Source organism: the organism of the source record quoted next, unplaced genomic scaffold (genome assembly GCF_019419815.1).
Source record: "Pyrus x bretschneideri cultivar Hongxiangsu unplaced genomic scaffold, Pyrus_bretschneideri_v1 Contig22, whole genome shotgun sequence".
NCBI classification, from domain to species: Eukaryota; Viridiplantae; Streptophyta; class Magnoliopsida; order Rosales; family Rosaceae; genus Pyrus; species Pyrus x bretschneideri.
Genome location: NW_025999524.1, coordinates 217,380 through 354,377, shown reverse-complemented (window position 1 = coordinate 354,377; position 136,998 = coordinate 217,380). Strand labels below are relative to the sequence as shown.

Genomic DNA, 136,998 nt, shown 5'->3' with positions numbered 1-136,998 from the left:
AACAGACAGGAGGTATGAGCAACAAGCAGAAGGAACACAAAAAGCAAATGCCTATGGCTGCAAAGAGGGCAAAGGTTGCTAAATCTCGCGTGGATAAAAGGAAGCAGCAGCAGCGATCTGGCAAACAATTCCGAGGGAAGAAGGCATGGAAATGAGGAGCGTTATCAATTTTTCTTCCCGTTTTCCCTTTGTGTTTTTTACCTGAATGAAGAGGGTCCATGGGGATGCCATTTTTGTAGTTGGCAACGTATGCTTACTCGTAACAATGTTTATGAACATTCCAAACCGAAGTTAAATTCCGCCATTCATGCGTTTCAGTCTCCTTTTGACGAAAGATGATCGTTACCAAATCCACAACGTGACACGTGTATATTGAACGGGTGGTTTACTTTTTGACGGTGCATCGCTATTTTTTCAGCATTTTCTTAAGTGGGGCAGCAGTTTAAGTTAAAAGCGAAGGTAACACCATTTAAATTAACCAGAACCTGGTCATGAGCAGCTCCATGGGCGACGTAATGTCCCAAACGAAAACTATCATTACACCACCAAGGAATTTTTTTCTATAACGCAGCCTACACTAAACTCGGATTCAGGGCATGGGGAAGAAACGAAAGACCGGCGTTATCTAATACAACAAAGGTCGGCCAAGAGATGCCTTACTCTTCACCAGAACACGAAGGCAAATCACTACTCTGGCCAAAAATATCGGGAATTCCGTCCCAGTTCTTCTTCTCCCTAGTTTCCCAATACCCTCCCACATAACTATAACAACCATCCTCGTCCTTCCGAAACCATCTTGGCTGCCACCCTCTCTCTTGCAACTTCCTTGCCTGCACAAAATTATCAACTGTTGCTAAATACAATTTAAGAATAGAAGAATACACTGCATACAGGAGTCCATCAATTCCCGGAAAACACCTGGGAAATGGCATTAGCCACATTCGGTTTCAAGCTGAGTCCTGAATCTCAAACTCTCGAGAATAGGCCAGATACGAGATTTAAGTAATTTTCAATTAAATTCAAACGGCATTAGGCTTGCAATTAGATACAAGAATGCATGAAACGAGGAGGATCTATGGGTGAATAACGGATCAAAGGAGAAAGAGGATGTACAGGGGGTACCTGTCTTTGTAGCTGTTCAAGTCTTAGTTTCTCTGCATTTGCCAATTCATAATCGCCATTCTCCAAATGTCTTTGATCTGGCCTTAGCCTTGAGTCCGTAGGCGGTAACCTCTCCAATAGGCCAGGTGTCAGTTCATTAAGGGATATTGCAAAAGGAGAGAGATTGTATCTTGTCTTGGTAACATAGTCATCTCTTTCCCAGAGAAGCACAGCTTCTGTCATAGGATCATAACCCTTTGGTTTTGTAGTTGGATCTCCCAGCACGTAGTACATTGCCTCGTCCCACTTACCCACCAACATTGCTACTTTCTCTCCAGTTCTATTGTCTTGAACAAATCCATGAACCTGAAATTCCAATGGCTAAACCTGAGTGTAACATAAACATGAAAATCGGGCCACCCGTGTCAAATATTGTTCTGGGGAGAATTTAGACTTTAACTAACCTGATGTGGATTTCGGTCTATAATAGACTGCTCCTTGAACTTTAGCTTGCAGGAATAATTGCCGCTGCCCCTGATGCGCATGGTGCCATAGTGGTCACAATAAATTTTTCCTAGTATGATATTGTATATAGAGGTAGTGACCTTGCTCCACTGAAACATCTCCCCATCCTCAAACTGCAAGGCTAGGGTACCCACAGGATCAAGCTGAATAGAACGCCCCCAAAACTTGCCTTTGAGATTGGAGTCCGCCCAGAATTTCCAACCTCTTCCTTCACAGTGACAAGCAACAACCATTGGGTGGTGACTCACCTGAGTGCAAGCTCGTCCTTGTTAGACATCAATCAATGGTTCATAAACATTTGACAATTATCTGTGATGCTTCAAACTCAATGAGTCCGAACAACATGAAGCAACAAAGAGGCTACTTTAATCTTTTACCGTTTTTCATACTTAATGGACAGAAATGCATTTAAAAGGGTGCTACTAGACATGTCAACGTGCATTACCTTTTCAGAGAAAAAACGAAGTCCTTTATCTGCATAGTCAGCCTCATAGGTCTCCCCAAGGAGAGGATTAAAGGGTTTGCAATGCCGACCTTCTGTTGATGCATAGCCAGATACAGCAAATGCTGCAACGTTTAGAATTCTCATTAAATCATTTCCCTGCACCACAGGAAGTCCAAATTAATTCATGTTCCAAAGTTCAGACAATTAGCGATGCATAGAAGGGGACAGCTGAGGACCTTACCTGCTTTCCCCATTCCGATGCTCGATCAACCAAGTTTGAATATTCCAGATCTTCAAAGCACTTTTGCAACGAAGAGAGTGGTTCATTAAAATAAACAGGAAGACAAACTCCAGACAAGTCCTTCCCAATATTATCCTTGATAATCGACCACAAGCTAATAGGCTTCTCTTTCTCCTTGGGTTCTGGCAAATTATCCCTCCTTCTCACATATGGATATTTAATTGTCGTGATCTCCTCAACTCCATGCAATCGATCGGAAAAGAAAGAATCTCTTTCAAATATAGAACCATTTCCCAAACCTTCCTTGCTCCGGTGGGAAGCACTTCTTAGAGTATCTGAATACAAAATAACTCTCATCAAATTATGTTTCTTTGATTAATCAGAAAAGAAAGAATCTCTATGGTATACACACCATTCCCCAAGCCTTCTCTACTTCGACAGGAAGCACTTCTTAGAGCTTCTGAAGACAAAATGTCATGTGTATCAAAATATGTTCCTTCATCTTCATCTGTTTCAATTTGGCTTTCATTATCTGCATCAGAATCACTTGCACTGCCCTCAGATAAGACGGAATAGAAATCTGTGTCATGAGCAAAACCATAAAACAATCAAAACTAAGGGTCAAAATTAAATTGTCATCGATAATATGATCAGAAACTGTGTATACGGCGGGAAACCTTTAGAGTAGCACCGAAACTAAAAGAAATATTAAATCATCATTATACATCTCATAATTTAAAACATTGACTTCAACAAAATACTAAGGTAATGGAAATGCCAAAGATGACTGACCACTAAATCTCCTATCCCCCTGTCCATATGACTCACGCTCCTTTGTTTCATCCACTACTGTAGTTTCCAGCTCCATTTTCTCCGTCTGCAAAAGGAAATTTAGATAGGATATTACTTTCCGACTAGCAAGATTTACACCACCCCCCGTATTGTAGCAAATTTATTAAGCAGAAACTTAGTAATTATATGTAAGGAAATCTGGTATAAAGCAGTACAGGATGGAAGAAATACCTCCAATTGTCTCAAGGACTCTAACAGCATCACGTGTTTACTCCGAAGAGCCTTCAACTGATTCTGAAGCTCTGACACTTCTAAGAGCATTATTGACTCGCAGTCTTTGATCACCGGCTCACCAATGCCCTCCTGTGCTAATCTTAGTCTTAGTTTCTCTGTCGAGACAACTATATCTTTCGAAAGTACTAAATCATTGCTTGTTACTCGAGGAAACAGATCTTTAGCACTGAGCAGTGCCTCAACCCATGTAGCTCGGTCCTCTCTTGATACACACCGCAAGTGAAGAGTTTTAGTTCCTGTGAATATGGAAAGCCGTTTATCATCTGATTTGCTGGCACGAATTGAAGAGACCTGTAAACCAGACCACTTCAAATTCAGTAACCAAAAACCATCAACTCAAAAGCACAGATATGCGCAATTGAGCATACATGTTATGCATCATCAGACAAAACACAAGCATTCCTCTCAACGGATTCGAGTTTTGTTGGGTCCATCAAGATTGAGGAAAACTTTTGGTGGGTATCAATCAATATTTTCTAAAAATTCCATGAAAAGTGTAAGAATATTAAACATTTTCTGTAACTTTCGACACCCACCGCTTACATTGCAGCAAACGAGTGCACAGACCCTACAAAACGACGCAGAAAATCCCAACTAATAAACGCAATGGATACAGACTTCTTCATTTGCTAAATATAGCATCACCTCCAAAAATAGCATTACCTCTATAACACAAACAATGGCTTCACATTCTGTGATAAGCAAAAGCTCATACCTTCAAATGCACTTCTCCGAAAGGCTTCCACGGCCTCGCCGCCACCGCACCGCCAAGCCGATTACTTCCCCAATTCGCCTTCTTCATATACCTCAGCGAGTCCTCTCCGATCACCCTCAACCCCTTCTCTCTCACCTGGCTCATCAAAATCTTGTCCGGTCCATGAACCTTATAGTACGAAAGCACGCCGTCTTCGAGCACAAACCACCGCGACCGCCACCCCTTCCCGTAGTTCACCCATTTATACAGAATCCCAGCCACGCTGCCGCTCACGCCTCCGCCAAACACCTTCGAATCCCTTGTTTCACTGATCGTATCTTCAACCTCATGCCCCAGCCGCGACGGAAGCCCTGTCCGTTTCAGTACCGGCCGACGAGACCTGAGCCGAGTAGCTCGGCCTCGAACCATAGCTAACGTTCCGGATCGGAGCCTCCGGGCCTATCTGGCACTCACCCAACTGCTTCGCCGCCACCGGGGTGCCCCGGTCCCGATCGACCGAAACCGGCGCAATGCAGCACAGCGGGTTCATCTTCAACCCCAATCAGACCATCCAATCAGACAAAAAGCGAATCCGATTGTTGAAATCCGAATCCCTTCCAGCGCCGATCAAACGGCTCCGATTTATACAAATGCAGGACCCGATCCGAAGCCAAAACGAACCTTTCGAAAATGACTTAAAGACTCGGAGCTTCTGGTTCTAGAGAGAGAAAGATGAGAGAGAGAGAGAGAGACACTCGTGAAGAGCTCTGCGCAGACAGATCCATCAAAACACTTCTCCTGCTGCTGCTCCGTAATTACATATTTCATGCGAGGGTAGGTTAAATCTTTAATTTATTTTAATTAAGAGGTAAAAAATGGGATTATAAATTAAAATTTGGGTGTTTTAAATAATTAATGGCGCAATTAAGGTAAATGCAGGGGGTTTGGTTTTTGGGTGGAGGCAGAAAGGGGACATCTAACGTGCGCGTTTGTGCGCAGGTGGTGGTGATTGGTTTTGTCCGGTGGGAAATATGAATCTCACTTGTGAAATTACGATGGTACCCTTGTGGTTTGGCGTGTGTAGTGATTGGATGGGGATGTTTTGGATAATTCCTAGGATTTTGAAAGCGACGAGTGAACCGACGGACCGGGGTGTCCCTGGAGGGAAGTGGGGAAGATAAGGTGCGCGGAAGAGTATCAGTGGACGGTGGAGCTTCGAGGCATTTGGCCAATCGATGTGCTTACCGCGAGTGCGTGTTGTTGACTTGAGATCAACATGTTCAAATTAGGGTTGACTTGGGATCAATATGATTAGCTGTTGCATAAATCATTTTTAAGTGCAGATTAAGAGACAAGTGAGATGAATTATGTGTTCTCATTGTGTTTAGGTTTAACGTTAAGAGTATCTTCAAATGAGACATCGAATTTTAAACATTAAAATAATATTTAATGGATTATATGGTAATTTGATATTTTGTACAATTTTTTGCTGCACCTAATGACATTTCGTAATTTTTTTTTCTTTTTATGGGATCTAATTATTAAAACAACCAATCAAATACTTGGAACGCACATCAAAATTTATGATATATTGCATCACATCTATTAAAAAGTCATTAAATGAATTTGATAGAAAAAAACATTGCCTTCAATTGACTCAATGCCACATAATAAACTAAAAGCTCAATTGGAAAGAGTTTGCTATCATATTTTCACTGTTATATGTGTGACAATTTTGACATCTCTTTAAAAGATGATTTAATACATTGTTTTGGAAAGGGGCCAACTTTCGGCTACGTGATTGGATTGTTGGGTCTTTGAGGCCCATTTTTGAGGGTTTAGGGTGGGCTGTGGCTAGTGGGACCAAGGCCTTTACAAAATGTTATAGGTCGGACGGGCCCAGCCAACTTTAGCTCTCTGCCTTTACTTTCGAGCGTTATCCATAAAATTATCTTCACTTGACGGTGAAAGCCACAATACGTGACTACGCGTATATGAAAAAGATTTAATGAAAATATAACTTTACTCCTTCAAATTTAATTTTTTCTAATTTAAATTGTCACATTTCGGTCTGGGTCCCCATCACATTCTAAGCTCAACTTCACCGCATTACGATATTGTCCGTTTTGGGTCCTGACCATGCCCTCACGGTTTTCTTTCCTAGGAACTCACACGAGAACTTCTCAGTGGATCACCCATCCTAGGATTGCTCTCGTGCGAACTCGCTTAACTTCATAATTCCGATGAAACCGAAAGCCAGTAAGCTTCCAAAATGCCTCGTTCTAGATGGAGATGGGCATGTACATATAAGGCTTAGAGGAGCCACTCCCTTGGGCGATGTGGGATGTTACAATCCACCCCCTTAGGAGCCCGATGTCCTTGTCGGCACACTTCCGGCCAGGGATTGGCTCTGATACAAAATTGTCACATCCCGAGCTCGACTCCACCGTAGCACGATATTGTTCGCTTTGGGCGCCAACCACACTCCCATGATTTTGTTTCTGAGAATTTCCCAGTGGGTCACCCATCTTGGGATTGCTCTCGCGCGAACTCGCTTAACTTCAGAATTCCAATGGAACCCGAAGCCATTAAGCTCCCAAAAGGCCTCGTGCTATATGGAGGTGAGCATGTACATATAAGCCTTAGAAGATCCACTCCCCTAAACGATGTGGGATGTTACATAAATCCTATATAACTCTTTTTCCTAAATAAAATAGTAATTAAGCTTCATCTGAGGAAATTCTTTAATAAAGTTTGACTTCACACCCTTCGTATTTTTTAAAGGAGGCAGATTGTCTTCCCTTCCGTTTGGATGCCCTTCCCATCCCCTCTTATTTTGTGTAGTTTAACCGTGACCGCACAAATAAGAGAGAATGAAAAGGGCCAATCTGCCTCCTTTTTTAAATATCTATAATACATCGAATTACTTTTTTGTTGTCTACAATTTTTTAATGACAAAAAAGTTTTAAACTATGCGAACGGAAATGGGGTTAAATGCTTTTAGCCCAAAAAACAGTTTTTTTGTCAACAAAAAAAATTCATGCAAAATAATTTACTTATAAAATATAAAAATATTATTTGATTAAAATATTAAATTAAGAATAAGTAAATGTATTTACACACACCTTGGTATAATAACAATAAAAAATGTCCAATTTATATGTAAGGAAACTTTAAGAGAAGGGATATCCATTTTTGTAAAATAATAGGAATTAATTGTGGGGCTTACACCACATTGAACTTTAACGACCTGAATCGTCTATTTTTCAAGTTGCACCTGATAGATCATATTTACAAGGGAAATGTTATTGGCACTCCAAAAATCTCATTCTACACTCCTTACAAATGTATTTTTTTTTCCCAATATAGAAAGTTTAGAGTGCAGAATGAGATTTTTGACGACACTTTGTTCTCTAAGAAGCATTGAATTTTCATCGTGATAATTAAATAGGCATATAGTTTCGAATTGAATTGAATTTTTGTAAGGATAATCTATAAATCTTGACTTATAAAATAGACGGTTCTAATCGTTGAAGTTCGAAGTGAAGTAAGTCCCACAATTTTAATCTCAATTTGTGGGAAAAAAAATGGATATCCATTCTCTTAGAGGGCCAATATATGTATACAAAATAAATTTTCTACAAATAAAAAACATCAATTAATTAAAATTAGTACTAGCCTTTCTGCACGCGCCTTGCGCATGCGAAAGACCTTTTTTTACATCACGGCATGCTAAACGCGATATACAAAGGTTTTTTTTGCTCTTCTACATTTGTGCATACACATGTTTGTGCATACATAAAGACATATGTACTACAAAAACATTTCGTACATGTTTTAATCCATATTTTGGTGGAAGATAACATGAGAAAAATTACTATAACAGTTAAAGTAACATATGAAAGTGATCTTAATAAACATATGAAAGTGATCTTAATAATACGAATCATACATTTTCCCTCGACATACGTTTTGGAAAAACAGACAGAACTAACCCTTTGTTCTATATATGCTAAAAAATGTAGTCTTTTTCTTTTCGAAAGCTACATTGACAGTTATATGCACAGCTCTTGTAATTGAACCATCATTTGGGGAAAGAAAAATAAAGATCAAAAAGAAAATTTTTAAGAACGCACCGAATAGTATCACCACAAAATTTGCAAAGCTTGAAATGATAATGTATATCTGCAAATAAACAAAGAGTGCCTGTAAAGCAATAATGGAAGTCATTCAAGAACTCAACAATTTGCAGATGAATTGTTGAAAGAAAAAACATACCTGTAAAGAATGAAGATCAGAATAGTTATTAAAAGAAAAAGTAAAGAAACCCATTAGATACAGACCTTCTCCAAGGCAGCAAGGAAACTGGAATTGGTGGAATATAAACAAAACTTTACGACAAAGTGAGAAAGTTTAGGCATTCACCAGTAATCCAACTTGACAGTGTTAGATTTAGCGGTCGGCTTGAAAATATTCAAAACTGACAACGTCCTGCACTCGTCTCCACACATCGTCCAAATATAGTCGTAGTGAGTGACCGAGGACCCAATGAACCTTTAGAAAACGGAAGAAAGTGAAAACGAAAAGGAAATTGATTAACCTTTTTTGTTTTTTTTTTTTTTCCAAACCACTGGAAGTAGAAGGAACGGCAAAGAAAGATTCCCACCTCCTCATAATCTTCAGTGCTCAACGTGGAGTTGTGGTTCATGGCAGTTTTCTTTTCCGTCAGTTCGTGATTTTCCCTGGAGTCCCACGACGTCAAAGTTTTGCACGTCTCATTTCTTTTTTCCTTTTTTTTTTTTTTTTTTTTTTATCTTTTATTTGTTATGCTTTTCTTACAAAATTACCCAAGCTGTGTTTGATGTGTTATTTTGGATTAGTTTTGGATTTTTTTGTTTTAGGGATGTTTTTGTCCTAAAATTTTTTGTAAAGCCTTGAGACACTAAATTGATTGCTGGTTTTCTAATATTAAAGATTAAAGATACCTACATAGTGACTATAAATATAGGTAAATTATTTAAAATAGTAATAATAAAACAATACATGCAAAACAATTTAATATAAAATTTATGAATGCTATTCAATATATATTTACAAAAAGGTAAACTAATTATATATTTTTATGTTTTTGTCATATATATTTGTAAATTTGTATATTATATAGATATATAGCTCCTTGCTCGTCTTAAGTAGGGTGATTATTTATATTAATTGACACTAGGAAAAGCCACACACTCTATGTGTATGAGAAATTTTTATTTTTCTCAAATATTGTTTTTTTAAATTTTATTTTATGGAAGGGGTTATTATTATTATTTTTTTTTAACAAACGATAAATCTACACTAAGAGAGAGATGGTGAGTTTAGCCTTATAATGGCCTAGCAATAATGTGGTTCAAACTCGCCAATGGTGAGAATCAAATATAAGACCTCTCACTTATAAGTTTCGAGAAATACCACTAGACCGTATTACTAAGTGACGAAGGGGTTACTTGATTTAAACGGGGTTGGCAGCACCCAAAGAAAAAAGGGTTGGCAATTAAGGAGAGACAAAGAGAGAGATTCGTTTTAGAGGGTAGTGATAAGGTGACATGGTTGTGAGGTTCAGAAAACAAAATAGCACAAATTTGTTTGTGTGAAATTACTTAAATGCCCACCTTGTTTCCTAATATTTTTTTAGTTAGAGGTGTTCGTCGATTGACCCCCTGAACTTCTAAGAAATTGTCAATTTTCCCCCTGAACTTTGATTTTAGCCAATTACCCTCCTGAACTTGTGTAATTCACCAATTTACACCCTACCGTTATATCTTAGAATTTTCCATCCAATTTGGTCACATGCTCGGCACATGCTAATGGTGTGAGGGCAAAAAGGTAATCATACACCACAACCAAACCTAATCGTTGTTGGGTATATGGAGAAGCATGGGAAGGCGAGCCAAAAAGAATTGGGCATTTACAATATGAGAAAAGATATGGAGAACAGACGGTGAAATCAAACAAATATCGAAGGTATTTTGAGCTTTGAAGCTCATAACAATGAGTATTGAAGGTATTTTGGGTTTGCTAACATTTTTGTTTCTTTCGTGTTGAATTAAAATAGGTGAACCGAGATGGTTGTATGAATCAAGTCACAAGGAAGGCTATTGAAATGGCATCACAACCCCAACGTGCAAGACCATGGAGAGTGTAACTATGATGTGTTGGAGGGCTTTTTGTACTATTAATGAAAACCTTTGGTGTTGAGATTAAGTTATTCTTTCAATGGGATTATATGATGCGAAACTATAAATTTGATAGGTTTTATTGATTTTGGCACTAGGTGCAAATCCGTTAAGTCTATTGCATATTTTTTGTGGATGCTGTTAACTTTATTAAAGCACTTGAAGTGCAAAACTAATTGTAGTAAGAATCGTTAATTTCATTTTGGTAAACTTGGCGCAAAGCCAATATTTTGCAGTTGCTAATTAGACTTCTATGGCTAATTTAGATAAAATTGTACAGAGTGAACTAGCAGAAGAGAAAAAAAAAAAGAAAAATAGAATGTTCACATTATGGATAAAATTACTATTTTACCCTAAAAAATTTGGCATTTTCTGTGCATGTGACCGAGTTGGATGAAAAATTGGATGAAAAATTCTCAAAACTAACATCAGGGGGTAAATTGGCCAATTACAAAAGTTCACAGAAGTAATTGGCTAAAATTAAAATTCAAAGAGGAAACTGATAGTTCCTTACAAATTCAGGGAGAAAAATGACAAATACCCCTTTTAGTTATTATATGTATCAAAAGATTCTAAATATTTTGAGATACAAACAAACTACCGACATCACCATTTCGCCACACTACAACAATTCCACGGGCCCCATAGCTGGCTTCCGACCGGAGGCAAAATCTGACCCGTCGCTCCGTCCCACCAGGAAACAAATCCAACGGTCCAAAGCAAAAGTCGTATTTCAAAATCAAACGACAAAGCGTAACTAGCCAAAAAGACAAGCCCCAGAAGAGAAAGCGAGTGGGGGGTCAGCGGTCGCCGTTGTTTGATTGCCAAGCATCGAATCGGAGAAAATTTGCAGAAGCTGCAACGATGATGATGCAGTCGATGAGAGCTGCCGCCATTGAAATCTTCAGCTTCTGCGTCCGTCGTTGAAATGGGTGGAGCAGCAATCGCAATCTCCTACTGCTGCGAGCTACCGAGCTGTTCGTTGAGCCGCCGCTTTCGCTTCCGATCCAAGTCTGCGTCGCCATCATCAGCACTATCAGCTTCCACTTCTTCTCCGCGCTCTCCTTTCTCGCGCTCTTCAAAGCCATGATCATTTGCCTCGCACCCTCTATCGGATCTGAGCTGCAGATCCACCTCCGTAATAATCAAAGCCAATACAAGTTCCAAGCTTTCTGTCATGGACCCGGCCTCTCGCCCAGCTGTTGTCATCGACAATGGAAGTGGGTATGTAAATACGCACGCAAACTGCTCGATGAAATGCCCCAACTGACGTTTTTCTTTTGAAATTCGGGTTGCACTTATCGGTCCCCACCTGTTTGTTAAAATTCCCAAGAGATTATGCTCTAATATGTGCATTTGCATCCATTTCTGTAGGTATACTAAAATGGGTTTCGCGGGAAATGTCGAGCCATGTTACACTGTTCCGACTGTAGTTGCATTAAACGAATCGTTTTTGAATCCGTCCAGAACCTCCTCCAAGTCCGGCTGGATAGCGCAGCACAATGCTGGCGTGATGGCTGATCTTGATTTCTTTATTGGGGATGAGGCGCTGGAAAAATCTCGATCTAGCACAACTTACAATCTAAGCTATCCCGTTCGACAGGGCCAAGTCGAGAATTGGGATTCAATGGAGCGGTTCTGGCAGCAAAGTATATTTAATTACTTGCGTTGTGATCCTGAAGACCATTATTTTCTTTTAACTGAGAGTCCGCTTACTGCCCCGGAGAGCCGGGAGTACACGGGTGAAATCATGTTCGAAACTTTCAATGTTCCTGGCCTTTACATTGCCGTGAATTCGGTACTTGCTCTTGCAGCTGGTTACACTGCCTCCAAGGTTGGTATCGAAAATTTGAGAATTTTATTGTAGTTTGTCGTGTTATGAATTGTGTTACCCCAAGTGCTTAGTAATGTGTGATGTTATTGTTTTGATATCCCTTGATCGTTTCCTCTTTGATTGACCTACAATTTTCTTAGTGTGAGATGACAGGGGTTGTAGTAGATGTTGGAGATGGGGCAACTCATATTGTTCCTGTTGCAGAAGGTTATGTTATTGGGAGCAGCATCAAGTCAGTTCCTATTGCCGGGAAAGATGTCACTCTCTTCGTCCAGCAGCTTATGCGGGTATGCTGTCTTCCATTCTCACTAATAACTTAAATTGTTTTTTCCCCTTATGGGATTCCATTCTTGCTAGTTGTATTCATATTCCCTTTGTTGTGATCATAAAAATGGTAAGCTAGGGTTAGTGTTTGGAACCAGACAATAGTGTATGAACTTTCACGAAATTTTATGAATTACGGCTTATATAGAGTACTTGTGACTAAGATTTACAGATGAATTGTTAGTGCGCTTATGCTGCTTGCATTATATGCAGGAAAGAGGAGAGAATGTGCCACCAGACGACTCCTTTGATGTAGCTCGCAGAGTGAAGGAAATGTATTGCTATACTAGTTCTGATATTGTCAAGGTCAACTTTATTTCCATGATCATTTTAGTTTTGAAGACCTTGGTACAATTTGGTGTAATTTTTGTTATACCTGCTGTAAAAACTCCTTATGTTACATTCATTTGTGAGTTTATTTTTCAATTTGGAGATTGTTTGATGACAAACTCTTGTTTCTCCAATGATTGCAGGAGTTTAATAAGCACGATAAGGAACCATCCAAGTATATTAAGCACTGGAGAGGCATTAAACCAAAAACAGGGGCGCCCTACTCTTGTGACATTGGCTATGAACGATTTCTTGGCCCAGAGGTTTACTTCCTCTCCTCCTCCCCTAAAATGTTTCCCTTTTCTATTTTTCTTCTCAATCACTGTTTGGTACTAACCTTTTCTCTGCTAATTTTGTCTTGAATGCTTTCATAGATTTTCTTCAATCCCGAGATTTATAGCACCAACTTCACCACTCCGTTACCTGCTGTAATTGACAAGTGTATTCAGTCTGCTCCAATTGACACTAGGAGGTCTTTGTATAAGGTGAAGTAGGCCTTGAAATTCTTCATAGATTAGATGTATTTTACATTTGTAATTGAAGCAATATGAATTAATATGCTGTGCTGCTTCACTGTGGTGCTTAGGCCTTGTAATGGTGTTCTGAAACCATTACTGCATGGTTCTTTGTTTAAACTGAGGTTGAATTTTTTTTTCTTCAGTTACGCCTTACTAGGTATTGTTTTCTACAAGTGTCTATAACTTTACAGTCATTCGTTCTGAGTTGTTTTCTCTTTAAACTTTAGCATTGATTTTCTCTATGTTCATGGTTTGGTGTTTGAATTGTTTTTAGCTCTAAGGTCTGGACCTAGTCCCATGAAAATCTTATTTTTTTTTCCCTTATGTAAATTCTCCAAAGGCTATTGTATTATGCTCTCATGTATAGTAAATTAGTGATCTTCGTTATTTACTAAATATTTCTTTATGCAACTTATGGATTTGGTCTCATATTGTTATTGTTATTCTCAGAATATAGTGTTGTCTGGAGGTTCAACCATGTTCAAGGACTTCCATAGGAGGTTGCAACGGGATATAAAGAAGATTGTGGATGCCCGGCTTCTTGCATCTGAAGCTCGAGTTGGTGGAGAAGTAAAAGTAAGCATTTTATTTAGAAGTGTGCAATGTGTATTTATATAAACTAGTAAGCATATGCAGCTTATTTACAATACCAGAGTTTGATTTTCATTTTTGTTTGTGTCCACAGTCACATCCAGTGGAAGTGAATGTAGTTAGCCATCCCATCCAGAGATTTGCAGTTTGGTTTGGTGGCTCAGTACTTGCAGTCCACACCTGAATTCTTTGCGGTATGAGTTTATTCTTCTAATCTGAGGGCATGACAACTATTGCAGTCTTCTCATATTCCACCGTTTTCTATATATTGGAGCTATTTGTGTAGAAACTTGCATATCTCCTTTTGCTTTGAATCATGTGTTGGAGCTATTTAAAGGTTTTTGTTAATGCAGGCTGACAATCATATTTTTTTTGTCTCTGACTTTATCCCTATATCTTGAAACCCTCAAAGAACCTTTAAGTTGCCACGGGGCTTGAAGCCATCACATAAATGTTTTTGTGATATGGGGATTTTAACAAATCTTGCAAATTTATGATAAAGTTTTATTGAGTCACTGCGCAGTATAGTTCTGCGAGTTAAACTGAGTTGGAAACAAGTGTTGTCTTGTTAGTATAAAGCACCTGTTTGGAGTCCAAATAATTTGACATTTGTGATCAAAAGAGAGCTTGGTCTAATTTTTGTGTAGAAACAGTATGCTATATTCAGTGTTTGCTTTCACTTGGACAACTCCTAATGTTGCTAGACCTTTGCATCTTCTCTGTGAGATGAAGGGGTTTTGTCCCATTATCTTCTATATACGTTGAGTCTTAATTGTTCAGAAATCGAATGGCATCAAGGTGAACTTAACTAATCATGGAGGAGGAGATCATCTCCTCTCCAAAAATACAGACACAGTTTTTTATGTTTCTGCAACCTCGGCATTGATGTTGAGCTTTCACCTTATTTTATGCTTAAATTTTAAAGTGCCAAAGTTTTATCATTCTTCCGTTGCTAAATTCATATTGTGTATTGAGATATTCATATCTGTGCAGGCTTGCCATACAAAAGAAGAGTACGAGGAATACGGTGCAAGCATATGCAGAACAAATCCTGTTTTCAAGGGGATGTATTGATTCAGATATCGATTTTGGCTGGATCACTTGCTGGCAATTCCTGATTCAAATTGGAATTCCGTGTCAATTCCACCTCTGACATGCTCAGTAATTTTACTTCCTGAATTTTTCACGGTATCATCTCTATGCATGTGCTGCTAGAGGCGGTGTAAAATATAGTTACTCAGTTAAATTGTAGAGAAATGGGGTTTTCTTTTTGTAGTGATTATTTCTTTAGGTGGCAATAGGTCTCTCAGAAGCAGATCGGAAATAGCCTTTGCAGTTTTCGCACGTCCAAGGGCCCTGGAGGATCAGATATGAATCGTGAATCGGCTCAGGTGCAGTTTTGATGTTCAGCTTAGATAGAGTTTGTTTAAGATCATTAGCCGTTGAAGTTTTTTCTCGAGCGATATAACAGCGTAGTGCATTTCGGGTTGGCAGTTCGATTCTTTTGGAATGGATTTGTGGTAGCACAATAACTTCTCATTTGAGCTGAATGTATTTCGATTACAAGACAGATGTTACAGGATTGTGTATAAATTCCTTTTGTTAAACGATGTTCACGTTGAAGAAATCTATGTGTATAAACTCCAAGCAACCTCTACTACGTTAACTTCTGAAAGGCATTTCGTTTTTTCTTTTCCAAATATCTTGTCCAGAGAAACTTATATGTAAATGCAACCGGGACGTCAAGGTGGTTGTATCTTAAATCTATCACGCACCGTCAAAAGTAATATCATATATGGGTACACTGGATGTGACTTGGTGTTGTCCTTTCTCCTTTGTAACCAAGGAAGGAAAAGATTAGAGGACATGATACGAGTTTGGTAAAATGTCAATTTACTTTCTCGAAATTATCTGCATATCGCTCTCCACTCCTCAAAACTCACCAATAAAATAAAACAAAAGCTAACAGTAAACAAGAAAAGACAAATTTTTGGTGGGAAAATTAGAGAAATTGTCAAATACACGGAAGAAAAAATCAATTTGCACTCCACATTTTTTATATTCAGAAAAAGAGTTTCTATCAGACCATCTTAACCTTTAGATTAAAATTTTCAAAATTTTAATCCACAAAATTTAGATTTTAACTCAGAAACCGTTTTTCTACTTCAATCCATATTAGGTTAAATTTTTAAGCTCGAGATTATTAAAAAATGAACTTAGGATAATTTTTTTCCTAAATTAATTTTCATAAAAAAAGAAAAAAGAAAAAAAAGGTAGACTATCCTAATTCTAACCTAAAAATATTTATATTTCGATTAATATTGAAAAATCACTAAATAGACACCATAAAACTTGTGGAACACTTTGAAAGAATATAAAACACATGAAATATTTTTTTTTCAAGTATTTTAGCCTGTTGAATTTAAATTTGAACTGTTAAATCTTATGTACTACCGTTAAATTTGAGCAAATTAGATCTTAACCGTTAGATAACTTAAATTCAATGAATATATAAATATAAAGCTAAAAAAAAATACAATAATAAAATAGGCATGAGCAGCACAAGGTTTTGATAATGCGATTTGTGTGGTGGAGAACATGTGATGAGCATTTTAACATTTCAGTGAAATGCACAGAAGTCAAAACATTTTAACATTTCACTATTAAAACAAAGGCAAAGGTTTCAACTTTTTACAATTTGATACAGAAATTACAGAGAGAGCACCAGAGGGCGAAGGAGAAGGAGGTGGAAAGTTGGAAACTTTGGAGTCGATCCGAATGGTGAAAGGTGTCCCACTGTAGAAAAGAAAATGCGTAGAAGATATTATTAAAAATACAAACACAGAGAGGAAGAGGAGGAATAGCCGTAGTCCTTCCTTGTTGGTATTCATGAGAAAAGCTTGAGAGAGAGAGAGAGAGGGACGCAGCTGCTGCGACTCCGTCGGACGCCTTGGTACTAGCTGAGAGATATTATTAGTAAGACAACAACATCCTCTGCGAATCCGACAGCATGTTCCAATCTCCTCGTCCCATGATTCTTTGTTTCCATTTTCTTCTCTGCATTGTCTGTCTTTCATCACTTTATTGAATCTTGTTATGCTCTAAGGTTGAATCTGTTTCTTCTGTGAGATTTCCCAACTGGGTATTCTCTTGTTGTCTGTTTTTTTCCTGCTATGATTTTCTGGATTTCCATCTACGATTGTATTAATTAATTTTTAAAATTTTTTCCATCTGTGATTTGAGTTTCTGATATGTACAAATTTTCATGCGATTTCATGAAGTGGGTTATTGTAATTCTAAATTTTACGAAGTTGGGTTGTGGAATATGTGATTTCCAAAGTGGGTTTTGATTTATCTTCTGATGGGGTTATTGTTTTCGGGTCGATGATGATGCAGACTGTAATTTTTTGTATTTGATTAGTCGCTTAAGTAATTTCTTTTGATGAAGAAGAAAGGCTTCATTTTTCAAGCTGTATATATGAGATGGAAGAAAGACTTGGATTTCCGGGTCCTTGTTCTTACTCTTCTGTGGTTAAGTTATGTTTGTGTTAAGATCTGTATCTATCCATGTTTCCGGTTTGCAGTCTCGTATCTCTGATGGGTCTAAGAACGGTTTTTTTTCTCTTCGTTATGTATTATATAGGTAGAGGTATAGATTGTTCGACTCCATATCGGGTGTATATTGGTTGGTCTAAATGGAACCGTTGGGTGAAGAGCAAATAGATTATGAAGATGAGGAATATGGAGGGGCTCATAAGCTTCAGTATCAGGGAAGTGGAGCCATCTCCGCGCTTGCAGATGAAGAACTGATGGTCGAAGATGATGAGTTCGATGATCTCTATAATGATGTTAATGTTGGAGAGGGTTTCATGCAGATGCACCGGTCTGAGGCACCACTCCCAACTGGTGGTGTGGGCAATGGAGGACTCCAAGCACAGAAAACTGATGTTCCTGAACCAAGAGTTCAATCTGGTGTCTCTCAGGACCTGAAAATTCCTGGGGTTTCAGTTCAAGGGAAGTATTCTGGTGCTGGGGCCCAGTTTCCAGAACAGAATCAAGCACCAGTGGCGAAGGAGCCAGAACTGGGATCCACAGGTTATGCGAGTGGGGCGTCTGGATCACAGAAGGGGAGGGTTATGGACATGACTCATGATACTCAAGTCAGACATATGGCGTTTCAGGGGTCAACAACTATGCCCCCAAATGTCGGTGTTGATTCTTCTGATATTACTGGAAAAGGTAATAGTGAGTTTGTTCCGTCTCTGAATCCTGCCAGTGCTGGCCCTCCAGGAGCTACACAGATACCGACCAATCAAATGAGTATCAAGATAAATGCTAATCGTCCAATGGTCAATGAAAACCAAATCCGACCACCAATTGAGAATGGTTCAGCCACGCTGTTTGTTGGAGAACTACATTGGTGGACAACTGATGCTGAGATTGAAAGTGTTATATCTCAGTATGGGAGGGTCAAGGAAATTAAGTTTTTTGACGAGAGGGCCAGTGGTAAATCCAAGGGTTATTGTCAGGTTGAGTTTCATGATCAAGCTGCTGCCACGGCATGCAAAGAAGGGATGGATGGTTATGTTTTCAATGGAAGAGCTTGTGTTGTGGCTTTTGCTTCCCCGCAAACCTTGAAACAGATGGGAGCTTCTTATTTGAGCAAATCCCAAGGTCAGGCTCAGGCTCAGCAACCAGGAAGAAGGCCCATGAATGATGGTGGTGGGAGGGGGGGAGGTGTGAATTTTCAAGCTGGAGACCCGGGAGGTAGGAATTTTGGAAGGGGCGGATGGGGACGAGGTGGACAGGGAGTAAGAGGTCCTGGAGGTGGAGGACCAATGAGGGGAAGAGGAGGGGCCATGGGTGCGAAGAACATGGTTGGGAATCCTGCTGGTGTTGGAACTGGTACTAATGGAGGTGGCTATGGACAGGGCCTTGGAGGTCCTGGATTTGGTGGTCCTGTAGGAATGATGAATCCACAGGGTATGATGGGTTCTGGATTTGATCCAACATATATGGGTCGAGGAGGCGGTTATGGAGGGTTTCCAGGTCCTGCTTTTCCTGGAATGCTTCCTCAATTTCCTGGTGTTAATACAATGGGACTTGCCGGGGTGGCTCCTCATGTAAACCCAGCTTTCTTTGCCAGGGGAATGGCAACTAATGGGATGGGGATGATGGGTTCTTCTGGAATGGAGGGACACCATGCAGGGATGTGGAATGACCCAAGCATGGGGGCCTGGGGAGGAGAAGAACACGGTCGAAGAACTAGGGAGTCAAGTTATGGTGGTGATGATAATGCTTCTGAGTATGGATATGGTGACACAAATAATGAGAAAGGACCAAGGTCAAGTGCTGCCTCGAGGGAAAGAGAAAGGGGATCTGAGCGTGACTGGTCAGGAAACTCTGAGAGGAGGCATCGTGATGATAGGGAACAAGACTATGAAAGGTCTGAAAGGGGGGAGCACAGGGAGCATCGGTACAAGGAAGAAAAAGATAGTTATCGAGACCATCGGCAGAGAGATCGTGATGGGGGTTATGAGGATGACTGGGACAGAGGTCAGTCTTCTTCAAGACCTCGTAGCAGGTCCAAAGCTGTGCCAGAGGATGATCATCGGTCTCGATCAAGGGATGTTGATTATAAGAGGAGACGGTTGCCATCTGAGTGACAGAGTTAGATCATTGCCTTCTACGGCAGGTCTTTGAGACTGCAGAATATAAATTCTGACTATTACTATATGTAGCTTTTGATACGTACAGTGAATCTGCATTCTTCTTCTGGGCTTCCACGGGCCTACCGCCTACCACTTCTTGAAGGAGAAGTAAGTTCTACTGGTGTGCATAGGAGGGAAGGGTCAGTTCCCCCTTTGCTTTTTGATACTGCTTTCTTCAGAACATTTAGCTGTGCCAATTAATATTTGTGTGCTTAAAAACAATTAGTAACTTTTAGTAGCTTACCGATGAAGATATAGCTGTGGGGTTTGGCTACTCATTTCCTGCGGTTATTATCTTCTTGGTCGAATAACTTTGCTACCTAATTTCTTCAAGACAATTGCTTTATTGGGTTTGTGATATTTATAGTTTGAATACTTCTTGTGCTCTGTGACTGTGGGAGTTGTTTTTCCTTTCTAGATTTATTTTATCTCTCAAGTGAAGCATGTGCTTGATCTTAACTGAAAGGTTGAGAAAGATGTTGGCATGATTGGCTATGAATAGCTTTGACCTGCAAACTGCAAGATTAATTGGGGAGGGAGTTGTGTGATGTCCTTGTTATCTAATGCGTCTCATGCCTCTAGGGAAGTTAGTTACACAATGGATTGGATACCGTTAACTTTGATTGCTATGTTCATTTTTTGTCTTGATCTTCGTATTATTCTATTGTAGTGGTCGCAATAGATTATGAGGTGGTGTCTTTGCAAGTTATTTTATTTGATGTCTATTGACATGCGGGTTTTCTTTCAACCATCATATCCAGGGAGTAGAGTGGGCAACTCCTTCATTTCATGATTGAATCAGCCTGTGCTGGTCACATGGTGGAAGATGTGTTACATGGATGCGTTGCCAACTGTGCAAAAGAAAAGAGTGTCCCCGAACTAGTGAAATATTTAAGGAGACTTGTCATTGTGCATGTAACAACTTAATGTCTTTGTGTAATTGTAGACTTCATGTATTAGGTCCACATGTAATCCCCCCTTCTTTTGTTTCTATGCCTGTATTAGGATTTAGGCTTAGCAACGAGCTTGTAAAAGTCATGTACAATGTGCTTAGTTGTACATATTCAGCGTGTTGTAATTGTCGTTGCCTGCTCTGTGCGCTATAGGGAGTTAGGATTGAGCCATTGATACGCTGTAACAAGAAGCCACCGTGCTAAATTGTAATTAGTCATAGTGAGATTTGTACAAACCAGTTTCTGCTGAAGCCACTTCCTGTAAAGAATCTTACTTCCTGTGTATAATATGTAACTGTGAGTTGTATTTGGGTTTAGGGGTTGTGAGTAGCAGCTGCGTTGTAAATGGGTTGGGACGGAAACAGTTGTTTAGACTAGGGTTTGTTTTTCTCTTCAGGGAGACATATTCTGTGCCATTTGTATACAAATTTTTGGACGTAGTTTTGTACTTCTTTTCAGAGATTTCGTGTTGTCGATTTCTCAACAATGTATCATTTAGTCAGGTTGTCTGAAATGGTTGTTTAGACAAGTTGTATTGTTTCTCAACACTGTTTTTTAGAAATTTGGTGTATAGTCATGTTTAGTGTATGAGAAGCTGCATCATTCTTGAATAAGGCATTCACCGGAGGCGGGTTGATTTACATGTCTTCCTGCTGGCACTACTTTCTTTGCTGTATCGTGATTCCGTTAGCATACCGTAATTCTGCACGTACTCTGTAGCCCTGCTGCTGTTTGAGCTCTGCCATTGTAATTTTCGTTTTAAGCTTCGTAGTTGGCTATTCAATTTGGAGTATTGAAACGCTAGGCGCGATTCACAGTTGATGGAATAATTTCACAAGCGGAGGCCATTCATGTCGGGTTTTTATGTTGCGTCATAGGTTCTTAGCTGCAACTGTCAATTCACAGATGGTCTTTCATGTCTCTGCAATCTCTGCCATTTTAAAACTGCTTGGCAATGTTTATTTGAATCTGCGAATGGTTTTTGCTTCTATTTGATCGTAGTACATACGAGCGTGTGACAGCGGTAGACGGAGTTTTGGTTTGCATGCTTTGTTAGTTTGTTTCTCTCCCGATCAAGTGCTTCGATGCCTATCGTTGTTTTGTTCTTTCTGCGATTTTCTATTACGAATCTTGTGGATTTTTTAGCAGCTGGTTTAAATATTATTTAGGCAGGGCAGTTTAAAACCAGATCTTGGCAGTGCCATTTTTTTCTTTTGGAAACTGGGAAATCCATTACTAGGGCAAAGATGCCAAAACATACAAGGAAAGCCCACAGCGAGGCAAGCAAATAACTAGGCACAAATTTAAGCCGAGCAGTGTAGGGAGGTATAAGAAGAATGACACTGCAACAATGCTAAGGCGTTGCCCCCTACATTGCATATACAACAATTAAGGAGGACAAGGTAAACCATTATTGTTAAGAACATGCACCAACAAAGATGGAGGTAGAGTGACCCATGTTACATTGCACATCTCCGGATTTCTCACTGACGCCAACGTGTCTGTCGCCATGTTGGCTGATCTTGGGATCCAAGACTTGCGATAGTCTTGAAAGGACTCCCCTAAGCGTTTGACTTTCGTCAAGGTAGGAAGGGCCTCTCAACTGCCATTTTCCAACGAATCCGAATATCCGAAAGGCAAGATATGGATTCGAAGGAATCATATTCGATTATAAGTGCCTTCATTCTGCATGAAGGCACTTTATTTCCTAGTTGAATTGCTGTAACGAATTATACACCCCAAATCCCAATAGGTTGTCTTTGTTGGAGAAGAACTTACATGCAACTGTAATGCATGTCTTCTTGCAATTAAGAAAGATTAGTCTTCTTGGGTATATTTCGGTCGAGCTCTAGTTCTTGGCAGTCGTTTGTTCAAAATTTTCAAACTAAAATAACGAGGGTTTATTATTACGGTCTAGTGGGCAAGTAAAGTCTGGACAAATTTATTCATTCACCCTTTAGTGTATATATATCGTGTATAATAAAAAATGTAATGTGAAGAAAATCGAAATATTAATTGGACAAAGTTCAGATTTCAGATGTTGCAAAACTGCATTTTTTTTTTTTTTTATAGTAAGCGAATTGCAAGCGGAATTACAACACAAAAGAATAACGTTCTAATTTGTAACGTTTAAATATTAGTTCAATTACATTAACAGGAAGAAGAAATTTTGGTGCCTAGTCTAACATGTTTCAAGCTATCTTCATGGCATGTACGTATGTACGAGCATTCGCTACGCTCGCCAAAGGTGTCGAAAAAGTACTAATACGATCAATCACTTCGTGAGCCTAACGTTATTCATAATAATATCGAGCACAAGCGTTTGCAAGGGAATTAGATACTATGCATGCATGCATGCACGGGGCTTAGAGCAATAAGGAGGCGGCGACGCCAGCGGCAACAGCTACTCCGGCGGAGAGCTGTGCAACGGTGGCAGCGCTAGGTTTAGGACCCTCGGCATTACCGCTGGCAATGGAGCCAAAAGCTGAGGCAGAGACAGGTCCACCAACAGAGCCTGCGGCAATGCTGTCGGTAGCACCACCGGGAGAAGGAGCCTTGGAAGCACCATCACCGGAGCCACCAACGGTTCCCACATCGTTATTGTCTGGGACTGGTCCCGCCGAGGGCACACCAGTGAAGGTTGGGAGGCCGGCTTTGGTGGCGGCGGCGGGGCTGGGGGCGTCAGCAGCGAAAGCCAACCCCACGGTGGCCAACAGAACAAGAGCAAGAACAACTACTTGTTGGCGTGCCATTTTGTATGCTTAAAAGGAGGGGTAAGTACTAAGTATGCGCGCAGTTGGTTTTGGTTGGTGGGTTTGGGTGAGAAGCGGGTTTATATAGGAATGTTGGGGTGGACGGAGATTGGTGGGCGTGGAGGGCGTTGCGGCATAGAGCTAGGAAAGCCATCGGTGGCACCGTGGTGCGCAGTTTGTTATGAGCTAATTTCAGTTGGTACCGTTATTTTTTTGTTGGAAAATCTTTGTGAATTCCTTACCTTGGTCTTTGAGTTTGCATCTATATTTATTTTCCAAGTAAAGATTAATTTAGAAAGGCTTCCAACTTATTAGATGGTACCATGCCTTCACGTGACACTGAGAATTAGTAATACCAATCAACAAGTGCATGACACGTGATAGAGTAATTATTAAAAAAAATTACTCTGCCATGTGTCATGCACATGTTGGTGAATACTACTAGCTGTTAGTGACATGTAGTTGTATTGTACCATCCAATAATTTCTACAGGACATTCTTTTGATTTGCCTTTTTCCAATTTTAATTTATTTATGAGCCCCTTTAATCTTTTAAGCATGCCAAATTAACATAACTAATAAATTTAGGGTTAAAAACCATTTTAGTCATTGTGTTGATACTTAAAATCTCTCAAACATAAGTCTTAACAGGAAAAGAGTCGGGCCAAACAAACCAATCCGGGTCGAAGCCCATATGGCGCATATAAAGCCCATAAGTAAAATGACATCCAGAAGGGTTCCCACTTCAGGCGGTCAAAATCTCAAACCCCAAACCCTAAAAGCAGATGCTTTAAACAGAGAAGGGCCTAGAGCTAGTCCGAAGAGGGAAGAAGAGAAGTGACAGTGAGGGGAACAAGTGAATCGAGAAGCATCGCGGTTCGATTGGTGCAGCAATGGCGCTGGCATTCGACGAGTACGGGCGGCCCTTCATAATACTGAGGGAGCAGGAGCAGAAGTCTCGATTGCGCGGCCTCGATGCTCAGAAGGCCAACATTTCCGCCGGCAAGGCAGTCGCTCGCATCCTCCGGACCTCCCTCGGACCCAAGGGCATGGACAAGATGCTCCAGAGCCCCGATGGTGAAATCACTGTCAGTAAGTACCTCTCTCTCTAGAACTCTTACTCGCACAGAATATGAAGCTTTTTTTTTCTGCTCGATTCGAGTTTCTGGTTGATTTTTGTAATTACTGTGTGGATCTATGTGTTTGTCTTTGTCTTTTCATTGTGATTTGGGTTCATTTCCCTTTCATTTTCTTAGTTCGTTATGATATTTTCACTGAAAAATTGTTAGGCTTGAATTTCATATGCTATTCTGAGCACTGGGTTAGTGTGGGTTTTACTCTGATTGTTGTATTGATAACAGTAGTCGGCTGGTTAGTTTTTACATTTTCGTGCCTGTACCTGCCCTGTAGTGTTGGGATGTTGGAGATGGCTATTTGGGTTGAAGCACCCACGTAACTGGAATATAGGCTTTGAGGTCAATTGCGGTTTTAGTTTTAATATTTGCTTAGCATTGCCTTACCATTTGTTTATCTTTTTCAGCAAATGATGGTGCAACGATTCTGGAGCAGATGGATGTCGACAATCAGATTGCGAAGCTGATGGTTGAACTATCCCAGAGTCAGGACTATGAAATTGGTGATGGGACAACTGGAGTCGTTGTGTTGGCTGGTGCACTTCTAGAGCATGCTGAGCGACTGTTGGAGCGCGGTATCCACCCCATACGTGTTGCAGAGGGATACGAATTGGCATCCAGAATAGCGGTCGACCATTTGCAGCATATATCACACAAATTTGAATTTGGTCTGGATAATATAGAGCCTCTGGTTGGAACTTGCATGACCACTTTATCGTCCAAGATGTAAGTGAACCTTTTAGATTTTCGTTTCACTTATATGTGTTGCTGCAGTTCAGTCATACTTATGATAGCAAGTTTACTTCACCACTTAGCTGTATGATGGTTTTTGTCATCATAATGCATGGATAATTGTGTACTCTTGAGTAAAAATCATGCTTTCTTTTTGACGAGTTAGATAAGTTTCATGGTTTGTTGTAATAGTGTGCTGTTATTGCACCCCTTCCCCATTTGCTAATTTTTAATAGATTGTTCTGTCAAAGTGTCCTTTATTGTCTTTCGATTATTGACTTGAATTAAAAAATTTCTTGTTCATGCTGTAGTGTGAATCGGTGCAAGCGTGCCCTTGCTGAGATTGCTGTGAAGGCAGTTTTGGCTGTTGCTGATTTAGAGAGGAAAGATGTGAACCTAGATTTGATAAAAGTAGAGGGGAAAGTTGGGGGTAAGTTGGAAGACACTGAGCTGGTATATGGTATTCTTATTGACAAGGATATGAGCCATCCACAAATGCCAAAGTATATTGAAAATGCAAAAATTGCTATCTTGACTTGCCCCTTTGAGCCACCAAAGCCAAAGACAAAACATAAGGTTGATATTGACACGGTGGAAAAGTTTCAGACTCTACGTATGCAAGAACAGAAGTACTTTGACGACATGGTCCAAAAATGCAAGGTTAGATTGCATCCCTTAGTTCTATAATGTTATGCTATTAACAAAAAGTTATGAAATTCATGGCTACAATGATTATTTTGGATAATCGTTGGATACTTATGGAGAATCATTGGATGCAGGATGTTGGTGCTACCTTGGTCATCTGTCAATGGGGGTTTGATGATGAAGCAAATCACCTATTGATGCACAGGAACTTGCCTGCTGTCAGATGGGTTGGTGGTGTAGAGTTGGAACTAATTGCAATAGCTACAGGTATGCCTTATTTTGAAGACTATTTAGCACTTGAAGTTTGGTGGATATTTTTAGCATGCTATGGATTTATACTATTTTGTCATCTTTCTCCACTAAAAACTGATACATGTATGTGTTTGTAGGAGGAAGAATTGTGCCCAGGTTCCAAGAATTGACACCCGAGAAATTAGGAAAGGTATATCTCTGTAAGAATATTGTTTGTTATTTAATTCTTAATTGCAAGCAATTTCACATAACAAGTGTTCATTATTTCCAACATTTTTTTATTTTTATTTTTGAGTTCAGTATTTTGAATTTAGTTAATACATTATGCATATACTTTTCTTTCTTGTAAACATTTATAAACCCTAATTTGAAGTGTTGTTTTTAACTCATTAGGCTGGTGTAGTTCGCGAAAAATCATTCGGCACAACAAAAGATCGAATGCTGTACATCGAACACTGTGCAAATTCAAGGGCTGTGACCATATTTATCCGTGGAGGTAGATTTCTTTACTTGTCTATTTCCTGTTACCTCCAACTTGATTCAGCATGTCAACTAAGTGAAAATGACGTCAATAAGATTAGATAGCACCACATATGAAATGAATTGTATGCATGGTTAGCAGATTTTGCAGTCTTAGTCTTGCTTTTTGTTATCTTTCCCAGTGTTATGGTTATTCTTCAACCCTGATGTAAAGTTCTTATAAGATGTTTTGGTGTTTTTTTTCGGCTCATTAGGTAACAAAATGATGATAGAGGAGACTAAGCGCAGCATCCACGATGCCCTCTGTGTTGCTAGGAATCTCATCCGCAACAATTCTATTGTATACGGTGGTGGCTCAGCAGAGATATCTTGCTCCGTTGCCGTAGAGGCAGCAGCAGACCGATACCCAGGAGTTGAGCAAGTATGAAGATAGTCTCCCCCCTCATTTCCTTGCATTTATATAGATGTATTAAGCATATTGTTATAATCAAATCTTCTTTTCCTCCACAGTATGCCATTAGAGCATTTGCAGATGCTTTGGATGCTGTTCCTATGGCGCTTGCAGAGAATAGTGGCCTTCAACCCATTGAAACGCTATCTGCAGTGAAAGCTGGGCAGATTAAGGTAAATGAAGCATGATAGCCAACTTATTCATGACTTCTCTCTCTCTCTTATGTATGGTTGTGATTCTGAATTTTGATCATCAATTTGAATTGTTAATGCAGGAGAGCATTCCCTACTATGGAATAGACTGCAACGACGTTGGCACTAATGATATGCGGAAGCAGAATGTCTTCGAGACTTTGATCGGGAAGCAGCAGCAAATCTTACTGGCAACACAAGTCGTGAAGATGATACTAAAAATCGATGATGTTATTTCCCCCTCTGATTACTAAGTCTGTTTTACCTGGGGATGATTTTGTGTAATTTTGTTGGCCTGTTTCAGAATTTTGAGTGACTTGTTTACAACATATGGTTCGCGTGTGGAAACTTGTTCGTAGAATTTGGAGTGGCTTTTTTCACCGATTGTAGTGTCATCACTCCTCTGTCTATTAGCATTGTTGTTTTTGTTAAGCGTTTGAATTATTGTCGAACCGTGACTATATCGGTTTCATCTGTGCCCCTTGAGGAGAGTTTTAAGTTCTGGCCACGGAACGTCATCTTTCCCTTTGTTTCATTGGTGTGAGGTAGGCCAAGTGATTGAGGAAGAATTGGAAGAAATTGGCATCGACCTGTACTATTTCATCTATTTGTGGGAATAACAACGGATAAGTTTCCTTCACGACCAATCTATTAATTCCTTCCGCTTAGAAGATTTTTGTAACTTGACCCTCGCTTTTTACTTTCATTCTAGTGAGTTATCCAATTCTAGCCAGTGACCGTGGTCATTGAGTAATTCCGAAACTTATAGTACAATCCATGACTGTAAAAAACTGAAAAATGCTCTCGTATTATCTATTTTTGTAGATCTACCTCAATGTCAGTGGATAGAAAAGGTGCCATCCTGCTCATGATTTGTCAGTCTTCCCAATGTGCATGTTGCTCTCACTGTCTGATGATGAAAATCATTTCATATGTGAAAACTTGGGACTTAAGATTTTGTATTCATAACAATATTTTTAACTCTAGATAATATTAAGAAGGATCCAACTTCCCATGAGTGGCTGCTTAGATTTATTATCTGCATTCAACATCATAATCAGTAACGCTTACGGAGTTTTGCTGAATTTAACAACTGGATGTACGATTAAAAATGCAAAGGATTTTAATGAGTCGATGTATACCACTTAAAACAGAATGTATATTATGCAATGAAGTATACTAGGCCTCTAAAATCAGAAATAAACTATGGAATTAAAGTTGTGGGGAATGAAAAAGCTGCAATGTCCCATTTCCTTTTTTTTTTTTCCATTTCTAAACGAACCTCTGCCGATCATATAGTTTGCCAATTGTGGAGGGCACAGTGATAAGATTGATTATTTAAGAGGTTTGGTGGCAACAGTTATGGCAAACTGGGGGCAGAAAAAATAATTGTGAGCACTTGGGTTGTCTTGGACTGTTGAAATAGATGGAGGCAACGTGATCTAATCAAGGCCTGGATGTTCTGCAAATTTATCAAAAAACATATCCTCTTGAAAATCATCCACTTTTGGTCTGCGGAAGAAGAAGATGGCCCCATAAATTCAGTCCAGTGAGAGCATTTATTCGCTCACAACTTTAGCTCAACTCATCTGTAACCACTGCACCAACCCCATGTGAGTGATGGTCCAAATTTGGAAGAGCAACGTCCATCGCATTATAGCGTAACAATGACGTCTCATGCTAATAATACAGTACTGGAATACTCTTGAAATGCGAATATTTTTTCAAACTAGGACGTCAATGCAAGAAGAATATCTGCTTAGTTTTAACAACTAATTGTCCATCTCTCCCATTATGTGAGTAAAATAAATAAAACTTATGATTGTACACAGTCCGTAACACTAACAAAACTCGAGAAAAAGTGAGAAATTAAAGAGAAAATAAAGAGACAGAAAGTTTGTAAGAAATTCTGCTTGCATTTTTTAATATTCAATTATATCAACACTTTGGCCTTGTTTCTTTCACGATCAAGACATCTTCAGAAAGAGTTGTACATAATTCTCAAAGGTGAAAAGCCAAGGTTGAAATTACCAAGGGGTTAAAAGCGAAACACTGGTTGTATTATACAAGAAAAATGAAACCCTAGCTGTTGTAATTACAGTTGGTCTTATTTTTCCCATTTTATCCTTCCTTCACTGCGATGGTCAGCAACGCGAGCCCTTCTTGCACCTGAGCGAACCAGCTCCTGTAGTGAGCGAACTCACGAGCGACGACGGTCTCGCACTCAGACTCGATGCCTTGGAGTAACTAGAGGATGCTCCGGCACCGGATGCTGTGAAGAACGCACCGTTTAGCAGCAAATCTCCTGAGGACCTCCAGTTCCATTTGCTCCACTCTGTCTGTGGTGCGTCCTCATGCTTGGTAACCTAAAAGTAATGATTCAATTTTAATACCTTATAAAATGTTGATTTCGAGAAGAATTTTACTGAGAAAAAGTTAATGTAGTGTAGTAATTAATTAATTGAAGTTATCCTTTGCAGAATTGGGGCGCTCACCTCTTTGTTGAATCTATCATTTGGTGCCAGAAATCTGTTGCCTTGGCTGTTGATGGTTGGAGAAGCACTCCCACCAATTGCATACATTTCCCAATGGGTGTAGTCATTGTTCACCACATGAAAATTCCCATGTCTACATCTGCATAATTCAACAACCAAAAAAAAAGAAAAAAAAAACCCCTTGTTAATTCACCTTTCCACTTCAAAACCCAAGTTTACCCGTAATGATAGTTTGATACTGGAATACAGTCATGTATATATTCAACTCACTTTATAAGTAAGAAATATCAACTTTGTTTTCCGTTAATCTTTTAACATGTAGATTGATTATACCATGTAGCCGTATTTTAGTATTGGACAATAATTTTGTCTAGGTATATCAAATGATTAGAATGAATAATTACCTTGGCATCCTCTGAATAAGCCCTTCTCCAAAGTGGTTGAATGCAATGGTGACCTGCATATTCTTGTCCTGAGTGTAGGAATCACTGTGCCCCAAGAGCATGACCTTGTTATGGTGAGTCATGTAATTGTTTGAAATGGTGATGGAGGTTGATCCATGGATAGCATCAATGAGCCCGTCACGGCAGTTGGAAAGTGAGTTATGATCCACCCAAACATGACTACCACCAAAAATGGAGACCCCGTCGCCGTCGGAAAGCGTCCGCCACCCAAAGTGCTCCGGCGAGTCCCTAACGTAGGCGTTCCCGCCTTGCGTACAGTCGTGAATGTTTAATCCGTGGATAATAATGTTCGTCACGTACTGTATCGTAATGCAGGGCCCACCTGCTATGTGGACGCTACTTCCTCTGCCGTCGATTGTCTTGAAGGAGTTCATCATCAGCTCTTCTGTCAGCTTGATCGTCATGTCACGCTGGAAGATGATCCAGAGTGGTTCGTTTTGTATCACGCCGTATCGGAGGGTTCCGGGTTTAGGGTTTACCGGATGGTCGCCTGAGTCCGTCACCACGTAGATTTTACCGTCCCTGCCGCCAATGGCGTGCTTTCCGAATCCAATTGCGCAGTCAGCTAGCCGTTGGCGGTTTTTCTCCCAGTTGGGGTCACACCTCCAGCAGTCGTCAATGGGGTTTCCGGTGCCACATGAAAGATAACCCAAACTTCTCCTTGAGGCATTGATGCTCCTGTAAAAAGAGAAAATACCCAAAAATAAGTACACATTGATAGTAATTACCTGCTTTCACTCGAGTAATTAATCAGAAAGTCTCTGTGCAGGCATCGTTGAAAATGTATAACATGTTGGTGACAATGATATTGACATTATCAATAGTTTGTTAGCAAGACTAAGTAAATAACAGTGAGAAAAATAATTTCCGCACTTCTTTTATCCCATGCATATTTCTCTTTTATCCAAACCATTAAATCAAATAAATCAAATAAAAATTAAAAGACAAAGCATGAGCGCATAATGAGAAAACAGAAGTGCGTAAGTCATTTCCGTTACTATAGCTCTATAGCTCTATAGCTCTACAAGGTTGGAGTATCATACTCGTGTACTTCTTGCATCACCAGTTGAGGATCTTTGACAGGGGAGGAGGAAATGGTGGTTGGGATTAGAAGAAGGGAGAGGAGCAAAAAAAAGAGCGGCATTGCCATAATTTCTTTACTTCTCCGCTTGGAACAAAAGCAGAGAGAGAAGAGAGTAGGCAGAGAATACTTGTGAGGAAGTTGAGGGAAGGTGAAATTATATATAGGGGACGAAAGGGTTTAAGAGCCTCAATATTGTAATATAATGGTATGTGGGGCCATCCATGCATGATTTCTGATCCAAAGGGTCCCATTACACTAGTTGGGCCGTTAAGTAATCTATTTTACAAGAATTTATGCAAGCAAAATTGCTGATTTTTATTAATCTAATCCACAATGTTTTTGTTTTTGGGTAACGATTTTATGTTCAGTTGTTAATCGAACTTAATACCTGCTAATAACTTTGTAATTGTACCATAATCCTAACAAGTTACATACGCATGAAAAGAAGGACAAAGTCCCACACCGGTGAAGAACCAAACCAAAAACCATGCAAGGGCTTATAAAAAGTTGTGTTACTCTTCGTATTGTCATTTGATTTTATAGTAGAACCTTACCTTAACAAAATGTGCAATAAAAAAGTTTCTCATAAAAAAATTTGAAGCAAAAACATTGAATTTTGAAAAAAAAAAAAAAAAAGCGTCATATCAGATAAAAACATAAGAGGAAGGAAAACAAGTTATGCATTATTTTCTTAATGAACTATACACCGACACTTTTCTCAATGAAACTTGTGTCGGCATGATGTGGTAAATTTTGTAGACAAACTTCCCTTCTTTCTCCATCACATTTCACGGAACAGCTTGCTTCTGTTGCATCTTGTTATGGCCATTCCATCGTCCTGCTGAAGGCAATGTTCGAATAATATAAAATCAAACACAGAACTTTAAGTGCACAGAGACTTGTTGAGCCACGAGTTCATTCGACAAGTTTGACATGTTATGTTTGCAGTGCAAAGACTAGAAATGGTGTGACGGGCACATGGAGGAATCTGATGGTGTAAGGCTTGTGTAAAGTTTGAATCTAGTTCTTCTCTTTCTAATAGTGGAAAAGTTAATTAGATAAAGAAATATAAATACCCGATGGACTTTTGCGCGTTGTTGCATGTGGCAATTTGGCAATGAACTCACCCTTCTTTACTTAATTTATTGAGTCAATATGATGGTTATAGGCATACAATACAACGTGCCAGTTATAATTAGATATCGAATTTACTATGTATATATCTCGAATCGCAAAACTTTCACTCGCAAACAAGCCATGAAAACACAAATAAACCCTAATATTAGTGGTCTAATTATAGTGTGTTGAATTTAAGATGAGCAAAAACTCATTATGTGAATGAGAATGAGTCGGGCCTTTTTGAGCCTTTGAGGCCATATCGGTGGTCCGTACTACCCGTCCATGTCATGACGGGGCGTGTTTCTGTGGGGTAGCCACGTCCTCCCATGTGAGCTTTGTTCCCTAAAACTTTCCGGACGTGGGTCCCATGGGGTTCAAATCTGAACCCTCTGATGTTCAGTTCTAAGGCCCATTAATGCGGGCAGTTGATCACGTACCGAACTACACCCGCCAATGTAGAAATAAGTTTTCTTTCCCATTTTGGATATTGGCCTGAAGTTGCATTGCATGCGGGTTGAAACCTTGAAATAAAAGGCTAATGACATACTGGCTACATACAACTCGAGTCAAAAGCGATTAAATTTGAAAGCTGTAAGTTTTGAAGAATGTAATCTCACATCGAAAACTTGACAATTTAAATTCAATGGTTATACTCCTAACTGCACTCAAACCTTTTATGAAAAAAAGTCAACATATATGATAGATCCTCATATGTCTGTATCATATGAGGTGGTGAGATCCGTACAAGTCCTATGACATTATTCTTTTTCCCTTCCTCCATAGGAGAGCTAGCCTTCGAATTACTGTATATCTCACGAAGGAGGTAAGGAAACAAATATGATAGATCCTCATATGTCAGTATTGGATGGTTATATTTTATACTTTTAATTATTTTCTTGCCGTCCCACTACCACATATGAGACAGAAAAAGGTTAAAACTGAAGGGGAAAAAGAGAGGAAGTGAGCTCCATGCATGCAGGGTGCAGGCCGATAAATTAACTTGTTGCTCTTCGCAGTACGGACTGCAGATGGGGAAGAAGATGGAGTACTCGTTGAAAATAATGTAGGGTTGGAGATCATTCTCCTCAACTGGATTCCGACAGTGTTTGATCAAATCTGAACCCAACAATGATAAACAAAATATTTTTGTTCACCACCCTTAAGTCGTATTGATGTCGTTGTATGAGCTTAAATTTTGAAACTTTTACAGTAGACAGATTAAATTATATAGTTATTGACAATCTTCGTGTTCGGGTCCAGTACCAATTTAGAGTGGTGATAAAAAATGCACTTAGAATTTCAACTTATACAATCCTAGACAATGTTGAATGCGGATAGTTTGGAATGAAGGGCAAATCCCATTCTTGCAATTTGTACGAGTCCATCTCCATCCATCCAGAAATACTTATTGCAGTGTGTGAATGAAAGTGACAAGTGTGGTGACGACTACTGTTAGGCCACATGCTCCTCATCCACTCAACACGTGTCAGGGATATCATATTGTCATCTGGCAAATCACTACAAATATCATGATTACAGTATCTTCGATCGTGCTTACCAATTATTTGGCCCAGAGAACAGAGTGGATATCTTGCTTACCTAAATGTGCGTGCTAAATTGCGGCCATCTCAGAAAATATTTCACCCTTAATTGCCTCGACGGCAAACGCTAATTTGTGCTTATATATGGGCTTGTAGGTACTACCGTAATAGGTGTTTAAAAATTGGTGCTTATAGCTTTGTAGGAAAAGCTCATTTGATCAAGCAGCTAAGCTCAAATGATTAGCATATATACACATATAATCGTACAAAAATCTTAAAGGTTAGGCCCATGTATTAGAAAACTTTTTTTTGTGACTACCTAGAACGCTTGTACCGTGTTACAGTTTGAATAAGCAATAATGTTGATTCATAAAAATAAAATAAAAAACTGTTATAATTTGAGTAGAATTATAACACCACATAAGGGTAGTGACATTTGGTTTAGGTTAACTACCCTTGAAGTCCACAAACTGCAGCCCCCATTAAAGTTATGTAGGGTTCATCTTTGGCAATAGTCTCTTTCAAAAGTACTTTCTGATCTATTGAGATTAATTTAGGTTATTTGCTCCATCTTTCAGAACTTTTCACATCCCCAAATTAATTCCACCTGACTAATGATCAGTCTAGACTCCTTTTGGCTGATAAGAATACAATACAAAACAGAATTTAATAAAAAGCAAAGTTGGATACATTCATAATTTCATATATGCATCATTGTTTGCAGAAAGAATAATGCTATAGGGAGGCTACTTTTAAATGTGTAAATCATATGATATGACTGTTAATGATTGAATTATATATGACTTAAATATTGATTAACGTATTAATTTTATATTTGTGATACATTACATGGTTTGTAAAATTAATCTAAAAAACTGGTCAGTTTGTCTGTAAAAAAATATATGCAGATATAGTTTTTTGTGCATTGACAAATCGCGAGCACTTTTGTACCATAAATTTATAAAAGATGTGATCCATTTTCGTCACCGACAGTCTAGCTAGTTACAAAACTAGATTGATCCTTCAACGTACGTACGTACTTACGTACGCGTCTCAGAAGAATCGCATACCCCATAAATAAGGCATGCAAATTACTAAAACTGGGTCTACGTATGAACGAGCATGTGATCTGCACAAAGCTGCAGGGAAAGAACAAGTGTGGGGGAGGAAATTAAAGCTTTGTTTTTTGGAGTAGGATTCTTTCATCTTCTTCCCTTCCCTTCTTTTACAGTTTGTTTTTTATCATATTGTTTCTATAAAAAAATTAATATAAGATGTTGATATGACTTAATTGTAACCATTCAAGTAGGAGAAGAAGGAAGGGAAGAAAGATTAGGAGGGGAGAGAATCCTCCTCCTTGTTTCTTTGTCCTCCGATTTCAACCGAATAATTGGAGGAGGCATCCGATAGAGAATGATCGACGTCGTTCCCCACTGTACGTAAAAATGTGTACAGAGTCACCTCCCAATCGGATATTCGATTAGCAATATGTACGTCTTTTAAACAAACATTATTAATGAGTTAATTAAATGCTTAATTAATGTGTTTCCTCCACATTGCGGGGTAGTCCAATAATTTTGTATGTTTTGTGGATAGTCCAATAGCGTTTGTATTTTTTGCAGTCCGTGACTTTTATTTCGCTGTTTAAACGAACGCAGCCCGTGAATCTTGACCCATGCATGGCCATGGTTACGTAATTGGTGGGGTTTGAAATTCCCTACCACTCATATTTGTATGATTCAACATGTAAATAGTTACTTAATATCACAGCGTACGAAGTGCGCAAATTTTTTTTGTTTATTCACTAAGGTATTTCGTTGAATTTTTAGTGGGTTTGTTATGGTTAGCCGAACCATGTTGCGCAACATCAACAGATATCAGCATATGCTGAAGTAATCTGATAAGTGATATCAAGAGAATATGTCGAATGTTGTTGACACCATCTGTCGAGATATGTCTAGCAGACATTAACATCAAACACTTGTAGACACAAAAGGTACTTGTACCAAACATTTGAAGGGTCCTTGAAAAACCTTCACATGTATATTTACAAGCTTCGGGTGGTCCTAGGACGACCTTTGTCCCAATGTACATCAGCCTGCTTAATACTAATGTTTTGTGGTAATTTTTTTTACTTATAAGTGAGTGATTTTAATATCGATTCTCGTGAATGACGTGTTCGATATCGATTATTTTTTAATCCCTTAATGTACATATATCGTTGAATAATATATCAAAAAATAAATAAATTATTATTATAATGATATAATTTGGTCTTCGTTTATGTGCTTACGGTGTATGATTTAGTTAGTAGTAGCCGTAGGCAAACACCCTTAAGACCAGGGCTTCTCCGAGTTTGACGGTCAATACTCCATGATTAATTAGTGCTGTTTCATTCTGCAGTTAACATAACCAAGTCTCCTGCACATCACATGCCAAGATATTCTTTCACACACGCCATGAACACAATGAATAAGGATTCATGAACTTGGTGCGAAGTCCTTCATGGCAAAAAATAAATAAAAGAACAAATTGGTACAAATTAAACAAAAGACGGTGCATCAAGGAGTGCCTTACTTGCCATTCGCTATATTTTTCTCACCAGTCACCATCCTAAAATAGCGGTAAGTAACATTACAATATTGATTGTCGTTAAATTAGTGATTTAATATTTTTACATCGAAATTTTTTTAATTTAAACTCATTTTATCATCACTTAATAATGGTTAACAAAAATTTCTCTTACTCTATTTGGAAATTTCAATATATATTTAAACACTTTAACAAATAGTATTTGTGGAGCAAAAAATAATCAAGAAGAATATAGAGGTGACACGTGGATTCTAGGGTAACACCGGAATTCCTATGCGCGAGCAGTAGACAATCATCCCTCAACCAAGTCAAAAGTGCCCAAATAGGTATTTATTTATAACCTATTTCATCCATCCCTCATCATATCTTCTCCACAAGGTAACCCTAAATCATTCCTTTTTTATTATATTAATTAGCTAATTAATTGATTAATTATTCAATTAATTTGCTAATTAAACACAAGTCAAGAACTTCACCCACAAAACCATCCAAGTGGCTGGTTCATCTCCTCTCAAGGTGGCTGGCCACAGCCCTGTATAAACCATCTCATTCTCTCCAAAACTCAATTTCATTTCTCTTGCTAAATTCTCTAAATACTTTTCCCTCAAAATTCTAACTTTGACATCGGAAGTTCTTCGGCCAAAGCCCCCCCCCAACCCCCCCCCCCCCCCAAAAAAAATCATCGTGGGCGCGTGACGTGAGGCTCTTGGCCTTGACCTAAGGTGTTATTTATTTTATAGATACAATTTTGTCCAATAATAAGGAGGAAGAAATTTGCATCCACAATACTTTATTCAAGCAGTTCTTGTGGTACAAGGAGACCTTGTCGTGTACAAGTCGTATATGAATTGGTAAGGCCAGCTGCATGACGTATAAAATTCGTAACTTATAACACAAACGTTTAAGAGAAATTGTAATTCACCATATTACAATAATACATAATGTTTGCATAAGTCATGATTTCAAGTTATATTTTTTGGCACTGTTGAATCGCACAATATTAGCTTAGAGAAAGATTGAAATATTTCTATAGATCTTTCCGATTTTCAAAAGAGTAAACTGTCATGGCTTCACTACCCGATGATTCTTTTCAAAAAAAAAAAAAAAAAAAAAAAAGCTATATTATAGAATTAATAACCAAATAATGATTGGATCATGTGCAAAGTTGATGTGAACATCCTTCCCTTGATATTTGTTTTATATTGTAGTTTATTTTCCCACGGAACTAAAAGTCATAGTTGCATTATTGTTACCATAACCATTCCATCTTTCTCTTTTTATTCCTTAAATAAAACTATAATATAATACATCATCCTACTAAAAAAGGATAATGTACCACTTCATTCATTCTAATCTGTAGATACAATGGGAAACAAAAATAAATAATAATTTCTGAGACGTCGTATTTTATTCATACTATTACAAAATAAATTAATAACTTTGGATCAAATGATTGAGTTTACAAAGATTTTTATATTTTTTTAATAAAAATGATAACTATATAGAAAAGAGGAATTTGCATACAAAAAGCTAAAATAAGTGAGTGGGTGCAACAAAAATTCACAATACTTACAAGTGTTTACTATTTAGTAGTATCACTCAGGGCAAAGTTAAACAATGGCTCAGTGGAGCACAACTAAGTAGTGGATGATGCATGACTCCATTCTCCAACAATAGTGCGCATCATCAAATTATCTTTTCTAATTTTTTTGGTGAGGCATTTTTTCGAGCCCTTGGTTGACCCAAACATTTTGTGCTTAATGTACATGCTCCGTCCTTTAGTGTTCTTTTAATTGCGTCAATGTTGTTATAGGTTTTTTTTTTTTTTTTTTTTTTTAATTATTATTACTAAGGGTAGGAAAGGTTTCAAAACTATTACAATAATACAAGGGAGGGGGGGGGGGAGTTTCGAACTAGAGACGATGGGCGAAAAGCCAACACCCTATTCCACTAGAATGTTGTTATAGTCGATAAAATAGAGTTGTTTGACAAAAAAAATTAAAATAGAACAAAAAGTTAAATTTTATATATATATAGGATCAGAAGCTCCTATTTATAAAATGAATGGGAAGAGAGGGTTAATGAGTCTCTTATTATTTTAAGAAAAACATACTAACTTCAGACTTAAAAAAAAAAAGAGATCATTTCGCTAAAAAAATAAAGGTTTTTTCATGAGTTGCCACAAACCAACTCTGATCTCCGCCTCATGATGGCCTGAGACTAAGGATCGAGTGATAGAGTTGAACTGAAAGATGTCGATGTTGTTTAACTTTTGTTGAATTTATCTGTTTCACGAAGAAGAAAGATTGAAGAAGCGATATTTTGGGAGTGATTTTGTCAAATTATGTAAAACTAATGGGCCTTAAAACGAAATGCACACTCAATTAATGAGCCATATCCAGATACTCAAAATGTTTTGTTGGGCATTAAAGTGATTAGTTAATAGGATTTGGATCCTCTCCGAGGCAACTGGTCGGATCCTCCTGACCAGTGTTAGCGGACCGTTAGATTTTTATCCAACGGTTACAATTATTATAACTTTTAGAGAACCTTCTGTTTGTAGCCGTTGGATTTTTATCCAACGGTTCACTAACACTGATCAGAAGGATTTCGACCAGTTGCCTCGAAGAGGATCCAAATCCTAGTTATTAGAAGGAAGCAAAGCCAAATCCTAATTCTTAGTGAGCACCCTTACCCCACGGGTGGGTAGCAACTCTCTTGTTTGGGCCTCCAACTTCCTTTGCTTTGTGGGTTTTTTCAGCCACCATCATGCACAAGAAAGCCTAAACAAACTTCCCTTCCCAATTCCTTAACCATCCAAATCCGGTAACGAAAATGAGTAGCATATCCAAGTTGACAGTCGACTCTCACCACTCCATTCTAATGCAAACAGGAACAAAATTTCCACACAAATGCTCAAATTTCCCACCACAAAAAAACTTGCATGCAATTGGAACATCAAGTGCAGATATTTCGATCCAATCATACGCTACCATTGCTATGTGGAAATGTTAAAACAATGACACAGTAACGTCACAGTTACACGTAAGTTTACCTTGTTCCCGACTAAAAACTTAGTTTAGTGACCCAAGTGGACAGTGGCCCCTACAATTAACAAGGACAGTGACCCAAGTGTACTTGTGTATCACAATACTTAAAGAAAAAGGGAAAGTGATGCATGAACATCTTTCACTTTTCACCCCAGCAAATAAATCATAAATTTAATTGACATGAAATAAGTCATGAAATGAACCTTGACAAATGTATCATCAGCTATCAACAACTACTTGAAGCCTAAGAGCAAGCCAAATTTTCAGAGATATAAACAACCATTTAGCAATCTGTTTTAAGCCCCTATTAACCTAATAAACTTGAAACTTCACAATTCTTTGTTCCTATGTACACAATAGACATGGAAATGCAAACGTCAAATGCAATGAGTTATGATGGTAAATTAGAGGATATAGAGCATTAGGGTGTGGCCGGGAAAGCCGACGATATCGATGAACTCTATCTGAGATCAATATCGACCAGCTCTGGCTTTCCCCTTTCGGTCTGGTTGGCAACTAGTTCAATGCCTAGTTGCCCTTTGTCTCCCGCCCCAAATGCGTATAGCTTCCCTGACTCGGTGAGTGCAAAAGTGTGGGCGTTCCAGTATATGGAGTTGGTGAGGCTGATCTGTACAACCCGCTCGTTCACTTGCTTCAGTGATGTCACCAGCTCTGGTGCCAATACATTTGCGTGCCTATTTCCCTGTAAGAGACGCAACACACGAACAAGATTCAGAAACTTTGTTAGACTGGACGGCCTTTCATCCTATGCAATGCCCCAAACCGGTGAAAACAAATAACCGTTCACATAATACAACTCTGCAACAAGAAGCTTGTGAGTTATATCTACAAGGAAAACAGTGTCAAATCTCTTCTAGGATGGTGAAGTCATTCTACAGATGTAAGATGATGTGCAGCAATTTGGTACCATTTTGGAACACGTAAATTAATTTCATATATCGACTTTCTGCAATGTGAGTTGAGGAAACCAACTCAATTAAGATATGAAATACGAAATACAGCAGCAATAAACAAGACCTGTCCATCGGCGGCAGTACTATGTCCAAGACTAGCTGATTCTCCGCAACCAAATGAGTACACATCACCGTCATCTGAAACCACAAAGGTTGTGTAATCCCCTGTAGCAACGTGCACTGCTTTCACCTGGCTCAATGCTTCCACAACCTTAGGAACTGATTCACATTCTTCATTCCCGTGACCCAAGCAGCCATAACGGCCCCAACCCCATGTGCAGACGCGTCCATCCTGCCCGACCACAGCGGCATGCCAAGCACCGGCAGCAACCACCATCGGCTGAAGGTTCAAAACCTGAAATTGTTCAATAAGTCGGGGGTGCTTCTCATCAGTTCTTAACCCATGTCCAAGCTTCCCTCCCAAGCCACATCCAACAGAGTAAACTGACCTGAAAGGTATCGAGATCACACAAATGAGCAATGCTAATCCTCATATAAGATTTAATGCAAATACTACAATAACAAAAACTGTTTGAGGATGAAGACAGACAATCCTTACATGCCATTAGGTTGACAAGCCAGAGCAAGAAGGTAGCAGTATCCAGCTGCAATTTGCACCACAGGTACATTCTCAAGTGCTCCCAATAAAGGATGAGGCTCAACATCAGTTGGCTCAGTTTGGTGACCGAGTTTGGCATCGTTGCCCCAAGAAAATGTATACACCCTGCCCTCTCTTGACAACACCGCTGTGAAGAAATTTCCTATTGCAGCTTGTACCACAAATATGTCTTTCAAAGACTCAACCAACTGTGGAGTAGTAACCAGCTTTGACCCTTGAACCCCGTACTCAGTTTCACCAAAAGAGTCCTTTCCAAAAGCATAAACTTTCCCCGCATCACTGATCAGCATTGTCCTGCCAGCCCCAGCAGCTGCGTGAATAATTCGAATGCCTTGCAGAGATCTGCAACACAATGGAGTTCCATTAACTTTTCGTTTAAGTCAACAATTTCTCTTTCATTTTTCTTGCATTTTACAGAATCGGGTCAGAGGAGTGGTCAAGAGTTCGCAACCTGATTGGCTGAGGCCGGCATTCCTCTTCAGTTGTGCCATGTCCAAGCTGTCCTGAGCTGTTTGAGCCAAATGAGTAGACAGATCCTTTTGAAGTCACAGCAATGCTGTGACCGGGCCCTGCTATTGCCTGCGATTTCTCCCTTCGGAAACATGCCTCTCCAGCCAACAAAAACCTCAGAACAAGTTTCCATGAACCCCCACATCTTTGCTTCAATTCTTGACGCTGTTCGACTGTCATTGGCTTAAATATAGCTCTTTTTTGGCACATGTCCAGAGCAGCAAGCTCCGATATGGACAATTCAAAGTCAGGAGCAAAGTGTGCAGGCTGCCTAAAAAAGGAACATGTTGCCTGCAACAAACACACAGCCAAATATAAACCAGCAGCATTATAAATTTGAAAACTTAAAATGCCGCTGCATTACCAAAATAGAGAAAAAGGTCACTTGCCTCTAACTTTGAAAGGTCTTGAGGATCCAAATTGCAGGCAGTAAGGACATGGAGGACAATGGAGGGGTTGGCAGCTAAAGGGAACTCTCCGGGGGTGGAGGTCCCGAAGCAATGGCGTTGCCGCCTTTCAAATGTTGGTACAGGAGTGGCAACAATAGTGGCAATTGGCTGGTCAGGAATGTTATGGTATTGTATAGTGGGGGTTCCGCTCGCAGTGGCATCCATTTGGCACTGCCAAAATTTCACAGTGGCCAAGCTTTGCAGGGTTCTAAAGTGCTGAAAATTATGAAATATTGGGACAAAAATTACTACATTACTCCTCTCAATTATCCAACATCACATTAGCATCAACAGTTTTAAAACTTCAAAACTTTCTTGTTAATTTTATTCACTGGAGAATCTACGCAGCGGTATCTACCTCGAAAATTATGTCATTGATCCACAACTTCAAGTCTCAAAACCTACGAATAGAAAAAAAAAAAAAAAAACATACCTATAAAACTTCGTTATATGACAGCAAGTACAAGAACATATAATGCAACAAGTTATATCCAATCAACATGTCATGACATCAAACATCTGCAAAATTCGACAAACCAGAGAAATTCGATCAGAACAAAAACCGAAAATTTTCGGACTTTCCGAATCAAGAGGAGTTAACAAAGAAACCCAAAACCTTAAAACAGTAAAACAAACTTGAGGAACACTAAAAGATGGAGACTTTGAGGAGAAGAATACCAGTCTTCTATGAATGGATATTCCAACCGGCAAAAGACAGCCGAATAAAGGAAAGAATTTTGACATCAAAACATAAAATATAATCCAGGTAAACTCGTTTTTACTGACACGGGTCAGATTAATCCGATCAAAATTAACTTCCATATTTTTAATATAAATAACAGGGGTTGCAGATACAAGCAAACTTTTTTGCCAATAATTATCCAGAAAAATCAAAGCTTTAGACAAACCCAGATCAGAAAATCATCGGAGAAATAAAAAAACCATTTGCAAAAACTTGATCAAACATCAAAAGTAATCGAAGAGACAAAGAATCCAGCAGAAACAGAACACAATCACATGCTCAACAAGCTTTGTCAATTCTACATTACGATCGACACAGATCGAGACCCAACAACTAGGAAACGAAGAATTACATATCGGAGCAACCCAAGATTCCTGAAACCCCATCATCTGCATCCGTCAACAAATTGGCAGAGAATTTGACGTTTTTTAAAACAGCAAAAATTGGATCAAATGAAAGAGCAGAGAAGTGGGGTTGTGATCAAAAGGCAGAGAGTGGGATGGGATATTTCTCAAAGGATTTTAAGAGATAAAAAGGAAGGGGAATTTTGGTTTTTGCTGTTTATTTTCAATGGGGGATTTAAGGTGACTCTCTTCCCTTTTATCTCTCTTATTAGCTTTGGGTGGTGATGAAGCTTTTCTAGTTACTATATATTTGTAGTATGCTCATTCCTACACGTCACCTTCTTCCTCTTGACTCTGGAGATGGTAAAACTCCAACTAATTTAATCACCTCCTAATATCCTTATGGTTTTACGAAAACCAAGGTGAAAACTATCACGAACAAGATCGGAAGCTTTTTTATAATTTTTTTTATTTTTATTGAAATTATTTTAAAGTCCAGTCGGTTGCATTAGACACGAATGGTGACAATTTAGAATTATTTGGTTCTTGTTTGAGACGTTTTGGAGTCAAATTAGTTGAGAGGGTACCGTATGTTTTCTCCCAAGTCCAAGAGAATTAGGACTGTAATTTTATCATTTTTAATTGTAGTCTAGCATTACCACTTCACTTAATACGTAAGGTATCCCAAGGACCCGTCCCGACTTACCGGTTTAAGATCCTTTTGTTCACCCCTGGTTACAAGTATCGAAGGAGCAGACGGGGAGTCGAAAGGATGCGAAAGATGCAGTCACACAGAGTTCTAAATTTGATGAGACCCTCAAAATTTTAGTCACTTAATATTGTATGTAATAATATTCTATATTTAAAATTTCTTTTGTTATGAAATAATGTTCTATATTCAAAAGTTGATTTTGTTAGCACTTTAAAATCTCATCTTGCATTCCTTATAAGCGTAATTTTTTCCTTTCTAAATATAAAAATTTAGAGTACAATAAGATATTTTGAGTGCCAATAATACATCATAAAAGACAGTATTTTTTCAGTATTATTATATAATAATGTTACATATTCAAGTGAAACTTTAAAGTTACAGTTTTTGAAGTTTGTTTTCTTGTTTGGGTGTTTAAGATTGAACTGCTTTTGATTATTTAGTGAACGTTATGTTTGTAGCTCTTTCTACTTATTATTAATGACATTTTTAAACTTGCAATCAGTGAATGCTAAAGTTTGTTTTGATTTAAGTGATTGTTTTATAACGTCAATTCATTGTCCTATATTTTTTAAGACTATCTTAAGGAGGGACGCCCGTGGCCCCCAAAATCTCAGAGATGACCTTGGAGAGGAGTTACAATTTCATTTTTTCAGTAGCTATTCACAACTAACACTTATAAAACGTATGACAAATGCGTGTTTTAAATTGAAACTAAACGTAAAGACACGGAATTCCTGGGTAACGTTATTTGACTTTAGCATTCTACATCACGGTCTCCTTTTCATTTTTATAGGTAACATGGTATTTAACAAAGTGAGAGCTGAGACATTTAGTTCAGAAAACAAAGATAGATTTAGTTGACGGCAGAGGGAGGTATGCTTATATGGTAGTTAACAAAGTGAGAGCTGTAAGTTGTAACAAGCCAGGGTTTGTGTGTTTTCGGGGGGACCAGATCGAAAAGCCATACTGTCACTACTCGTGAAAGTTATTCTCCAACGCATGATTTGATTTGGCAATGTAAGAACTGTATAAGACCACGAGAGTAAAGGGTTGGCAAGGTCCACACGTACAATATGATATCTCACACTCAGAGCTTGCTTCATCTCCACTCTCGTTCTCTTTTTTTGTTTCAATGAAAATCATGCAGTTTGCTGTGGTTTTGGAGATGAAAATCATGCAGTTTGCTGTGGTTTCGGAGATGAAACTTGCATACAATTAGGACATTTAAGCAGTTGATAAGTTAATACACATAACGACATATAATATGTATGACATACCACTATTTTAATTTGCGTTTTAATTGCATATAAATTTCTCTAGTCAAGTAGACTACTCACAACAGTATAATTCATATATACTTGAGTTCTACGGTTCCTTGAAACTAGCTGAACTCAAATAATAACTGGTCCCAATGCATTACATCTTGGTGCTAATCTACCTAGCACATGACCCTCACCTGTGCCTCAATAATTAAGTAGTAATATATTACAAATAAAAAAATACAAAAACACCTAACTATATGTTTTGCACAAAAATACTTTAAAAATTCAATGGGAAAAAAATCTTTCTTTTGTTCACCTCTTCGTGCTCTAACTGACTATTAATGTATAATCATTTCCGCATTATCAAGTTAATTTTCTAAGGGCTCGTTTGGATCTACTTTTAAAATGACTAAAAACATTTTTAGTGAAAATGTTTTAGATACCAATCCTTAGTAAAAATTTAACTGGATCATGGAAAAACACTTTAAGTGCTTCCTACAAGAAGCACATATCTGATGCTTCTTTCAAGAAGTACTGAAAATGCTTTTGAAACTCAAAATCAATTTAACTAAAAGCGCTTTCATACATTTTAAAAGCACATCCAAACGAGCTCTAAGTTATTAGGTTTGAAATGTTCTTTTAAGCGTAATGTTAGGAAGATGTTAGTGGCACTCTAAACATGTCCTTCCTCACTCATCATAAATATGTATTTTTTCTAAATATAAAAAAATTAACAGTGCATAATAACCTTTTTAGAGTATGAATAATATTAAGAACTTATACGTAAAATGTCCTATATGAAAGGACATAATTGAAGAGATCAACAATTCTAAAATACCTAAGATATTTTATATTTAGAAAGAAATCAAAGAATGAAAACTACTGCTTGCCCAGTTTGACAGAATTCGTTGTATTGAGTGTCATTATACCCCATATTTTCTGTCAAGGACTAGTGTAGCTGGCATCAATTATCTTCAAAATCGAATTATCAACATAAAGTTTCATCATAAAATTAATTGGTAACATAAAGAGTAATTTAACTTATAAGCCGATGCAAGATTACTCTTTCTATCAATATGAAATTCATTCTTAACACATTCCCTCAAAATGTGTCAAAAAAACACAAACAGGATGACGTGGAGTATGTGAACACGTGTGACCGTTGGACTTCACATGTGAAACAATTTGTTCTAATACCATAAAACAATTGATATGGCACCATAAAACTAATTAAAATAATATGGAAATTAAAATCAAAGTAATGAGCTTTGAAGATTGATGGAAACAATTGGGTGCTCTATTTGATTTATGAAATTAAGGGATAATCCAAAAACTTAAATTACAAGAATATGCTAATCGAATACATATTTTTTGTTTTTAAGATAAAAGAGATGTTCCTTTTTTATTTTACTTCCTCAAAAGTTGTAGAGTGAGGTCTAAATGATCTTCATCGTCCGAAAGCAACGTGAATGGGATCTGTCGATCAACGAGGCAGGTGTTGGAGGGCCACACATGTAATCGAGTTAGCTGTCGAAAATAGAAGGAAACATCGAACATAGGCCTTCATCATGCATGCAACTTGTATCGACGACACAAAAACCGTCTTGCATGTTCAAGACTTGCATAAAAATGGAACCCAATTTCCATCATGCAAAAAAGTTAAAAAGCTTAAAATCATAGTTTTTCCTTTTGATCTCCATTAATTAGTGTGCCAATTGTAATTATTAATATTATCTTTACATACAACGTTATTCTTTGTAATTGAAGTACTCTGAGAGTCTGTTTAATAACTATTTTTTTTGTAGTGTTTGGTTCCGAGAGATGAAGAAGAGTCAATGATGGATGATATGAAAGATGTAGAAAAAGCATATAAGGAAACACATAAAAAGTAACAACTAAAAAGCAACATACAAAAAACAATTTTAAGTTATTTTCACCTTTCATTTTTTATTTTCATTCCTTATTTCTTTTTCTTTTCCCTCTCTTCCATCATTCTTCTCCCTCTCATTTGTGCCATATACTTTCTTTGTATCTCAAGCATATCAAACTTAAATAAAAACTAAAAACAAAATAGTTGTCATAAGAACCCTAATTTACTATTTTCTTTTCTAGTTTTTTCCTTTACCGAGTAGGCTTACACGTGACTTTCTCCTTCAAATCCCTTTGCATCCTTTTCAAAATGAGATCATATATGTCACTGAAAATAAATGTGTTCTATTCCACAAACCCTTTTAGCTAACTTAATTAACATTTAAAACAGTCATTATCACTCTAAATAAGTCATTATACACACTAAGTTATTAATAAGTCATTATACACACTATGTTATTACAAATAACTTATATTAACTACTTTCTAAAGTATATTTTTGTACAGTAATAATAAGAAAAGTATATGTCATAAACTTACCAGGGCGAAGTCCATATATATATATATATATATATATTTAGTAATATATTTCTGTAAATGGGACTTTAATAAGTCCCAAATAAATTTCCCTATAACATATGATAATATTGATGTTGAAAAGGTTTAGGAAGTCGAAGTGGCCAATACTTATGTCTGATTATCTGATTACAATTCGGTAGATGAATATCGAAAACAATGGTGATATGGATACCTTTGAGGGGAAGATCCAAAACAATGGTGATGCAGGCATGGATCAGCTTCATCATCAACATCATTATTAGCAAGATTTCAATGTCGACACGAATAAAAAATGCATGCAGTAATTTGTATATTTATATATTTACATGACACTTGTGAAACAGACAGCTGCTGCTGCTGCACCATCTGTCGTTTTGTTAATGTAAAGTAAACTCATCATTTGTTTAATATAGTCATTTCATATTATTTTTTCATGTCACCTTGTTGCTCGCTAGGGTTGCTGGATGTAAGGTGTAATATTTCTCTAAGATCCTTCCACGATTACGTTTCTCACAAACCTGAAAACTATTGCTTGATGAGTGTTGTTAAAGTTGATCTGTCCGGCCAAAATTAAAAGAGTTTCTCGTTGTTCTAACTTCTAAGGAATGATTTGTTATATGAAATATCATATTATCAATAGCATTTAACGCAATCAAATATATCAAAATATAATAAAAAAAATTTATTTTTAATTGCACCGAAATCCTCTATAATAAAACTTAAAGATTTGTCGAACTATGAAAACAGTTAAATCGATATAATATAAGTGTAACTAATAGTAGTCGTTGGCTCTATTCTGAAATATTCTTAACAAGAATACCTGACCAAACCAAGTCGAGCTTCATTTCCAAACCAACGTTCCAGCCAGATAGCCACATGGGATGATAATTAACGATTGCATAATTTGCATTAATATGATCATTAAACTCGTTTAATTTGACAAATTAGTTTCCAAAGCTTTTGCGACATATGCACGGCAGACAAAATGAAAATGCGTGCCATGCACTTGATCTGCGTGTGTCTGCAGTCTGCACTGCAGGCTGACAGCCTCTACTTACATCCTTCGGCTGCATGCATGCCATGGCTGATAAGAAAAGTTCCAGACTTTTTTTTGGCGCATGAATCGTGCATCCATGTAGAATTGAGAGTGTTAGTAATGTATTCACTAATATTTGCATTTTTTTTTTTGGCATATTATTTATACGAAGAGTACGAGGGATGGTGCTAAGGCTCGGTTTAGATTCGCTTTTAACAAGAATTAAATTTAAGATCTCTGATTTACAAATGAAAAAAAATACCACTAAATTATAGTACTAAACCACTAATTATTACATTTAAGTCTTTTCACTTTTATCAAATGCCATGGGTCAAATTATTCATCTCATAAATATAACATCTAGTCAACTTTTAATTTCGACGAATTGTGTTCTCAACTCTCACTGATCACTAATTAAACAACATTATTTTGCGACTAATTATAATGTTATCGTTAAATTATCAATTCATTGTAGCATGATCTAACACTATCAAGATCAGGTGAGAAATAATTAACTTCTTTCCTCCTTTTTTTCTTGGGTCAATGAAATCAACTCCTTTCAAATGCCATCAATTATTGTCGTGCTGACAAACTAGCTAACACACTCAAGTTCAGGAGAAAAATAATCTCAATAACACACCTGACACTGACATGTGAATTGCATGTAATAAAATTATACTTAAAAAAAAAAAAAAATAGAACAAGCTTGTACTTCAAATTATATATTATATGTGTATAGATATATAGAGTATCTTATTTATTTTCTTTTAAGGAGTATATAGTATTTTAAATTAAGATTTTATTTATGTAAAATGCATCTTCTTAACGCAAACTAGTCCTTAAGAAAATTGATATATTTTTATGGGTAAAGTACAAAAAAACTACCTCAACTATTAGTGTCATGATACTTTTATACTTCATCTTTTAAATTGGCAATGTCGTACCTCATCTTTAGAATTTGTGTCAATGTTATACCTTCCGTTAGTTAGGCGTGAATTTCTTAGTTAAATGCTGTTTATTAAAAAATTATTAAAAACTAAAAAAAATCATTTAATATTTTTAAATATTAAAATAATAAAGAAAAATTACAAAAAAAAAAAAAAAAAAAAAAACCAACATCAGTTCATCCCCCTTCCCCCCCCTCCCTTCTCTCTTCTCCCCATCTTCATCTTCTTCCCCCTTCCTGCAACTGCAACCCAAGAAACAAAAAAAAAAAAAAAAAAAAAAAAAAGCCAATTTGTCTTCCCCACCCCCTCTTCTCCCCACACCCACTCTCCACATCCAACCTCCCCACCTTCGCACCCACTCTCTGCACCCAACCTCGCACCCACTACCTGCAACCCAAAAAATAAAAAAATAAAAAAACCCAGATCCCGTTGAGGTGGAATCGGGAAACCTTCGTTAGGCCGATTCCGAAGGTTGAGAACCTAGGCGCGGAGAAAATTGGAGGGGGGGGTGTGGAGGGAAGAGGGTGGGTGCCAGGAGGGGGGACGAACGAACTGGGTTCATTTTTTATTTTTTTTTCTTCTCTCTCTTCTTCTTCTGCAAGTTGGTGGGGGGGGGGGGGGGTGGGAAAGGACGAACTGGGTTTCCTTTTTTTTTTTCTTCTTTTTCTTCTTCTTCTTCCTCCTTCGGGTTGGGTTGGGGTTTTTTTTTGTTTTTTTTTTCCTTCTTCTTCTTCCTCCTCCTTCTTTCTGGGTTGTAGGGGGTTGGGTTTGTGGTGGGGGGAAGGGGCACGAACTGGGTTTGGTTTGGGGTTTTTTTTTTTTTTCTCTCTTCTTCTTCTTCTTCCTCCTCCTTCTTCTTCTTTCTGGGTTGCAGGAAGATGGGGAAGAGAGAGAGGGGGGAGGGACAAACGGACCTGAGGTTTTTTTATATATTTTATTTTATTTACTTTTTTATTATTTTAATATTAAAAAAATTAAATGATTTTTTTTAGTTTTTAATAATTTTTTAATAAAAAATAGGTCTCGGATCAAGCCACGTCAGTATTTAACTGAGAAATAAACGGCCAAGCTAACGGAAGGTATAACACTGTCACAAATTCTAAGGATGAGGTATGACATTGTTAATTTTAAAAGATAAGGTATGAAAGTGTTATGACACCAATAGTTGAGGTAGTTTTTTGTACTTTACCCTATTTTTATTAAAAACAAATGTTGACAAATAAAGTTACTCGGGTAAATAAGTAACTATAGAATAACTACTGGAGGGTAACTCTGAAACAATAAAATAAAAATCCATAAGATACCAGTAAGACAAAAAAAAGTTTAGGTTAAGATATTATTGAGTATAAAGAAGTGAATTAGCTTCAATTTAACGAGTTAAATATTACACTTTTCTAATTGAAGAAACATTATTGCAGGTTACCTTCTACGCGTACGCTAAGGCAATAAACACATGTACGTTAACTACCGGCTGCACATGTCTCCCGCTAAACACTGTCTACGCCTATACGTATATGTCTCAAAATACCATACAAGGCCACACACACCATTGACGAAGAAAATATGCCATATCACAAGTTGTATACAATCGTGACTGTACCGGCTACACCCAAGCATTAATCTCTCCAATTGAAGGGAACTAGGAGACCATAAAAAACCAAGCAGGAAACCAGCTGAGAACAATTGGTGTGCAAAAAAATAAACAAACAAACAGGTAGAGAGCTACACAACGAATTTAACCAGCTGAAATTTTATATCATTTATTGGTAAGTTGTGTGGTGACACAATGAGCAATAAAAAAATCTCTAAGAACATCTGCATAAATCTCCTATCCATCTTCCCTCTTCTCACCTAAAATAACAAAAAAATAAAGAAAAATTGTTACATAGATCATACACGCATTCAAAGACTTCCAGCTACAATGCAGAAACCTCAAAATCTTCTCGTTGATCCTACTCGTCTGTCTTGGATATGATGTAATATACACCCTGTGATTGCTTTTTAGAATGTTCGGCCTGCTTCCCATTTTCTACTTTGACAATATATAACTAGCGTTGTCGATCTGATTAACTTGACTCACCAGTACTGTCGCAATGCTTGCATTCTGATTGGTTGGTCACTCCCCTCTCACTTGATGTGTGCTTTCTCCAGAACCTTTTTATATCCATAGTGATCGTGGAAGTTTGTACTTCAACCGCTTCCTGAAAATCAAAGAAAAAAAAATTGCAGTTGCTAATCAGAAGGCAAGTTAAAATAATTCAAGCATACGTTGATTTAGTTTACTAGAGCCCTTTTTCTTTTTCTTAAGTCAAACGTTTGTATTACGGAGGATAAATTCCAATGAGAAGCCTAAACTAATTGTTCTCGTCTAAATCTTCTTTATTATACCGTAGTAACCCTACACATTAACAAAGAAAGCGCTAACTGCAAATATCAAAGCATAGCCAAGATACCTTTGTCACCTAGACTTCCATTCAACTTCTGCTCATCCCTCCTATCAGCCTCAAAATCAGTAGAAATTTCACTGTTTTCCATCTGAAACTTGGACATTTTGTTGTGGTCTCCTTCCGTGTCCTGTCTAGACCGATCACCATTCACAGAAACTCTAACATCAGAGGAATCGTAAGTTGTGGTCTGAGATTGATGTTCTTCACTCTTGTCCTCAACTAATCCAACTTTAACTCCATTTTCATTCTCATGTAACCTGGCTTCTCCCTCATGTCTCTCATTAGTTATTTGAGTCACTTTTGCTGCAGCCTCTTCAGCTTTCCTCTTTTCTTCTTCTTCTCTTTGTTGTTTCCTTCGCGCTTCTTGCTCCTTTATCATTTTGAATCTGGAATATCACAAAATATTAGGAACATAAACCCTCAAGTACAGCCAAAAACATAGAGAAATGACAGGAAAGACTATTAACCTTTCACCGGGTCGTAGACCCTCTGGCGTCAACTTTTCTTCTCGTTTAGCATCCTTTGGTACTGATTTTAATTCAGAGACAGACTTTAGAATTTGGGGTTCATCTTCCTTGCTAATGTTATCCCTTAATTGAGTAACAGGATTTTTTGCACCCCCAAATTTCTGAAGCCATACTGATTGTGCTGTGGTCAATATGTTATTTGTGAACCTGCACAAACATTTATGAAAGATGTAAGATAACATAGGGAAGACTATCACCAAAAGGTAAAGTTACCAGTGTCGTTCTGATGCAGATTGATGATCCACTAGAATATGAAAAATACAAATAAAAACTTCTATGGTGTTCATAGAACAAAAGGGTTTTACATATGCTCACCAATAGAGACTTAGACCAGAAGGCACTGATAGAGAAAAATAACCGATAATCAAAGGAAGAAACTTGGTAATTGCTTGAGAACTCTTCACATTCGGATCGTTGCTCTGAAAAAAAGGATACCACGTGAAAAGAATGAGTAATTGTAAATCTGGCTCAAATAAGAAATCCCTGTACCAAAGAAGGTCAGACATAGAAGCGCTAGTGAACTTTATCTAACCAGGCTTTGGACCGGGGAAATGAGTCAAATGACTGACCTGTGGCTGTGTTGACTGCATAATTTGAACAGATATGTACTGTGAGATAACCAGCAAAGCAGGCAGCGCAAGATATGCCAGCGTGTCTGACCATCCAAGGGGTGGATGACCATCCTGAAAATTTATAAGAAACCAAAAGTGAAAATGAGATCCACAAACCATAGGTGGTCGTAATTATATATCTAGTAAAGTGAACATCAGAACGATCAAATTTCAAGCGAATACAAAATCTCCACAAAAACAAAAAATAAAGACATTTAAGAGTAGAAAACTGGAAACAAAATTAGAGAGCAATTTGAGATTTGCGAAAGTGTTGAGTCTGAACTAGATAGCTACATAATTTCGAGGAAAAAATTGTAAGGCTTGTATAGAATACAAGTTATAAAGATTTGTTACTCAGGGCAATAAACAGAGATAAAGGGAGAGTTTTAGCTTGAAGGTGAAGAAACACTCACTACAAATGGAAAAAGCCAAGAGATGCCACTTCCATTTTGTCGAGCAGCAACCGTTGTAGGACCAGCCAAGGAGGGTATCCAGAAGAAGCCTTCTGTAAGGAGTCCCTTTATATAGAAATGCCACACACTTAATAAGAGCTCGGAGTGATTATAAAGCAAAATGTAAATAAATAACAGGAGATTACTAAAAACCAATTAACGCGAATACGAGAGGATGGTACCTCATCTGCCACATTTGAAAGAGCTCTATATAACCCAATCCACACTGGGATTGTTGCAAGTGTAGGCAAACATCCTGGCGCAAAACGACGTGAAAAACCAAGTACGATAAGATATATAATCAAATTGTAAGTTAGAAGAGTTTTGGAATTAGCTTATACCTGCCAAAGGGTTTATGCCTGCTAACTTGTATAATCGAGCAATTTCGAGTTGAATTCTCTCCTACAAGTAAAAGTTTACAACTTGAGCTCATAAAAATCTAATTTTCAATCATTGATGAAATGGGTTTGATTAAATTAGGTGAAAGAAAGATGGGTATGCATTGCATTTGCACCTGATCCCCAGCATAGCGCTCTTGCACAGCTTTCACTTGAGGTTGCAAGGATCGCATAGCCATGGCGGACTCCACCTGCTTCTTGGTCAACGGGAAGGTAGCAGCTTTAACAAGAACGGTCAACAGTATGATTGCGAAGCCATAGGAGTACGGAACGTGCACAGCAGAAAGCCCATCTTTCAGAAACTTGAGAACGCTCTCGAGGTAACTGGTAATCCCAGAAAGCCAATCGCTGCTCTGTTTCGAAGTAGTCAAATTATCCGACGACGATGACGACACCGCCGCATCGGCCACCGTGTAAAGCAAGCTCTCGGCTTTACCGAACAGCTCCTTCAGCACAGCTCCGGCATCTTCCGGTTCGGGAATCAGACCGGGACCCAGGCCGAGCCGGGCCACGGCGAGCGAGCCGCGGAGGAGGGGATTGGAGTGGGGGAAGCCGTAGTGGTGGTGGGTTCGAGGGAGGAGAGGGTTCGGGGGCTTGGGAGATGGGGCGAGGACTGGGCTGGGTCGAAACGACGATAAAGTAGCCATTTTTGGAGGGGTTTGGGAATTTGGGAAATTTAGAAACCCTAAAAGCTTGAGCTGGAGCAGAGAGATGAGTGTGGGTTTTTAGCATCTCTTGCTCCGATTCATGCGATTGCGAATGTTTGGTTTTCCAATTTGACGGGACTCTTGGATGTTGGGAGGGTGACCAAAATGGCAAAATATCAATTCAACGACTTGTCGTTTCGTTTTCACCTGTTTGTTGAACTTGTGAGTTTTGAGCTTTGTTTCTATTTTCCAAGAGTTTTGGGCTTTGTTGCCTCTCCCAAAATCTATTGGATGACAAGCACCTTCTCCTTGTTGATGGCAAAAGGCCATGTTAGAGGTTCAATGGCTTGGGGCCCATGGTATCGTAATTATGGATTTATATGCTCTATTTCTTGATCATGTATTAGATTAATTAGGAAGTAGCTAATTCCGTACTCACTTCGTTTATGTTTTATTCTTGTTTTGATCAGATATTAGATTGGTTAGGAGGTAGTTGATCCCGTACTCACTTTGTTTATGTTCTATTCTTGTTTTGATAAGATATTAAATTGGTTAGGAGTAGTTGATTGCGTACTCACTCCTGCTACGCTCTATTCTTGTCTTGATCATGTATTATATTGATTAGGATGTAGATGATCTCGTACTCACTCGTTCTGTACTCTAATCCCGACTCTCCTAATTCACAACTTCTCTTATATCACATAACTTAATTTCATTGTAGATTTGATATATGCATATAGCCATGCATGTTTCCCGACTATTCTAGAGGCTAATTAGTGAAAAGAACTTAACACAATTTGTGGTTTAGCCATCAATAAACTCAAATTACAAGAAGTGATAAGAAATTGTAAATATGAGGTTCTTGTTACACCAATCACGCTCTAGATAAGGAAAGAATCCACACCCCATTTCTATTGGTTCCCACCCCCCTAACTTTGCCCCACATCTATATTTCCCACACTCCCCGCTCCGAACCAACCATTGAATCCCATCTGATCTCACTTCCCTCTGCACTGCACACAACTGAAACATCAAACCAAACCAAACCAACCAATCCCAAGCTCTCCACAAGAAAACCCTAAACAAATGGCAGCGACCATGGCAGCAATGGCAATAATCAACGCAAAGTGCTTGAGCTCCACCACCACCCCCAAAGTCGCCACCAAGCTAACCGCCGCAAAGCCCACCTCCGTCCTCTCATTTCAAAACCTCCCAAAAGGTCTAACCCTCTCAAAACCTATTGAACTCTCCAACATGTCCCCTTCCCTCGCCGGCACCGCCATCGCCGGAGCCATCTTCTCCACCCTGAGCGCCTCCGACCCCGCCCTGGCCGCCCAGCAAGTCGCCCAAATCGCCGAAGGCGACAACCGCGGGCTCGCCCTCCTGCTGCCCATCATTCCCGCCATCGCTTGGGTTCTGTTCAACATTCTCCAACCGGCTCTCAACCAAATCAACCGCATGACAAACAAGAGCGTGGTCGTCGGGCTCGGGCTTGGTGGGTTGGCTGCGTCCGGGTTTGTCTCGACGCCCGAGGCGTCCGCCGGCGAAATAGCCATGATTGCTGCTGATGCCGCCGGTGACAACAGGGGGCAGCTGTTGCTGTTTGTGGTGGCTCCGGCGATTCTGTGGGTGCTGTACAACATTCTACAACCGGCTTTGAACCAAATCAACAGGATGAGGTCTTAGAGTGATGGTTTTTTTGTATAGGGTGCGATGGCACAATTGTTGATGAACTTGCTTGTAATTGCACCTTTGTGTTAATGGCATATTAATATGTGTCTATATAATCTGTTTATTCACTCGAGCAAAACGGAGTTTGAAGCTCATGGGTTTCCACGATAATGCATGGTCATGTTGTCACCAATTGTACTGTACAATTGGGAGAGAAACATTATATATCGTCAATTTGATAACTTTGTGTCGGTGTTTAAATCAGTTAAATTATATCATTGTGTTTTAACTTTTTAACTTAACGATACACAATTAGCTAGTCATTTCGTAACAGTGACATTACAAGTGTAATGCAGTTGTTCTCTACAGTTGGACATCTGCTAGGTGCTAGTTAACAGTCTAGTGAAAGATTAGTGTTAGAGTCCTGGATTAGACAAGGCATCAACTCACATTTTAGCTTCGCCAAAAATATTTCGAACTTGATGCACTCTGAGAACATCTCTAACCGAAAGACTCCAATAAATTAATATTTATGAACAGTGCATGGTTATATTTCTTATCGTCCCCAACTAAGGGTCAGGCCAAGTATAACCCTAGTTACAAAAAATCATCTCCAACCAAGGGTCAAAAGGTCATAGGGCCAAACATAATTTATTATTTTAATTGAATTACTATGGTTACTTAAATTAAATTACCTCAATAAATTTATGTTATGGATTGTCAATAATTTTCATGTTGTTAAATGTTTTTAAAAATGTTGTTTAAGTTTCATGTTGTTAAATTTTTTTTATGTTGTTTAATGTTACTTAATGTTATTTAATGTTGTTTAATATTGTTTAATGTTGTTTCATGTTACTTAATATAAAAAATATTAAAAAAAACAAATATGATGTCAGCATGTGGCCCGACCCCGGCCTGTTGGCTGACTCATTTGGGTCGGTCGAATGGCCCTTTGGCCCCTTTTTGTTCAGTGAGGCCCACGAGCCCTTTGGCCTGGCCCTTAGTTGGAGACGATTTTCGAGTTATTTTCTGCCTTTTGACCCTCTGAACCTTTTGATTGAAGATGGTCTGAAGTCTCATGACTTTATGATTGATTCGTACAACGAAACTCGAACAGAAGGTGGCCATATCTCATATGTACTCAACAAAAATGGGAAAAGACAAGAAGTGGAGAACCAAGTAATAAGAATGGGATCAACTAATCCCTCAAACACAAGGTGATTCCTAATTTTTAAGTATTTGATTACAGATTTCAAAAGAATGCTTATAATTTTTCTATTTTTGACATGTAAGTAAACGCAGAAAAAAAAAGAAGAAGAAATGAAGTGATTCATTTTAATGAATGCAGAAAAATGAATAATCAAAATGACTCCCATATCTATTACTCGCAGGTAAAGAATAAAAATAATTATAATTTCTTTTACCGGTAAACATTGCCCTGAAAGGGTAAACGCATTAACAAATAACAATTGAGAATCTGTGCTTGAATCTCCATATTCTCCTCTGACTCGTTTTTGGGCAAGTAATAACCCGGTCCATAATGGTATTGTGGACACCCCAATCCCATCTACCAAAGGACTTCGGCCCAATAAAAGAAGAAAATACTTGTGTCCCCCTCGTACGGGACTTACTTGTCCGTTTAACAAATTTTTACCATCTGAACATCATATACATAACTATTCATTCTCTTTATCATCACTTAAAGATCGTATATAAAAAAAAAAAAAAAATTATTTGACTTGGAGATCCTGAGCCATTCATATGCATCAAACAAATGAACGGAACATCCTGAGGATGCTACTTGTTACCAAAACTGTTAATTGGTTTAACACGTATGAATGATTGTTCGCAGATGTGACCTTTAATTAGTTGATGATAAAGAGAACGAACAGTTCCGACTATGATGTTCGAACGGTAAAAGTTCGTTAATTGTAGGTGAGTTCCCAAGAGAAGGAGTTGGGACACAAGCATTATCCAAAAACAAAAAAATTTATTAGAAGAATTAGGAAGTTTTCCCTAGTGTACATCAAAATTGCATATTTAAGTTCCACATTTAAGCAAGAGCCATTAGATCATGTTATGTTCAGACGTGTAACTTAAATGTGTACTTTTGATGTGCACTAGAAAATTTCAGAAGAATTAGCCAGTATGATCCCAAACTTTATCTTTGAGTGACATGCTAGACTTACCACATTTTGTACATCACATTTGCACCATTGCTCCATCGATATAGGAGTCACTAATACAAACAGGTTTCACATCCATGATTAGATCGTTTGGAAGTTCTTTCAAAATGACTGAAGGAACTTTTGTTGAAAGTATTTTTGGGTTCCAAAAGCACTTCAAATGCATTTTGAAAGAAGTATCAGTTATGTGGTTCTTTTTGCAAGAAACACTTCAAGTGATTTTATAGGATTTCACTTGCATTTTACTAAGGAGTTTTCTAAAAACACTTTCATCAAAAGCGATTTAGACATTTTAAAATCACTTTCAAAGACACCCTAAAGAAGTAGTATAGATATACATTGTAAAATTTGCTTATGCGCTGTACAAAATGTCGTGACGATAACATTTTTTATTCTTTTGAGGCTTGTGCGGCACATGAAATGGAGGAGCCTGAGTGGTGTTCATCGCAACTAATCAAGATGGAAGACGTAGCTAGGCTTCAACAATAAACAACAGATGTGATCACAGGTCACGGAAGCCATGCAACAATGTCAATATGCATATGCGTATGTAACCAATGCAATGTTCATCACTTTGTTAACAAATATCAGGTCGATCAGGACTCCAGAAGAATGCCACTTAGACTCGTGCTTGCACACTTACACACCACTTTTCCCCTCTCTGGTTGGTCATAGTAAAGTTTTATATTAATCTTCTTTATTTATTAATGATCTTCCTTAAACTACAGTTACTTTTTACATAATTAATTAACGCATAGTTTTGTGGCTGAGGCAACTGAGTGGTTGGTGCATTCCATAATTCCATTCATTATAATCTCCATTTTCTTTTGGAAAATGCTAGGTAGACCATGTTTTTAGAGCATATTGTATAGACCACATAATATGTTGATTAATGATTGAATTTTTCTAATAATTTAAAGAAGAAATCTAACCATAGAATGAGTTAATAAAGGCTCACTGGAGGTAGATGCCCCAACTCAAGTCATTTCTTGTTAAGCTACAGACTGCAGTTATACACATACACGTATTATATTTGAATAAAGTATATGTATTTAATATCAAGCATACTCCTATATAAAATATAACATGAGCAAAAGTGCTCCTGTTTCATCATTCAAAAGAAAAACCCATTTCTCGCCTCTCATGTATTAATATTTTTCTCTTCATTTTGCCACTTTCTATTATCACATAGAAATTTTTGTAACATTGAAATTGTGATGAATCATCATTTGAAACCATCCCCATTTTCATATTAGGTATAAGCCATACCATAATAAGGTTTTGTTAGTTATTTTCGGATTGTCCCCATTAGAAGAAATTTCTAACTCCGTCCCTAAATCTAACCATCACTCGCCACATTATGTAATCTATAAAAATATGATTTAAACATATGGTCTCTCTAACATTACTCTTTCTTTTTTATTCATGCAAATAAGGACATGGTGTTTAATAAAGGTCTTAAAGATAAGAAGGAAGTTTAATATCATATAATTATTTACACTATCCATCTGTTATGTTCAAGTAGCTCTAATTAAATAACTGGCTAACAAGATTACAATGTTTTAACTTTTATACGTGTCAATTAATTTATTCTTTATTATATAATACATGCCATTATATGACTAATGACTTCCTCCTTAATCATGCTACATTAGTACATTGGGACCTTGGTCTCATCATTTTTTTTTGCCGACTTATATAATTGACTACCAATATATTTATTATTAGAATAATTTCTTGTTAAAGTAATTTATATTATCGAATTGTGAATCTAAAAATAGATTCCGTTGTATAGTTAAAATTTGCAGTCTGGTAACAAAACAAAAAACTTCTATCTGGCAACGTAATTGATGTGAAGTTAGAGTTTTTCTTTTGAGTAAGTTTAGGGGACGTTAGTTTTAGTTACAATTTACCCTTTTAAAATGAGGAGTTCAGCTAGGAAACAAATACGATTAAGCGAATACATCTCTTTCCTTTTTGTTGCTGGAAACTTGGAAAATATATACATCTGCATCCCCCTCCAACAATTTTCTACAAAATAGATGCCTATATAATATAGGGTTCAAGGGATAGGAGGAAGAAGACACAAGCCGAAGAGAACTGACGGAGGTTTTTAGAGAGAGAGAGAGGGGAACTCATGCAGAGATAACATGAAAAACAACACTCCGACTTTCAAGTACTTGTTCCTCTCTCTCCTCCTTCTCACTCTTCCCATTCTCCTTCTCGTCCTCCGTCTCCAACCCCACAACCTCCACAGGACGGCCGCCACCGCCGTCGCCACTACACACAATAAAATCCTCCCGGTTATACAACCCGAATCCCAACAAGAAACAGAAACCAATACCACATCCGCTAAAGACATCCGAATCCGACCAGGCTACACCTCCTACGAAGCCTACCTCGAGCGGCAGGTCAACAAAACCAACAACCCTAGGCTCCGCCAGTTATGGACCACCCGCGACTGGGACCGAAAAATCCAAGTCTTCTCCCAAGTCTTCCAACAAATGAAGCGCCAGAACCTCCTCACCGACAATTGCAAGGCCCTCTGCATCGGGGCTAGAGTCGGCCAGGAGGTTGAGGCGTTGAAGCGAGTCGGGGTGTCCGACTCGGTCGGCATCGACCTCGTACCGTTCCCTCCGCTCGTGGTCAAGGGCGACTTCCACAACCAGCCGTTCGGCGACGACACCTTCGACTTCGAGTTCTCGAACGTGTTCGACCACGCTCTGTACCCGCGGAAGTTCGTTTCCGAGATCGAACGGACGTTGAGGCCCGGCGGGGTCTGCGTTTTACACGTGGCAATCTCGCGGCGGACGGATAAGTACTCGGCGAATGATCTGTATAGTGTGAAGCCGTTGGTGGCGATGTTTCGGAGGAGTAAGTTGGTTCATGTCAAGGAGGTTGACGGTTTTGGGGCAAACACGGAGGTGGTTTTTCAGAAACGGCAAAAGGGGAGCCCATCCAACGGTCCCAATTGATTGATATAAACCAATTGTCACTCTGCAAATATGTGCAATATAATTTCTTGTTTAATGGGAAAAAATTTATTCAAATCATGTCATTATTTGTGTATATGCATTCCTGCTTGAGCAATGATTTCCATCTAATCTCTATTAGAGAAACATAATCTTTCTTCACATGAGAAATGATAAGGAGATGAGAATTATAAAATGTTGTGCCTCAAAAAAGAGCCGGCAAATAGTTTATGAAGAATTCGACTTTTGAGAGAGTCTCCTTATTATTTCTATTATTCACATTCTGAGTTTGTTGTCATTTTGTTTTATCAATGATGACAAATTGAGGGGATTGACTATATGTATTTAATATAATCACCATCTAAAGGTCAGATATGTGAATATATGTAAATAATACAATTACCATCTGACAATCAAAATGGTGATTGTATATTAAATACATGTAAGTATGGTAGCCAAATCGAAAATTGAGAATGTGAATACATGTCAATATAGTAGTCAAATCCAAAGTTGAGAATGTGAACATAATAGTTTTGACGGTAATTTTGTTTATGTATATTTTTGGGACTATTATCGCCCTTCTCTTTCTCTTTGCACACCTTATTTATTTTTATCCTTTTATTTTTCTTTGATTTATATGTATGACCTAATTGCTGAAAATAAACACCAAAACATCAAATTTGTCGTCCTATGTGGGTATGCGAATGGTGAGATATATTGATTACATTATGCTTGGAATATTTGGAATTTTTAAGCCTAAAAAGTTAATAAAATACTTGCTTAATTCGAAATTTATACTTTTGACGATGATTTCCATAACGACTAAAACAATGCCATTTGCAGTGGCCCCAATGCATGATTTTGTTGACTAGTTGCATAACATAAAGTAAAAATTAACGTAAAGATAGGAGATTAATAGCTTCTATTAGCCTGCTAATCCGATTGACAAACTGAAAATCTGTTACTTCTTTCCGCTACAAATCATCCTACAAAATCCACTTTAATTGCAACCTTAAATAATCCATAAACATGCCTTAATTATACAGTGCGGGGAAAAAAAAAGGGGCGAAAAAGGAAGCAATCTACAGATTCTACACGCACTAGGACCCTTTTGATTCGTGACAAAACTGCTGCACAGATACGATGCAGCTGAAAGGGTTCCAAAGGAGGGGAGACAAACTAAACGTAAAAACAGAAAACAAAAATAATCTCAAGGCCTCGGAGAGAATGCGAAAACATTGGCGACGGTTCAATGACTATGATACAGGCTGACTGTCGGGAACGGATTCAATGGGCTCGCTGTCCTCCTCCGGTTGTGACTGAGACGCTGTAAGTTTTGCCTTCTTGAATGTGCTTGAACTTTTGGCCAATTCATCCCAATTCATGTCCTTTATGCCGGAAGTGCTGCTCCACAACGAAACAATACATGAAAGGCCTCAGATATTGATGAGAACGAACATTTCAATATAAAAGTAACAATGCTCTGTGGTTTAGCGACAGATTGATCCCCATTACAATTCCGGTGTTTTCTTAACCAGAAAAAAAAAAACAAATCTTCTTACGAGCGACAGAACAAGCGAATTAGATGAAAGGTACAAAGTTGTTAAAGAGGCATGGCTGCTAACAAACGTACCAGGATTTTATCACGCTTCTCCCACCAGCCTTTCCTGTGGAAAATGCAATGTATCAGATAATGAAACCATGAAAACTTGGGTATAAATATCCAAGACATGAATTCTTTTTCAACTAACCGGTTCTTGGCGTGCTCATATCTGCATTGCTTTCCCCATCTGAATAGCCAGATGACGAATAATCTGATGGAGTTTGGGTGCTGGCCTTTGAAAGTTCATCTTTACCTTCATCTTCAGAACTCCCACTACTGTCATCATCCTTGAAAATTTTCCTTGGTGTAGCTAAGATCTTTCTCTTTTCTGGGCTGTTTACAACTTCCCCATAATCGATACCATAAGGTTTTCGACTGGCCACACGATTTCGGTTCACACCTGATTGAGACTTGTTATCCATTTTATGTTGGTGAGGTTTATTGTTTGCTTTTTCCAATTTAGAATTCAATACAGCTGAAGAATCATTCTTTTTCCCTATACGAGTATCAATACCAGAAATGTTAGCACCACTGTGATTTCGGGCTGCTTTAGAAATGGAATTCATCTTATCAGACTTATCCGGTGTTGGGGCTTTGGTCCCAGTTTTAGGAACTTTCTTCGAAAACATTTTTCCATCGTCACCCTTGGATGATGATCCTTGTGGCTGTATGGAGCTAGAGTTTCCAGCTTCAGACCTTCCATCGATCCCTTGGTTCTCCATAGACTTGAGCGAACCTTGCAGATCAGGCGAGGGACCACTTTGTACATCAAGCTTTCTTCGCTTCTTTTTCGGTTTATCATCTGCTCTGTTTGTTCTAGTCACCTCAGCGTGCACTTCTTTAGAGGTAGCAACTTCATGCTGGCCTAGGCCAGGCACCTGATGGTTGTCAAAGTTGTCCTTATTGCCTTCACAAGAAACTTCCATGTTCTTATCAGCCTCGTTAGAGCATCCATTTTCAGAAGGGTTCCCAAAACTTATGCTAGTGTGTTCTAGTGCATGAGAAGGAGCTTTAGTAGGCTCAATACGCTTGGATTTTGACCGAGCAGAGACCGAATCAGTTTCCATGCCATAACCCTTACCAGATTCCACAGCTTTCACATTTGATTGTTCAATGGGACTTGTTTTGTCCAACATATCAGTTGTCGGTGTTGGAACCTGGTGACCGACTTTTTGCACTTCAGCTTTCAAATTTGGGATTTCTTTTGTCATGGTACTCTTTTTCCTCTTAGATTTCTTTTTGACGTTCTGCTCCATACTTTCTGCATTTTCTTGAGGTTTGCCATTTTGCTCCAGGTTCCCCACCTCACTGCGATCAAGGTTATCGGTTTTCGCAACGATATGAGAACTCTCCGTTTCTTTTTCTGATACGTCTATCCCATTTTTCTTAGAAACATTACTTTCCTCCTCCTTAGCTTTATCACTACCATGTTCACCATGTACAGCTTCATGAGGTTCATCCAACGAAATTCCATTCTCAGAACCTTTAATGTGTCCTGCACCTGATTCAACCAAAGTTTCTCCTATGGATCCCTTGGTTTTTCTGGTCTTCTTTTTCTTCTTACTAGTGTTATTAGGGGTGACCATTCCATTTGCATCCAACAATTGAGATTTCACAATGACTTCCGTATCATTCCTATCTCTCTTATCCTGACCAGGCAACTGTGTCTTTTCAGACGTCACCAATTCAGAATCCTTTCTCTGTAATGATTCTCTCTCCTCTCCGACTCCTTCTACGCAATCAATCACACCTTCACTGGGAACTTTGAAAACAGAGGGAGGACGGTTGTACAATCCTTCTTCAGCCTCACCACTTTTGTTTTCCACATTACCAGCATCGGCGGTATTATTAACATCTATAAAAGATCCCTTCTGAGAGATTCCATTGAGTTTAGGTGGCGTTAACGCTTGTATACCTTGTTCATTAATAGAAGCAGCATTGTCTTCTACACCTGAATTTTTATCATTACTTCCTGAAGCAGCAACAGCAGATCTCTCTGGTAAAACATCTCTTCCGGAAGGAGCTGCAGCGACTACTTCATGAATAGAATTTGGTGAAATCTTTCTCTTTTTCTTCTTCTTCTCCGTAGATTCAGCAGTTGAACCATACAAGATAGCACTTGCACTTTTCTGTGTGTCCCTTAAAGAGAATTCAGATGCAATTGCTGACTTGGAAGTCACGTTATCATTTTCTTTCAGTGAATCCTCAAGACCAGATATGTTTTCAAACTTCCGCTTTTTCTTTGCAGCAGGCTGAGATTGTGAAGCATCTTCCACTGCTATATTGGAGACCACAAGACTGCCATGCTTAGATGTAGTCTCCCTGCTCCCGATGTGTTTTCCAAGAACTTCAGTGCCCTTGTACGCATCATTTGTCATATGAATTCCAGAATGTGACCTGTTATCCATACTAGAAGCCGAACTCCTGCAAGGTTCTTCTGTAGTGTTTTTGTTTCCAGCTGCCATATCATGTGAAACATCTTTAGCGGTAGTAGTTTTCTTTCCAATAGTCACGTCACATAGAACATCTCTACTCTGATTGCCTAATGAATTTTCAGGTGGTATAATATCTGCCTGCGACTGTTCTTTACCAAATCCAAGAACTGAAGCACCGTCTTCTTTTAACTGAACTGGTTTTTCATTTCTCTGCTTAGTCTTGCGTTGTCTTTTCTTTTCAGCAGGCAGAGCTTTTTCTGAAGAGACGTCGCATTGGACATCAATTTCTTTCCTCGAGCCATCTTCCCTGCAATCTTGTGTTTTGGGAACTCTGTACCCCTTGCTACGTAGGCTGTGGTCCTCCTGTATTTCAGGTTCCAGCCGATTCCCCGTCTCATCAGATGAAGTTGCACAATGATCAATACCAGAACTCTTGAACCCTATCTCCAATTGTTTTGAAGTTTCTCTAGCAGAATCAACTGAACCAGCCTGGTCAGCAATATTAACTTTCTCTTCTGCACGCTTGTTCCCCTCAAGTAGCAATGGCATTGAATCATTAAAATTGGACAATCTTTTCCCCGGAACATCTTTAGCATCGGCAGAAACAAACCAGTTATTGTTGACCCTGAAAGCATTTCTAACAACCATGGAATCTGATAGGTGATAAAAGAATCCTTTGCGTTTTACCTACCAGGCATACAAATCATCCTCAATACCAAGGCTATATTTCAGCAAAGGTAAATTAACAATTCACTAAAAAAAAAAAACAAACCTTTAGAGCTTCAACTTCGATTTTTCCCGCCCTAGTAAAGCACAATAGATGTTCATGTTCTATTTTCCCTGCACAGTGAAGGCATTCACACAATCATTCACAGTACATAAAAACGCAAATTTCGAGTATTCATGGTAAAAAAAAGTGGAAGGATGATAACTAATGGAACAATGTAGATGTTAAGTGAATCACATCAATGACCAGAAACACCAAACTCCTTCAATCATACAAAAAGTTGTGATATAAAAGCATCTTCCTATAGCTTTCTAAGATCAGTTTTTTCTTTTGTACAAGAATTATTACGGGATGGAGGATTCGAACTCATGACCTTGATTGCAAGATAAACGCTCTTAACTACTCGAGCTACAAGCCGCCTTGTGATTTCTAAGACTCTTCAAAGCCCGAAAACAATGCATTTAATTGGGTATTTGGAGCTGAACAAATTGTAAATTCATAAATATTAACACCCAATTTTTCCAACTTGGTAATAATTATTCAAAGCAGATTCTTTACCCAGAAAAACAATAAAAGCGATTAAATTTTTTGAATGGCAGGTAAAAAACAGTATCAGACTGAACGCTAAAAGAGAAGGGACGGGATAATATTACTTTTGAGTGCAGAAACGGTGTCGTTGGGGTCGATGGTGACGGCGATGTGGGTGCCGAGGCTGGTGTCGACGAACACCGTGGCCTCCGCCGTATGGGAGACCAAACTCAAGTTCTCCTTCCTCATTGATCGACCTGGTAACTTCCTATGACTTACAAATAAAAACACAGGAGACCCACATTCCAATGGTTCTTCGTAGGTATTTCAATGGCGGCAACAGTCGGTCTGTGTATATTAACAGGAAGGTGGGTAATGCGCTCAAGGCGTATGCGAAGGGCGGGTATTTGTTTACGGGCCTGAGATAATTCAGGCCCAAAAAGGAATATAAAAGGCCGGGCCAAATTCTTATAGTGACATTTTGCGCTCACTTATAGACTTGAATTTTTATTTATCTATTTAATTTGTTTCATTATAACGACGTACTGAGAAATGAAGAATTTGTATTGTCGATTCTTTTTTAGAGCTCTATACGTGCAATTCCCTCAACATTATATTTTTCATATTATTTTGCACATAATTTTTTATACAATCTTGTATTTTTTTATCTTCTTGTACATCCTTTGAATAATTTTTTGGTTGTGCAAATCAAAGAGAATGATGACCTTTTGTCCCATAATCTCCCACTACTATATATTGTCAAACGTGACACATGTTTGTATTTTCTTTTTATCCCTTCAATTTGTTTTAAGCATAAGCTAGTATAGCGTATGAAATGGATTCAATGTCCAATTATAAAACCTCTGGAAAAAAAGGATGAATCGAGATATAGCTACTACACCAAAACCGGGCGCAATTGGAGATGTGAAGCTGCATTGATTATTTGAATTATGCCTATAATAAACTAGGGAGAAAATATAGACTGGGTGTGAGGTAATAATTCCAAGTTGAGATCCAATTGAGAGATGTTTCGACTCATATTCCCATGTATAAGTGATAAGGAATACTAGTCAAACAATAGTACCAAGCGACAATTTTTTTTATGAGAATAAAATGGAGAATTATAAAGAAAACCAGTATCGCAACCTAGCCTCGTACAAACAAAGAGATTAGAATCGGATATTCCTATCCAAGATGCGCCTGTAAGAAAGGTGCTTCAATTAGTTTGTTCTTGTTAGTCCAACTGAATTAAAGGAAAACTAACGAAAAATGATTGAAAATTTTGAGTTTTAACGAAAAAAACAAAAAAGTGTTGTAAATAAATAGTACCAGGATCGACTTTTTAGAATAAAAATGTAATTTTCGTTAAAGTGAACAGCTTTTCGTTAAAGTTCCCTTGAATTAATGGATCTTCAAACAGTTTGGCTATTTCACTAGAGAGCAGTTCAAGGAATTAACAAGAAAGAAAACAGTTGATCACTAATCAACAACGACCATGGAATTTCAAAACATACAACAGAAGATGAAGTTCAAGCATACAATCAGATTTCCGAAGTCCTAATCCGCTAAACCAAACTGGCATGACCTACCCAACAACGCATCTGAATAACGTAACAGTAGCGTTCGGTCATCTATGCCTGCTTCCGGGAAGAATCTTTCTGCTGTCCTCTCTTCCGAATCCCCAGGCAAAATCGCAGACGCCATGCGTCAACAACAGACTCCGGCAATGAGCATGCCAAACCCCAAAGAAGTGTGTGCGGCCAGTAAGGAGTGCAACGAGGCTCATAGCCTATCCAGCGCAGAGCTGCCCGGGCATAACCATCAGTTGATGGTACAAAGAAGGAAGACCTCCTGATAGATGCCATCTTTGTTGCCACGTACAATGGAACCTGCAAAGAGAAACTCCTTAGTTTATAATGGAAACAACTCGAAGCAAAGTCGATACTAACAATCATCCCTACTCCCTAGTGGCAAGCATCCAATGCTCAACAGATAAGTTGCCAAACTATGGCAATATGCATACGAAGAGTCAGGGTATAAGGGTTCTTCTCAGTGCTCTCAGCCTCCATGTATTAGATACCATTTAATAATTTTGAATGTAGTCTAGGACACGTTTAATTGCCATTTCCTAATGCAACATATCACTCAACCGCAAAGTTTACGCTTAAAATCAGAACCCGGACAGGGTAGCATTCAAAATTAGAAAGGCAGGAAGCATGATGCACAAGACTCTTAAGACTCATTTCAACTATAGCTACTGACATCCTCACTGACTGCCTTTCACATTCAGAGATCTTCAATTTCCATTCAAATCTGTACCAATTGGTCCAATTTTAATTTGTCTTGACATCAGTTTCATTACCGATCACATCTCAACGGTAGTTTTTACAGTTCCCATATACATCAACCTGTGATACAATCAGGTAATACATGACGACCATTGTGATGTACTCATGGACTCTAAAAAGGAAACCAGATAAATGATCCGAAGCTACTTAAACACTAACATATAACTACTATGGTATATGCAGCAGGGGGAAAGATTCTGATAATTTCAAAGTACTTGTAAAGCCAGAGCCACTTTGTGTTTCACTGCATAAAGATATCCACAACGCACCACCTTTCTATAGGTTTACTTTTAATCATTTGAGAGTTGGCTTCAATTACTTACAATTGACTTAATATCAAAGTTATGGATCAAATGAACATTTTCTATTTGCCAAACAAATTGTTGATCAATTACCCGCAAAACCCGAAAACTATACCAACTGAGCTAGCTATCATGATAAGTAAAAAAAAAATCACAGAAACATTACCTGGCACTGCACGTCAATCCCACTTTTCTTGTATTCAACGTACAGGCACCTAGAGAACTGATCAATATACCTGAAAAACGATTACAACAATAAGCACAAATGGATCCCAGATAAAAGAATACACAAAAAATTATGCACGCAAGGGGCTCGTAGCTCAATTAGTTCAACAGCATTCTAAACCCGAACTCGAACTTTGAGTTCGATTTCCCCTCCTCCAATATTGCTTGTATAAAAATAAAATAAAAACAAGAAGTGAAATGGTAGGTGCAATATACTCACGCTTTTGTAGCTGCATAAACAGCATACAGAGGATCCGAGGGGATCACAATCGCAGCACCCGAACCAATGTTTACAATAGCACCTCTCTTCCTCTGCACCATCCCCGGCAAAACAGCCTGAGTAACCTTCGTAGTACCTTCGACATTAACCTTAATCAAGTTCCTCAGCAGCTCCGAATCCACCTCATGAAAGAACCGAGCATACGGGTACGAAATCCCAACGTTGTTAATCAAAAGTCCCACATCCAACCCTTCAATCGTCTCCCGAATGCGCCTGACGCCGTCGTCGAGGTCGCCGGTGAAGTCGACCACGACGGTCTTGATCTGGGTTTTGCCGTACTTGGCCAGGACAGTGTCCGAGACGTCCTTGAGCTTGTCCGGATTCCGACCTACCAAGATCAGATTGAGCCCCTTCCGAGCCAGTTGGAAGGCCAAGGCCTTGCCAATGCCATCGGTGGGTCCGGTGACGAGTGCCCAAGATCCGTACTTTTTGAGATTCTTGGCAGGTCTAAGGAAATTGACGTAGACCCATTGGAGGAAAGAGAGAGAGAGTTTGAGGAGAGAGAAAGAGCCGAGAGTGAAGAGCACAAGAACCCAGACAGGCTGAGCCTTGAGGTGCTCGAGTAAGTAGGAACCCATGTCTGTTTCTTGCTTTGGATCTGAATTCTTGAATTCTGAGATTTGGGTTTTTGGAATTAGAGTGGGGAGAGCGGAGGGAGTGGCTTGAGGAAGAAGAGCATATCAGGGAGTGAACGGTGGGATTAAATTTATAGAAGCGTCTGAAACTGGTACAGAGGAAATGTTGGATGAAGTTGTTGAGCGGATAACCACCCTAATTAACTACCTCTGTTTCCAGGGGGACGATGAACGACAACTACATTTTATTGTGTGTTTGTACAAGTGAAGGAAATTTCTTGGTTTACCAATTGTTTAGAGATGAAACAGTTGTATTCAATTGAGATTTAAAAGATTTTAATTGTTTTAATGAATTTTAAGGGTATTCAATCAGGAATTATGTTGTATTTAATTAGAATTTAAATTTTTTTGAAATCCGAATGAATTCAATTAGGAATTTAAAGAAGATTATAACATTATTTCAGGTGTATTCAATTAGAAATTGATTTTAAAGAATTTTAGAAAGTTGAGCAATTAGAGAGAATTAGAGAGATTTCACAGTGTATTTTAAGCATTCACAAATTTCACATCTCCCATGAGATTTCGAGAGAATTGAATCAAAATTTTATATGAAATCTCTACAAATCAATTAAACTACATAAAAATCCACGGATTTATAAATCCATCAAAATCTCTCAAATTTTAAATTGAATACATCCATATTTTCCTATTTGAAGAAATGACTTTTGGCAAGCAACAAGGTGGTTATACAATCATCTTAATAATTGGGCGTTTACAATTTTGGCAAACAATGTGGTTAATTTTTTCAATCATCATTTGATGTTTATTTATGCAAAAAATTTAATAAAGTTAGCAATCGTTTCGGTCATCTTCAATGAGGTATAACGTTCAAATAAGGTAAAAGCTAAATTTGAATGTCACAAGAAGAAGGAAAGTCATCTATGTTAACATTCAATGTTGAAACAAGTAACGTTAACTCTTTTTTTACATATAAGCATTGTGGGAAAGAAAAAATCGACCTAAAACTTTAAGTGCACATGTAATATTGTTAACAACTTAAGCTACAAACTTCTACATAAACTTCTAATTAACTCTTTATTTTGAGGGTCAAATTTGTCTTAAAAAACCCCAAATTTCATTCTCCTTTCTCTTGAATGTTTGTTTTATTCCTTTTCTTTGGCTAAGTGAACAAAATACATCTTACTCAAAAGTTTGGTGGTAGTTTGACTTCAAGCCAAGGCCGACCTTGTTACAGGCGATAGTATCTAAGAATTACATCATATGTTCGGCCATGCATATAATTAATTTGATTCGATTTTGACGAAAATCGGACCTAAAACATCTTTCTTAAAAGTGAAGAAATATATCATTAAATTATAGTATTAAATGACATTTAAAGGTAACTTTTGAATGTGATTTACCAAAATGTGATTCATCTTTTTAAAAAGGCAGTCTTAGAAGGTGCTTGTAACATCCTACATCGACCAACGGAGAGGGGGTGATATGCCTTATATGTACATGCCCACCTCCATATAACATGAGGCATTTTAGGAACTCACTGGCTTTGGAGTTCATCGGAACTCCGAAGTTAAGCGAGTTCGGGGTGAGAGCATTTATAGGATGGGTGACCCACTCGAAAGTTCTCATGTGAATTGCTAGAAACAAAACCGTGAGGACGTGGTTGAGGCCCAAAGCGGACAATATCGTACTACGGCAGAGTCAGACCTGAGATGTAATGGGGGCTCGGAGCGGGATGTGACAGTGCTTTCTTGATTGAATCGTAGGATGGACCTTATTTGTTAAAATTTTGATTGTACACCAACCCATAGAGCTTTCTTCCAGCTTTCTTCCAATGTTGCAGCTATAGCAGTTCGGGGACAGTTCTAGAGGGTAAACTAAAAACTTAGGCATTATTTAATTATCATCTACTAACATGCAATCACAATTTGTCCAACAAGTTTATTTTATTTTTTATTTTTCATACAAGTAATGTTAAGGAAGCGAAATTGAACATAAAATTTTGAGTGCAGAAATAAATACTCTGAATTACTCAAGTTACATACCCTCTTGCAATTTGAATACAACTTGTTGAATCTCAATCTTTTGCTTATATCTCCATGGATTTCATTCATTATATTGGTAATAAAATTATATTAAAGGTGGGTATAGAATGGCCCAATCTTTACCCTGCTTGAGAAGTAAAAGGGACTGATTAAAGTCAAGTGGTAAACCCAACGGCACAATTTTTTGCCAGTGTCTGCAAATAGAGTGTTACTGATAGGGATGTGACACACCACAAAACACAACCAAAACCCATCAAAATTTTTGATGAGAGAAGACTTATTTGTTTTAAATTCAACCACCTTACTCCAATTGCAAGTGACTCTTTACTACAGTGGTGGAAAGGTGTTAAAGATTAACTCAGTAAGGCATCAAATGCAACTAACAATAGACTTTTCCTCGTAGTTTCCAGAGATCATGCCATCCTAACGTAGCTCTCACTTGTGTAGGTGCACCATGATCACGTCATCCTTAACGCAGCTCTCACTTTTTAGAGAAACATTTGTGCTGGGAAGCTATTTATTTTGGTCTCACTCAGCCGGTGTAGGAGGGGCAGCCTACCGAAGTTTCCCTTCCATTTTATGTTGCTAAATTGCTTTGTTTCGCGACTCCTTCAATTGGCCTCTCTTTCGCATCCCAATGAAATACTTAAACATGATCGCATTCAACAACACATCAGGCAGTGCATTTGTTACGAACCACTGCACAGAATGGCTCAAGTAGGGTGTGCACAGATGCTCATAACCAATGCATCTCATGCTTGCTTTGCTATACATCTCTGGTGATGCAACGAAGAAGGAAGTCGGCTTCATCTTTGTCATCTTTGTTGCCACCAAACTAGGAATCTGCATTGAATCGTATGCAGTTGGATTATATATGAAGGACTTCAATAACACCACAATCACATATAGTGATAGACAATTTTTTCCCCAAATTTTGTTTAAATATACATAAATAAAAACAGAGTGCCCCAAGTAGGTAGTATTTTTCTCATTGAACTGGATAAAAAGAAAACATAAAAATGGGAAAAATGAGAACCTGGCACTGAATGTCAATTCCTTGCTGCTTGTACTCCAAACTAATGCATTTTGAGAACATTGATATGTACCTGCCAATGCCAAACCTCACAAGGATTTATGTCACATGTTACAAATTTGACAATATGCTAAGATTAATTGAGAATTCCCGAGAGGGAGCAGTTTTTCAACGTGACTCCCATCGTGACGTGCTGTTACTAATTTACTCGTACTAATTAATCTACCTTTAGTTGACAACTAATTGTACTCACGCTTTGGAGGCAGCATAAACAGTGTATAGAGGGTAAGAAGGGAGGGTCTCAGAGGAGGCAGAACCAAAGTTAACAATTGCTCCTTTCTTCTTCCTCAGCATAACCGGAAGCACTGCCCTAGTGATCCACGTGGCAGCCTCCATGTTGACCTTCACAATGCTCTCCATCAGCTCCAAATCAACCTCATGAAAAAACCTTGCATAAGGGTAAGCCACCCCAGCGTTATTTACCAAAATGCCCACGTCAAGCCCTTTTATTCCTTCCTCTATCGCATCAGCAATTTCCTGCCCAGCAAACTGTGCCAAATCAATGGCAATATTCTTGGTGTGAATTTTTTCACCGTACTTTTCGTGTATTTCGTTGGAGGTTGCTTCGAGCTTCGAAGGGTTTCGACCAACCAAAACTAGGTTAAGGCCCTTGGAAGCCATTTCGAATGCTAGGGCTTTTCCGATTCCGTCAGTGGGGCCAGTGATGAGAGCCCACGAGCCGTACTCCTTGAGATTCTTTGGGGGTCTGAGGAGCATGAGCCAAACCCATCTGAGAAAATTGATGACGGATTTGCAGAGAGAGATGAACCCTAGAGTGCTTACTGCCACTAGGAAAAACTGTTGGAATTCCATTGCCAGCAACCATGGTGGAGAATGTGGTAGGTTTCTTGTTTATCTTTTATACATAAAGCCGGAGGCTCGGTTTGGGGTCATCCAATAATTGGACGAAAATACCCCTCGGCCAATAAAAATTCGTTTGCAGGCCCACACACATTCGTTTGCAGGCCCACACACAAGCAAACTCCATCTGAAAGCCGAAGAATCCAAAGGTAAATCCCTTCGAACTCTTCGATTATGAACGAGCAGTAGCGATACTTCAGGCGGTGCTGCTGCTGCCGCTATGACGTTTGAGCGTTTTGTCCAAATTCATAAAATTGGTTTCGATCACTGGGCTATCTCTTTCGTTTTCACTTTTCTGTTTCTCAAATTTTCTCCTCTCTTGCTTTCCGCTTCGTGCTCTGTTACTCAAATGTTTTTGACAACATCTTCTTTCTTTTACCTTTCGTGCTCTGTCTTGCTGATGAATCTCCCAGACTTGAGATATTTTCTTTTGCTTTAATTTTTTATTATATTTATAGAAGATTTTTTTATATTTTTTTAGTGAGTTTTTCTATTTCCGTTTCGGTTTATTGTGTTCTGGCTGTTGAAGAATGTAAATTTGGATTTGCAAATGGGTGACAGAAATTTGGACCCTGATTTCTCTTCGACGATTTCTATCAAGGTGAACTATAATTCTAGAGTTTCAAAGGTACTGTCATTGTTTTTTGATATGTGTTTTTAGATTTTTGCTTTGTTTTCTCTTTTTTTCTTTGTAATCTTTGATTGAGAAATTCAGATTTCTGTGTTTCAAATTTTCTGGTAAAAATTTGGGGTTAGGAAATTTTAGAGAGGTGGATCACATTGCAGGATATGAAGTTTATGTAATTGGTATTCAGGGGTGGAATAAATTGCAGATACTCCTTTTGTTTAAATTTTGGTTTTTATGTAATTTTCTTTTGACGCTTAAATTAAAGAAAGAGAACATGCAAATTTTTATATTTCTTGATAATGTGTATCTGGGTGATGATGAAATATGCAATTAATTTATTTGCTAATTGGTTCGTTTACGTTTGCATGAAGCAAAGCTCTAAATTAAAGATGTTAGAATTGAACCCAAAAAAAAAAAAATGTTAGAAGTACTTCCAAGCTCTTTAAAGATTTCAAATGCTTTATGATGTCTGCTTCTTTGGCTGAATTGTTGTTGTTCTTATATACTTGGCACATAGATTGTATGCTTATTGCCTACTGATTTGTTAATTTTGATAATGCTGAGTTGTCGCATTCTGTGGTCATTTCAGGAAGTGTGGTAGAATGCAACAATTGAGCATTATCAAATTTATGATCCGACAAATGGTTTTAGCAGTAGTTGTACTTATCATGCTTGGCAACCAGGTTTAGACTGCCCCTTTTCTTTTATTTTGCTCTTCCTTTCTTTCTTTCCTTTTGCTTTGGAGAGGAGAAAACTAACCTTTTGTTTTTGGTTTTGTGGGGAAATAGATATAAGGGTTGGAAAATGAATCTATTAGCATTTCCCCAGTTGCTTTTATTTTGTAATTTTTGGGGGGTTTTGTCTGTGTGCTCGGATGCTGTCTGATTTCAGTTTTTTTTTTTCTTTCAGAAAAAGGAAACGTTGGTGTTCGAATTTTGCAGCTATATGTCAAGATGCAAGCGAAGGCTATGCAGCTGTGTTCCTGTTAATTGCAATTTCATTACATTCAGTGTCCAGATATTCTTAATTCCAACAATTGATTTCATGTAATTGAAATTTTGTTACATTCAATGTGCAGATATTCTCATTTGCTAATTTACTTATCAATCGCCATTTTCCATTGATTAATGCTTATCATCTGCAATCCCCATTGCCCCTGTATCTTAAAGTTTTTCTCTTTCTTCTTTCCCCCTCATTTGGGTGCCTATAAAATTGGCTAATTGTCATTTTTAATTACTTACGGTACTTTAGTTTACAGTCTAGCCCATTCAGGCAATTGCTTTCCCAAAATAATTGTATTTTAAGTAAAATTATTGTGTTTTGGCATGTGTGAAGCTGAATGATATTTTTATCATTTTTTATTTATTTCCTGTACAGAACAGCTTTGATCTTCCACACGACTACTCTCTGTTGCTTCCGAAAGATCTCCGTCTCAATGTAAGTAGGGTTTTTTCAATCTGTGTGGATTACCCAGTTGTTGAATTTGATAGATAATGTGACTTTTGAGATGGCAGAGTTTTTGAAATTGTGTTTTGGGCATGTCTGAACCTGAATGATGCAACCTTTGATCTTTCAAATGGAAGGGTTGTCGATGAGGTTAGTTATTTTTGAGGCTCTGCTTCTGCAAACGTGAACTCTTTAAATGGATATCGAATTTTATGTGAATTTTAGTCATATATCAAACTGCTCTACACCAAACTCTGTGTACTACAACAATTATAATTAGCTCAGTATACAATTTTGTTTTACAGTGGATTTATAATGACCAAAATATATACAAAGCATATGGATCAATTTTTCTAAGCCTTATTAGTTCCCTAAATTGTGGTATTTCATGTTTAATAGTGTTAAATACTTTATATGTTATATTTTATTGTGCTGGTTCGTTCTTTTTGTAATTTTTAATGCTTCTCCACAATATAGCTAAAGAAAGAACACTCTTATGTTATCCACCTTTGTTATTTCTCTTATGGTTGCACTTTTTTGTTTTCATTCTTTTGGTTCTTGCCTAATTGTTATTTCATTTTGGTTTTTTGTTTCTCTATATAGATGTTATTTTGAAATAGAAAGAATTTTCAAGAGCATACTTTATTACAATTTTCCTTTAGTCGGGTTCACAAAATGAAATTCAAAACATCATTTCTATAAGATTCACCCTAAAAACCCTTGCGATGAAAGTAATGGGATTTCAGTTTCCTTGCAGTTATTCAGGTGTCGTTATCTTTCTTAGCCTTCTTTATTTCAAAACTACCTTAACCTCAAGCTCACCTGCAAGTTCCTGCTCACCAGGTATTACAAAGTGATAAGAAATTGGCTTGCCTTCTAACAACATTACTGTCATATTTGACACTAAAAGCATACTATACATGCAGTTCCCCGTTTTCTATCTTCCTTTATTCTTTTTATTTTTATCTATGTGTAATTATTTATGTATAAATGCAATTCTCAAATATTGTAAATCTAAGTTAGCCTAATAATTTTAACATGCAAGGAAATAGCTTTGTCCAGCAAGGAAATACCTCTTCGCAACCCACTCAATCCCACAAAACTTTTACTGCTCTTAAAAACATTATCTGCTCAAGTAAGTTCTCAGTTTCCATATACTTTTTATTTCTTGATATCTAGGTGATTTACATAGCTTTCAACCATTAGATCACATAACTTACATTTATAATTCTATTGATTCTGATTGTTTAAATAAATGTCTTTTTCTTGCCAGCTAGATGATGTCATGACATGGTTTAGTGGTATTCAATACAATTGGAGAAACTGTCTCTTTAATCTACTCATGTTGTGGGATTTCAAAAATGAAAACCACTTGCTTTCAATCTTTTGAAACAAATCAGCTTTGTAAAGTAACAAAACAAGAATATTCCTAGAGGGAATACAATTGTCTGCTTTGCTAAGGTAGTTCTATTTAGGTTGATCAATGTTATAGTACACCTTTTTGTGGATTGTTTCAAATTTTAGAATTTTGTATTCAAAATTGGGTTTTTGTAAAAAATTTAGCTACAATTGTCGATCAATCTAGAGATTTAATTCAACTTCAAATTTCGTAGTGTGATGCTGATGTTTTATTTTATCTTTGGATGGAGTGAATGTCCAGTTACTTTAGTCCTTTGCTGAAGTCTACAATTGAGTAGAACCAATGTCGAGTATCAATGGTGACGAAGATCTTGATGAATGAAAGGAGACTAGAGTCTCGATTCTTATTCCTCGAAGCCGGTGCTCAACCTACGATAAGGTTTTTTCTTAACACATCTAATTTTTTAGTTTTCAGTCATTTTAATGGATAGTTTGGTATTTCGGCGGCTTTGATCTTTGATTTGAAATATGTGATTTTGTCTAATTCTTTATGATCCTCAATTTCTATTGATGTTTAGGGTTTAATGAAGATTCCAGAATGAGGTTGGTCAAGACCAAAAAAATGGTATGTGTCAAATTTTTGTTTTTCTATTCCTTTAATTTTATGCAGAGTTTTGATGTGCTACTTACCTAATTGGGTACGTTGTATACATGCATGACCTGATGGTATTCCGTTAAATTACTTATATGCATGGTTCTAAAAGACACTCGGTGCTAGTCGGGTGACGGGCTGGTGCCTAGTGCCTAGGCGGCTAGGCACAGGCGGGGGCCTAGGTGAACTAGGCGGATTTAAATTAATTTATTATATATCATATAAATAAGTGTCCATTATATGATAAAAAAGTATTAGTTGACTAATATATCATCCCTTTATTAATTAAAATACTAAATAACATAACTTAAATGGACAACAACTAAAAAAAATAAGCAAAATACAAGAAGTAAAATACATATTAACATAAGATAATAACTAATACTTAAACCCTTGAAAATGGATAAGCATATTAACACCAGAATCTCAATTCCACCGCTACAATAACTCTTGGGTATGAATATTATATTAATATTCAGAAAATAGATTTAAACTAAAGTAAAGAAAAGTTAGAAAATCAAAGTTAGAAAACCAGTTAACAGGAAGAAAGGAAAAGATTCCAGACTTGTGACTCTTCACGTATGTTTGATTTATAGGCCTCTTGAATTTTGAATTGTGATTGGAAATTACAGTCCGCACATGGAGTATAGGTAAAATCACTACTTATTTTTCGTATTACTTTTCCTTTAAATGTCTTTTGAGTCTGAGATTGAGTCTCTATAGATTGTAAATTTCCGACACGTATGCATACTTCAGTCCATACAATAAAGCCAATGTTTTTCTTTTAGATATAAAGAACCAAATACGTTATATATATATATATCCTCAACGAATGCTTTGCTGTTTTTATATTCCATTGTCAAGCCCTGAAATTAGAACATAGGTTTTTCACATGAAATTGAATTTTTCCATGATTGAGAACTCTCTTTTTGTTCAAATTGTGTCACTAGTTTTGTGTTTTTTTTTTCATCGGGCAGGTGGACTTAAAAGACATCAAGCATGTAGGGGAGTGGTAGGATTATCATTTTAGAGGTAGACTCTCAAGTTAAACTTCTATTCTGGTCTTTTTATCATTAAATTTTGTGAAAACATTGTTTAATATAATCCTTATTGCAATACAAAATAATAGGTACAAGACTAGCTAACCAAGAAGCTTATAATAATCTATTTAATGCTGAAATCTTATTTGACCACTTTGTTGGAACTAGAGTGTTTTTACCAAGACTCTCTTTAAAGACCACGGAAAGCGGTGGACTCCTATTTGAACTGACGAGAAAACAGTTTTATGTGAAATTGAGTTTTGCACTAACCATGTTGTGTAGAAAGATATTTTGCTTCCATTAAATATATGATAAGGAGAAAAGGAATTTAAATCTCCCAATCTCACACTCTTAGATGGTGCTTGTGAACAGGAAGAAGAAAAGGAGATTGATGATGATGACGATACAATATGCCCATCAGGCGAGTTGATTGAGGGGTAATTATCTGAACAAAGAGAGAGGTCGGAAGGGTTCAGATTTTTTTATTTTTATTTTTAGTGTGGTGGGAGTTGAAGGAGATAACCTCGAACAACAGTTTTGTGGACAAGTCCAGATTGACAGAGGATTTTGGTTTTGACTCTCTGTGTTCGTTCGAGTTTGTTGAAGAAGAAAACATGTCGCAATCGTCAGACTCAGAACAGGAGCTTGGTGATTCTTCACAAGATGAAAAAGAAATCTTTGATGTTATTGAACGCTTTGGCGGTGTGGTTGAGAATCTCTTCTCAGTCGTATTATAGAGGAGTTTCAGACGCTACAGAACAAGTTGAATTCAAGGATACTGAAAAGAACAAGAATTTGTTAAAGTATAGCATGAGGAAAAGGTTGGGATCCGTATTGGTCAAATGTGAGGCAAATAGTCGAACTACCAATTTCAAGTCAAATATGAAAGTTTCTTAAAGGTCTTTATTTCATGGAAAGAATATTGGGAAAGTCAATTTTAGCAAGTATGTGAGTGGAAAGAAGGGAGATAAAAAAGTTCAAAGGGGCATTGTCAAACTTAATGAAGATAAGTAGCTGGAACGTTAGAGGTCTGGGAAGTAGGCAGAAAAAGGGTATCTTCGAAAGAGCAGTTTCGTTGCTTAAAGCCCGACATCGTAATTTTACAAGAAACCAAGAAAGCATCACTAGAGAGAGTGGGTTTCCGCCCCTGCACAAGGAAGGTCTGGGGGTATAGTAGTGATATGGAACACAAAACAAATCTTAGTTATTGAACCTTTGGTTGGAGTTTTCTCAATCTCCATAAAAATTAAAGCATTGAATGGGTTGGACTGGTGGCTATCAGGGGAGAGAGAAGGGAGTTTTGGGAAGAAATGGCAAGTCTTTATGGGCTTTGTGGACCAAGATGGTGTGTAGGAGGAGATTTTAATGTGGTGAGATATGTAAATGAGAAATCAAGTGGGGGAAGGACGACTACAAGCATGAGGACCTTTAACGAGTTTATTCAAGATACAGAACTCAAAGATCTAGATTTGCTCAATGCTCAATTTACTTGGTCAAATTTTAGAGAAGAAGCAGTGTGTCGGAGGTTAGACATATTCTTGTTCTCTGTTGGATGGGAAGAGATCTTTCCAAATGTAAGACAAAAGACTTTGGCAAGGGTAATTTCAGATCATTGTCCAATCGAGCTGGATACTAACAAGGTGAAATGGGGGCCAAATCCTTTCAGGTTCGAAAACATGTGGCTACAACACCCAGACTTAAGGAACAAATTCAAACAATAGTGGCAATCTAAGTAGGTTGAGGGCTGGGAGGGTTATAAATTTTTGAGTAAGTTAAAAGCTCTTAAAAGGAAGTTGCAAAGATGGAGTAAGGAGATTTTTGGTGATGTTGAGAAAGATATTAAGGAAGCCGAGGCTAGTTTAGAGGAATTAGATATAAAAGAAGGGATGGAATGGTTAGATGATGCTTCAAAAAGAAAGAGGGAAGAGTTACTTTTCCTTGTGGAAGATTTGGCTTTCAAGGACGAAGTGAAGTGGAGGCAAAGAAGTAAAGTGAAGTGGGCTAAAGATGGGGATGGTAACACTAAATTTTTTCATAAAATAGCAAATGGGTGAAGGAAGAGAAATTATATAGAAAGATTGGAAGTGGAAGATGGTGGAGTGGTAGAGGATACAGAAGAGATAGACAAACAAATCGTCAATTTTTTCAAGTCCCTGTTTAGCAGCAATGAAGAGGTGTGTTGGGGTTTGGAAGGCATTAATTGGTGCTCAATAAGTGAGTATAAGGCAGCTTGGCTTGAGAGGCATTTTGAGGAATTGGAAGCTCAAAGAGCAGTTTTTGATTGTGAAAGGGATAAGTCGCCAGGTCCAGATGGGTTCTCTTTGCTAATGTTCAAAATTGCTGGGATATCTTGAAAGTAGATATTTTGAAGGTGATGGAGGAGTTCTTTGATAAAGGGATAATAAATGCGGTGACAAATGAAACATTCATTTGTCTTATTCTGAAAAAGTCAGATTCTTTGAACGTGACGAACTACAGGCCTATAAGCCTAGCTACTAGTTTATATGAGATTGTGGCGAAAGTGCTTGCATCAAGACTAAAGGACGTTATGGGTAGCACAATCTCTCTAAATCAAGGAGCTTTTGTTAAAGGTAGACAAATTTTGGATGCGGTCCTTGCAAATGAGGTTGTAGAAGAGGTGAGGCAAAAGAAAAAGGAGGGATTGATGTTCAAGATTGATTTTGAAAAGGCTTATGATCATGTGGAGTGGAGATTTTTGGATGAAGTCTTACAAAGAAAAGGCTTTGGCAATAGATGGAGGAGAAAGGTGCAAGGTTGTCTAAGTTCCGCAAATTTCTCAGTTTTGATCAATGGGAGGCCTAGAGGAAAATTTAAAGCTTCAAGAGGTTTGAGACAAGGTAATCAACTATCACCTTTTCTTTTCACCTTATTAGTTGATGTCTTGAGTAGATTGCTGGAGAAGGCACAAGAGAATACTATGATCAAAGGTTTGTGCATTGGGCAAGAAAAGGTTGAGATTTTGCATCTTCAATTTGCTAATGACACCATTTTTTTCTTGGCGGGGGCTGAGGGAGTTTGGAAAAACTTATTAGAGTTGCCCAATTTATTTTGTACTGTTTCAAGTTTGAAAATTAACAAAGCAAAGTGCTCTTGGCTGGAATAAACTGGGATTGTGAGAAAATTAAAAGGATGGTAGATTCTTGGGGTTGTGAGGTGGGTAGTTGGCCAATAACATATTTGTGTCTCCCTTTTGGGGGAAGGCCAAGAGCACTTACGTTTTGGGATCCAGTTGTAGAAAAGATGGAAAAAAGACTTCAAAGTTGGAAGAAGGATTTCTTATCTAGAGGTGGTAGATTAACTTTGATTCAATCTGTTTTGGGAAGTTTGCCAATTTATTACATGTCTTTGTTCAAAATTCCTTGCGGGGTGACTGGACGGTTGGAAAAACTACTAAAAGGGTTTCTTTAGGAAATGGGTAGATGAAGGAAAGGAAAACCATTTGGTGAAATGGGAGGTAGTTATAAAAAGTAAGGAGGATGGGGGTTTAGGTGTGGGGAATTTGAGGAAACGGAATGAAGCGTTATTGGCTAAGTGGTTGTGAAGATTCCCAAAGGAATCAAATTCTCTCTAGCACAAGGTAATAAGAAGCAAGTACGAGTTGCAGGATAATGGGTGGGATGCAAATCCTTCGCTGCATGTTTCAAGTCGTAGCCCTTGGAAAGATATTTCATCTGGTCTTCAATCGTTCCTAGAATGCTGCAAGTTTAAGGTGGCCAATGGGGAGAGGGTGAGGTTTTGGGAGGATGATTGATTGGAAGGTGGACCATTGAAAAAGTAATATCCTAGATTATTCTTGTTATTGAGAATGCACAACCAGATCATTTCAAGTTTTGTGGATTGTTTTCTTTCATTCTTTGACCTGGAATTTTGATTTCAGGAGAAATTTGAATGAGTTGGAGATAGAAGAGGCGGCTAGGTTATTACAGAAGCTAGAAAATGTTTGTTTGATTCAATCAAGAGCGGATAATAGAAGGTGGAAACTAGAATTATCAGGATTGTTTACTTGCAAATCTTATAGCTCTTTCTTGAGCAACAATGGAACTGTGCAACATTTTCCACCTTTTTCTCAGATTTGGAAATCAAAAGCTCCTCAGAAGGTCAAAGTTCTTGTGTGGTTCGTGGCTACAAGGAAGGTCAACACTCATGATCAAGTTCACAAACCGAAAACCGAGGTCGAAAAAAACCCGACACCGAAATTACCAAACCGACAAACCGAACCGAAAATTGGTTGGTTCGGTTCGGTTTTGCGGTTTGGAAACCGAACCGAAAAAAAAAAATCATATATAATACTCAAAAATACACGTGTTGCCGTCGGGTTTGAACCCTTTCCTACGGTTGGGTTGGTTGTTGCACGCCAACTTGACTGTAGGCTTTGTTTGTTATAATTGTCCCAGTTAATTTATTTATAGGTTTCTGGGTTGTGCTTCTTGGTTGGTTTGGTGGGGGGTGAAATTAAGTTGAGCAGCTTTTCTCTAAGAGCATAAGTGCTTCTTCTCAGTAACTTGCTTTTGATGGGTGAAGTATTTGCTCATCTTAGAAAATGATGCAAGTCTAGGGGTAAGGACAAAGAGGAATGCATTTTTCTTCCGGCTTAGTAAATTCGTGTGTTTTAGTCTGCTATGCGATGGAGGTTTATCTAGGTCTGATTAATTTTTATGTATACTCTCTGTCCAGTGTCTGTTTTCCTTGTCCTCTAATTTTATAAGATAATGGTATGTAGGATGCTAGAAGATCGTAGGCTAATGCCTGTTTTTTAATGATATTAGCTATTGTTTTAGCAGCATAAAGCATAACAACAGAGCTAAAGAAAATATTTTTCGACTAATATTTGAATGAGTAAGATGGAAGATTTTCGACTAAGATGGCAGATTTTCGAACATATTTTTATATATGAAGACCAGATTTTCGAACATATTTTTACCTGATGGGTTTTCAAGATAATCAAATAAGTTAAGAGATTTTTACCGCTTCTCTCTGCATGCTTCTATGTTCTATCTGTTGTGTGTGTGTGTGTATATATATTATTCAATTGTTTGCATTTATTTTTTCCTTTCGTTTTTACTCAATTTTTTTACTTTTTCTCCACGTGTTGCTTCATGTATGTTTCTCAATTGTTTGAATTTACTCCCTGCCTTCAGTTTTTCAATTTTGGAGGAAAAAAAAAAAAAAAAAAACCGAAAAAAAAACCGAAACCGAACCGAGAAAAACCGAACCGAAAAAAAACCGAACCGAAATTTCGGTTCGGTTTCGGTTTTAAGAAAAAACCGAACCGTTAAGAACCGAACCCAGCCCTAGTCCTAGGACCACCTTGGTCCCTACTTCCATCCCACCTGCTTGCGTTCACATTAATGTTGTATATAATATAAATGAAAGACAAAACAATGATTTAAAGTATAATTTTAGTAACATGCGAACTGGACTAAACACGTGACAATGTTCCCATAACTCACATTAATTTTCCCATTGGTGAATCATATATATGTCCATTGTAACAAGGTTACATTCATTCTTTTAATGTTTAATTCACTTTTCAAATCCACGTACATAAATACATTTAAATTGTATAAATCATGCGTAGAACGTTGTAATTATAAAAGAGCCTTCCACACGCGCATCAGGGAGGCTAGTCAGTAAGAAGGCGTGAGGCGGCCAAGAATAATTAAAGACGCCATGTTTTTGCCTAACAGTGAGGCAAACTAAGAAAAGCATTAATTGCTAGTGCAACTTGCGATGTGTGTGTGTCATTGACCAAAAAAGAATGTGTGTTGCCATGACTGCAATATGATTTTTTTTCAAAAAGATTGATCGTAAAATTTTTTATTTTATTTTTCCAAGCGATATTATCTACACTAAAAGATAGGAGAAGTGGACTAAATCTCACAATAGATTATCAATAATAATTTAATTTTGCATTTGACGAGAATCTAAGCTAAAACCTCTCACTTACAAATAAGGAGGAATATCACTTAGTATTAAGTGGCTGATCGTAGTATTGAAGCTACATTTATTTCTCAATCATCAAAGGGTAACGATAAGGAGAACAAATTTTTAAATTAAATTTTGTAAATCATGTGTCATGATTATTGATAATTGAATTATTACTTAAGTATTGATTAACGTACTTATTTCTTATTGGTGACACATTATTTAGTTTGCAGATTCAATCTAAACAATTCGTCTACCTAGCATTACTCATCATAATAAAATCCACACTTATTTTACATGCATGCAGTGGTGGATCTAGGATTTATTGGGGGTCTGAGTGTTAAATACAAGTTTTTTAGATGGAAATAGAACGCGACGCCCTCAAAAAAAAAAAAAAAAAAAAGTTTATTCACTAAGGTATTTCGTGGAACTCTTGGCGGGCTTGTTGTCAACAACTAAACCATGTTGCACACATGTCAACAGATAACGGCATATGCCGAAGCAATTTGTCGAGTGTTGTCGACGTAACCTATCGAGATATGCCTAGCATGCATTATATCCAACATTTAGTAGGCACAAAAAAAACTCGTACCAAACATTCCTAGAGCACCATAGATATTTTTCGAACTCTGAGTGGTCCTAGGACCACCTTGGTCCCTACTTCCATCCTACCTGCTGGCGTTCACATTAGTGTTGTATATAATATAAATGAAAGACAAAATTATGATTTAAAGTATAATTTTAGTAACGTGCGAACTAAACTAAACACGTGACAATGTTCCCATAACTCACATTAATTTTCCCATCGGTGAATCATATGTCCATTGTGATTTTGTTTGTTAAGATTCCTTAGCCACTGCAAACCAAATAACACCTCACAATCTTAACCAAAACAAAGAATGCGCGCACTGGATTTTCATCATTTTCGTGTTGTTTGCTGCATCGTTTTATTGTCCAACCTTTTCAATTGGCCAGTCTTTCGCAACCGATGGGAGTACCAAAAAACCATAGCACTCAAAAACGCATCGGGCAATCCATGTAATATGAGCCACTGCACAGAGTGGCACTAGTAGGGCGAACATTGGTTCTCATAGCCAATCCATCGCATGCTTGCTATGCTGTATATCTGGTGATGGGAAGAAGAAGGGAGATGCCTTCACCATTGTCCGCTTTGTTGCCACGAACATAGGAATCTGGCACTGAATGTCAATTCCATGCTGCTTGTATTTCAAACTAATGCTTCTTGACAACTTTGAAAGGTACCTATATATACAACATAACGCTTGCATTCTTAATCATATAAACGTTTTTTTTTTTTTTTTTTTTTTTTTTAATTTTTAATTTTTTAAAGAAATACATAGTCATAAGGGTTAATATATACGAACTTTGTATTGCAATAAGCAAGAGTCTTTAAAAATCTAATTACGACCCCATTGAAAGAAAAAAAATTCCATAAAAAATAATCGGTTGTATCTAAGATTTTCTCCGATCAAAATTTAAATAAATTAATTGAACTTTCCAAAAGAGTCAAGACATGTATGATATTATCAACATGTTTAATTTCTCCGAAATTAATGTTCAATACACACTTGGGAAGATCTTAGGACTCACAGAGGAGTACTCGTGAAAATGTTGGTGCAATCTTAGGACTCACGTAGAGGAGTACACGTGAAAGTGTTGGTGCCTATGTGAAGTAAAAGTGTAAGGGCTTCAATCTACGAGGCTACATAGACTTTGCACCTAAACACATACTAATGGCCTAACCACGAGATATAAAAATATGAAACAAAGGTTTGGTTAGAAATGATGTGCTCCTCGTCTACACCCAAATTTTAATCTCTTCGATTTTTACGATTATATAATTAAACTTAAAGCAGAATATCGTTTGAAAGAAGAAAAAGTTTAAGAAATAAATGAACTCACGCTTTGGAAGAAGCATAATTGGTGAACAGAGGAAAGGACGGCATGAGAGGCAGAACCAATATTGATAATTGGTCCTTTCTTCTTCTTGAGCGTACTTGGATCTCCATCAACTCCCAATCATCCACATCATGGATAACTTACCAAATCTGTAAGCCACTCCTGCACAATTTACCAAAATACCAACATCAAGCCCTTTTACCTCTTCCACTAGACCTGGCAGTTTCTGACACAATACGAAAATAACAGGTTTCGGGTCAACACGATAACTAATCGGGTCATTATCGGATGACCCGAATTCTTAACGGGTATACACGCGGGTAACACTGTGGGTAACCTGTTTTGACCGCTAAGAAAAAAATTATTTTGATAATTTTAAAGTTTAATTACTAAAAGATTGATTATAAAATACAATAGTCATATTAATATATACAATATATTCTATATTAAATATATATAGTTTTGTATTATTATTCTATATAAGTTAAAAAAAAAAAGTTTTAGTCATTATTTATTTTTATTATGAGAGTTCCTTATTATCATTACTAGGATAAATTTTACTTAACATGTTGTTGTCCAAAATGAAAATAAACTAGTATAATATTTGTATAGGCAAAAACTAAGAAGACATACATACAAGTATGAAAAATGTGAAAGAATATATAAACACTCGTGATTCATAGATAATGGTTACACTTACATTATCGTTTAGATTTTTAAAATCCTCCAAACCCTCGTGAATAATGTTTTTTTATTTGAGGGAAAAATTAATAAAATTAATAATAATTATTGTAAAATGTAAAAAAAAAAAAAAAACACAATCACTCATAGTGACAAGCTTTACAACTTTCATGAAAGGGTCAGCTTCAAAATTCTACACTATAATCCATAAACCTTAATTTTATATTTAACCATCGATTGTCATTTATGCTTTATTCTTCTTACTGAATTTCATTTTTAAAATTTTCTTTTTTGAAAACAGTATCATTTGGCGAATGTAAGAAGATGAACGGTTCAGATCTTTGATATCAAGTTTCGATATTTACGGTTAACTAAAATATGAGTCGATGTATATAGTTTGTAGAAACTTTATAAACATCAAGCAATATTTTCACTAACCGTAAAACTTTGAATATAATATCAACTATCCAAACTATTCATCTTCCTACATCCTCTAATAGATCATGTTTTCAAAAAAGAAAATCTGAAAAAAAAAAAAAATTTGATGAGAACAGTGAAGCATAAATGTAAACAACAATCAATGGTTAAATTTTGATATATGATTTATATGATTATAGTGGCGAATTTTGAAGTTAAGCTCTTTATGAAAGTTGTAAAGTTTGTCATTACAAGCGTTTATATATATATATATATATATATATATATATTTTTTTTTTTTACACTTCTACATTAAGTAAAAAACTATTAAAGATTTTACTTAAATAACAACCATAAAATAAATGAAAGTAAATCTATACCGTTGGATTCTATTTCACTTATATTATTAGAATTTTTTTGGACGAAAAAACCCTATCTCTATTCCAATATTTTCCAATTTTACCATTTGATCAATTTAGGTAAGCGAAAATATATTTAAAAGAAAAATGCGTTTTTATGTTTTGGATGTGACAATAGGGTATGTATGTACTTATTTAGTATTATGTTTTTCATTTGATTATTTATTGGTTTAAAATATATTTTCCTTAACGGGTAACGGGTCTGGTCATATTACATGTTAATATTATCGGGTCGATTTTGGATCGGGTCATTTTACCCATTTATTATAACGGGTGTTACACGACACGACCTGTTAAGATATCGGGTATGACACGAACATGGAAAACACAACACGAATGCCAGGTCTATCTTCCACCATGGAATTAGCTATTTCCTCCCCACTAAACTTTGCGAAGTCCATGAATATTCTTAAGGGAACTTTTTAACGAAAAACCATATTTTTATATTAAAAAGTCAATCATGGTACTATTCACTTTACCCTTATCGTTAAAACTCAAAATTTTCAATAGTTTTCCTTATTCTTAATGCCAATTTTTCCACCATATTTTTCACGTATTTCATTGGAGGTAGCTTCAAGCTTTGAAGTGTTTCGATCAAGCAAAACTAGGTTAAGACACTTTGGTCTCATTTGGCACGCCGTATAAAAGATCGGATAATATAAGTAATACAGTATAAGTTGTTTGGTGCTCATATGTACTGATTAAGCATTGGATAAATTAAACCGGTCCCACCATTTTAATACCCTCACACCCGCTAAGTTGTACTCCCCAAAACCTCCGTATAATTTAGTCGAGTCACAAATTCAACCTCTCTGCTCGCATCGCGAAACCTCATCCAAGTATTCATTCTCTTTTCTCCCTCCTCACCTCCGATCAACATCATACAAACAGAAAATCCGAGGTGACAAATTAAACCCATGCCATGCCGTCCCTATTCAGACATCCATGGTGGCGGATCGAACTAGAACCGAAGAGCCGTCTTCGCCACCTAAATCAACTCATTCTGAGAACCCGCATCATCGCCGCCCTTGACCCATTGCTTTTTTATAACTGCTTGCACCATCATCTTGCACACAAGTCTGCCACTGCTATTGTATCTTGAAACAAGATCCCATGGTTGCGAATTATTGCCACCTTGAACCACTGCACGAACCCAAACCCAGAAACCACAAAATCCATTGCGTCACCCCCGCATCGTACCTAGACCCAATTGCTATCAACCATTGCAGGCCACTGGGGACAAACGCTGCCAAAGAATAATCCTTAATTTACCCTTTTTTTTCAAATTAGGTTTTGCTATAATTTGGGGCTTTTCATTTGCTTCTTATCGTGAAGATAAGATTTGCTTCCTGTCATTTTTTTTTTAAATTCAATTCAATGCCAAACACAATATAAATAACGAAGCCTTTGAAGCTATTTCGAAGGCAAGGGTCTGTTGATTCCATCAGAGCTCGTAAGTGCCTGCGAGCCATACTCCTTGAGATTCTTTGGGGGTGTCAGGAACGTGACCCATACCCATCCGAAAAAATTGGAGGAGGATTTGCAAAGAGAGATGAACCCTATGGTGGTTGCCACAAATTCATGTAATTCCATTATTGATGTTGCCACGTGGTGAGTAAAATCAAGGACTTTGTTTTTGTAGAGAAAATTTTAATTGTGGTGGGAACACAAGTGGTACACCACTTGTTTTAGTAAAAGTGGTGAGAAATTTTATTTTTAAAGTTATTAACTTTTAGCACACATATCATATTATTCGTATAATGACACGTAATGTGCCACTTCGTATACCGATCACTACTGAAAAATCTCTTGTTTTTGTAAAGAGACTGAACGACAAGTTTAATGTTGAGCAGCTGAAAAAATGGACCATGCCATTGAGTATGATGGTGAGAAGAAAGAAGAGTAGTTGGATGTTGCAAATGCTAGAGGCTGACACAAAACTTCAATGATTTGGCCAAAACGTCTTTTTGGTTAGGTGGGTTGCAAAAACTTTAAAAACTGCAAGTGCATGACCCGCTATTTATTTCACCTTTTCTTTTTGTTTTTTTGTTTTTGGTTTTTTGTTTTTGTAACATGAATTCATGAAAGCCCAACGGCACTGAAGAAAAACCCACAATAAACCATACTTATATTATATGAGAGATTTTTTCAAATAAACCATACTTATATTATATGAGAGATTTTTTCAAGTATTGGGTATTTAAGCGGTATTCTACATGTTATAATATAATGAGAAGAAATGATATATTTTTTTCGTATTCCTATGCTTATTTTATGACATGTATACTACCTATTTAAATACCGGGCACTGAAAAAATTTCTCCTATAATACTGAGACTATTGTAAGTTAACTACTCTTTCATTGCTTACGAAAATGTAAATAAGTTACGGATAAATCAAAAGCGCTTTAATTAAGTTACGTGGTAGAAAAACTTAAATAGTAATATCACAGTTCCTCTCATGTCAATTCATATATAATCTAAGATTAATTGCATAAACTTGTCTGCTCACACGAGAGAAATAACAAAGAGTGTCATTTTTTGGTCAAAAAACAGAGTACGTATTATATTAGTTCTTCATGGAGTTTCTTCCCCCTTCTTTTTAAACCAATAGAGAGGCGCCAAGCATCGAGAAGAGAGTCGGGGGCCAAGCGCGAGAAGAACCACTGGACTGAGTGAGCCCAGAACGGTGAGCAGCGAGGTTCGTAGCCAATCCGCTGAATGGCTGCCTTTGCATAAGCATCTGGGGTTGGTATGAAGAGGGAGGGCCTCTCGATCGAAGCAACGCTCGACGCCAGTTTTGTTGCTACGTATAATGGTACCTGACTTTGCACATCAATTCCGTACCTCTTGTATTCCACGTGGAGGGATCTAGACAGTTGATCCACAAAACTGCATAATATATGTATTAGAAAACTTCATTTTAATCCCTAAATAAGATTATTTTTTAGTAATACCATATGGAAGATTAAAAACTAAAAATAGTCATTCACGTCAGATTATAGTATTCCATGTCATATTTAATCATTTTTTTTATAGAATTATTGTAGTTTTAGTTTTCCTATTTACCCTTAGGTACAAATCAATGTTTTAATGTTTTGTATTTATTGATTCTTCACATCTCTTGTCACATCCCGGCCCGGGGCAGACCACTTCCCGGGCCCGCTCCACCACCGTAGCACGATATTATCCGCTTTGGGCCTCGACTACGTCTTCACGGTTTTGTTTCTGGGAACTCACACGAGAACTTCCCGATGGGTCACCCATCCTGAGAATGCTCTCGCGCGCTACTCGCTTAACTTCGGAGTTTCGATGGAACCCGAAGCCAATGAGCTCCCAAAAAGCCTCGTGCTAGGTAGATATGAGAATATACATATAAGGATCACTCCTCTGGGCGATGTAGGATGTCACAATCCACCCCCTTAGGGGTCCGACGTCCTCGTCGGCACACCACGACCAGGGTTAGGCTTTGATACCAAATTGTCACACCCCGGCCCAAGGCGGACCACTTCCCGGGCCTGCTCCACCAATGCAGCACGATATTGTCCGTTTTGGGCCCCAACTACGCCCTCACGGTTTTGTTTCTGGGAACTCACACGAGAACTTCTCGATGGGTCACCCATCCTGGGAATGCTCTCGCGCGCTACTCGCTTAACTTCAGAGTTCCGATGGAACCCGAAGTCAGTGCGCTCCCAAAAGGCCTCGTGCTAAGTAGAGATGATAATATACATATAAGGATCACTCCCCTGGGTGATATGGGATGTCACATCTCTCGATAGAACTATGTTTTTTTTCAGTGATTTCAGTTTTATTACTCATCATCAACTGCACCTATAGTGTTGTGAAGCTGTTGTGATATTGACTGGCAATTTCCACGCTTTTGAACCATTAATCCAATCTGGGCTTGCTGATTAGTGTTGGATTTGAAGGCAACCCATTGTTGTAAAAAGCATTGTCAAGCTCAAAGAACTGAGCAAACATATATAAGTTTTTCAATTGCAGCAATGGCTAATCTGCTGTTGTTCATAATCAAATATAAGTCATCAGGTGTTGTTTGGAATCAAACATAAGTTTTTCATACCTTATTGACTGTACCGAAACGATTGAACCTATCCTAAATAACGTTCTTAACTGATCATACTGAATCAATCGGAGCTAAATGACCGTATAAAAATTCAAAAAAATGATGGCACTTTACAGATAGCAAATACTTTAGGCCATAGCCTCAATCCCTATCCAGCTACGATGTACATTACACTATTTTTCAATGAGATTTCATCCCCCACCTTCGCATCGCATCCTATTCTACTTACAATGTTTCCATTTGTGCTTCAGATCCTATATAGCGTACCTAACTGACTGTACTGAATCGATCGGACCTAATTGGTCGTACCTAAATTAAAAACAAAACCACCAAAGGAAAATTTACCACATACGCTTTCAACAAACGCATGGTGTGCATTGCAAAACAATCTATTTTTGCTAAAACAATGATTAAGACAACAACAACACAAACCATACCAACTGTTGTGTTGATTAAAATAATAAAAATACAAACCGCAGCTTACAAGTGATTCTTGGGTTCCAACGAAGGCATCGAATCGTTAAGCCGAACAATAATTTCTCTTTTTATTGTAGCTTCAAATAGATTTTTATGGAGTTGTAGAAGGTAACAATACCTAAAATACTATTTTGTGACAGTTGCCATTTTAAAATTTGAAAATTTTCATTGATTACAGGTACAATTGTAGCCTGCTTTCATGTCTTGTTTTCAATTATGTGACATGAATGTTTTCACGCCCCATCTATTACGTTTCTGAAATCAGGAAGTGTAGGTTACATTCTAAAAAATTAAGATGGTAACCATGTAAATTGTGGTAAAATATGTGGTATTATTATAGGTGACATGTCATGATGCATTAAAATGAATGATCTTTTTTAAATGTTAAAAACCTTGCATGTTATATTCTAAAAATCATCTTTAATAAGTCCTTATCTCTAAAAGTCCCTAAAAATGATAGTAAAACCAATCCAATTAGACCAATTAATAAGAGTAAATAACAATTAACTAGATATGTAAAATGTGTTCGTGATCGTTAAGCATGGCCAACAGAAAAACAGTTAGTTAAAGGATATTTTGACAAGCTAAAAACGATAACAAAATAAAAAGTGGCATTTAAAAAAAAAAAATGTAAAGTGTTTTTGAAATCTGAAGACAACTAAAAGGCTTGTTTGACGCTACTTTTACCAAAGAAAGAAAATTACTAAATGATAACAAAACAAAATCAAAGGTAAATTTTTTGAGAAAATTTCAAATGGTGCTTTTTCAGAAAAGCATTGACACACATCATTTTTAATTAAAATTTATTGTATTTTTATTTTTTAATAAATCACTACCAAATAATGTGTGTATAAGCAAAATCGTTTTTATTAAAATATTCAGAAATATTTGTCAACTCGTTAGATATACCTTAAATTTTTGGTCAAAAACGCAAAAAATCAAGATCTAATTATTAAAATACCTCAAATATCTTATACCCTCGAGTACCATAAATATTTTTGTGTTTTTATATTCTTTTTTGTACCAGCACACAGCCACAAAGTACAAACTCACAATGGTGTGTTGCACATGCATTATTTAAAGAGTTGGACAACATATTACATATAGGTGGTCAAATTGATCGAGTATTGATTCCCATGAACTTCCAATTAATAGGGATGCTGTACAAAGGTTAATTTGTTAATGCTTTTGACATTGGATGTTTCACATAGGATGAAAACATTACGTTAATGCATGAAATATAAACAAATAACTCAGTAGGTCAAAAGTGTCAGGTGCAAAGCTTTGATGGGCACCCATGAAACTGCATGCGGCAGTATAGCAGAGGAGTAGATGAATACAGTTAATAAGTCGGTTAGATAGTATGGGTTTTATGACATAACAAGATCGAGGGTAGTAGCACGCATTCAATTATAACTTCTTTTCTTTTTTTGATCTAGCAAATTTTGTAAATTCAAGGAAAATATGTGTGTGTGTGTGTGTGTGTGTGTGTGTAGATGTATATATGTGAGAGAGAGAGAGAGATAAATTAACTTAAAATTTGATGCTTACGATTTTGTAGCAGCGTAGATCGTGAAGAGAGGATGAGAAGGCACGGCAATGCCAGCCCCAGAACCAATATTAACTATTGCACCTCTCTCCCTTTCAACCATCCCTCGCACAACTGCCATGCTCACTCTAGATGTACCCTCCACATTCACCTTCACAACATTCATCCACACTTCCTCACCAACCTCGTGAAAGAATCCGGCACTCGGGTATGTAACCCCGACGTTGTTGATCAAAACGCCGATGTCCAAACCCCTGATCTCCTTCTCCAGTTGCTCGTCCAGCCCGTCCAAGCCTCTGCCTGAGAAGTCGAATGCAATGGTTTTTATTAGGGTAGAGGGAGAGTTTGCATGGATTTTATCGGAGACTGATTTGAGCTTGGTGGAGTTCCGGCTGACTAGGACTAGGTTTAGGCCTTTTTGGGCAAGTTGGAAGGCAAATGCTTTTCCTATGCCGTCGGTTGCACCGGTGACCAACGCCCACGAGCCGTAATTTTTCAGGTTTTTGGGGGCTCTGAGGAGGAGGATGAAGACCCATTTGGCCAGAGAGGTGATATGCTTGAGGAGGATGAAGAAGCCAAGAGTGGAAGGAAGGAGAAGCCAGAGGGGTTGGGTCGTTAGGTCATGAATGCATGGAGGCACCATCTTTTTTGGGTTTTGGGGAAAAAAGACAGACTATAGTGTTTCTTATTGGAGTTTGGAAGGAAAATTTGCTTTAATTTTATGGTGCACGTTAGAATATTTATTAAGGGGCATGTTATGTTAGGTTCACTTTTGTGCGGGTGCATTTTTACTCACTACCCATAAGTGGTAGTAATGCTTATCACCTTATTTATTACCATTTGATAAGTTTAAATTACTATCACTTGAGGATAGTGAACAAAAATAATCCCTTAAGTGCAGGAAACAAGTGATTAGTTAAGGGTCATGTTCCTTTATCTAATGATGGATGCTAACAAGCTTTTCATTCCAAAGTTCTTTTTCTATTTTTTTTTATTTTTTATAAATTAGAAAGTAGACGGTTTTAATCTTCGTATCACATCTTAGTATAACAAGGATAGTCGGAAAGGCAGAACAAAAAGGTTTAACTAAAACGGTGTTGAGGAAAAACTAAGAATACACAACTCTAACACAAGTGTTGGAGAGACAAACAAGTAAACAAATTATTTGTATTGCACTCACAAAATATTACAACACACACTCTCAAGGACACACTTTAGAAGCTATAACACTCTCTGACTTTCCAGGGACACACTCGAGACCACTCACACTCCTACAAGACTACTCTTACTTCTCACTCTCACTTGGTTGCCTACTTGCTTGATTACTTGGTTTCTTTATTCTTAATTGATACAAATGGTGTGGATGTCTTCTCCTTTTATAGGCATGGATGGAACCTTGGAGAAGCATGGAAACATCATGCTAGAGATATCTAGATAATTCCACTATCTTCCTAAACTAGAATTATCTACACTAATTTTGCATGTTGGTGGAAACCTCAGCTTTCTTCTAGACTCTTCCACCAACTTAAGAAACAACATTCTAGTCCTTTCTACAAAGGACTACTTTAACTTGGATAACCTAGCTAATCAACTTTAGTGAATGTTCTAGAATTCTTTATTCTAGATTTGTGTAGGTCTTTCAATGAGATGGGGTTGATTTCTTTAACAAGCGGTAGGTAGCATCCCCATATAATATACAGTTGGTTTGATTCAGAAATTTGGTAATTTGGTTTAATTAATGAGGTGTTTGATCAAGGGAAGATGGTAACGAGATATAAAATGTAATTACCAGAATTGCAATTCCAAGGGCTTTGAAGACTGAGGCCACGGCTGCTGAAAAGAACGAGTGTGGTTTGCATTGTTTCACCTGTAACATTCATGCAGTTTTCATGAAATGTGATCCATATGCTGTTGGGAAGTTCTACACCATGTAAGAGCCGTCTATATATAGTAGCAGCTTTTATTGGTGTGATCCGTCATTGAGATTGCTTTGGAGAGACAGTACATACTGTTTTTACTTTTGGAAAGGGAAGTGTTATTAACACTCCAAAAATCTCATTCTACACTCCTCATAACTGTATTTTTCTTTTTAAATATGGAAAGTTTAGAGTGTAGAATAAGAAATTTGGAATACCAATAACAATTCCCTTTGGAAAAACTTGTTTATTTTATTTATTGAAAAAACTATAGTATTAGTTTCCTAACTTTCACTTGGATAGAGGATCTTCGTTGGATTCTCTTTGTGAGGATCTTGAAGATCTTGGGAATCCTCTAATCATATACGTTCATCGTGCATCATGCGGTCAATTTTTGTCAGATACTGTTTATATTTAATTTAAAATAAAAAAAATTACAATAATTTTTAACCGCACGATATACGATAAACGGATGTGATATGAGGATCTCCAGAATCCTCACAAAAAGGATTCAGCAAGGATCCTCGCTCCTTTCACCCTAGTTATACATGAGCCCTTGGCAAATACTTAACTGCAACTGGTTTCCGTATCGCTCTTCTTTTAGTGTTCCTCGTCACATGATTATAGTCGTGATTAAAGATCAAGAAAGAAGACCGCATGAAACTTACGCGCAAGTTCTTCCCGAGCCCTTGTTATGCTTCCTCTCCATAACTAAAACATGAAGATCACAACAGCTGGAATCTACTTGTAGAATCATTTTTCAATTTTTAGAAGGTAGTGTAACTCATAACATATCTGAAGAGGTGGTATGTACAGATCAAGTGACGCTACGCCTGCATAAACTAGCTAGAATCAAACACTTCTTCATGTGTCCGGTAATCGCCAAACAAAAATATACTATACTTTCATGAAACTTCCATATCTTTTCTTAATCTTCAGTTAGTTTATACCGTCCAAGCGATAATGTTGTCGGAAGCAGAATCTTCACTCAACGATAGCATACCCTTGTGGATCTAACAAGCTTCCAGTTACCATATTTTTCCATGATTCCTGGCCTCATTGTAGGCCTTGGTGCTGAGTGTTACAGCCAAAGTCATGATTCTTGTTCTTGGTGAAATGGATCATCGACGCCATGTACAGAACTCAACCTAGGAGTGGGAGAGGGGTTCCAACTTGTTATCTGTTCCAGCTCATGAGATCTCATACTGGCTTCTTCCTTGAACTTCATGGAGTATATAGATGACCAGAAATCTTTTGCCAAGTTCTTCAGAGGGTTAAAAAAGAGAAAGAAAAGCTTAGAAATCAATCCACTGTAATATTAAACTAATTAGAAGTCAGTTGAAGAAAATTTTTTGGAGCCTGAAATATTCATCCTACCGTTTTCATCAGCCGTATCAGCTCATTTAAAGCATCATTAAAAAGATTTGGTTGTGCCAGATTGGAAGTAGTCAAAATTGCTTGTCTGCTTCGGTGAGAAATGTTCACCTCCATTGCTGCACCTGTATGGTGAAATTGGAAAAAAAATGCCCCCACATATTTGTGAGACTTAACTCCTAGTTAGTGTGAGACTAGGTTGAAGACGGTAAATCATATCGTTAAGTAGCAGAACAAAAATGTTGGCTTTCACTGACAAAATCACAAACCTGCAATTATGTATTTGTCAATGATATGCCGTGCCATGTAAATCCTTCTTACAGGATCATCCGCTGGTATTTTACCAAGTTCATGCACTTCCTCATAAAAATGGACACTCTCCCCTGCCAAACAACTGTGATTAAGAAGAACAATAGAACAAAATAAATACTCCACGTGATCAATGATTTATTCTTTATCTCAATTGTCCGTGCAGAAAATAGATACCACTGCAAGTTTTTGATAGAAAAATGCATAATCTTTGAAGGTTCCATTTGGCTGGATAAAATTACTTTCAGCCTTTGGGCAATTCATTATTTCTTTTCAGTTAGCTTCAGGAGAAAGTCGTGTTCTGTACTCAAGAGGATATTTCAGCATAATAATTATTATTGCAAATGTATTTTAAAATATGTAACTTAGTGAAAAACGGAATACCTGTTTGCAAATTCCATGAAGGACTGACGGAATATTTTGTTCATAAGAAGTTTATCAAGTGGTTCATTAGGATCCACCACAGGTGCTGGTTCCCTTGGCAATAGCATTCCACTGTTAGGTATGCCCAGAGCCTTACCCATTGTCTCAAATGATAGGGGCTCCCTTTTCCTCAAGCTGATTTGTGATAGAAGAGGTTGTGAACTTGATATCGAAAATAAAGCTAACACAAGAATGCTTGCCTATCACATATACCTTAGAAATGTTAGCACACGCATAACACGCAAGTACTTTTACACAGGTGCATAACATGAAAAGGTACTACTACTACCAGATGATAAATCATACCGTAACTAAGAGCACAAATCTAGAGGCAACTTGAAGCCCTGAGATATCATCATGAATTTCATTCAAAATGTAAGCAACAACCCATACTCCTGGAAGCAATAAGGAGAACCAGTCAAAAGCCGGTCAAACAAGTTGTACTGATTCAATTAACCATATATTACTGATATATTGCAGCCTTCATCATCTTACAAGAAAGTTAAGAATCAATGACGCAGTTTTCAGTAACATGATAGTTTCTTCCACGATATCTAAGAGCAGAAGTAAACTAGCCTCTTTAGCAGCCAAGGAAACAAATGAAAATGCTAGGACTATTGTGCCTTCCTCTTTTTCAAGATTAATATGGAAGCACGAAACATTAGTAGAGATTTTTTATGTCATGCCTAAAACATTTATTTCGACTCCTATCAGAGAAACAAATTGCAGGTCAAAGTGTATAGTTTAATTGCCATGTGAGGCAGACAATTAGTGAGGTCCAACAAATGAGTACATCCGCGTCTACTATGTTTTCCCTTATGAGTTATGAGCGGGAATATACAACTTTATGTAGTCAAAAACCCCCCACAAACTTTATGACAGAGATACCAATAAGGCCTATACAACAAGACTGCATTTGGGACCACTTGACATTCAAACTAAAGAAATCTAATCTGAATTGGATTAAGATGAACACCCTTCATTGGAAAAAATTTGGAGTATCATTTTTGATATTCATCGAACAAACCAAAAATAGATCACCATGGTGTACCAATAGAAGAGGCTGAGACAAGTATTCCCTGCCAGAGGTCTCTAAGTTCGTCAAACCTGAACTCTATATGCCGAATAGCCCCCGTGAATCCTACCAAAATGGCAACATATAGTGCGTGGAGGGACATGTCTGGGATGATCCACTGAGCTCCCATGTGGCATCGATGATTTAGAGGCTCTTTGATGTGGATCACTACAAATCATATAAGACACCGTGTAAGACACAGGCCTCCAGAGTAGATATCCCAAGTAGAAATCAATTCAGAGAGCCTTACAAGCAGCCCAAGCAATCCATGGCAAGAGAATTAGTGGAAGAAAAATATAAGATCTGATTGGTGGTAGACACCTCCTGAAATTTCAATTGCATATAAGTGTAGCACACAGGTTATCAATAAAAACCAATACAAATGCAACCTAAATCTCTTTCTTAATTGGTTTTGGTTCCTGCAGCTTAATTTTCTGATTGAATACTTGGCAAGTTGCAGCCCAATTGTAATATTGAGCTTATTGAGCTTTACAATGCAACATTGATTTCTTAAGTATGTAAAACATATGCTTACTTTACAAAAATGTAATACAGTTGAAAGGCCTGTGATATGCGGCAGCTAAGTAGTAAACCAAAGCCAAGAGGAGCTCCAATCCAGACTGAAAGAAAAAAAGATACTTAAAAGAGTACACAAAAACTAAAGATATTCACAAACGAGAAACTGTAAAATTAACTTCAAAGTCATGATAAAATCAGTATACAACCTGCCCAAAGATAGCAAGACTGCCACCAATATGTCTTCTCGAATTTCAGAAAATTGAGAGACATCTGCAGGGAAACATGCTTTATTTATAAATGGTAACAAAAGATTCCCATAACACAACTTATAACAGAAGTTATTAAGAACCATATTGATGGATTATTGAACATAGAAAATCGATAATCACCACAAGCGACAACAAAAGGTTGAAGCTGGCGTAAATTTGAATCACTGGAATCCAAAAGCTACTGCGTTTCGGAAGAGGAATTTTGTGAACGGCAAAGGGTAAGATTGCCCGTGAAAGAAGCCTGAAAGAAAGAAACCAACCATACAAAAGACGAGTTATTTTATGAGCGAGGTTTGTTCAGCATAAAAGTATAATAATCACAGAATAACTCCAAGCACGTGAACAAACAAATCAGCATATATAATCTGAAAATTCTATAATTTCTTTCTATTCATTCACTATGAACAATGAGGTCAACAACTTTGCTTATCAAACTTTGAACATCAAATAGTACTTCTATCCAAACTAATTAACTCATAGAAAGCTAAAGGCTACAAATTTGGATACCTATTGCACCCTTTCACATGGAAATTTCAAATCTTTTGCTTTAACTCAAAATTCTCTCTGATACATTAAATCAAACAGATACCCAGCAAGCAATATGTTACAAGATTTCACCCAATCTAACTTCCCCATCAGCAAGAGCATCAGAATCCCAAAACCCCAAAGCAAACTAATTTGAAAAAACCCAACAAAACCTATTAAACTGTGATGAATTTAATCAGATAGAGACCCACTAGAGCCAGAAAAACTTACAGAATGAAACAGACGGCGGATATGGCGACGGCTAAGTAGTCGCAGGCACAGCCACCTTCCACTGCGCAGCTTGCCATTTTCTTTGCATTTGGGGTATTCGGGTTCACCCAGTACGTTTTTAGGATCCGAAATCAGAAGATTTTAGGACGCCCCGCCCACCAAGTCATCAGCTTCAACGTGCGTCCTTTTTCTGTGCAGTGCAAGCCATCGGACAATGGCAGCTTGGCTTTCGCACGTGATGTTTGGACCAGTAGGGACCACAGTGGAAATATTGTTTTCATTTGTTACAAATTCGAAGACTCTAAGGGTGCATTTGTTGCACTGGACTGTCTCGGACTGAACTAGGTTCAGGGACTAAGCTAGACTGGCTTAGACTAGACTAAGCTGGACTGATTTAGTGAAGCATTTGGTGCAGCATCAGACTAAGAAGTAGGATTGCAATATTATATTATTTTATATTAATTTAATATATATTAATTAATATTTTATTATTACTTTATCTTTTTCCTTTTTTTTTTTTTTTTTTTTCTAGAATCAACCTTCTCCAATATCTGTAACCTTCATTTTTGCCCCACCTTTTTTTCAGGGTCATGTTTTGCAGAAAAGACATAATCTTTGAGAGACCCACAAGAGGGAAAGAGAGAGATATCGAAATCAAGGGTTGCTTTCTTGCATGTTTTGGTTCTTCCAAAAACAAAAAATGCAGGAGTAATACGATGTCCTATGTGAGTCTGTTCTTGCATCTTTGAGAGACCCATAGGCAGTGTCTCACTCCCTTCTTCTTTTTTTTCTCTCGCTTCACCTCTGTGCTCTCCCATCGCTCTCTTTGTATTTCTTTTTTCTTCAGATTTGGTACCTGTATTTTCTGGGAAAATCATAGTTTGGTCAAGAAAAATCACTCACAGTCACTGCACTCATGATAAAGTTTTCAATCTTGTTGTTGGTGGAAGAATCTGGGTCACCATGAGACCCCTTTTTGTCGTCGTTCGAGTCAACGCAGATGGCAAAAAACCCCAAATCACCGACCCAGATGCCAAAAGGGCGCTAGGTTTACCGAACGACGGAGATCGGTGACAGTCATTTCTGGTTTGGTCAGTGGAGAAGGGAGGGCTGATGCTGCTCATGCGAGTTTAAGCGACGCTACTTGCAGAAAAGGGAGACGGGACTAGCAATCCCGTAGTTTTTGGGGATCCTCGTTAAGAACTTGTAGCGAGGTGAATAATCCAAGCGAGTCCGACCTAAACTCATTAAATCTAATCCTGGTGCAGACCAAACAAGGGACTACAGTCTAGTCTAGTCCAGTCCCCCTTAATCCGATCAAACAAACGGGCCCTAAGATTGCAAGTGGCTCGTTAAAAAGCCATCTCATAAAAAAGATAATGTTTTAGTGCCTAATAAAAACCTAGATCCTCTCCGTATCATTTTGATGAAAATCTTAGGAATTCGTGAATTATGTCCGTTCATCATATATTGTGCGATCAATTTTTATCAAGTACTGTTTGTGTTTAATTTTAAATAAAAATATTTAAAAAAACTTATGACCGCACGATGTATGATGAATGGACACAATTTACAGATTCTCTAAATTCTCACAAAGAGGATCCGAATTTTAATAAAAAAGTGTTTGCGTGTTTTTTGTTTTTAAAAGTTAAAAAAAAAAAAAAAAAAACCCAATTACGCAGTCATTATTTTTTTAAACAAAAATATGTGTTAAAATATTATTGAGCAAAATCAAAAGGTACTCATTAATGAGTATCCAAATTTTATCCATCGTGAAAACACACCAAGCTTATGTAAGTACCAAGGTTTAGAGAGCAGCATCATTTGGACAAATTTTTTGGAGCATTTTTACTCATCACCATTTAGTGTGATGTATATTCATTACCTTATTTATTACTGTTAGAGAGATTCATGTAGTAAATATGCATAAATCTCAAAATTCAAACTCATCTAACAGTAATAAATAAGGTGGTAAGCATACACCACACTAAATGGTGATGAGCATACACCAATGTGTATTATGGGCAGAATTTGAAACTATCTGATTAATTGGCTTGTCAAATCATTCAATATCAATAAGTATATTCACACATTATTGACTATCGCATTTGTTCATCTTATTAATTCCATCACTACATTTACTTAAATAATTGTCAATAATATATCGATATATTTGTTAATGAAAGTTTACAAGGAACTATTAAATGATGTGGTACCATGCAACTGGTAAAGCAATCTGACTCAAAATTTTCCCCCGTCACAAATACTTGGAGTCTATTTTTTTTTTTAAATAAGATCGCACGAGTGATATAATATATCCCGTAACGAAAGAATTTTTCCATGATTTGGCCAAGAGTACTTGAAAACGTGATCTAGAGGTGACTATTACAGATTTGTCAACCAGTTGCATTAGCATTCAACAGATTGGGCAAATAAAATAAAACAAAACAGCTAATGAAAAAAATTAAATAGTATTTCATTATTCGTTCCTCAATATATCGCTCCCCTTGAAACGGAAAAATCAAGGAGTAACACATCAAAATTGAAAAGAAAAAAAAATTAATAATAAGGATCAAGGAATAAGAAGAACAATATTGTTTTCTTGTCGTGCAAGATTCTTTCGAATGAGTCAATGGGCAGAAACCCTAAGAACCGCAGCAAATAAGCCACTTGTTCTGCATCCACAAAGTGTAGGTAGATAATTAGTTGTGATATACATTCAATTAGGTTAATCAGAATTTAGAGATATAAACAGACTTAATTTGATAAATAATTAGGCATGGATATTAATAATTATTATTACCTTTTTGGGGTGACTATTATATTTGTCACTTTTTTTACGGGAAGCATATTTTTCTGGTGCTGCTGCAACATTAATCAATGGAGTTCCACCAGACTTTCTGTCATCTCTGGCCTTGTTGAATATGACTGTGAATCCTTCAGCCGATGCCGGATCGTTCACGTCCCACTCCCCAAATTTTGGTAGAGGTCCCCCTCCCCTACTGACGCCCTTCCCTTCTCATACTACAATTTATACAGTAAGCAAACAATGTTATTCATGGAAACAATTTCCTGTGTAATAATCACACATTTGATCTTTCTGTGACTTTTGGACTTCGAACGTCCATTTTTCTGTATAAGATGGATCGTCACTGACGTGTTATCGATACAAAATCTGTCATTTTTTAAAAACCCTAACACACGTACGTCTCGTGCACAGATGATAGAAAAGCAAACCCTACATCTCTAAGATCAGGAAAACAAGATTTACAAGACATGAAGGGAAAAAAAAAAAAAAAACTTACCGATGCCATTGATGGGTAAATCTGGGGAGATTGGAATCAATTCACAGAGAGGGTTTAAACTTCAAAGAATCTGAGAGATTAGGAGTTACTGTTTGATTAAAAGAAGGGATTAAGAGAAAATATATAAAGGGAAATTAGAGAGTAAAAAGGCAGAAAAGGATAAGGTCGAAGGGTTCGGTATTCCTAGATCGAGTAGGCGCCCACTCAAATCGGACGCGGGAACAAAACTTGCCGTTTGAAAAAGCGCGTTTTTGGTCAAAGGCTGCTGCTGCTTCTTCTGCTTAATTATCCAAAACGCTGGCGTCCCTATTAATTTGATGATTTCTAAGCAAACCGCGAATAACCACGGCAGCTTTTGCGGGAAGGGGTCGTACTCGTACCCGCCGCTGCACTTCCAAACTTCGAATAAAGCTGTTGCAACTTGCAACACTACTCGCGGTTTCGATTCTTGTTTTTATTGGTCAACGACGGTGCCAAAAATTAGATTAAACAGGTTTTTGTTGGTTAATTCATGTTTAATTTTGTTTGTTTTTATTTGAACTTGTTTGGATTAACAGCGTTTTAACTACAATGTTAGAAGAACTTGGCATGGATATACCACAATCATAGCGTTCTGTGTCAATCATACAACATCATGAAGAGACAACTGATCGAGTATTAATGTCTTTGTGTCATCTTAATTGCTCACCTGAAAATTTTAGTTTTACTAGTTTTACATCATTAAGTTTTTTGATGGCATAAAAAAGATGACAAAAGTTCTTTTAAAAGTACACAAATACGTTAAAAATAATGGGATTGACTAGAGTACATACATGGTACTAAACACCGACAAAGTGAATCAAAACTTGCACAATATTCGCATGGTTATGCAAACGTGCGTGCATTAGTTTTGTTTCAACTTTCTTCCTCACAGATAAACAGAAGTAATACGTTTTAGTAATAGTGCCTCACTAGCTATACACTCCCCAAGTTACAAGACAAATTATGTACATTTTCTAGTAAGGGTGACAGTGGCAGTCTTCTCATATCTTCCGTGATGAATCTGATCGGTAACGCCATAACATCCCTCCAACCAAATTGTTGACTGCATGAGAAGCCATTGGCACGATAAGGCTAGAGGAGACGACGGTTGCATAACCATACACAAGACCCACAAAAGTTGCCCTGAAACACGTTTTAACGCAAAATCATAACTAATCTTCAATGCAGTTTCATGAGAGTTCATCGAAATAATTATACGTGACATGAAATGAAAAAGGAAAAACTGTCTAGCAATGGCATGAATGAACCATTTCTGAAGTGTTAGAGATAAGAGGATAAGTACCAAACAGCGAAGGAATACTTTCGGCCACTGCCCAGGTGTAGAACACCAAAAATGATGGCGACTACCAAGGCGCTCCTCCAATTAGATCCAAAAAGTGGTAGCAAGGCACCCCGAAAAAGAAGTTCCTGCCCATCCGATGCACGATGAATTAATGCAAAATTAGCTGAGCAGAGAAGAGTTGAACAATACTACAATCTGTTTACAAGTATTAGCTAACCTCACTGACCCCGGGCAAAAATGCAACGATTATGTAATCGAAAGGTTGAAGTGATGTAAGAACCTAAATTGCAGGAAACAATTTGTGTCAGAGATGCAGAATCAACTATGGACGACACTAACAATAAAAAGGGATGTTTTCAAGCAGCAATGTGGGACTGAATTATTATATTGACAGAGACAATTATTGACTGCAAATCCTTTGTGGTAACTCTTCTGAGTCCTTGCAGATATACAGCTAGAACAGAAAGTAGATACCTGCTGATTGGCTGCTTCGCTGGACTCCGCGAAATCCGGCCATGTCTTCAATAATAGATATCGGCTAAGTGATATCAGAATGACCAATCCTGAAATCAACTGAAGATGCCACACCTCAAAATCAACTGCACCCGATGGGAGAAACAAGTTATGCTCTTGAAACTAATGAAACAACTAAATCCAGAAAAAGACATTAAAATCCGAAACATAAAGGAAAACACAGAAGAAGGCAATAAAAAGTATTGTGCTGTAGTATAAGACTTGGGACTGAAACAACCCACACTAGACAAATCTTGCTTCAGTAACAGCTTATAGACTGTCCTTGCCAAAGATGCAGTTGTTGCTTCTAATCAAGGAGAACAAGAATAAAATTTTCACGGGGAATTCTTGCATCAAGATAGTATGTGAATGTTCATACATGGTACTTCCAATGAGCAGTCAAAGACTGGCAATCCTTCAATTGATGCAACATGAGAGCCTGCAAGTTGCAGATAAGATATAAAATTTAAAATGCAGATTACTTGCCAAGTTAAGCAAAACTCCAACCATATTTTTCTGTTCCTTTTACAAAACCTGAAAATAACATTATACTCTAGAGTAGAATGTCTTAACTATTAACTAAACTCGAGCCTCGGTGAAAAGGTTTCAACTTTTAATTTATAATTCAGGTTCTGATGGAAGATGTGTATGGCATGACTAGTCGACGTTCATGGGAAAACATATTGATTTTCTCAGACAAAATATGAACTTTAGCACATAAAATAATCAGAAACAAGGACAATTGTGTCACAGCATGATGTTTAAGAAATTTCAGTGCAGCATGTACGTTCGACGAGGTCCAAAATGTATATCCTGGTCTACAAAATAGACTGGCCTACGATCCTGTTCTCAACAAGGTAAAATAGGACAGTGAAAACAGTTGATTTGCGTGAATCGAAAATTTGGAAGAACATAGATTCAGGAACACACTAAGTAAATCCTACCTGTCGAATAATTATACCCAAAGCCGCTATCAACCCGGATGTAACAGTGCAAGCCTGAAGCACAGCACTTCTGGAAGGGAATGCAACCGGTTCCTCTGCAGCTAAATTAACACAAGATTCCACATTCTCGTCATTTTTAACACAATCATCTTCGGAAGCAATGCTCTTATCTGCTACCTTTTTTCGTGCCTGCCCGTCCCTTCTCGATTTCTTCACCGAATTCTGACTTGCAAAAGCTCTCGGGCTAATTGCAACTCCCTGCCAAAACAGAAACACACAATTGAATTCACATTATAACAAAATCAAAACCCAACTTCTACACACCAAATACTGTACAAAAAACAAATTATACACGAAATTCTCACACTACATAATTTGGGAGGCAAAACTTTGTGCACGTCAAACTTCCCACCTGAACAAAAAGGTTCAAACTTTATACTACCAAATCAAGAAGCATAATCATAAACTCCAACACAGAAGGCCAATTTTTCAGTGTACCGGCCGCATGGCGATACAATTCTACTCAAATTATAACGCCACGTGACTTGTGTTCTCGATACCATAAAAATTTATCCGAAGAAAGAAATAACTTTTAAGTAGTGTAAAGGACTAACCAACGAAGATAGAGCTTCCCCAACTCAATGGGATCACAGAAAGGGAACCCATTGGCCAATTGCAGGCCAGAGTCCAATCCAAATTGGTTTCCTGTAAAAACCCAGTTTAGGAAATGAAATTTCGGTTTAGATTTTATTCATTTGAGCAAAAAAAAATTGAAAGTTGAAGATTTAACGAGCGTTTTACGAACCTGTGAGTAAAATTATGGAGCAAAAACGGCAGCTAAAAGCCCCGCGCTTTACAGCTAAAGAAGCAAGGGAGCGACCGGAGCTTCAAGTCCCAAGATCGAACAACGAACGACCACCACAACTGCTGCCACGTGGATCTTTGAAGACAGACAACAAACAAGGGATATCCTAAAGTTGACTAATGTTGAAAGCCGGTACAACACCAGGGATGGATCCTGTATGTTATTCGCAGAAATGTTCTCGTGTACCATCATTTATCTGCTGATGTGCTTTAGATGTTTTAATTTCAATCGTTTGACGCCAAATAGAATGGTGAATAACCATAAATCTTTGATCACTAAAGACTTGTATGCACGGATACGCTATCACATTACGTCTCATGTTGATAATATAAAAATATGTGTTACCTTTTTTCTATATGTTTGTATTATTAACACCGAACGTAATCATGACGGTGAATCCGTACCATGAGTTATTCTCATGTCATATCATACGAATAATTTTTAGAAACACGATGCATCAAATGAGAAATTCCGAGTGTCGTATACCAAACTACTAGGATGAAACAAAACAACAAAATGTGGAAAAATTTCCACCTGCGATTTGATTCTCTGCAACCTAAAAAAATGTGATTGCATCGAATTTTATAGTTTGGGGATGGGACATATATGCAAAGCGAAAGAAATGAACGGCAAAAGGAAATGACGAAATGTCTGTCTATGATACAATTTGGTTGCACACCCTAATGAGGGACAACCAGAGACTTGATTGGTTACAAAATGGTTCCCAGCAGCCACAGATGCAAGAAGAGCCAGTAGACGATAAGTCCGAGCCTTGCCCTCGGGCGACTCATCAAAACCCGCCCGCCAGATACCCTGCGTATATAGATTAGAAAAACAAATAAGAATCAAGGTGAAACATAGGAAATGTGGCAGACTGCATTGATCAAAACAACGGCTAAATACGCTGTGTGTTAGATGTTAGGCAACTACTAAGGTTTTCGTGTAATAAGGTTTCAGAAAAACAAGGTGAAAGGAAGAAAGGATTTTGATGTTTTCCACCGCAACCCCCTTCTCTATATAACAAGGTTAATCTCGGGAGTTTACCAAATTCCATCTATTCGATCTGCAACCAACTTTCCTTGTCTTGGAATGAGACCAGATGCATTGAGAGACTTGAATACATGACCTGGAAAAGGACAAGAAAATAAAAACAGAAGGAAATAAGTTTCACCACGCCTTAAAAGGGTTTGGAACGATAGACAAATCATAAAGTGCACACCTTTGTCCTCATCAGTTTCTTCACTGTTGAGTAACCGGGTAGATTCAGAGCCAATTTCAATTGCCAGATGGTCAGTTGAACCCTTTCGCAGAGTTCGCACATGAGCTGCTGATTGGACAGGAGATATCCCGTTCTTTCCATGTGATCCCTGAAAATTTTGATTAAACTTCAACTCTTACAGGTCTCCGTACAAAAAACCATAACTGATATTGTTCGGCATGCAACTAACAATAGGCACACCTACTATTTTTTGCACCGTAAAACACCTTAACTTAATTGGAAATTTTATAGCATATATCAACATGTTCAAAAGGAGTCAAATGGTAACGATGCAGAGAATGGAATTATAATGGAATCATATAAATGAACATTTACCCCATCTTCAATTTCAGATATTTCTGAACTGGTAGGCAACGAAGGTGCTTCAAAGATGCTCCTGTCCTGGACAATCTCTGACTGAGTAGCCCTTCCTTGAAGTGAATTAACCACAGTCGATAATTCCTCCACAATCTTTTGGCTCTCTCCCAACTTAGTACCAAGTTCCTGGGCTTTTGATTTTGAACTTTCGGATTCCAGTTGTAAAGCCCTAACCTGCTTCTCCAATACTGATAGAAGTCCCGTCACACCAGAAGATTTCTGGTCTCCTACTAAATCATTACCTCCTGACATATCTATAATTTTTTCCAAACTATATATGAGCAGAGACAGTTCATTTTTCATCTTCTGTCTACCTTGTCTATCTCCATCATAACTTTCAACCTCCTCCTTCAATTGTTCAATTTCGAGATTCCTAGTCCCAAGAGTTGACTGCAGCTCATCATTTTCATAAGACAATAAGTTTATCTGATGCTGAAGGTCAGTAATACTATCAATAACGTAAAATAGTTTATTCACATGAGATGAAATGTGGGGCTCCATGTCTCCTCCTAGTGACTCTGGCATAGGGATTTCAATCCCGCTGATCTTGTCAAAGAGGATTTTGATTTCAGATGCTGACAGGAGTGAGTCTTCCGCCTCTGAAACAAGCAACATGAATAAGTAAGTCATTAGAGCACTTACAGTCATTACAACATCAAAGTAAATATGTTCAGCAACATCAGAAAGAATAAGAAAGCAAAGAGAAGATATTCACCTTGTTCCTTCATTGACAAAGCATAGCGCAGTGATAAAACTTCAGCCTCTTTTTCGTTAAACTTATCCTCTTTGGATTGATAATCCTCTAGTCTAAGTGCCAGCTTACTGCATGAATTCTGTAATGCTTCTACATCAGCATCCAACTTGGAAATCCTATTTTGTCCAAGATCCCTTTCTTCAACGGCTTTCTCAACAGTCGTCCTCACTTCTGTCAGTTTCCTCTGCAAATCTTCAATTGCAGAGGCTGCCACTTTACTTGTGCTCTCAAACTGTTTAATCAAAGCTTTAACTTTTCTAATAGAAATGGACAACATTTCTGCGGTTTTCCCATATTTGCTGCTGTATAGACCTTGCTCATTGGTTTCTGTGGTCTCTCCACCAATTTCTCCTGTTTCTGGGAACAGATACTGTTTCAATTCTTCAAGCTCAGGAACAGAGCTCAGTTCAAGTAAATTGTTCTTGACTTGAAACTGAAGTTCTCCAGTAGCATCAGTACAAGAAGAGAGTAGAGAGTTAAGATCATTTTCTAAACTGGCTATTGTATCCTCCTGTTCCTGTTTACTTATTTCCAGATTAGTTGCTTTTTCTTTGACAGACTCCATGTTCTCGGACATAGTGATTACTTCATCCCTTATTGCCTGTAGATTTCTCGACAGATTTGCAATATACTCATCTACAGAAGAAGAGAAGCGTTCAACATTTTCTGCAAGAATATTGTCCCGCAACTGAAACTCTTCTGCAGTCTTCTTCAAATATGAGGACATATCAGCATCGGAAACACTGGCCTCACCATTCTCCCTTTCAACACTGTAAATGTTGTCAAGGCCATCTGAGAAAGACTTTGTCACATATAAATCTTCCTGGAATAAGTAATAAAAGGAGCTCATTAAAACAAAGATAAAAAATATTGAGTCATTGGGAACACATCACAGCGACATTCTAATTATAAAGGAGTTTGGTTTTGTCAGAGCCAAACATATTCTTCCCGGGAAGAAGTAAGAAATTGACAACAAAAGAGAACACAAAAAGAAGAAAAAGGAAAGCTCAAAATGCAAAATGGATTCTGGTCCACCAGCATCTGCATGGCATGCACAAAAGAAAAAATAAAGTGAACCGTAAGGAACAAAACTTTCTCCACAGAAAAGCATATATACCTCCAACACTTGGTGTCTTTGCAGCTCTTCTAAATTCATGGAAACACAACGGTCCTTTATATTTTTTAGAATGAGTTCCATATCTTTCAGGCCCTTAAATTTCTTCTCGAAACATCTTTTCACAGTGGACAACAGAGTTTCATCCTTCAGTAACAGGTGAAGATTATGTAGGTGACCACTTTGCTCTATGGACCTGCTTTCTGTGCTGCCATTAGTTCCAGACAACTCTTCATTGCATGTATTTAACTTGGAATTAAGAGCAAATATTTCTTCTTCAGCATTTTTCTTTTCACCTTTAAGTACAGAAATATCATTCTCAGCCTTCAGCAATGCATCTTCCAGTGATTTTATGGTTGCCTGGGCATCTGCTACCTTGTTATCGTGGAATCGAGCTTCGTCTTGCAGTTTCTTTAGCTCACCCTCTAAATTGGTCCTACCAATTTGAACTTCATTGTTTTGTTCAATGAGTAAAGAAACATTGTCCTGTACCTGTGATAGGGAATCTTCGAGTAACTTTATGGTCTTATAGGCCTCTGTTAGTTTGCCAGTCTGAATATCAACTTCCTCTTTTACTTTATCTAGCTCTGTCTCTGCAGCAGCTCTACCGGCTAAAGCTCCTTCTTTTTCACTGACAAGCACAGATATATTATTTTCTACAAGTGATAACGCCTCTTCCAGTGACTTTTTTGATGCACAAACCTCACCGTACTTGCTAGCTTGAGACTCAGCTTCCTCAATTGCTTTCTCGAACTCTTTTTCAACATTGGCCTTACCCACTTCCATTTCCCTCTTTTGTTCAACAAGTTGAGAGATATCATTCTCTGCAACTGACAACTCATTTTCCAGAGACTTTATAGTTGAGTGAGCTTCTGCTAACTTACCAGCCAGATCATTGGCATCCTCTTTTACTTTTCCCAATTCTTGCTCTGCTTTTCCTTCGCATCCTGACACTCATTTATGTATCCTGAAATGAACTTCACCTTCCCCACAGGCTCTTCAAAAACTGGATCAACAGGAAGATCAATGCCATCAAGAGATTCGATTACTCTCTGTAACATGTTATTGCTCTCCAATAAGAACTGTTCGAGTTGATCCCGTTGTTCCTTCATTGTAACTAGATCAGCATCTAACTTTGGGATGCGATCTACATCAGCAGATAAACTACTTATCTTGTCCCTGCATTCAGCAAGTGCCAATTGTTCCTGCTGTAACTCAAGCTGTAACTTCTCAATTTCCAATTTCTTTTCATCCAAACGATGTTTCAAGTTTTCCCTGTCTTGAACCAGTCCCTTACCTTTCTTGACTGCCATGGATAACTTCTCCCTTAGCACAGTATTTTTCTCCTCTGATCGTTCAAAATCTCTCTGCAGGGTCCCCTTTTCCTCTTTCAAAACTACAAGTTTTTGAGATACATCCCACAACTCATTTGATAGATTATTCACCTCTGACCTCACCAGAGTCTCCTCTTCTAGTAAAGTCTCACAAAGCATCAATTTCTGATCTCTTACATACAGGTGGGTTTGAATTGTTTCAAACAATTCAGCATCAACCTTTGGAGAATCAAGTGAGGCACTACTCTGTTCTTTTATCTTCCCAATGCATCTGTCAACGAGCAACGCAGTGTCCAAGGAAGGCTCATAGACCTCTTCATTGTCCACTACAACTCCAGACACATCAAGTAACATTCTGACCATATTGGCCTTCTCTGAAGACACCTGATGCTCTTTCTTGACAATCTCTTGGTGATCGGATGTCAGATTGTCCAGCTCTGCTTGGAGATATTCCTTTGACTGCAACTCAGCTGAAAGTGAAGCAGTTAAGTCTTCAATATTTTTACGCGCCACTTCTTTAGTTGCACTAATTTCATCACGCAATACAAGTACTTCCTCTTTGGCCCTACGAGCCTTCTCCAAAGACACCTGTTGCTCTTTCTTGACAATCTCTTGGTATTCAGATGTCAGGTTGTCCAGCTCTGCTTGGAGATATTCCTTTGACTGCAACTCAGCTGAAAGTGCAGCAGTTAAGTCTTCAATATTTTTACGCGCCACTTCTTTATTTGCAGTAATTTCATCACGCAACATAAGTACTTCCTCTTTGGCCATATCAGCCTTCTCCAAAGACACCTGTTGCTCTCTCTTGACAATCTCTTGGTATTCAGATGTCAGGTTGTCCAGCTCTGCTTGGAGATATTCCTTTGCCTGCAACTCAGCTGAAAGTGAATCAGTTAAGTGGTCGATATTTTTACGTGCCACTTCCTTAGTTGCAGTAATTTCATTGCGCAACATAAGAACTTCCTCTTTGGCCTGAGAAAATGATTCCCTAAGCCAATTCACTTGATACTCTAAGTCAGAAGATGAAATAACTTCTGGTAGATCAATTGCATGCATAGCATCTCTCAGGTTTTGGAATTCAAGGGAAATGCCCTTGAGTTTATCATTTTCATCCGAAAGCCACCGAAGTCTCTCTAGAATATCCATAGACTGAAGTTCTTCAGGTACACCGGTCTGAGACATAACCTCCTCCAAACCTTCAATGATTGCATTCTTCTGGGATACTATTTCTTGGAAGGATGCAATCGAATTTTCACTTCTAATCAATTCCTCCTTGGTTAACTCAGCAGCTTCAAGTGCACTTGACTTCTCTTGCAATTCAATCAAACATTTCTCAAGCTGACTTGTTTTTTCAGTAATGGACTGCTTCAATAAGTCCCGTTGCTGTACCAATGCCTTCCCTTTTGTCACGGCCATAGTAAGCTTCTCTCTGGTATTAGCGCACCTATGCTTCTCCTGCTCTAGTTCCATTTTTGTTTGTCCAAGAGCCGCATTTACCATCTCAACTATTCCTTTTTGATTTTCAAGTTCTTCAATCAATTTCCTATTTTCATCCTCTAGATGGCTCAATCTTTCGACAAACTCTGCTTCCTTTCTTTTTTGCTCAAGTAACTCATCACGGGCAGCAGCGAAGATCCCCCCTAATTCCTGCGAGTCAAGATCTGACCTGGCCTCCGGTAAACACTGTCTAAGTTGCTCAATTTCAGAAAGCATCCCTGTCAACTTTTGAATTAAGATCGAAGTGCCTTGCTCAACATGTGCTAATTTTCCACCTATAGAACCATCCACCATTTCTTGTTGATCAACAACACCCTTAAGGGAAGCCAACATCCTGTTAGTCACAAATTCAACGTGTGTATCCTTCGCAATCTGAGCCTCAGATGACACTTCCACAGACCTCTGAGCAGAATTCAAAAAAATTGATACCACATCATTCAATACCGAAAACTCATTGACCTTGGCATTGAGTTCCTCAATATCTTGATCCTTCTTAAACACAACTCCTTCAAGCTCTCTCACTGCGGCCTCAGTCTGCACCTGTTTTTCCAACGCCGTCTTAACAAGTCCAGAGCATTCATTTATCAACTCACTCCATCGGGTATTAACAAAATTACCGCTTTCGCCAATCGAGGGCTGTGGATCAGTGAAAGCATTGAGCTGAAACCGAAGACTTGCTATTTCTCTGCCAAAAGCCTCTCTTTCTTCCTACATTTTAAAAAACAACAACAACAACCAACAATCAATACCAAAAACACAAAAATGCCTCGAAAAGCATCAGTCTTTTCGATTGAATAAAACAAATCCCAACCTCGAATTGGCGCGCTAAACTTTCCTTCTCGCTAACAGTAGTCTCCAGCAAAAGCCGCAGGCGATCCACCTCATCCATGGCGTAATCCTCCGAGCAATCGACGAACTCCTCTTTCCCCGAATCCTCCGTCACTTTGCCCTTATCTCCCGGAACCCTGTCATCGTCGTCTTCGACTCCGTCCGCCGCCGCCGACCCCGACCCTAATTCCTGCAATTAAAACCGATACCTTAGCTATTATGCACCCCGATGGAATTGAAACGGCACCGTTTCGCAAATTGCAATTCCAGAATTCTCCGCTTACCTGATTCACCGGCTCGGCGACGTCGTCTCGAATCACATGCGAATCCTTGGCCAAACCATTCGGAATTGGACTACCCCGAATCGCATGATCTCCCTCCGCCTCAGCTGCCGAGTCCTCCAGAACCTGCTTCAAGCCAGGTTTCTCAGACATCGGAATGGCGCGCATAAACCAATCCCTCCCTCCTCAGCCACAAGGCCCGGATCCGAAACCCAACCGAACCGGATTATTCAATCCCCGTAATCCCTAGAAGTCAATCAGAGGGCTCCGAAATTATCACCGATTGAGACCAAAACCCTAGAAATCTGACCTGTGGAATCCGGTAACAGTTCAAAAGGTTGGCACGATGAATAAGGACCACCGTGGGCGGTGTCTCTCTGATCCTGCAGACTGCGGAGCTGACTGTAATTTTCCCACCTTACCCCCTACTCTGATTTCTCCCACCAATTTTATTTTTCTTTTTCTTTTTATTTATTTTATTTTGTGTTTTGATCTTTCCGTTAGAACACAGTCAATGGCTACCGTTACACTACATGTTTGGTGAATTACACTAAAATTTTACCAAACTATTGAACCAGTCGAGATCTATACGAATCTCTGTGTCCAAAGTCGCAAGATTAAAAATTTTGGACTGCTCAATTTAAATTTCGTGGTCCTCATTAGTTCATTTTATTAGTTCATCTCATCTTTAAATTGCTTGAATTACTCTTTCTTTGAACGATTAGGATTTCCGAATCCGACTGTTCGGAATAGAATGATCCGGAGAGGATCTCAATTCATTACTAAACTACTACTAAGCTTTCAAGGTCAATTTCATTTTTACCAATTTACCATGATCATAACCTAACGTTACTAATACATTCAACATAGGATATGTAATATGTCATTTCAAAATTAACAAAAACAACCTATGAATAAAGAGTTAAATTACATTCTCAATCTTTTTTGTCGAACTATCAAGTTAATCGTTACTTTTTTACGCAGGCAGAGTCTACTTTTCACTTGTTTGGATGCTAATCAATAGCTCTGTCAACCATTTCTTATCCCTCACTATACATGGAAGATCAAGTTTTCTTTAGAGAAAGCGTTATAGGCCGCCAGAGCACATTATCTGCTTCTGCGGTCCATCCACCCACAAACCCCGTCGAGGGCTTCGAGTCGTACTTAAAGATGTGCTCAATATGAGGCGATAACAAGTTGTTTACCCTTGACTTATCGTACGTCCAATCACATTAATGCTCTACATAATTACAAGTCCAGAGTCGTCGAGTTTTTTCAAAAGTTGATCAACGATAGACACAAATGTCTACAAAGAATAATGCTTTGACCGTTATATTCAGAGTCAAACCTCGAATTATTACCTCAATTAAAATTGACACCTTAAACTTTCTTTTAGAAAATTAACTCTATGACCTATGTAAAATCAGCCAATTAACCCTTTGCCGTAAGATTTAATGAAATTTTATCCAATTTGCCATCATATACTAGCATGACTTCATCTTTAAGAGTGAATCACGTGCTGGTCACATGACAATATTTGAAGGCAATGTGGATGAAATCTCATCTCTGACCGTGAAAAAAGTTAATTGGCTGATTTCAATTAGTTCAGAAATTAATTTACCAAACAAAAAAAATTTGAGAGGTCAATTTTAACTGGACTAATAGTTCAGGGGATCTAACTTATAACAGAACTTGATTCTCAAGATGAAAACTTTGACATCACTAAATGAAGCAGTATTACAACGACTTGTAAATTTTCGATATGCATAACATTTGAAACTGTTGTTTTGTGTAAAAATCGAATAGAAGTTCCTTACCGGGTTGTATTTACATTTGGCAGGAGGGCCTTTTCTATCCCTACACCATTCTTCGTTCTCTTAAAACAAATTAGAATACTCGTAGTACACCAAGAAGAGGGCGTCCGGGTAATCTTTCGGCAGGCTGTTGATATAGAGGTAGAAACGCAACAAGTCCTCTTTTGAAACCGTTTCGGTGTCAACCACATCTTCGTTGCAAGTGAGCACCCATAAGTCTTGAGACTTAACTCTCTTTATATTACCACGGCAAAATGGGCAAGACTCCGACTTCCTACTCCTGAAATTAAACCAGAGCGTTGCAAATGCAAAGAATAAATGACTGTTTAGAGAAACAAGCAGACATGGATACGGATAACGGGATAAGGGATATAGCGAAGGCTTGTACTTACCAATTGCGGTAGCATTTGATGCACATTGCGTGACAGCAATTAGGCAAGACCACTTTGGTGCAAGGCTCTAAACAAATCCCACACTCCTCTTCTCTCTCCCCCTCAGCATTGACAAGGCTACCATCTCCCTTAATCATCTTCTTTCCAGAGCTTTCCATGCTGGGAACCCTAGGATGTCCATCCTTAGAATCATCTAACTCCCCCAAATCCCCGTGCAGCCGCTGAAGAGACGGTAAGATAACGGCTGCAATTCGGTTTTCAACAAAGCAAACTAAGTCAGAAACCTAATCGAGCAAATCACAACCAAACGACATCCAATGATCATAACGTAGGAAATTCGACATACAATAGAAGTCCCTTATAGAAGCCTTCCTTCCATGAGTTGAAATGCTAGGCCTGCCATCTGTGTATACCTGTATCAAAATAAGACCGGCATGCCCGAATTAGGTGGAGCAACAAAAGTAAATTCCCTTTCCGCATCGATTAACAACGCATAGACTAGAGAGGAAGAAAAGAACCAAACCTTGTAGACAAGTATGTGGAAGAAATATAGGTATCTTGGGAGCAGGCAAGTGCATGAGCAATCAAACCATTGCAACAAAAACAGAAAGAGGGGAGCCAAGTGATTGTACACCAATTTCATCTGAAACCGGGCACCGCCTTTGCCGCTCGGAATTGCAGCAGCTCTGCACACGACCAAATCAAAATCAGAACTAGTAACATGTCAAAAGTTGCAAACTTCAATATTTTATCTGATAACTCTAACATGATCAAGTCAAAACCGAAGAAGAATATCACAACTATTCTCCCCAGAAAAATCCCAAATCAAAATCAGAATTAGTAATATGTCAAAAGTTGTAAACTTTACATTTCAATCTAATAACCAACCATGATAAAATCAAAACCCCAAAAAAAAATTAAACAAACTTGCTCCCCAGAAAAATCCCAAATTGGCAAATTTGACAAAGGGTTTTGCATTTTCTTGCCTAAATTGAAAAATTATGATGTGGGTAGTGATGATCAGATGACCTAAATACAGCTTTTTGCAGTTAAACGTAAACCACCGACTTGGGGAAAAAAAAGGATATTCACAACCACTATTGGAAAACAGAGAAATTGAAACAAAAACAAAGAATTTCCAGAGGAATAAAGCAACTTACAGAGAATTTGCATGCTGTATATCTGCCTCTAAAGCACTCAAGGACTCCTGGTAAGACGGCTGGTAATAAATCATCTCCATCTCTCTCTCTTCTCTCTTTCTCTAACAAATAACAGAGAGCAAGAACTCCCCTCTCTTCTCAGAGACTACCAAGTACAAAGCTCACTCTTTTTTTTTGTTGGGTTTTTTCTACTTTCTGCAGGGAGATTAAATAATACCCAGCAAGCACCAAAAACAAACAAACGAACAAACTAAAAGCAGAGAGAGATAGGGACGCAAAGGTTTGTATCCCCAGGCTATTTTCTCTTTTATCTTTTTCTCAATTGGGGGCGGCTCTACTGAGACCTGAGACCGACTTTTTTCGGAGTTTGCCTGCTTTATACGGTCGGAACGGCATACGTATTCAGGATAAACTGCGTCTTTTGCCTCCTCATTTGATTTGTGTTCTTACTTCTTAATTATCATAATCTTTTCCTTTATGTATATTTGCTTCTCTTTTTTATATTGCCAAGGTGACTTTTCTCAGCTTCTTTCTACTTTTTTTAATCAATGGTATTTACGAATATTATTATGTTTTGGGATAATTATTTTCTGGTTTTGGGTTATTTTATGAATGAATCTTGTTATGCAAGCTTGACATAGGATATAAATATATATATATATATATATATATATATTATATTCACATTCATTTAAGTCAATTTGATTTTTGTTCCAACTAAATAGACGATGAGTATTAGGTGCCGCTAGACTAGCCAATCGTATATAATTCGAGTGTTGTTTTTGTTCATATTTGGTGGAAGTGGGCTTAACTAATAGCATCTTTAACGAGGTAGCATTTGGACAGCAAAATTAAATTTGTTAGGCATGTAGAAAATACGCTCTTCAACGGAGGTGGAATCCAATTAGCAAACTAGAGAATTAGCAACCATTAAGTCAGTTGGTACTTCTTCAAATTAACAAATTGGGTTTCACAATATATTTTATTCAAAAATATTGTTTAGTAAAGATTTTTAGGATAAAATTTTGGGCCGATGAGATATAATAAAGTTAAGATATTAATATTTTAAAGTGAGAAAAAAATTTAAAGAGTTAGTTGAAGAGTGATTTGGAGTGACAGATTTTTAAAGTAGCATAAAAGTGCCAAATGGTTATAGAAACTTTTTGCTATCTCCTTTAGAGATATTCTAAGTTGATTAGATTAATGTGTGCTCCTTTATGCATTAAAGTTTAAATTCTATTTTCCAAACTTTAGAAGAATTTGGTATAAAATATTATTTCGGCTTTTTAGCCAAAATGATCATTGAGATTTGTAGAACTCTTCACTTTAGTCTTTGAGATTTGAAATCAATAAAAGTGGTCCATGAGTTTGTCCACCATCAATCATTTTGGTTATCCCCTAAAAAATCTCCATGAAATGAAGATAAAATGACAAAAATATCCTCAATTTTTGTTAAATCATTTGGCCCAATGTCTATTAATTTGAGGGTATTTTTGTCATTTTGTCCTTATTTAACAAAAATTTCATAGAATAACCAAAATGATTGATGGTGGACAAACTCAGGGACCACTTCTATTAATTTCAAATCTCAGGAACCAAAGTGAGAAGTTATGCGAATATCAGGGATAATTTTGGCTAAAAAGACTATTATTTTTTGCAAATGAGGTAATTTGAAAAGAAAAAAAAAATGTCCAAATCGTCAATTTCAACTAAGATAATAATGAGGAGGTCAAACGGACACTTACTCAATGCGCATGTGGGTGTGTTTTTGGTTGTGGGTTTTTATTTCTGTGTATGAGAACCGTTCATCTGCAATCATCTGATGAAAGGGCCCACATTTGGAGCTTATCCATGGACTGAAGCATATCAGGTGGAGAACCCCATATGGAAAGCAATATAAAACTTTGCATTATGAAAAATATTATTGTGGTGGAGATACAAATAAGTCCCTTAAAACTTAATCAACCACTTTCTATCCATTAAAACCTATAAAGAAAGGGGGTCGAATCCTATCTTATTAATGTGGATTTTTTTTTTTTAATATTTTGGTTTATGTTAATTATATCTAATTATTCTTGCGGCCTTCCTACGATGATTTGACATTTGTTTAATTGTATTGATTTATCACTTAATAATTTTTTTTTCTTACATATAAGTTAAAAAATTTAAGTTCAAATACAGTAATTTTAATATATTTTTTATAGCAAAGTCATCGTGTGGCTTAGCATGAATCTCTACTGATGATCTAATTTAAAAAATAATTAAGAATTAAACTAAACCTAATATTGGGCCATAAAATTAGATATGTTTCAAGTTTCTATAAAAAAAAAAAAAATCCATTGGTTCTCCTCTATTGCGGTGAATATATCCTTTTTTAAGCAAATTATTCTCGCTAAAAAAAAATTTGACCAAATTATTATTAGCATATGGTGAGATTAAATCTATCTCTTTCTTTTTAATGTAGGTAATATCGCTTATTAAAAAAAAAAAAAAGGCAGATGGTCTTTAATTTATGGGGCTCTTTCTCCATTTTCTGCTAAATTAGTTAAACCATTTTCACAAAGCAAAAGAAGACATTTAACAGAAACAAAAAGAGAAAGTAACAAATAAACCAAGGGAACTTTAACAAAAAACTTCCGGTACTGTTCGCTTTAACAAAAAACCACATTTTTACACTACAAAATCAATTCTGGTACTATTCACTTCATCCTTTATTTTATTCTTAGTATTAAAATTCAAAATTTTCAAATCATTTTTATTAATTTTCCTATAAAACAAGTTGCGGAAAATCCAAGCGGAACATCCCTTTCCCGTTATAAGGACACTTGTGGGGCAAGTGGTGACAACACTGAGCGAGCCGACATAATTTGGGCAGGATTTGCCAAGGTAACCCACGCCGTCCCCGACGGATACATGGAATATATGCATCATACATTTCTATATATGCTTTGTCTAAGTGCATGTCGTTTTCCACACGGGTTATATTTTAGCATCTTTTGCACGCACCATGGACGACTATAGACCGTTTAGACGTTTTAACACTTCACTTGCATCGGCAATTTGTTAATATAATTTTTTTTAGAGAAATATCAGTTCAGTAGGGTGTCACGGAGTCACGCATGTAAAACAAATAATTAAGAAGTTGTCACGTCAACACAAATTAAGATGGAAATTAACCATGTTGAACTATCTAGTAAACCAATTGCTAGACCCGTTAACATGAGTGATTGATGGTAGCAAATACTCTTCTACACATAAACAAGAGTTCTTACTAAAACCATTTTATAAACTGAGGTTAATAAGGCTTAATATACTTTTCAAGATGTGCAATTTCGCACCAAAGGCACGTCCACCCACTTCAATAAACACAACCGACATGTGCGGCAACATAACATGTCAAACTATTTGAAATATAAATTACTTCTTTATGTGTGTACATAGAGGTAGATGCACACTAGGACCTAGGTGGTCCCAGGACTGGAGTTTAGAAAATATACATGTAAAAGTCTTCTATGGACATTTCGAATCATTTGTTCAGATCACTTTGTACCTACTAGATATATCTAGAAAGATTGCATGAACAACACTCGACAAATTCTCACAATATAAACTGAATTTTTTTTTTTTACGCTCATCGCGGTCTGTTTTTATAAAAAACTTGAAATTGTCACAAAATTCTAATTCTTGATTCGCCACTACATATGTAGCGTGTAAAACCAATAATTACAATTTTCAAATGAGAAAGAAAAGTAATGTTGGTGTTAAAGTGCTGAAATGTCAAAAGAAAGCGCACTCATATATCATCATCTCGTCTGGCAGATGGGACTAAACAATCCTTGGACAAATCAGGGCTCTCAATTTCCAGAAAGCTTGTTAGCAAAGTTTTCCTGGAGGGTTGTGCTTTTGAACTGCTACTGCTGGGTGATATTTTCTGGTTGGATTCACTGCCCTTTTCAATCTTCGTAGCATCCTGAACGGCCACGATTATCTCTTGCATTCTTGGCCTGGAAACTCCATGTTGCTCAACACACTGGATTGCTACTTCAGCAATTCTCCATATGGACTCAACTTTCACACTTCCTGCTAGGATAGGATCTATGATGCTTTCAACATCTCCTCTACGAATCAAGGATCTTGCCTGGAAAAACAACAATTTTTTAGGATTATATGGTGTGTATAACACAAAAATTCTATTATGTTCCGGTGTATGGTATGCACAGAAAGACACTGAATGTGGAGCGGATGTCAGTGTTGTACACACTAGAGTATACTAGAAATCCCGCGCATATCAACCGGCCATTGAATTTTTATTGCGTAAAAATTGTCAAAGCCCCTGAATTTATAAACCTGCTTTCAATTTGCTCCTTCGGCTTTCAGTTTGGTTATGAGTTCCCTAATCCATTTTTTTTTTTTTTTAAAGGGGGACAACTGGTGGCAAGCCACGGTTATCCACTCATTCCGGAAGCTGGGAAGACACACAGAGGCATTTCAGCCTTTCCTGGCCACATGAGTTCCCTAATCTTTCAAACGCACCATTTTGCTCCCAAATGTCAAATTTATCACATTTTCCGTTAGTTTTCTTCAAATGGATTGACAAAAAATAGCCCTCAAATGGACGGCAAACTTGACAGTTTGAGAGTATTGGCACATTTTAATAGATTATGGAGTCTCAAAACCAAATTGAAAGTCGAGAGGAGCAAACCAGAAGAAGGTACTAAGTTAAAGAGGTATTGCTAATTTTTCAGACAAGTTTTTTAAGTGAATCAGAAAGCATACCCAGTGAACAATGTTCAACTCAGAACCAAAGTCTTCTGTTGAAACTGGCTTTTTTCCTGAAATCAGCTCCAAAAGAACAACCCCAAAACTGTACACATCACTTTTCTCAGTTAATTGCTGACTAGCATAATACCTGCATCCGACGATTAACATGGCTGATTTAAGTGCATACAGGAGAGATTGTGAACATAATTAATTTTTCGTATACGATTCATGGGGCTTACTCAGGATCAAGGTAGCCTACTGTTCCCTGAGCCACGCTTGAGATATGCGTTAAATCCTCCTCTGCTTGCCTAGACAATCCGAAATCCGACACTTTCGCTCTCATGTTTATGTCTAAGAGAATGTTGCTTGTTTTCACGTCCCGGTGGATGATACTAGGGTTGCATCCAGTATGTAAGTACTCGAGACCTATACATACGTAAATTCGTGTCAATAGCGTGAGCTTGAATAGTGAAGTATGCATACATTAGTATGAGAAGTTTCCTCTTATACCTTTAGCTGCATCTTCTGCAATGCGAAGGCGAGTTTGCCAGTCTAAGCGCTTCTGGGTGGTAGAACCTGTTGTCACCAAATTTTGTCATGGATTTGGATGAAATTGTTAGAACTAAGAACATAAACTCAAAGAACAACTTTTTTATCAGAGTGCAGACCGTGTATGTGATCACTTAAGGTTCCATTGTGCATGTACTCGTAAACCAGAATGCATTGATGTTCTTCTTCGCAATATCCAGTTAGAGGAACCAAGTTCCGATGATGAATACGTGACAAGAGTGCTACCTCAGTTACAAATTGCTTATTCATGTGGGCAGATGACTCTGCCATCATTTTAACTGCTATCTCCTTTCCATCTTTCATCTTTCCATAATATACAGACCCAAAGCTTCCTTTGCCAATTTTTTTCGAAAAGCTGCTAGTCGCTTCTTCCAGATCAGGGAGAGTAATGTAGCAAGCGACGCCTTCATCCATACGAGAAATTGAATAGCCAGTTGAAGGCTTGGTGCTGGCACGCAGCGAGTCACCTGATGCACAAGAAAAGATGTTACATTGCAGAAATTGTGAACCGCACAGCAAACAGATTCTTGCGTACAAACCTTTTCCTTTACTTCTCTGAAAAGATGACTTTCTTTGAAGATTACGCAATATCAATAGAGTCCCTAATAATAACAATGATACAGTTGCAGCTACTCCAACAGAAATTCCAATTATCAACTTGAAATGCTTCTGTTTTCGTTCCCCCTTACGTAGTCCAAGATTATATTCATATCTGCACGATGAAATAGCATATCTGTCGATAAGTTTCTAGGCTACAATATATTTTCATGTTTGTTTCATTGCATAGATCAGTGAAAAGCAAACTTACTTAAATGTGATTTTCCCCCTTAACAGTCCTGCAGGAATTTCCCCACTGAAAGAGTTGTTCTGTATGTACCTGCCACATGGATTTCAGATAATCAGATTACAGCATTTCCCCACGACGGAAAATGTTCAATACTAATCCAAATGATACATGGAAGTATCCAACTCACAATCCAATAGCTACTTACAGTTCTTGTAAGCTTGGCAAGCTAGCCAGGTAAGAAGGTAGTGAGCCACTCAATTTGTTGTTCTCTAGATGCCTTCCAAGTTGACAAAATATGAAAGAAAAGCATAATTGAAGAAAAATTATGTTCTCCAAATTCAAATATGTAAGTTTGGAGAAAATTCGAAGATCTTACAGAATCTTTAAATTGATAAGATTACTGATGTCAGGAAATTGTCCGGTAAGGTAGTTACCACCCAACCACCTAAGTGCACAGAAAGATTGCAAGCAAACTTAATGTAATGATTAAAAAATACAAAGGCGTGCATCTTTAGAGGATAATAGCACATACAACTCTGTCAACTCCTGCAGATTTTTAAGCTCCACGGGGATTTCACCCTTCACATTCTTTCCTGAAAGGTCACTATACCACAAGTTAGAGGGTTCCGTAATCTTAAAATGCTTAATATCTGTAGAGACATTTGATCAATTTTTAAGTTTTCAGTCATGACGAAATTTTCATGACCTACATTGTTTTACTTACAATAGTCCATTGATGCAATACCTTGTACTGTTTTGTGAAAAAAGGGGTTTTAATAAACATCCATCGACAAACTTATAAGCAAGCAACTGTGCTGAATGAAATAACTAGTGAGTGATATCTTCCGGTGTGATGTTCAGAAGCGAAGATGAAGATCTGATATCTGAATGCTTGATGTCGAAGCAATTTCTGTCAATGAATTCAGGCTTTTGTATATCAGCACTGCACCCTAAAAGGTGCTTTTGATGAACATTCAAAGCTAACTAATTCGATGACTCTAACTTTGAACCATTCACTTAGCGTCTAGAAATTTCCCTGTGATTTGTATATTTTCTTTCAGATGGTTTTGCATGTTTCAAGTTGGTTGCTACAATATTCAGTAAAAATTTGTTGGCAACTAAATATCCTAGTATTGAATAGCAATGTAACAGAAATCGACATGAAGCAGAGTTGTCGCAAAGGTATGAAGAACTTACATTTTTGTGATTCTTGGTGGTGCTGTGGAGCTACAATTCACCCATTCCCATGGAGTTGGAGCGCAAGGATCACCTTCATCTACTGATAGACTTTCAGCAGACATGAAGTGAAGCACATTCAGAACCGCCACTACTGATTAAAAACCAAGCACAGCAATCAGCTCATCAATGATAAACCGCATCCAATCTGATGCAAACCTTTTTAAGTAAAACAACACCAAGATCATGGACTTACAATCTCGCCTATCGGTCTTTGCAGCGATTTGAACATATTTACTTATCTCCATTGCATTTAGAAGCGGCCCTCGCGTAGAATCAGGGGTCTTAACAAAGGAAAATGACAGAACAAACTCCAGACTCACATTCATGTAGCTCGGCTCATAAAGCATGTAGTCCCCATTTGCATTCTCAGCAATATTTACCTCTGCACTATTATAGTCAGCCGAGAAAGGTTGCTCCAACTTGAATTTCCTGATCTCATTTGCGCCTAAATCCTCAATTTCCGCAAAGTAAGCATAAGCTCGACCCATTCCTGGGAAGCCATCCAGATTTAATCTGTAGCTCAGCACTCCCTTTGTGCCAACTACCGCGGTCTGCATTACTTTAACAGGCGGGTACTCTCTACTCCTTGTGTCTACATCCCTTGATGTACTGATTCTTTCTGTACCTGGTGCCACTCCAACCAGATAATTCTGCCTTTTCATAAGATCAGAATCCCAAATTCTGTCATATGGATCATCCGGGTACCTGCGAAAAACAATAAATTCTCACTCAAGGATCAAATCACTAGATACATTATCCGAACCAGCCTACTTCTGGTGCTCAGTTCTGTCCGTCCAATCCTCTATTACCTAATGCCTTTACAAAAAATAAAACATCAACATCCAATCTGGTTTTCTACCTTATAGCATCTTTGCTTGGAGCACCAAAATTCACCCTAGCTGCAACTTTCAAGAAAAACTCATCCTCATAGTCCGTGGCATACATCGAAAGATTCAAAGGCCTCAGCTCCAAAGTCGATATAAACGGAAACCCAGTTGTTGCACAACATATACACACATCGACAGAATCCGACGAAGCCCTAATGATCATCTCATTCACATATGTTCTTGAAGCATCAAAAATAGTCACGGTTGCCCACTGCGTGGCATCCAAGTAAAGCTCGAATTTCGGATATGTGTCTTCACTTTTGAGACTGCCGTACTGAAATGTTGCCCGGACTAAGTACCTCCTCCTCTCCACAGTGTTCAACGTATAGCAGTACTTCTTGCTGTCTATGGGAAAATCCCTGCGTCTTTGAAACTGCAGCAAGTTTCCATTAGGGTTTTCGACCTGGACTGATTTTCCCTGGGACATGAGTCGCATGTCTGAAATCCATGCCAGTCCAGTGCTTGTGTCAGTGTGGTTACTTGTCCCTCCACAATCTATGCTCACAAAATCTGCATATACTCAATTCAAACATATCGTCAGTCCGAAAACCAACAATTCCTAGCAAAACGAATGCGTCTGTAATCATGAAAATCTCTTAAAAATGGGTAATTAAATACCAGAAAAAATCACATACCTTGAACCTGGGAAATAACAGATGATATAAAGCAAAGATAAATTATGAACAGGAAGACTGAGAAACCCATTTGATCATTTCATGAGACAAAACAAACCATTTTTCTCTGTTTTCTCCAGTGTTGAGAATTTGTGTTCATTCATTCGATGAAATCGAAACTGATTGTAATTAGGTGAACATGTTTGTCTAAGCAAGGGGTCCACGTACCCTTCACTTTTTTGATTTACGAGTTTGCAATGCTAATCCACGTTCGTTTCTTTTTTTTTTTCAGATCTTTAGAATCTTAGAAAATTAATTTCTGGTTTCATTTTTTGGTTTAGCTTTATTTTCACTTTGAAAAAGAGTATAAAGAATCAACTTTCAAGCCATTATTTTGCGTTTCAAAAATGATTTGGCGGATGAACTGTGTTGTATATAGATTTTTTTAACAATGTCTTAAAATACATGCATCGCTTCAAGTCGTCCCTCTAAAAAATACTTATGTTGGTACACAAATTACCAAATTATGATGTTGCTGCAGATGTTTACAATGTGACCAAGACTGACAGAGGACACTTTGAGATGTTGCTATCAAAATCTTTATTGCTTTTGTTCTATAATTACTTACAAGTTTGGTTGACATGCATGTGTTTCTGTTTCTGCAGAATTCACTGTGTAAGTAGTAAGTGCCACCACCCTACCACTAACCACCTACAATCCATTGTTTCTATCGTCACCGACAAAAGCATCAATAATCAATCTTTTGTAATACCTACGATAGATGTGCGGTTGAGGTTTTGCTCTTTGCATCTAACGGTTAGGATAAAAAGTTCTGGGAGAAATTGTAGAGACCTGCTGACTGGCTGGTACCCATGACAAACCCTAGGAGAGATAAATTCACCTAAGAAATTCTAAACTACCTATTAATCAACAAAAAATAAAATAAAAGTTAGGGGCAATATAGTAAATTAAACACAAAATAGTTTTTTTATATTTATTTTTTTCACACCCTCGCAGGTAGGTAAGCATATTAGTTGTCCTCATTTTCTCTATCACGTTTTTCTTTTAAATAAAATAAGTCTTTAGTGACGAAATAATTATCCAGAAACAGTCAATCGTTAAAGATATGAACATCCTAATTGTTTGAAGTCGTTAGCAAGAAAATTTTGCAACTATTTTTTATATTCTTTCTTTGTAAATTTTATTTTTACAATTTTAATAAGCACATACATAACATGTGTATAATTGTTAGTACGTGATAATGGTAGGTGTGGACAAAAAAACTGATTGAACCATTCAAACCTGTTAAACTAAAGGGATAGTTGATTTGAATTTATTTGAATTTCACACTAAAAAAGTGTAATCTTAAACTACCTGAACAAAACCGCAACAATTTGGTTTGGTTTCGTAAAACATAGATCCTCTTCAGATCTGTGCAACAGGAGCCCGGGATCAATGGATCCGGGCCATTGAAATATGATCAATGGCTATAATTATTATAACTTTTAGAGGAATCCTCTGTTTGTAGCCGTTGGATCAAATTTCAATGGTCTGGATTCATTGATCACCAGGCTCCGGTTGCACATATCTGAAGAAGATTTGTGTTCGGTTTCGTACGACGTTTTCTAAACAGCCCAATATTCAATTTAAGATAACTTTCATGTATGTAAGAAAATTTAGTTGCTTTGTGCTAGCTTAACTCTTGAACTAAACCAAATTGTGATGCTAATGTTGATTTAGTTGTGATGTGAGGCATAGACTGGACCGAATTGAACACAACTCAAGGTTATCGACGACTTACAACAATTTTACCGAGTACACATTAAAAACTATAAAGTCAAAGCATCAACACAACATTAATAACATTGAGACATATCCTCATTCTAAAAATATTGCAGTTAATTGTAACGTACAAAAATACGTAAAATTTACTCATAAATCTTATATATAAAGCTAATGGAAAAGGTGAATAGTGATTTTGGTGTCATCAAGCTTCAAAAAAAATATTTGGACAAAAATGCCCCCAAGACAAAAAAATTCGAAGGCATCCCAAAATAATGCATCAAATGAGGCAAGGGCATTTTCATCATTTTAACAGTATTTTTAAATAATAAATTTTTTTTGTGGTTTGTTTGTTTGTTTTTTAATTAGTACCTCACAATAGGCTAGTAATAATGTGATTCAATTTCTCTATTTTTAAACACGTTCAAAACATCTTAAGAGGCAGTGTAATGACAGTTATAAAAAAAAGTCACTCGCACGCCGATAATAATGTAATTAAATTAGTTTTCAAATGATTTTTTTTTAACAAACGATATTATCTACATTAAGGGCGAGGAAGTGGGCTTAGCCTCACAAATGACTAGTAATAATGTGATTCAATCAGTTGTTTATTAAATATTATTTTCTCTATTTTAAACACGTTCAAAACATCTTAAGAGGTGTGTAATGCTAGTTATAAAAAAAGTATTTCACACGCAGATAATAATGTGATTAAATTAGTTGTCAAATGATTATTTTTTTAACAAACAATATTATCTTATATATAAAGCCAATGGAAAAGATGAATAGTGATTTTGGTGTCACCAAGCTTCAACAAAAAAAAATTGGACAAAAATGCCCCCAAGACAAAAAACTTCAAGGGCATCCCAAAATAATGCATTAAATAAGGCATGAGCATTTTTGTCATTTTAACAGTATTTTTTAAGGTTTGTTTTTTGTTTTTAATTAGTACCTCACAATAGGCTAGCAATAATGTGATTCAATTTCTCTATTTTAAATACGTTCAAAACATCTTAAAAGGCATGTAATGTTGGTTATAAAAAAGGTCATTTGCACACGGATAATAATGTAATTAAATTAGTTGTTAAATGGTTTTTTTTTTAACAAACGATATTATCTACATTAAGGGGGAGGGGGTGGACTTAGCCTCACAATGAACTAGTAATAATGTGATTCAATTAGTTGTTTATTAAATATTATTTTCTCTATTTTAAACACAGTTCAAAACATCTTAAAATGCGTGTAATGCCGATTATAAAAAAAGTCTTCCCAAGCGGATAATAATGTGGTTACATTAATTGTCAAATGACTTTTTTTTTTAACAAACAATATTATCTTATATATAAAGTCAATGGAAATGATGAATAGTGATTTTGGTGTCACCAAGCTCAACAAACAAATGTGGACATAAATGACCCCATGACAAAAAACTTCAAAAGCATCCCAAAATAATGTATAAAATAAGGCAGGGGTATTTTTGTCATTTTAACAATATTTTTTACATAATTAATTTTTTATGGTTTGTTTTTGTTTTTTTTTTTTAATTAGTACCACACAATAGGTTAGCAATAATGTGATTCAATTTCTCTATTTTTAAACACGTTCAAAACATCTTAAGAGGCATGTAATGCCGGTTGTAAAAAATGTCATTTGCACGTGGATAATAATGTGATTAAATTAGTTGTCAATTGATTTTTTTTTTTTTTAACAAACGATATTATCTACATTAAGGGGAAGGGGGTGGGCTTAGCCTCACAATGAGCTAGTAATAAAGTGATTCAATCAGTTGTTTATTAAATATTATTTTCTCTATTTTAAACACATTTTAAACATCTTAAGAGACGTGTAATGCCGGTTATAAAAAAAAAGTCTTCCCACGCAGATAATAATGTGATCAAATTCGTTGTCAAATGATTATTTTTTTTTTAACAAACAATATTATCTTATATATAAAGCCAATGGAAAATGTGAATAGTGATTTTGGTTGCACCAAGCTTCAACAAACAAATTTGGACAAAAATGCCCCTAAGACAAAAAACTTTAAAGGCATCCCAAAATAATGCATCAAATAAAGCAGGGGCATTTTCATTATTTTAACACTATTTTTTAAATAAATAATTTTTGTGTGTTTTGTGATTCAATTTCTCTATTTTTAAACACGTTCAAAACATCTTAGGAGTTGTGTAATGCCGGTTATAAAAATGGTCATTTGCACGTGGATAATAATGTGATTAAATTAGTTATCAAATTAAAGGGAAGAGGTGAGCTTAGCCTCACAATAAGCTAGTAATAATGTGATTCAATCAGTTGTTTATTAAATGTTATTTTCTTTATTTTAAACACGTTCAAAATATCTTAAGAGGCGTGTAATGCCGGTTATAAAAAAAAAAGTCTTCCCATGCGGATAATAATGTGATTAAATTAGTTGTTAAATGATTGTTATTTTTTTTTCTTAACAAACAATATTATCTACACTAAAGGAGAGGGGGTGGACTTAACCTCACAATGAGTTAGCAATAATGTGATTCAATCAATTGTTTATTAAATATTATTTTCTCTATTTTTAAACACGTTCAAAACATCTTAAGAGGCATGTAATGCCGGTTATAAGAAAAAGGTTTTTTGCATGCAGATAATAATGTGATTAAATTACATTAAATTAATTTTATTTTTATTTTTTATATTAGTACCTCACAATAGACTAACAATAATGTGATTCAATTTCTCTATTTTTAAACACATTCAAAACATCTTAAGATACGTGTAATGCCGGTTATAAAAAAAATCTTTCGCACGCGGATAATAATGTGATTAAATTAGTTGTCAAATGATTTTTTTTTTTTAACAAACGACAGTATCTACACTAAGCGGGAGGGAGGTGGATTTAGCCTCACAATGAGCTAGTAATAATGTGATTCATTTAATTGTTTATTAAATATTATTTTCACTATTTTAAACATGTTCAAAACATTTTAAGAGGCGTATAATGCAAGTTATAAAAAAGTCTTTCGCACGCGAATAATAATGTGATTAAATTAGTTGTCAAATGATTGTTTTTTTTTTTTTTAACCAAATGATATTATCTATACTAAGAGGGAGGAGGTTGGTTTAGCCTCACAATGGACTAGCAATAATGTGATTCAATCAATTGTTAATAAATATTATTTTCTTTCTTTTTAAACACGTTCAAAACATCTTAAGAGGCGTGTAATGTCGGTTATAAAAAAGGTATTTCGCACACGGATAATAATGTGATTAAATTACATTAAATTAGTTGTCAAATAATTGTTTTTTTTTTTAACAAACGATATTATCTACACTAAGGGGGAGGGGCGGGCTTAGCCTCACAATAGACTAGCAATAATGTGATTCAATCAGTTGTTTATCAAATATTATTTTCTCTACTTTTAAACACGTTCAAAACATCTTAAGTGGCGTGTAATGCCAGTTATAAAAAAGGTATTTCACAGGCGGATAATAATGTGATTAAATTAGTTGTCAAATGATTTTTTTTTAACAAATAGCAATAATGTGATACAATTTCTCTATTTTAAAACACTTTCAAAATATCTTAAGAGACGTGTAATGCCGGTTATAAAAAAAGTCTTTCACAGGCAGATAATAATGTGATTAAATTAGTTGTCAAATGATTTTTTTTTTAACAAATAGCAATAATGTGATACAATTTCTCTATTTTAAAACACTTTCAAAATATCTTAAGAGACGTGTAATGCCGGTTATAAAAAAGGTCTTTCGCATGTGGATAATAATGTGATTAAATTAGTTGTCAAATGATTTTTTTTTAACAAACAATATTATCTACATTAAGGGTATCTACACTAAGGGGGAGGCGGTGAGTTTATCCTAACAATGGGCTAACAATAATATGATTCAACAAGTTGTTTATTAAATATTATTATTTTCTCTATTTTTAAATACGTTCAAAACATCTTAAGATGCGTGTAATGTCGATTATAAAAAATATCTTTCGCATGCGGATAATAATATGATTAAATTAGTTGTTAAATGATTGTTTTTTTTTTTTAAACAATATTATCTACACTAAGGAGGAGGGGGTGGACTTAGTCTTACAATGGACTAATAATAATGTGATTCAGTCAATTGTTTATTAAATATTATTTTCTCTATTCTTAATGTAAATTTTATAGAGATCGATTTTATTATGTGAATTCAACTGTTTTAATTGGTTTATGAGGGGTTTCTTCTAGCATGATCTAAGATTATTCATTTACTTCAAATATTTGACTTTCATTTTGTTAATTTACACATATAAATACATTTAAAACGTATAAGTCGCGCATAGCATGTCGTAATTCAAAAAATGCTTTATACATACACGTGAGCGCATGCATGAAGGCTAGTATAATCTATGAGATTCATAAAGATGTAATTGACAATTTGCCAAAGCATATATGATCATAATAATAATAAAATAAAAACTTAACCGGAATTAGGATGAAAGCCTTGACGAATTAGAATTTAGCATCTTTAGTGAAAGAAAAGGGAGCAACATTATCAAGACTTGATGGCACTTAAATATCCTCTTTGCTTTAAAATTGGCTTTTGCTTTTGCTTACAACGAATTATCTTTCTGATATCCCTTTTGGACCAACTTGTCTCCAGCTTCTATCAACTTTGAAAAAGGATGAAGATGATGACTTCATGCCTTCTTTATTATCTTGGACACCAGAAATTTTTTGTATGCTGAAAATATAGTTTAGCATATTAGAGCATTTTCAAAGGAGATGCTAAAATGTTCTCATAAGCTATAATAGTAAAAAAAGATGGCCATTAATTGTTTCCAACTTAAATGTCAAATTTTATGTAACATGACATGAATGGCAGCAAAAGAGGCTGCTGTCAAATTTGACTGCAACTTCAAATATTTTTTAATTAATTATTAAATGTTTTTAATTAGTTTAATTATTTATTATAATAAATATTGATTGTTGAACGTGCAGTCAGTTCATATCCTACCTCTTTCTTTCTTTTTTTAATCAATGACAGAGTTGCGATAGAGATTAGAGAACGAAGGCCTCCTAGGATTAGCTCCCGAAGCTATGGAGAGGCAAAACAAAGGATATGAGATGTGGAAAAAAAAAATGAAATGAAAAAAGATTAATTAATTGGTAAAGAAAATGGGTGAATGTTTATGGAATATGTGTGTACGGAATGGATGAGAAACCCTATGAGATTCTGGAGACAATTCATCTCCTGATCACATGAATAAAAAAGATAGATATTCTTTCGATCTGAGAGAGAGAGCTCAGTGTTTAAACTGACGAGATTTTGTTCTCTAGAAGCAAGAAAAAAGTTATTCGTGGTGCTGGGTTCAACAAAGAACTTCATATAGTGAACATACCTTGAATTTTTTCGACTCATCTTCTGATTCAGCGTCTGCAAGCAAGAAAAAAGTTATTCGTTAACAAGATGAGGATCATGTCCTTATTAGTGTTCAACCAATAAAAAGTTATTTGTTGGGTTTCAATTATCATGAATGATTTATATGTGTGAAATTTAAAATATAAAACAAAAATTAAGAACACAAAATAATGTAATAAAGTAATAGTTTAATTTGACATATCGGGTGGCAAGTAAAATGTTAAAATATGTCAAAGTGTCATGTAGGCTGTCAAATTTAAATTTTATGTTCAAAATTTAACATCTTCTTTGGAGATGGTCTTAAGTGCCATTATATAAGTGGTTAAATTTTTTTTTCAAGTATCTGTCTATTTATATTATAATACTTAATTTATTGGATCGTATTCCTGATACACTGAAAATCTCTCTTTGGACACGAACATTGCAATCCCCTGTGGTCTCTCCCATCTCTATTATCACTAATAAGTTAATAGCAACCCAAAAGGTAGATCATATACATGTGCATTATTAATATTACAGTTTAATATATTTTTTTTTTTAATTGTAAATGTATCAAGTTCGACTTACTTGGATGACTAAAACGCTTGTAAATTTATAATGTCATTATACACAAAATAAAAAATTCACACTTAATACTAAGGTCTAAGGGGGCGTTTGTTGCGCTGGACTATCTCGGACTGGATTAGCTTCAAGGACTAAGCTGGACTGGCTTAGACTAGACTAAACTGGACTAACTTAGTGAAGCGTTTGGTGCAGTATTGGACTAAGAAGCTGGATAATAACAAATTCTAATATTATATTATTTAATATATAAATTATTAATATTTTATTATGATCTTATCTTTTTCTCCATCTTTTCCTACCATTTCTGTCCCACTCTCTTCCTCTTCTCTCAATTCTTCGTCCCACCCTCTCCCTCTTTTTTTCCTCTCAGACCTCTCAATTCATGTCTCTTTCTCATTTCTGGTCAAACTTCTTATCGATTCCAGTCTCTATTTCTCTGTCCTCCCTCCTTCTCTAGCTATGCGTTGTTCGAACGGAACCTCACGGCTCCAATTTTCCTGACGAGTTGCAAGTTTTCCGATGTGTTTTCCAGCCAACCCTTGTTAAATTGGATGAAGTTAACACCGTCAAAAAATTCATCACCATCCCTGGACCGAGATCTTAGCTTTGCATGCTCGAATCTGTCATGGATTTGAAGAAGCCCAAACAGGCCGAGACTTCTAGGCCATTTTTCGGCCACATTCGACTATATTTTGGCCTTGATTCAGGTAGAATCGTAATCTTATCACTCCCAGCTTCAATTTTGTATATTTTATATGAAAGTTGGTTGTGAAATGGATCTGAAAGAGAGTCGGAAAGTTCATGATTGATCTCGGTGACCGGAGATGACGAGGAGTCTGTCGGG

The 136,998-nt window shown here is 37.3% G+C and overlaps 21 protein-coding genes and 2 pseudogenes across 61 annotated transcripts in view; 7 read left to right on the top strand and 16 right to left on the bottom strand.

The window, feature by feature from the left end:
- Nucleotides 1-304, top strand: part of LOC103949848 (protein SDA1 homolog) — a 4,571-nt gene extending 4,267 nt beyond the window's left edge. The window contains 1 exon segment of the mRNA XM_009360976.3: nucleotides 6-304. Coding sequence (XP_009359251.3) covers nucleotides 6-155 — 150 coding nt within the window. The 3' untranslated portion in view covers nucleotides 156-304.
- A 137-nt stretch (nucleotides 305-441) lies between these two features.
- Nucleotides 442-5,077, bottom strand: LOC103949849 (oxysterol-binding protein-related protein 1D). Its single transcript, XM_009360977.3, is given in 10 exon segments — nucleotides 442-830; nucleotides 1,123-1,467; nucleotides 1,566-1,874; nucleotides 2,072-2,227; nucleotides 2,313-2,647; nucleotides 2,725-2,892; nucleotides 3,105-3,189; nucleotides 3,336-3,689; nucleotides 4,114-4,444; nucleotides 4,446-5,077. Coding segments are annotated over 10 exon segments (2,454 nt in total). The 5' UTR covers nucleotides 4,643-5,077; the 3' UTR covers nucleotides 442-656.
- Nucleotides 5,078-11,396: 6,319 nt separating this feature from the next.
- Nucleotides 11,397-15,610, top strand: LOC125477766 (actin-related protein 3-like). The gene is made up of 9 exons (XM_048585204.1): nucleotides 11,397-11,537; nucleotides 11,688-12,147; nucleotides 12,288-12,434; nucleotides 12,685-12,777; nucleotides 12,945-13,064; nucleotides 13,176-13,286; nucleotides 13,770-13,895; nucleotides 14,005-14,104; nucleotides 14,904-15,610. Exons 1-8 carry the CDS (start codon nucleotides 11,491-11,493, stop codon nucleotides 14,092-14,094), a joined length of 1,194 nt encoding a protein of 397 aa, XP_048441161.1. The 5' UTR covers nucleotides 11,397-11,490; the 3' UTR covers nucleotides 14,095-14,104; nucleotides 14,904-15,610.
- A 988-nt stretch (nucleotides 15,611-16,598) lies between these two features.
- Nucleotides 16,599-21,120, top strand: LOC103949852 (cleavage and polyadenylation specificity factor subunit 6). 3 transcript variants are annotated; one of them, XR_667583.3, is made up of 3 exons: nucleotides 16,599-16,886; nucleotides 17,554-19,729; nucleotides 20,383-21,120. XR_667583.3 is itself a non-coding variant. In XM_009360980.3 (2 exons), exon 2 carries the CDS (start codon nucleotides 17,606-17,608, stop codon nucleotides 19,574-19,576), a length of 1,971 nt encoding a protein of 656 aa, XP_009359255.2. In that variant the 5' UTR covers nucleotides 16,599-16,886; nucleotides 17,554-17,605; the 3' UTR covers nucleotides 19,577-20,008. The 3 variants fall into 3 exon arrangements, 1 of the variants encoding a protein (XP_009359255.2); XR_007258708.1 differs by having other exon boundaries at nucleotides 17,554-19,761; XM_009360980.3 differs by lacking the exon at nucleotides 20,383-21,120 and having other exon boundaries at nucleotides 17,554-20,008.
- A 1,820-nt stretch (nucleotides 21,121-22,940) lies between these two features.
- LOC103949940 (anther-specific protein BCP1) lies at nucleotides 22,941-23,327 on the bottom strand. The gene has a single exon (XM_009361076.2). It carries the CDS (start codon nucleotides 23,325-23,327, stop codon nucleotides 22,941-22,943), a length of 387 nt encoding a protein of 128 aa, XP_009359351.2.
- An 847-nt stretch (nucleotides 23,328-24,174) lies between these two features.
- On the top strand, nucleotides 24,175-27,590 carry LOC125477773 (T-complex protein 1 subunit epsilon-like). The gene is made up of 9 exons (XM_048585223.1): nucleotides 24,175-24,418; nucleotides 24,867-25,185; nucleotides 25,503-25,851; nucleotides 25,971-26,103; nucleotides 26,226-26,278; nucleotides 26,482-26,584; nucleotides 26,823-26,989; nucleotides 27,079-27,192; nucleotides 27,294-27,590. Exons 1-9 carry the CDS (start codon nucleotides 24,220-24,222, stop codon nucleotides 27,462-27,464), a joined length of 1,608 nt encoding a protein of 535 aa, XP_048441180.1. The 5' UTR covers nucleotides 24,175-24,219; the 3' UTR covers nucleotides 27,465-27,590.
- A 1,516-nt stretch (nucleotides 27,591-29,106) lies between these two features.
- LOC103949854 (probable pectate lyase 5) lies at nucleotides 29,107-31,390 on the bottom strand. The gene is made up of 4 exons (XM_009360983.3): nucleotides 31,213-31,390; nucleotides 30,110-30,847; nucleotides 29,706-29,844; nucleotides 29,107-29,576 (listed from the first exon to the last, which is right to left on the bottom strand). The coding sequence occupies exons 1-4, from the start codon at nucleotides 31,317-31,319 to the stop codon at nucleotides 29,355-29,357; spliced, it is 1,206 nt and encodes a 401-aa protein (XP_009359258.2). The 5' UTR covers nucleotides 31,320-31,390; the 3' UTR covers nucleotides 29,107-29,354.
- An 8,324-nt stretch (nucleotides 31,391-39,714) lies between these two features.
- On the bottom strand, nucleotides 39,715-43,496 carry LOC103949855 (ultraviolet-B receptor UVR8). Of its 3 annotated transcripts, none has more exons than XM_048585296.1 (7): nucleotides 43,202-43,496; nucleotides 42,541-42,626; nucleotides 42,048-42,323; nucleotides 41,600-41,949; nucleotides 41,089-41,490; nucleotides 40,594-40,978; nucleotides 39,715-40,258 (listed from the first exon to the last, which is right to left on the bottom strand). In XM_048585296.1, the coding sequence occupies exons 3-7, from the start codon at nucleotides 42,270-42,272 to the stop codon at nucleotides 40,016-40,018; spliced, it is 1,605 nt and encodes a 534-aa protein (XP_048441253.1). In that variant the 5' UTR covers nucleotides 42,273-42,323; nucleotides 42,541-42,626; nucleotides 43,202-43,496; the 3' UTR covers nucleotides 39,715-40,015. The 3 variants fall into 3 exon arrangements, with proteins under 3 accessions (XP_048441253.1, XP_048441252.1, XP_048441254.1); XM_048585295.1 differs by lacking the exon at nucleotides 42,541-42,626 and adding an exon at nucleotides 42,466-42,508 and having other exon boundaries at nucleotides 43,202-43,495; XM_048585297.1 differs by lacking the exon at nucleotides 42,541-42,626.
- Nucleotides 43,497-51,311: 7,815 nt separating this feature from the next.
- LOC103949856 (ALBINO3-like protein 1, chloroplastic) lies at nucleotides 51,312-54,829 on the bottom strand. Of its 2 annotated transcripts, XR_667585.3 has the most exons (10): nucleotides 54,129-54,829; nucleotides 53,956-54,016; nucleotides 53,797-53,870; nucleotides 53,576-53,680; nucleotides 53,121-53,234; nucleotides 52,867-52,970; nucleotides 52,492-52,698; nucleotides 52,031-52,410; nucleotides 51,658-51,778; nucleotides 51,312-51,428 (listed from the first exon to the last, which is right to left on the bottom strand). XR_667585.3 is itself a non-coding variant. In XM_009360985.3 (9 exons), exons 1-9 carry the CDS (start codon nucleotides 54,657-54,659, stop codon nucleotides 51,768-51,770), a joined length of 1,587 nt encoding a protein of 528 aa, XP_009359260.2. In that variant the 5' UTR covers nucleotides 54,660-54,829; the 3' UTR covers nucleotides 51,312-51,767. The 2 variants fall into 2 exon arrangements, 1 of the variants encoding a protein (XP_009359260.2); XM_009360985.3 differs by having other exon boundaries at nucleotides 51,312-51,778.
- A 782-nt stretch (nucleotides 54,830-55,611) lies between these two features.
- LOC125477555 (photosystem II core complex proteins psbY, chloroplastic-like) lies at nucleotides 55,612-56,441 on the top strand. The gene has a single exon (XM_048584768.1). The coding sequence runs from the start codon at nucleotides 55,746-55,748 to the stop codon at nucleotides 56,343-56,345; it is 600 nt and encodes a 199-aa protein (XP_048440725.1). The 5' UTR covers nucleotides 55,612-55,745; the 3' UTR covers nucleotides 56,346-56,441.
- Nucleotides 56,442-60,508: 4,067 nt separating this feature from the next.
- Nucleotides 60,509-61,541, top strand: LOC103949941. The gene has a single exon (XM_009361077.3). The coding sequence runs from the start codon at nucleotides 60,667-60,669 to the stop codon at nucleotides 61,489-61,491; it is 825 nt and encodes a 274-aa protein (XP_009359352.2). The 5' UTR covers nucleotides 60,509-60,666; the 3' UTR covers nucleotides 61,492-61,541.
- A 931-nt stretch (nucleotides 61,542-62,472) lies between these two features.
- Nucleotides 62,473-67,156, bottom strand: LOC125477820. Its single transcript, XM_048585300.1, has 5 exons — nucleotides 66,907-67,156; nucleotides 66,299-66,366; nucleotides 63,240-66,213; nucleotides 63,122-63,155; nucleotides 62,473-62,892 (listed from the first exon to the last, which is right to left on the bottom strand). The coding sequence occupies exons 1-5, from the start codon at nucleotides 67,028-67,030 to the stop codon at nucleotides 62,745-62,747; spliced, it is 3,348 nt and encodes a 1,115-aa protein (XP_048441257.1). The 5' UTR covers nucleotides 67,031-67,156; the 3' UTR covers nucleotides 62,473-62,744.
- Nucleotides 67,157-68,160: 1,004 nt separating this feature from the next.
- LOC103949862 (very-long-chain 3-oxoacyl-CoA reductase 1) lies at nucleotides 68,161-70,740 on the bottom strand. Its single transcript, XM_048585097.1, has 3 exons — nucleotides 69,877-70,740; nucleotides 69,598-69,667; nucleotides 68,161-68,670 (listed from the first exon to the last, which is right to left on the bottom strand). The coding sequence occupies exons 1-3, from the start codon at nucleotides 70,512-70,514 to the stop codon at nucleotides 68,413-68,415; spliced, it is 966 nt and encodes a 321-aa protein (XP_048441054.1). The 5' UTR covers nucleotides 70,515-70,740; the 3' UTR covers nucleotides 68,161-68,412.
- A 2,072-nt stretch (nucleotides 70,741-72,812) lies between these two features.
- LOC103949861 (very-long-chain 3-oxoacyl-CoA reductase 1) lies at nucleotides 72,813-74,512 on the bottom strand. Its single transcript, XM_009360988.3, has 3 exons — nucleotides 73,861-74,512; nucleotides 73,611-73,680; nucleotides 72,813-73,417 (listed from the first exon to the last, which is right to left on the bottom strand). The coding sequence occupies exons 1-3, from the start codon at nucleotides 74,478-74,480 to the stop codon at nucleotides 73,160-73,162; spliced, it is 948 nt and encodes a 315-aa protein (XP_009359263.2). The 5' UTR covers nucleotides 74,481-74,512; the 3' UTR covers nucleotides 72,813-73,159.
- Nucleotides 74,513-74,634: 122 nt separating this feature from the next.
- On the top strand, nucleotides 74,635-83,882 carry LOC103949860. Of its 34 annotated transcripts, XR_007258584.1 has the most exons (12): nucleotides 74,690-75,156; nucleotides 76,066-76,202; nucleotides 76,534-76,593; nucleotides 76,671-76,752; nucleotides 77,360-77,445; nucleotides 77,648-77,737; nucleotides 78,263-78,400; nucleotides 78,540-78,586; nucleotides 79,591-79,645; nucleotides 80,026-83,448; nucleotides 83,552-83,647; nucleotides 83,745-83,882. XR_007258584.1 is itself a non-coding variant. In XM_048584733.1 (10 exons), exons 2-8 carry the CDS (start codon nucleotides 75,759-75,761, stop codon nucleotides 78,280-78,282), a joined length of 567 nt encoding a protein of 188 aa, XP_048440690.1. In that variant the 5' UTR covers nucleotides 74,690-75,156; nucleotides 75,746-75,758; the 3' UTR covers nucleotides 78,283-78,400; nucleotides 78,540-78,586; nucleotides 79,591-79,646. The 34 variants fall into 34 exon arrangements, 15 of the variants coding, with proteins under 15 accessions (XP_048440690.1, XP_048440687.1, XP_048440697.1 ...); XR_007258580.1 differs by having other exon boundaries at nucleotides 80,026-83,647; XR_007258579.1 differs by having other exon boundaries at nucleotides 83,552-83,865.
- Nucleotides 83,883-86,448: 2,566 nt separating this feature from the next.
- Nucleotides 86,449-90,629, bottom strand: LOC125477700 (annotated as a pseudogene).
- Nucleotides 90,630-91,488: 859 nt separating this feature from the next.
- On the bottom strand, nucleotides 91,489-96,528 carry LOC103949864 (very-long-chain 3-oxoacyl-CoA reductase-like protein At1g24470). The gene is made up of 2 exons (XM_009360993.3): nucleotides 95,148-96,528; nucleotides 91,489-91,927 (listed from the first exon to the last, which is right to left on the bottom strand). The coding sequence occupies exons 1-2, from the start codon at nucleotides 95,786-95,788 to the stop codon at nucleotides 91,600-91,602; spliced, it is 969 nt and encodes a 322-aa protein (XP_009359268.2). The 5' UTR covers nucleotides 95,789-96,528; the 3' UTR covers nucleotides 91,489-91,599.
- A 1,275-nt stretch (nucleotides 96,529-97,803) lies between these two features.
- LOC103949865 (regulator of G-protein signaling 1) lies at nucleotides 97,804-101,967 on the bottom strand. The gene is made up of 11 exons (XM_009360994.3): nucleotides 101,787-101,967; nucleotides 101,151-101,271; nucleotides 100,968-101,031; nucleotides 100,778-100,862; nucleotides 100,493-100,566; nucleotides 100,219-100,410; nucleotides 99,474-99,562; nucleotides 99,129-99,367; nucleotides 98,705-98,829; nucleotides 98,439-98,560; nucleotides 97,804-98,325 (listed from the first exon to the last, which is right to left on the bottom strand). The coding sequence occupies exons 1-11, from the start codon at nucleotides 101,861-101,863 to the stop codon at nucleotides 98,155-98,157; spliced, it is 1,359 nt and encodes a 452-aa protein (XP_009359269.2). The 5' UTR covers nucleotides 101,864-101,967; the 3' UTR covers nucleotides 97,804-98,154.
- A 2,274-nt stretch (nucleotides 101,968-104,241) lies between these two features.
- Nucleotides 104,242-105,100, bottom strand: LOC125477506 (annotated as a pseudogene).
- Nucleotides 105,101-105,869: 769 nt separating this feature from the next.
- Nucleotides 105,870-108,859, bottom strand: LOC103949867. Of its 2 annotated transcripts, none has more exons than XM_048584987.1 (9): nucleotides 108,678-108,859; nucleotides 108,487-108,577; nucleotides 108,238-108,284; nucleotides 107,871-108,130; nucleotides 107,308-107,366; nucleotides 106,890-107,014; nucleotides 106,633-106,695; nucleotides 106,416-106,540; nucleotides 105,870-106,255 (listed from the first exon to the last, which is right to left on the bottom strand). In XM_048584987.1, exons 2-9 carry the CDS (start codon nucleotides 108,536-108,538, stop codon nucleotides 106,114-106,116), a joined length of 873 nt encoding a protein of 290 aa, XP_048440944.1. In that variant the 5' UTR covers nucleotides 108,539-108,577; nucleotides 108,678-108,859; the 3' UTR covers nucleotides 105,870-106,113. The 2 variants fall into 2 exon arrangements, with proteins under 2 accessions (XP_048440944.1, XP_048440945.1); XM_048584988.1 differs by having other exon boundaries at nucleotides 106,642-106,695.
- Nucleotides 108,860-109,246: 387 nt separating this feature from the next.
- LOC103949869 (trans-Golgi network-localized SYP41-interacting protein 1) lies at nucleotides 109,247-116,616 on the bottom strand. Its single transcript, XM_009360999.3, is given in 9 exon segments — nucleotides 109,247-109,550; nucleotides 109,782-109,863; nucleotides 109,957-110,104; nucleotides 110,332-110,972; nucleotides 111,089-111,950; nucleotides 112,245-113,176; nucleotides 113,179-115,780; nucleotides 115,884-116,090; nucleotides 116,185-116,616. Coding segments are annotated over 9 exon segments (5,742 nt in total). The 5' UTR covers nucleotides 116,350-116,616; the 3' UTR covers nucleotides 109,247-109,447.
- A 1,241-nt stretch (nucleotides 116,617-117,857) lies between these two features.
- On the bottom strand, nucleotides 117,858-119,969 carry LOC103949870 (E3 ubiquitin-protein ligase AIRP2). Its single transcript, XM_009361002.3, has 5 exons — nucleotides 119,548-119,969; nucleotides 118,911-119,073; nucleotides 118,734-118,800; nucleotides 118,388-118,631; nucleotides 117,858-118,275 (listed from the first exon to the last, which is right to left on the bottom strand). Exons 1-5 carry the CDS (start codon nucleotides 119,625-119,627, stop codon nucleotides 118,059-118,061), a joined length of 771 nt encoding a protein of 256 aa, XP_009359277.1. The 5' UTR covers nucleotides 119,628-119,969; the 3' UTR covers nucleotides 117,858-118,058.
- A 3,165-nt stretch (nucleotides 119,970-123,134) lies between these two features.
- On the bottom strand, nucleotides 123,135-128,887 carry LOC125477509 (probable LRR receptor-like serine/threonine-protein kinase At1g67720). 2 transcript variants are annotated; one of them, XM_048584656.1, is made up of 14 exons: nucleotides 128,427-128,887; nucleotides 127,764-128,301; nucleotides 127,098-127,609; nucleotides 126,863-126,992; nucleotides 126,198-126,269; nucleotides 126,042-126,110; nucleotides 125,871-125,942; nucleotides 125,687-125,755; nucleotides 125,418-125,590; nucleotides 124,977-125,345; nucleotides 124,819-124,884; nucleotides 124,548-124,734; nucleotides 124,324-124,456; nucleotides 123,135-123,685 (listed from the first exon to the last, which is right to left on the bottom strand). In XM_048584656.1, exons 1-14 carry the CDS (start codon nucleotides 128,494-128,496, stop codon nucleotides 123,341-123,343), a joined length of 2,805 nt encoding a protein of 934 aa, XP_048440613.1. In that variant the 5' UTR covers nucleotides 128,497-128,887; the 3' UTR covers nucleotides 123,135-123,340. The 2 variants fall into 2 exon arrangements, with proteins under 2 accessions (XP_048440613.1, XP_048440612.1); XM_048584655.1 differs by having other exon boundaries at nucleotides 126,863-126,995; nucleotides 128,427-128,886.
- Between the last annotated feature and the right edge of the window lie 8,111 nt (nucleotides 128,888-136,998).

Coding starts and splice junctions, on each gene's coding strand:
- LOC125477766 (XM_048585204.1), top strand. CDS start 11,491: ATGGACCCGGCCTCTCGCCCAGCTGTTGTCATCGACAATGGAAGTGG. Junction 12,778..12,944: donor CTAGTTCTGATATTGTCAAG/GTCAACTTTATT, acceptor CAATGATTGCAG/GAGTTTAATAAGCACGATAA. Junction 13,287..13,769: donor CTAGGAGGTCTTTGTATAAG/GTGAAGTAGGCC, acceptor TGTTATTCTCAG/AATATAGTGTTGTCTGGAGG.
- LOC103949852 (XM_009360980.3), top strand. CDS start 17,606: ATGGAACCGTTGGGTGAAGAGCAAATAGATTATGAAGATGAGGAATAT.
- LOC103949940 (XM_009361076.2), bottom strand. CDS start 23,327: ATGGCACGCCAACAAGTAGTTGTTCTTGCTCTTGTTCTGTTGGCCACC.
- LOC125477773 (XM_048585223.1), top strand. CDS start 24,220: ATGGCGCTGGCATTCGACGAGTACGGGCGGCCCTTCATAATACTGAGG. Junction 25,186..25,502: donor ACCACTTTATCGTCCAAGAT/GTAAGTGAACCT, acceptor TTCATGCTGTAG/TGTGAATCGGTGCAAGCGTG. Junction 26,585..26,822: donor GACCATATTTATCCGTGGAG/GTAGATTTCTTT, acceptor TCGGCTCATTAG/GTAACAAAATGATGATAGAG.
- LOC103949854 (XM_009360983.3), bottom strand. CDS start 31,319: ATGGCAATGCCGCTCTTTTTTTTGCTCCTCTCCCTTCTTCTAATCCCA. Junction 30,848..31,212: donor GTGATGCAAGAAGTACACGA/GTATGATACTCC, acceptor CTCTTTTTACAG/GAGCATCAATGCCTCAAGGA. Junction 29,845..30,109: donor CTTATTCAGAGGATGCCAAG/GTAATTATTCAT, acceptor TGAATTATGCAG/ATGTAGACATGGGAATTTTC.
- LOC103949855 (XM_048585296.1), bottom strand. CDS start 42,272: ATGGATGCCACTGCGAGCGGAACCCCCACTATACAATACCATAACATT. Junction 41,950..42,047: donor AAGACCTTTCAAAGTTAGAG/GCAAGTGACCTT, acceptor TGTTTGTTGCAG/GCAACATGTTCCTTTTTTAG. Junction 40,979..41,088: donor GCTTGTCAACCTAATGGCAT/GTAAGGATTGTC, acceptor GATACCTTTCAG/GTCAGTTTACTCTGTTGGAT.
- LOC103949856 (XM_009360985.3), bottom strand. CDS start 54,659: ATGGCTACTTTATCGTCGTTTCGACCCAGCCCAGTCCTCGCCCCATCT. Junction 52,971..53,120: donor TGCAGTCAACACAGCCACAG/GTCAGTCATTTG, acceptor CCTTTTTTTCAG/AGCAACGATCCGAATGTGAA. Junction 52,411..52,491: donor GGTCTACGACCCGGTGAAAG/GTTAATAGTCTT, acceptor GTGATATTCCAG/ATTCAAAATGATAAAGGAGC.
- LOC125477555 (XM_048584768.1), top strand. CDS start 55,746: ATGGCAGCGACCATGGCAGCAATGGCAATAATCAACGCAAAGTGCTTG.
- LOC103949941 (XM_009361077.3), top strand. CDS start 60,667: ATGAAAAACAACACTCCGACTTTCAAGTACTTGTTCCTCTCTCTCCTC.
- LOC125477820 (XM_048585300.1), bottom strand. CDS start 67,030: ATGAGGAAGGAGAACTTGAGTTTGGTCTCCCATACGGCGGAGGCCACG. Junction 63,156..63,239: donor TATGAGCACGCCAAGAACCG/GTTAGTTGAAAA, acceptor CATTTTCCACAG/GAAAGGCTGGTGGGAGAAGC. Junction 62,893..63,121: donor AGAAGCGTGATAAAATCCTG/GTACGTTTGTTA, acceptor GTTGTGGAGCAG/CACTTCCGGCATAAAGGACA.
- LOC103949862 (XM_048585097.1), bottom strand. CDS start 70,514: ATGGGTTCCTACTTACTCGAGCACCTCAAGGCTCAGCCTGTCTGGGTT. Junction 69,668..69,876: donor GTTTATGCAGCTACAAAAGC/GTGAGTATATTG, acceptor ATCGTTTTTCAG/GTATATTGATCAGTTCTCTA. Junction 68,671..69,597: donor GGATTGACGTGCAGTGCCAG/GTAATGTTTCTG, acceptor TTCTCTTTGCAG/GTTCCATTGTACGTGGCAAC.
- LOC103949861 (XM_009360988.3), bottom strand. CDS start 74,480: ATGGAATTCCAACAGTTTTTCCTAGTGGCAGTAAGCACTCTAGGGTTC. Junction 73,681..73,860: donor GTTTATGCTGCCTCCAAAGC/GTGAGTACAATT, acceptor TGGCATTGGCAG/GTACATATCAATGTTCTCAA. Junction 73,418..73,610: donor GAATTGACATTCAGTGCCAG/GTTCTCATTTTT, acceptor GATTCAATGCAG/ATTCCTAGTTTGGTGGCAAC.
- LOC103949860 (XM_048584733.1), top strand. CDS start 75,759: ATGCAACAATTGAGCATTATCAAATTTATGATCCGACAAATGGTTTTA. Junction 76,594..76,670: donor CGAAAGATCTCCGTCTCAAT/GTAAGTAGGGTT, acceptor TTGAGATGGCAG/AGTTTTTGAAATTGTGTTTT. Junction 77,738..78,262: donor TAAAAACATTATCTGCTCAA/GTAAGTTCTCAG, acceptor GTGAATGTCCAG/TTACTTTAGTCCTTTGCTGA.
- LOC103949864 (XM_009360993.3), bottom strand. CDS start 95,788: ATGGTGCCTCCATGCATTCATGACCTAACGACCCAACCCCTCTGGCTT. Junction 91,928..95,147: donor ATCTACGCTGCTACAAAATC/GTAAGCATCAAA, acceptor TATATTATGCAG/TTTTGTGGATCAACTGTCTA.
- LOC103949865 (XM_009360994.3), bottom strand. CDS start 101,863: ATGGCAAGCTGCGCAGTGGAAGGTGGCTGTGCCTGCGACTACTTAGCC. Junction 101,032..101,150: donor ACCTTTTGTTGTCGCTTGTG/GTGATTATCGAT, acceptor GTTTCCCTGCAG/ATGTCTCTCAATTTTCTGAA. Junction 98,561..98,704: donor TGACAAATACATAATTGCAG/GTTTGTGATTTT, acceptor TTCACCATACAG/GTGCAGCAATGGAGGTGAAC.
- LOC103949867 (XM_048584987.1), bottom strand. CDS start 108,538: ATGGGTTCCCTTTCTGTGATCCCATTGAGTTGGGGAAGCTCTATCTTC. Junction 107,015..107,307: donor CTGCTCATTGGAAGTACCAT/GTATGAACATTC, acceptor CATCGGGTGCAG/TTGATTTTGAGGTGTGGCAT. Junction 106,541..106,632: donor TTTTGCCCGGGGTCAGTGAG/GTTAGCTAATAC, acceptor TCGGATGGGCAG/GAACTTCTTTTTCGGGGTGC.
- LOC103949870 (XM_009361002.3), bottom strand. CDS start 119,627: ATGGAGATGATTTATTACCAGCCGTCTTACCAGGAGTCCTTGAGTGCT. Junction 118,801..118,910: donor TCCACATACTTGTCTACAAG/GTTTGGTTCTTT, acceptor ATTTTGATACAG/GTATACACAGATGGCAGGCC. Junction 118,276..118,387: donor ATCAAATGCTACCGCAATTG/GTAAGTACAAGC, acceptor GTTTAATTTCAG/GAGTAGGAAGTCGGAGTCTT.
- LOC125477509 (XM_048584655.1), bottom strand. CDS start 128,496: ATGGGTTTCTCAGTCTTCCTGTTCATAATTTATCTTTGCTTTATATCA. Junction 127,610..127,763: donor CCAAGCAAAGATGCTATAAG/GTAGAAAACCAG, acceptor TGTTTTTCGCAG/GTACCCGGATGATCCATATG. Junction 126,996..127,097: donor AAAGACCGATAGGCGAGATT/GTAAGTCCATGA, acceptor GTTTTTAATCAG/TAGTGGCGGTTCTGAATGTG.